This window comes from Mustelus asterias, chromosome 15 (assembly GCF_964213995.1).
Source record: "Mustelus asterias chromosome 15, sMusAst1.hap1.1, whole genome shotgun sequence".
Classification (NCBI taxonomy): Eukaryota; Metazoa; Chordata; class Chondrichthyes; order Carcharhiniformes; family Triakidae; genus Mustelus; species Mustelus asterias.
Genome location: NC_135815.1, coordinates 32,982,554 through 33,109,226, shown reverse-complemented (window position 1 = coordinate 33,109,226; position 126,673 = coordinate 32,982,554). Strand labels below are relative to the sequence as shown.

The window sequence follows — 126,673 nt, the reverse complement described above, 5'->3', positions numbered from 1 at the left end:
TAAATTAAACAAATGCATGGGACACAGAGTTCCCTGGTGCATTCTCTATGGTGATGCCTTAACTAATCAGAGACAACTTGCCAAACAAATAGTACCTTTTCTCATAGTATAATTTGTTGTGCCCTTTGAACTTTGGCATTCTTGTCTGTTCTGATGAGTGCAGGGCTTTGGCAGCATGTCTTTTTTTGGCAATATTGAAGTTCTGTCCTACTGAGCAAGTGTTAATACTGATTTATTTAAAAGGGAACTGTTGATCTACATGGCATGATGGCATTTTTCAGCACAAAACATATTGTGAATGATTTTTAACAATTCTGTTTATAACTGTCCAGAATTAAATAAGGTAAAAAGACAATTCTGGACATGTAACACTGAGCATAATTTAACAGTTGGATCTAGTGAATAAAAAAAATATATATTTTACTGAATTTTAACTAACTTCAGTGATAGATTTGCCAAAACTTAGAAAAGCTAATCCTTAAGGAAGATAACTTTCCAAAATAATCAAAGCAAATTACTATGGATGCTGGAAATCTGAACTAATAACAAAATGCTGAAAAGACTCAGCAGATTTGACAGCATTTGTGGAGTTATCGTTTCGAGTCCAGACGACTCTTTCTGCGCTCTGAAGAAGCGTTACAAGGACATGAAACATTAACTGTTTTCTCTCTCCACCGATGCTCCCAGACCTGCTGAGTTTTTCCAAAATTTTCTGCCTTTATTAACTTTCCAACATGTCTGATGAGGGAATGTTTATTTATTTCTATTGTCACTTAATTTCAAGTTACAATACTAGTTCCAGTTCCCTTTCATCCTGATTATGTTCATCTCAGATGATAGATACAGATGAAGAAAGCCATTCAGCCTCCAGAAAGATCCTACTGTTCTTACATCACAGCGTCCAAATGTTTCTCAAATGAATTCAATATTTTTGCATCCTCTAACCAGTAATCCATTCAATTTTGGTATTTGCTCCTTACGGACTTCCTGACAACAAATTTGCTTCTTATCAGTCTGAGCATATGCCCGAAGTCCAATTGTCATGCTTTATTTTGAAGTAGTATTCTAGAGTTATCTTTTCAATACCAATTATTCAATATTCCCTCTCAGTTAACTTCTTCTGGTCTTGAAAAGCAAAGTCTTTACCTATAACTCAAAACCACTCTTTTGCTGCATTGTCTTGAGCCTCAAGTCCTCATGGTTGGAAATGAGCATGAGGACATCTCTAGTTCACTTTTTTAATGGTCTCTGTTGGTGAGAATGAGAGTCAACTCCTGATCCTCCAGTAATTTGCTTTATTGCAAGTAGCACTGCAACATTTTGGCTTCTACGGTGATTTTAGAGCGTAGCCATTTTTGTTTGTCCTCCAATATGGGTAATAACTTGAAACGCGCATTGCTTATCAGTCAAATATTTTATGCATTAATTGACTAAATTGGAATATTTTACAATGCTTGGAATGAAACTGTCTGTTAACATGTTAAACTCATGTTGGAGATGTACCATATAAATCTAACACACCATTCGTTTTTTTTCAACTAAGTTAGGTTAAGCTTGAGAATATTTATGCCATTTCATTCTCTAGCAACATTACTGTTCCATCAACACCTGAACCTTATTGTGTTACAATTAATAATACTTACAATATATTCTCTTGTTGGAAAAGATTTTTCACTCTGCTTGTACCCCAGTGTTGCTTTGACCATGTTTTGTTGAGATTAGCAAACACAATTTAATATTATTTCCATGTAAAGATTAGCAGGCTACAAAAGAATTTGATGTTGAACAGAGCTCATGTTACTGGTATATGAAGTAAATAAACTAGATTTGTGTATTGGTACAAGTAGTAGATACAACCCCATGTACAGTACTGCACCCATTTAAAATGGAAGGTCCGTTTTGGGGGATTTATTTTCTATTTTACATAAGTGTCGAAGAATTTTTTTAATGCTTGAATAAACATGAAAATTCACAGGTGCTGCAACTTGAATATAACATTAGATTACGCTGGGTCTTCCAGATCATTTTCTTTTCAGTTAACTACAGTTTGTTGTGAAAGTGAGGCTGTTCTGTTTTCCCACTGTTGGCTGACCCAGTTTATGGATATAAATGAAAAGCCTGACAAGGCCGAATAAACTCATAATCTTTAGTTTTGAACTAATGTACATATTGCTGAAATGGAGAGCACACCCACTTCTTTTCCTTTTACTTGTCCTGTTGATACCTTAAATTAACCACATTCTCTTGTATCGTGCAATCTCCTCTCATGAAACCATTTAGCATGTATTTGCGTTCATTGTAGAAATGTTTATAAAACAGGAATACTTTCGGTATTTGGGAGAATACTTGTAATAAATGGGCTGTTAATATATGTTGAATTCATGTATAATTGGTACTATGTACTATATGTAAAAAAACCGCTCAAGATTAAAAATAAATGCTTTTGGTGTTGAACGTTTTTTGTTCATCCTTCATAATGTATGTCATGCCAAATGAGTATTTGTCACATAAGATTTTTGATCTTTCTGGAGATATTTTTAATCTATATAGGCTTTCTTTTAGATTATTCTGCTGAAATTAAATTTCGCTGCATTATTTAGGCTGGTCAGTGAAAAACAAACAAGTGGAAATTGTGCAAGAATTAATCCTGATTGTGAAGTCCCATGTCTAATTGGTTGGCCATAGCAATTCAAACCAGATATTGCTTTTGTGGTAAGATAGCATTTATTGCCCATTTCTGAGGGCTTAAACATGCAGGTCATAGCTTAGCATTTTTTTCAGGGGAGTAGCTGAGGAGAGACTGGTTTGTTTGCCACAGGGACATTTAGAAAACCTGTTGGTAGGTTATCCTGATTTCCTTTCCATTACATGGCAGGTTTGCCAGCTCTTGTTTGACCTACTCTTGGAGAGTTCGTCACGTGACATCTAATTACATGACATCTGATCAACACAGCACTTGTCCACAGTTTGCAAATGGCGTGGTAAAAATTGGATCCCCTGTCGTTGTGTGCTCATGACTTTGTACTCGCAGTTTTTGGAGCGGAAGCAGTTAATTTAACTCAAACTCTGTCCAGATATTTCATTACTTTATGGCTGATCTGTATCATGGCTCCATTTATCTGCCTTTGTTCCATGTCATTTGATATCTTTACCTGACAATTCTGACCCAAATTCCCACTTGACTTTATGTGCAACAGAACTTTGGGATTTTATTCTTAAACGGCCTCGCTCTAATTTTAAGATTCTTTCCTTGTTCCAGAATTCCTTGCCAAAAGAAATAATTTCTCTATCTACCACATTGAATCCTTTGATAATTTTAAATCCTTGATGAGCTTACCCCAGACTTTCCAACCTCGAGGGAATGCAAGCCTAATTTACACATGATGTGATATTTTAATCCTTTAATGCTGGTATGCTGATGAATCTGGACTGCATCTTCTGCAAGGCCGACATATTTTAACAGAAGCATGTCATCCAAAACAGAATGCATGGCGAACTTCAGTGCCTTCGGTAACAAGAGTGATTGTTTGAATTTTGGAGCGTTTGGAGTTTGTCACTGTGCAAGGAAAGTCTTGGAAATAATGTCAATTTTCAGTCAGAGAAGTTGTGTTTCTTCCCATAGTCAAATGTATTTCTTTCCTGTTATTAATGCATTTTCTGACAAAATTATCCAGGCCGCAGTGATGCTGCCAGATGGCCACAATGCCAAGCACCACTGGATTTCTCTGGAGGTGGCAAAAGCATGGATGACACCAAGTGATGTTTTTTATTTGTTCATTGGAAGTGGGCATTGCTGGCTGGGCCAGCATTTATTATCCATTCCTGACGGGACTTTAAGAGTCAACCACATTACTGTTGGTCTGGAGTCGCATGTAGGCCAGACCAGGTAAGGATGGCAGATTTACTTCCCTAAAAAATATCAGTGAATCAGATCGGATTTTACAACATTTGACAATGGTTTCATGGTCATCATTAGACTTTTAATTCCAGATTTTTATTGAATTCAAATTTCACCATCTGCTGTGGGGACCAAAGCATTACCCTGGGTCTCTGGATTACCAGTCCAACGACAATACCGCTATGCCACTGCCTTTCCTGGATAAAAAAGGTCATTATGATGAGCATATGGGGTTGGAACCTCAACTCTAGGTTGAATAGTATGCTAAGATTCTGAATATCTGGTTCAATATTTGACTATGGCTGAGGACAAAATCTTTGGTCTTCCCAATATATTACTGGAGGAAATTGTAGCTTGTCCAAGTCTGAACAAGCCGAGTGACAACACTGAGACAGTTGAGTTGACAAAGGTGGTGGAGAGTTAAAGCTTTGTGTGTGTGTATACATGTGAAAGTTAACCCCATCTTTTTGGATGTTAATGAGGGATGGCATGTAGGTGAGAAATGCCAAAGATAGATCCATGGAGGCTTGAGAGATAGAAAGCGAAGCCATTACTGGAAATTAACTGCTACAACTAAACATGATGTAATTGTGAAACCAATGAAAGATAGCCCCATTGAGGTACACAACAGAAGCATTGAAGGAGGATGTTGTCAAAGCATGGAGGGAAGCCAAGACGTGCAAATTCTGTTTGTAGCTTTAGTTCGACTAGTATTGCTGAAATAAGAAACATGTCAAAGCTTTTGGTCTTAATCTCATTAGGACACATTGTAAGAATACCAGTACAAGGGAAAACAACAATTTATACTGTATGAGAAAAGAATGCTGAGTGATTGGCATGTGGAGTCTGATAGATAGAGGCATTGCCAAAACATTCTGCAGGGAATGGCTACCCTGAACAAATCATTTAGTGCTGTATATCTCACAATCATGAACGGGCCTAAAGCCATCACTTTTGGCCTGGAAAGTGCCCAGTCTACCTCGGATTATCCTGGAAGGGCAAAGTTTCTCAATTTAACAACCAGGTGTAACTAGCTGTTTTGCGCTGCTACTGTGCAGTAGCAACACGATTGGTATTCACCACTAACAGGATGCTGCCGTCAAGCCAAAAAGACATATTACCCCTCACACAGATGAGTATTGTGGTATATTAATTCGAGTGCCAGTGTGACGCTAGGTATGTAGACTGTATGTCCCAATCGATCAGCATGTCCCAGCTGCTGCCACAACAGGCAAGGTACAGATTGCACCCAACCAGCCCATGCTTGCAAAACAGTGTCCAACATTAAATGTGATTCTATGGTTGGAAATATTTTGTTGAATTGTGTTAAGAATTGTGCTGACAACCAATTTCGCGTTGTCAGTCAGGCTCAGTGTGGTACATTTGCGTGTACTGGAAGCTACATATATAGTGCCCTGTTCTCTGCAGGCAGAACAAATATGTGTACACGTTACCCTTGTTGCAGCTAAACAAAATAAGTGACGGCCATTTGCTGATTTATTCTCCAGGTCAGCACCTTGACCAATCAGGGTCAAGTTGCCATATTTAAATTTCAAACAATGCTTGGCAGTTGTCTATCAGTCACCATCAACTGGTGCATTCTCCATGGCAATGCCTCTCCCAATCAACCCATCTGCCAAACAATTAACATTCTCTTATACAGTATAAATTGCTGTTTTCCCCTTATACTGGGGTTCTTGTGAAGCTTCCTGATGAGTGCAAGACCAAAACCTTTGACATGTTTCTTTTTTCAGCAATACTCAAGTTCTGGTTCTGTATTACTAAACTACTTCAGTTAGAATTATTCCAGTGCTGTGGGATGGAGACAAACCCAACCGGACAGCTTGTGGAAAGGATGGCTACAGATTTGAGAAACAATTGTGTTAAAGTATTTTGGAGAGGAAAAGGATCAAAGGTATAGTTTTTGAGGGGGTAGGTATTGATGCTACTTTAAGGGGTGAGAATAGTACCCAAGGATTAGGAGTCATTTACAATGTCAGCTAGCAGAGGTCAAAAAAGGAAGTGGGAATGGTACCAATGTAGCAGGTACCGGAGTCTCAGGAACGCGATGAGTTTAGACAGACTGAGACAGAGAAATAGTGAAGCAAGAGGATAACATCTGGGGAGCTTTTGCTTTGGGGCTGGGGCGGGGGGTGGGGGAGGGAGGAGAAGCTGCAGCAGCTATTGAATTGATTGTTTTAATCTTGGTGATTCAGGAATCCATAAGCTCTTCACATTTGTTGGAAAGGAGAGTAGAATAAGCTGAGGAGAGGAAATATTTGCAGTGGAGAAGTTGAGTTATTTTTGCATTCCAAGGTGCTGGAGAAATGGACAGTTTTGACATAGTGAGACCTGATGTGATCTGCTAGATCTGATGATGGATGGCTAAATCAGTTGTGCATTGCATATACTCTAGCGTGCATGTGTTGGACTTGAGGGAGCAACAATATAGTGCACAATCAGAGTGGAGGGAAGTAGAAGTTTTACTGCAGTTAAGGACATCAAATGGAGGTGAGGGAGTGAATTATAATTAATAGATTTTATGATTCCATGAGGGGGAAAGGAATTTAAGCACGTTTGTTTAATGGCAAGGAAACACTAGAAACATGATTGGATGTTTCTGAAGCTCAACGTTGAGGGAAATGGATGCAGTCAAAGCTAAAAATTACTTTCAGGAAATTATTTGGCACATTTTGAATGATTGACCCATTAACCGTAAGCTGAATCCCCCAAGTCATTTTCTTGCAAAATCTATTGTTCCTTAAGCTAAACTGTTGGATTCATTCAAATGAAGGAAAGCCTGAAAATGCCTGCAAAATAGCAAATCATTGAAAACATTTTCTATGTATGCTCTTGAGGAGCTATTGCTTCAAATATATTTTCTGATTGTGATCTCTAAATTGTGGTACCATTCAGTATTTTTCTTAAGAATGGGGAGTTCATTCAACTTCTAATAGTTTCACGTATTACTGTATCAACAAAAATGTATAATCTACAGTTCATTGAAACAAAACCTGTAGCTATTTTTCAAAATTCCCACACCCCTACATCCAATTCATATTCCCTTGCTTTTATCTGAGGTGGTGACCAGTATAGAGGCACATTTCCATTGATTTGGGCAGTGTTGGTTTTGGGAGGCATAAAACCTGAGACTGATCGTGCCCTCAGCTGATAGTCATGCTGGATAACTGTGAAGAGCTGCAACACTGGCTCCTTTCTAGGGTCACTGAAGCCAAAGGGAACACACACATGTGCAAAGGCACCAAATTTAGTTTTTTGAATAGGGTGTGCATTTATCTCCAAGGTCATTGAGAGAACTTTACACTTATCCTTAAAAGCAGCTCCCCAAACTTACTGTAGCACTTTTTTGTTGCTCCACATAACTGAAGACCCTCATCCTTTAGTAGCTATTTAATCAGAAACCATTTTCTGATTGATTTTAGAGAAAGCGAGAACTTCCTTTTGAAGGACTGTTATGGTGCGGAGACATTTCTCATCTGCGACCTGTGCAAAAAAAATCTTATTCTAAGCTTTATTCACAGGACAGAAAGAGACTATTTGTGCAACCAGCCTATGTCAGGTCTTTGAATGTGATATTCAATTAGTATAGCCCCTGTATTTTTTACCCATTGCGCTGTAACTTTTTCCTTTTAAAGTACATTTCCAATTACGTTTTGAAAGTTGCTGTTGAATCTGCTTTCTCTTTTATAAGTGCATTCCAGATCATTAACTCATTGCATTAAAAAACATTCTCCTCATTGCTACTTCTAAATCAGTATTTTCTGGTTGCCATCCTACCAGTAGAAACAGTTTCCCCTTATTTACTCATCGGAAAATCCCTCAATCTTGAGTGCCTCCAATTAGATCTTCCTTTAACCTTCCCTGCTCTGAGGAGAACAACCTCATTACCTCTAGTTGCTCCACATAACTGAAGTCCCTTGTCCTTCAGTGGCCCAGATCTGTCAATTGTAAGCTTACTGTATTTCTGTAATTCCTGGATAGCTTGCAGCTGCAGTTTTTAATGATATCTTGAAATTAAGATGATTATCTTATTAGCCTTTAATCCTATTTACTCCACCTTGAAGTAACATTTGAAGACATTACAAGTAAGGTACAGAAAGTAAACGAAAATTCTGTGGCATTAATAAAATAACTTAGCTGCATATTTTTAGTAACTTGGAGATTGCTTCAAATTAGTTTGTAATATGCATCAGTGTTTTTTTTCGATAAGAGCATCTTGTAACTAGAGAGATTGTATCACTTGTTAAAAAATCATCACTTACTCCATCCTGTGGATTAACTTTCGCTAGTATTTATTGATTGCATTATAGAATCCATGTTCTGAGCATTTGGAGGTATTAACTTTGTCCTTTCCAAATAGTTTTCTCAATTGGATACATAGACTTGCACACTCGACAACAAGAGGCACTACAAATGTATCCATTTTGGTATTTAGTACAAATGTAGTTTGATTTATCTGGTCAAATGTAATCATAAACAGTCATTCCAATGTGTAAAATATATGGTATGGGTCGAGTCTTTCATGTTAAAATAACTTTCGTTTTGATTTCTGGGCTGCCCTGAGTTTAGCTTCTCGACTGCAACAGTACAAGAATTCTGCGGCTATCCTTCTCGAGCTACAAATCAAAAACTAATCATGCTGTTCTCATATGGTCTTTCTCTGGGAACCTCTACTGAAAGTATATGTGGATGCTGATGAGGATAGGGTAAAGTTTAGCTGTGATAGTGTCAATGATAGAAATCACCTACTCAGAATCAGGTTCTCTCTCACTCAAGAAAAGCCATTCAAACTGAGTATAGCAGGGCTATTCCTCCTATGGAGTTCCTTGGTATGAGTTCTCTTAAAAAGAGGGAAAATTGAAGTAACATTTTTATTAAAAAAGCAACGTAAAGGAGGGAAGAGCTTGAGAACTTGCAAAACTTCCCCATTCAACCCTTTTGTTTTCATAGGTGTTCTCCTTGTGAGATGAAATAACCACAGCCCTTTTTGTTAGCACAGTACTTCTATACATCAGTCTCTGGCCAGTTTTCACAACAGAGATACAGAGAAGTGGGAAGAAAAGCTACTTTTTTTTGCTGAGTTAAGCAAGTACATGAAGGATACTGAATGTATATCAGTAATCTATTAACCAGTTACTGATTGAAAGTATTGGTCGTTGAAGAAAGGACCAACTGTGGAGAGATCCCATTGTAATCTCGCAAAAACTGCACAATTCCATCTCGGGCTTTGGTATACATGAAAAAGTGTAATTTCAGTAACTGTTACGATTGTGCCTTTACTCAATTTGTTGGCCAGAAGTTGCAAAGGTAGATGACACTGATATTTTATTCTCCCACTGAAAGCATTGCAGTATGAGTTAATCGCCCTTCCCTGAAAGGAAACCTGTTGGAGTTTGTTGCTTTTATATTGCCGTGAATAAGCCTGGCTACATAAATCATTGACAAGATATTACCAGGATCCCAGATGGAAGTAAAAACATACAAACAGATCACTGATTGGTTTTGTAACGTTCCTGGGTGTTGTGCCCGCCCCCCCCCTCCCCCTGCCCCCCTCTCCCCCTGCCCCCCTCCGCTCCAAACACCACCACCTCCCCTCTCTCTGGTGTGGAGATGCCAGCGTTGGACTGGGGTGTCCACAGTAAGAAGTCTTACAACACCAGGTTAAAGTCCAACAGGTTTATTTGGTAGCACAAGCTTTCAGAGCGCTGCTCCTTCATCAGGTGAGACTCACCTGATGAAGGAGCAGTGTTCCAAAAGCTCATGCTACCAAATAAACCTGTTGGACTTCTTACTGTGCCCGCTTTCTGGTGTTTAAAGATATTCACTGCTCACAATATTTTATGAAATTGGGCCAGAATAAATGTTAAAAACAGCTCTACTTTTTAAGAAAAACACAAAACACCCCAAAATCACCTATTTTATGTTGACAAAGGGCTAGTTAGAAAAATTGATAGTGCAGATTATTCTAGCCAGTGAGAAGGACAAGGAATTTTCAATACTGAGTATTTACAGCTTGCAAATTATATGGATTATTTTCCATTCTCCCAGTTTTAAAATGAATTACATTTGGAAAATCAAGAATCAACTGATCTGTTCTCTTTTCCTCGATACATTTTCTGAATTTCTCGTATTGTTTTCTTACAGTTCTGCCTCCATTTTAGAATGAAAACTTTCCCTCAGTTCGCAGTCAGAACTCACCTGTGGGAGTTGATCTTCACTCTGAGCCAAACTGGGAAAGTCCATAAAATGTCATCAACTGTGCTAGTGAAGCCAGATGCGTGATTAATATCCATAGTAGGGCCTCTTGGCATTTAACTTCTTATACCTGTTTATTCTAAAGTTTATTTGATTGTTGGTATGTAGCTCAAGTTTGTTCATGCACTAGCAATCACTGCATTAAAAAAAAATGTGTTCAACATCTTAATTGTTTTCACAACACAATCCCTTGCTACATTAGTTTGTCTGTCTTTATCTTCACTCTCGGTGCCAGTGTTCAAATACAAATTTGCAGCCACCTTGCCTTCCATGCATACTCCCTTATTCAATTATGCATACATACCCTTGCACATACAGACCCCTCTTGTGTTATGTCATGGGAAAGCACTTGTCGAACACAAACATTATGAGAATTGCCATTTAAGTTCAGAGAAAAGGTTTGAGAGTCGAAGGGCCAGGAACAAGTCTCTCCTGAAAGCCTTAAGTTCATCTAACTCATTAGAGCCAACCACTGCTTATGGACCTTGAGTGCAAGTCTTTAACAAAATATGAATTTGTAGTCATGTGCAGCAGTAACTGTTAGAGAAGTATTTTCCATTCAAGAGGTATTACAATTTGTGTATGTTTATTATTTTCTGAGAAGGATTGTGTTTTAACACTGAGCTTGTCAATCCTTTCAAAATATGTCACTGCCTCCAAATTAACATTTTAATAAAATACAACACTTCACTGTTGTCAATATTCATTTGAGGATTCAACATCATGAAACAGAAACTGAGCAAAGCATAAAAGCAATACTAAAACCTTTCACTCACATCCAGGAAATTAAGATAAATGTTTATAACTAACAAAATCAAGCTTTGCACTGGAGCCTTGTCAGAAGAATGCATTCCTTGTTAGAAGTATCTGAAGAAGTGAGGAGGAATGTTCACAATGGCCACTCTGTCTATTGCTAGATTTATTGAGGAGTTGCATCAATTGTAATCAATACATTCATGTCCTGGGCTCTCCCAATCTTTCAATTGAGGATAAGTCTGTCCATCACTGAGATTGAGTATTTCCTCCTGCTGAATCTGTTATCAATATTTCTGTTACCTCACGGCTCAACTTTCCTCAGCAGCATCCAAACTGCTGAGGAACCCAATACTAAGTCTGCTTGACAATCATTGCTGTTGAGATGATTTCCAGTGGTTTCCTGATGCACTGAATTTGAAATCCAATGTCTTTAAAGCACAGGCTGGAAGACTTTGTAGAAGTAACGTGGGGCAAGACCACAAAGGCATTGATAAATCCATACTAGGATTTTCAATTCAGTGCTTTAGGAAACAAAAACTGATGGAATTTGGAGAGGGAAGCAGAGATTGTCACACAGCCCAAAATTCTAATAATACTCTCAAGTTTGAATTTGTGTATTAATGAGCTTTGAACACCGGTGAAGAAAGTTAAGCTATAAAGCAACAAAAGAATGGATAAGGGTTTCTGCAGGGAAAAATACTCCGTGGTGGATGAGCACCCATGACCACTACCCCCTAGAGCAGGACAAGGGCAGCAGATGCATAGGAAGACCATCTCCAAGCCACACACCAACCTGATTTGGACTGTCGCTGGCTCAAAATCCTGGAACTCCCTCCCTAACAGCACTAGTTGTACCGACACCACATGGGTTGCAGAAATACAAGGAGGGAACTCACTGCCACCTTAAGGGCAATAAATGCTGGCCTAGGCAGTGATGCCCACAACCCATGAATGAGTAAATAAAATTCTCAATGGGAAGGTTGAGAGACTTGACTCTGACTTGCTGTCTATCATCCTCCTCTTCCCAACCGCCTACAATTCATCTGGAGCTTCCATGCAGGTGCCGAATGAGAACTCGCTCACTAAATGCTTTTGCTTTACTTCACTGTTTTGCTCTTTGCCTCTGAAAGCTTTCTCTGAATGTATCCTTTTCACTGTCCTGATTCTATTTCATCTGTTTCCTCGTGAAGTGTCCTGAGATATTTCATTTCTTTACAGGATATTCTGCTGGTGCAAGCAATTGTTGCTAGTTTAGGAACAGTAGCCAAGTGGTTATGTTCCTGGGCTGGTAATCCAGGTACTAATGATCTGGAGTCATGGGTTCAAATCCCACCACAGAAGCTGGGAAATTTAAATTCAATTGCTTACATAACTCTGGAACCAAAGGGTAGTACCAGTAATGGTGACCATGTAATTACCAATTGTCACTAAAAACACTTCCGGTACTCTAATGTATTTTAAAGAAGAGAATCTACTGGCTTATATGAGACTCTCGATACACAGCATTGTGGTTGAATCTCAGCTGCTCTCTGAAATGGCCCAGCAAGCCACCATCATCATCTCCAGGGAAATAAGGGATAAACAATAAATGCTAATTTACCAGTGATGCCTCCATCACAATTCATGTCAACTTTCTACAGACTATGTTGAGCATTGTACATTTATGTTTTAAGTTTATTTACTAGTGTCACAAGCAGGCTTACACCAACACTGCAATGAAGTTACTGTGAAAATCCCTTAGTCGCCACACTCCGGCACCTGTTTGGGTACAATAAGGGAGAATTTAGCATAGCCAATTCACCTAACCAGCACGTCTTTTGGACTGTGGGAGGAAGCTGGAGCACCTGCAGGAAACCCACGCAGACACGGGGAGAACGAGCAGACTCCACACAGACACTGACCCAGGTCACTGGTGCTGTGAGACAGCAGTGCTAACCATTGTGCCACCATGCTGCCCATGGCACCATACGGGACAATGTCCTCTCGTATTTATTACATTCCTGTGTGCATTTAGATGTCAGGATGAATTAGTTGTCTTTCCTTTGAAAAGAATTACAGAAGTTAATCCTATAAACTGGTGTTAAGCACTTTTATCCTTCAAGCTGCAGTGGACAGTTGCATCTCAAACTGCTAACACAGAGAAATGCTTCAAGTAATCAAGAAGGATATTGGTTTATGAGACTTCTTTTGAAGCTGTTCCATATTGCACTGCATCTTCAAAAGGATTTCAGACTGCCTGAATTGAAAGGCTATGCAGCAATGTATCAGTTAGTATCCTGTAAGCGATTCAATTACACTGAGCGTCTATCCTAAGTACAACTAACATTTCGGCAGCGACAGCAAAGCTATTTATTTTTTAAAATCACATTTAATGAACAAACCATGCCACGGCTTAGTTTCAATTGGATATGATAAGTAATTGCTGTACAAAATCTTGAAAAATAACTCCGTTTGTACACTTAGTGTTTGTTAATTTTTAACTGCATCTCCTACCCAACTGAATCGCTGCAAACAAATGTTGGGGGACTTTACAGGTCAGACAGGGATTTCCTCATGTTTATGAAGCTGATTTAGGAAGTATTGGGGAATACCATATTGACTAAGTTTGTAAGTCATGTGTGTTTTCTAAAATCTGAACCAACCTTCATCCTTGATTTCCCATCCATGTTATTTGCCTTTAATCACAGCCCTGCTTGTAAGAGAGAACATTCTAGTTCTATCTGTAAGTTGATTTGTCACATTTATTTGATCTTGTTTTGGATTCCTAGGTGAAGTTTTGAAGTACGTAAAATATGAATGGAAATCTTCACTTAATGAAAAATGTCCTTTTTCTTGGAAGATGCTTTTAATATTGAACCCTATGTCGTAACAGCGTATATACTATATAACTTCACATAGCATTTAAGCTACATTAAAGATGGCAGGAGTGTTTTACATAAGTACCGTTGTCACACAATCCATATTTCCAGAGTCAGACACGTTGGTTATATTTACCACTTTATATAGTACAAAGCATGGAAGAGATTCCTGCTGATTGAATAGTGCACAAATTGTCAAAATCAATTTAACATAATATAAATTGACAATCCAGGTGTAAATAGGTGAATTACAGAATATGGTTGGTGGTAGATGGCTTACATCGTATGATGGAGTACAAATACAAAATACAGGAGAATAAAATCCTTCTTTGGGTACATGCGTTGTATATTATACAATAAAGGGAATTATTTATCTGGTTTTGTATTGTACATTTCTTTCATTTTCATTTCCTTCTGAGTCCCAAATTGTTTCTCCCCCTACCCACCCACCACCCCCAGTGGTTTTTGCAGTCTCCTCAGCTGACTGTGGCGACAGTCTTGCCCTCTTCAACTTTTCCCTCTTCAGTTTTCCCCTCTTCATCTGTAGCTACCTGATTGAACTTACCCAGCTCTTTAATGCTTTCCAGCAGGGATTTAAATGTTTCCTTCACGCTTTTCTCCAATAACCAACCCTCACTCTCGCACTCAGGATCTTCAGGATTTGCAATGCTATCCAGGGATGTATGCAAATATTGGATACCAGCCATCACAGCCACCTAAAGTACAGGTAGAAAACAGTGAGCCAGTTACCCGGATCAGTGGTATTCACACACACAGGAAAGTCTTTGTTCAAGTAAGCAACTTGGTTTATTAATAGAAAGTGCTCTGCCAATGTATTTTGCAAATTATATTTGCTGCAAATGGGAAACAAGAGTTGCTTTTAAGAGTAACTCACATCGTCACCTCATTGCCATTTGTCTAATAGTCAACTCACAAACTTCCTCCTTAGGTAAATACTGCTCTGAAATTCTGTTAATTCCAACATGAGACATATCTGTTGATGGATGAATGGAATCTCGAATTTTGATATCTGAGCCAGATGACCCTTGATAATCTAGGCACCTAGTGAATGATCAGACAGCCTTGAGGGATAAATATGTCACTGGGATTGGATTGGTCTTCTCACTTGGTTCAGGATAATCAAGTCCATGTTTGAAGATGGAAGAAGATGTGACCCAGGCCATGGTAAAAGCGGAAGTATTTCAAACACTAAAATCATAGAATCCTACAGTGCAGAAGGAGACCATTCAGCCCATTGAGTCTACACTGACCACACTCCCACCCAGACCTTATCCCCATAACCCCATGCACTTACCCCTAATTAGTCCCCCTGACACTAAGGGGCAATTTAGTGTGGCCAACACACCTAACCCACACATCTTTGAATGTGGGAGGAAACTGAAGCACCTGGAGGAGACCCACGCAGACATGGGGAGAATGTGCAAACTCCACACAGACAGTGACCCAAGTCGGGAATCAAACCCAGGTCCCTGGCACAGTGAGGCAGTCGTGCTAACCATGGTGTCACGGTGTCGCCACTGGAAGAGCTTTAAATTGAAAAAGTGGAGGTATTGGATAGATTAAATGTGCTTAAGGTTAATAAGGTACCAGGGCCGGATGAGATGCACCCAAGGATACTACCACAAGTGAGTGTGGAAATTGCGGCGGCATTGGTCATAATCTTTCAGACTTCCTTCGACTCAGGGGTAGTGCCAGAGGACTGGAGAATTGCAAACGTTACATACTTGTTCAAAAAGATTGTCAGGATACGCCCAGCAACTATGGGCCAATCAGTTTAATGATGGGGAAACTTCGAGAAACAATAATTTGATACAAAGTTAATAGTCACATGGACAAATGCAGGTTAGTTAAGGAAAGCCAGCATGGATTTCTTAAGGGAAAATCATGGTTATCTAACTCACTGGAGTTTTCTGAGGAGGTAATAGGGCTGGTGAGGGCAATGCTGTTGATGTGGTGTACATAGACTCGCTAAAGGTATTTGGTGCAGTGCCACACGACAGATTTGTGAGCAAAGGTGATGCAGGAGCAGAAGGGCATGAATGTATATGTGCATAAATTATTAAAGCTGGCAGGATAGATGGAGAGAATGGTTAATAAAGTATACAGTATCCTGGGCTTTATTAATGGGGGCATAGAATACAAGAGCAAGGAGGTTATGTTGAACTTGTATAAGCCATTTGTTCAGCCTCAGCTGGAGTCTTGTGTCCAGTTCTGGGTGCTGCATTTCAGGAAGGATGTGAAGGCATTAGACATCGTGCAGAAAAGATTCACAAGAATGGTTCCTGAGAAACTTCAGTTATGAAGATAGATTGGAGAAGTTGAGACTGTTTTCCTTGGAGAAAAGAAGGCTGAGAGGAGATTTGATCGAGGTATTCAAAATCATGAGGGGTCTGGAAAGAGTAGATAGGGAGAAGCTGTTTCCACTTGTGAAATGAGTGAGATGAGAGGGCACAGATTCAAAGTAATTAGTAAAAGGAGCAATCGTGATATGAGGGAAAATGTTTTCACAGTGAATGGTTTGGGTCTGGAATGCTCCGCCTGAGAGCATGGTGGTGGCAGGTTCAATTGAAACACTCAAGAGGGAATTAGACTGTTATTTGAAAAGAGAGAATGTGCAGGGTTACGTGGAGAAGATTGGACAATAGAACTAGGAAGTTGCTCATTCGGAGAGCAGGTGCAGACATTATGGGCCAAATGGCCTCCCTTTGCACTGTACCAATTCTGTGAAGTAGTTCTGGTTGGACACACACAGCAAGAAACTTAAAAATGCTCTTTGTTGGCACATGTAAGCTCTAGGAACAATGCCTTTACTATGTAACAACTGTACTAACAGATTGAAAATGTGAAGTTCCCCGACTTGTTCACTGCTTGCAATTATGACACAATATGATTTGACAGCTCTGCCCTGAAACAACCTCCAAAAGGCCAGGAAGGAAACCAGAACAAGGCAGCAGTATAGTTCAATGAGTATTGAGAATTAGATTGCTTTGGTGCCAATCTCCCTGAATCCAGAAGATAATAAATACACCATCTCATTGTCTTGGTTTCTGCCATTATCTGAACCTCCTGTTATAATGGCATGTCAACACAGCTGTAACTGCACCAAATTTTTTTCCAAATTCAAAGTCAAACACTGACTCACCATGATCGCTCCCAAGGATAAATGTTCAAGCTCTGAAATGGGTAAACATGTGGGTAAACTGCTGCAACTCATTATCTCACACAATAACATTCAGTTCAGGAAGCTTTGTACAACTGAAGTGTAGGATTTATGGCCAGGTCTCTTGAAGGATAAGTGTATTCCAATAAATTGCCCCATAACTGTTTAATATTATAAATATTTCTACACTTATTGGCATATTAAATTTTCCCATTATAACTGATTTGAATGTTTAGAAACACAATGTTGGTACTGACTTTGGTTGAAGAGTTTTTCTTGTTTCCCCCGCACTCCCCACATCTCCCCACCCGCCAACTTCCATGAAGGCATCATGTTACCCTCATTACCATTGTTCCTATTTAGGAGGTCATAAGAGATATGAGGGGGATCTTATAGAAACATATAAGATTATGTAGGGAATAGATAAGATAGAAGCTGGGAAGTTGTTTCCATTGACAGGTGAAACTAGAACTCGGGGCATGGCCTGAAAATAAAGGAGAGCAGATTTAGGACTGAGTTGAGGAGGAACTTCTTCACATAAAGGGTTGTGAATCTATGGAATTCCCTGCCCAGTGAAGCAGTTGAGGCTACCTCATTGAATGTTTTTAAGGCAAGGACAGATAAATTTTTGAACAGTAAAGGAATTAAGGGTTATGGTGAGCGGTAAGTGGTATGGTAAGTGGAGCTGAGTCCACGAAAAGATCAGCCATGATTTTATTGAATGGCGGAGCAGGCTCGAGGGGCCAGATGGCCTACTCCTGCTCCTAGTTCTTGTGTTCTTACGTTTTTTATAAAAATTAGTTCCAAAAGCTTAATCAAAACTGTATCTAATTAGCAATTTTGAAGCACAGAATGAAAGACTTGCATTTATTTAGCTCCCTTTTCAACTTCCAGACAACCCAAAGCACTTTCTAGCTAATTAAATACTTGCAGAAATGTGCTAGTCAACTTGCACACACACTGAGGTCCTACCAATAGGTCTGAGATACTGACAGGAATTTGGTTTTACTGGCTCTGGTTGTAAGCTAGATATCAGCCAGGACATCAGTGAAAAGTAGCACAAAAGCTAAACAGATGCTGGAAATCTGATACAAAGACAGAAAATGCTGGAAATTCTCAGCAGGTCTGGCAGCATCTGTTGAGAGAGAAGCAGAGTACATATTTCAAGTCAATGATCTTTTATCAGACTGATTTCTGATGAATGGTCATCCACATGAGACTTTAACTCTATTTCTCTCTCTATACATATTTCCAGACCTGGTAAGTATTTTTAATATTTTCTGTTTTTAATATCAGGGAGAATTACTCTGCACATCTTTGAATAGTACCGTCACATCTTTAATATTCATTTGAATGGGTCGACACAACCTAGGTTTAATAACTTACCTGAAAGTTGCCAACTCTAATCATGCAGCACTCCTCAGTATTGCTTAGGAGTGTCAACCTATATTTTAAGCTCATGTCTGTAAAGTGGCACTTGATCCCATAACATTCTGGGTGGAATTTCCCCCCCAAAAAATGACTAAGTGTCACAAGGGCGGGAAAACCTGACTGATCTGCACCAGTCTGTACACCGTAATTGTCTCACACTTAGTCGTTTTTTTGGGAGAATGGTGAGTTCATAGAAACCCTACGGTACAGAAAGAGGCCATTCGGCCCATCGAGTCTGCACCGACCACAATCCCACCCAGGCCCTACCCCCATATCGCACTTGCTAATCCCTCTAATCTACGCATCCCAGGACACTAAGGGGCAATTTTAGCATGGCCAATCAACCTAACCCGCACATCTTTGGACTGTTGGAGGAAACCGGAGCACCCGGAGGAAACCCACGCAGACACGAGGAGAATGTGCAAACTCCACACAGACAGTGACCCAAGCCGGGAATCGAACCCAGGTCCCTGGAGCTGTGAAGCAGCAGTGCTAACCACTGTGCTACCGTGCCACTACCGGAGTTGTGCGCCGGTTCTGGGAATGACGGGGCCTGAACACATTGGTGAGCCCGGCTGCAAAGTGATTGGGTGCCATTTTGATCTCACAGTGCACCAGAAGACCCCCACCCTCCCCCACACACAGACATTGGGACCTCCCTCTCATTGGCAGCATGTTTCCCCACTCCCTCCCCAACAAGGATCACTGGCATTGGAGCATTGGGCCCTCCTAATGGGTCCCCCTTAACCCCAGACATGCCCCCCCCCCCCCCACTCAGGCCCCATGCCTACTTAGGCCTTATTTCCTTGGCACTGGCCCTGGTAGTACCCCATGGCAATGCCCACCTGGCACTGCCAGTGTGCCAGGTTGGCACTGCCAGATGGGTACTGCGCAGCCATATCACCGACCACCCAGGGACTTCAATGGCCTCCAAGGTCACCGGCGTGGCCATCACGCCTCGTCTCCAGTGATTCTCAATGGGTTCACGTTGTGCCTGAGGGTCAGAAAATCCCGGGAACTGAGAGAATCCAGCGTCGAACGGGCTAAGCATATTAAATGCTACTTTAAATATGCTAATCAGCTTCACGCCTTTTCTGGGTGAGATCCAGTTTGCGCCAGTAGCAAGAGACTGAGACAATTGCGGGACAATTGCAAACCAATTGACGTCAGGCACGAAATCCATTTCTAGGCCTGCACGCAATTTTCCTGGATTAGTGCGATCTGCGCAGGTGCGGCGAGGCCAGAAAATCACCCTCTCTGACTCAGATGAGATTGTAACCATGATTGTATGGCCATGATAAGTATCTTTTGTGTAACATTTAAGCATTAAGGGGTGGCACAGTGGTTAGCGCTGCTGCCTCACAGCTCCAGGGACCTGGATTCAATTCCAGCCTTGGGTGACTGTCGGTGTGGGTTTCCTCCGGGTGCTCCGGTTTCTTCCCACAGTCCAGAGACGTGTGCGTTAGGTTGATTGATCATGCTAAATTGACCCTTAGTGTCAGGGGGATTAGCAGGGTAAATACTTGGGGTTACAGGTATAGGGCCTGGGTGGGATTGTTGTCAGTGCAGGCTTGATGACCTGAATGGCCTCATTCTATACTGCAGGGATTCTATGGTTACAGGACAACACAATATTTAACTGGTTTAATCTTTACCTCTTTGCTTTATTTGTATTTGCTTTTGAGATTTTGAGTGTGTGTGGATATCATAGCATAATATTATCTGGGTGGGAAGGTAGGAAAGTTATCTCTATACTGGATTTACTTTTTTATGATAGGAGATGATCTGGATCTTAGGGCAATGCAACAATATGTGGAACTACTTGTAATTGTGACATCAGTTTACTTTGCTTAAATTATCTGACAATCACACACTTCAAGTGAGAAAAGCCAACATGGCCTACCAAATGAGCCTCATTCAAAGTTCATGTATGATTATCCTATCATAGTCTTTCTACATCTTTGCCAATGATTTCCCTCTCCATTCTCCCCACTTCTCTGCGTAGATTTCAAGGAATGCTCTCTTTCTCCTGGGATGAAGGGGATGTCAAATGAGGAATGGTTGCATGGGGTTGGGCCTATATACATTGGTGTCTAGAAAAATGAGAGTTGATCTGGGGGCTTGACAGGGTAGATACTGAGAGGCTGGAACTAGGGGGCATAGTTTTAAAAATAAGGGTCTTCCGTTTAATTGAAGAGGAATTTTTTCTCTGAGGGTTGATAATCTTCCCCAGTAAACAGAGAGGAGGCTGATATATTCAAGACTGAGTTAGACGGAGTTTTGATCTACAATAGAGTAAAAGGTTATGAGGGACAGGCAGGAAAATGGATTAAAGGCCACAATCAAATATCAACCATTGCCATATTGGATGGCTCGATGGGTTGTAGAATCATAGAATCCCTACAGTGCAGAAGGAGGCCATTCGGTCCATCAAGTCTGCACCAAACAGAATCCCACCCTGCCCTACCCTCATAACCCCATACATTTACTCTAGCTAGTCCCCCTGACACTAAGGGGCAATTTAGCATGGCCAATCCACCTAACCTGCACATCTTTGGTCTGTGGGATTAAACCAGAGCACCCAGAGGAAACCCACACAGACACAGGGAGAATAAATGGTCTACTCCTGTTCTTTATGTTTTCCCTCTCCCCACCCAACACACATACATATTGGGATCTGAGTTTGTATATGGAGTCTCATACAGGTTATCCAGAAGTACTGAATACAACCCTGAATCCTTCAAAGGTGTATAATCATAGGGTATAATGAGAGCGAGGCTCACATTTATAGTGCACCTTTTACAACTTAAGACATCCAAAAACACTTTACAATTGAGAAGAGCTTCATTAACTCTTTGTTGTTCTACTGGAAAACATGGCAGTAGCTTACATAAAGCAAGACCCATAAATAGTTGAGACAAAATGGCCAGATACTTGTTTCTGTGGTGTCAGTTGAGGAACAGATAATAGTCACGAGAGCTTTCCTGCTGTTCTTAGAATAGTACCATTGGTATGGAAACTTTAATGTCTATCTGAGGAGTTACACCTTGATTTAATGTGGCATCTGAAAGATGACACTTTTGACAGTGCATCACTTCCTTAGTACTGCAACTGAAGTATCAGGCTAGATTGTATGTTCCAGACCCTAAGGTGGAACATGCGCCCAGGATTTTCTAACTCAAAGGCAAGAGTGCTACCAACTGAGCAAAGGCTGGCACCACTTAAAGATTACAAAAGCTCAAATCTATCAAGACATTAAGACATGATCCATCCCAAACCAGCAACAATAGTCCAAAGAAAACTTTTGTCAAGATTTGTTTTAATATTGCATCTCAGCACTTACTCATGCTGACTGAAGGTAGAATAACCTCATCTTGTCCTGGTATAGATTACTTTTATTTTAAAAAGCTCACATATCTGTTGTTTTCAAATGCAAGAAAATATGTTTAAATAACTTTTTTGTAACTACCAAATAAAGTTACTCCCCATAGCACAACATGCAAGAAAATCAAATAGTTTACCCGATTACATTAATAAAGCATGTTTCTTAAACTATTGACTAGAATACCGATGCTCAGGGACTTTAGGTAGATCTGGATTTCAGCCTGCTCCAAAAGGATTTTGCACCAGCAGTCTACTTCAATGTGAATAACTCAACATCAGCATGTTGTGGAGACAGGTGAGTATAAATACCACATATACTCCGCAGGTAACTCCACCTATCAACCGTGCTTTAGAAAACAGATGTTTAAGATCAAACATGTGTGCCATTTATGACACAATTTCACTTTAATGCAAAAAAACCCCCCAAAACTATCAACAATTCATTGACATAGCCACAGAGAAACAATACCAATTCATCCTCAAAGTGTGAACTGGACTTGTTGGTGCAAAGGTAATGCAGGTCAGGCAGCATCTGTTGAGAGAGGAAAGGATTAACTTTCTCTCTCATCAGATGTTACTTGGCCTGCTGAGTTTTCCAGCATTACCTATTTTTATTTCAGATTTCCAGCTTCCATAGTATTCCTATTATGCAGAACCTATTATTGCAGTTTGTATAACATAATCCAATCCATATTGATCCGGGTTAAGTTGTGATTGTATGTAATGAATGTAATAAGTAATATAGAGGTAACAATCGAAACCCTCTAGACACTTAAATCAACATGCCAAACTTTGTAAATTCTAGACTGCTCACTTGTGGACTGCCACCATAAACTCATCAGAACTAAAAGCTTGCTTTTGCTCTTAAGTTGTTTGTTCATTTAATATCTGTGCTGAATCTCAGAAATATTTTCTGACTAAAAGGCCTTATGCATACATTATTCGGAGGAGTCGAGTTCATTAGTTATTTTGAGGGTGGCAGGGCAGAATTCAAAACATCAATAATACAAAATCAAAATGCTGCAGATGCTGGAAATCTGAAATACAAACAGAAAATGCTGCCTTCATTCATGTTGATGTTTCTACCTTTCAGAAAGAATTCTCCGAATGGAAAATGATAGCTTTGCCCACAGTGAGCTCTGCTTGCAGAGTAAGATGTCTCACAACAACAGGGTTAAAGTCCAACAAGTTTATATGGCAAAAGGATTTTGCCATTTATCATTAAACATATGTAATAACTATCCCCTATTTGTTGCTTGATAGACACATCTTAGCAGTTAAGTAAAAACATTTACAGGAAGCATTTGGCAAGAACATTTTATCCTTTGTCAGGTTTTGGAGCTTGTTTTAATCATTGGCTCTCTTACCTCTAACATCCAAACGAATAACACCAGTCCTCCCATGGACTGCATCATGTTGGTGTAATAATTGAGGAGGGCTTGCTTGCAGCCCCGGGTCCACAGGTTCAGCTCCTCAGTCTGGAATTCGTAGCTGTAATGGGCTGAGTTGTTGGTGATCTGTTGCTGGATACAGGGTCGTGGAGAGGCTGGATTGCAGCAACTAAATGGGACCCCGTCCGTCAGGTACTTTCCATCAACATTGCTCCTAACGCGGCTGTGAGGGGGGGGGAAAGGTTATTTATTAGTCACTAGTAAGGCTTACTTTAACACTGCAGTGAAGTTACTGTGAAATTAACCTAGTTGCCACATTCTGGCACATGTTCGGGTCAATGCACCTAGCCAGCATGTCTTTCAGACTGTGGGAGGAAACCGGAGCGCCCAAAGGAAACCCACGCAGACACAGGGAGACAGTGTAAACTCCACACAGTCACCCAAGCTGGGAATCAAAGCCACCGGGCGCTGTGAGGCAGCAATGCTTGCCACTGTGCCACAAGAGATGGTGGAACTGTGTTTAGGGCTTAAAACTCAACCTGTACAGCAAAACCAGGGACATTCTATAAGGTCCTTAGCAATAAAAAGGCAAAAGAAACACGACTTAAGGCTAAGGTTAAGACATGCCTTACCTTGCACACTTCATCTGATCCACCCTCCCACCACAACCCCTTTCTTACTTACTCTTTCACCTCCTTGGAGCTGAAGTCCAGGTATCTGTTGCTGATCCACTGGATCTCAAACCAGTCTCGGAATCCATTGTTTCCGCAGCAGCGAAATTCGATCTGGAGATGGTCCATGGTTTTTTTCATAAAGCACCGACCCGGGGTGTCGGTGTCTCGGTAATATTTCATCCCGTTCTTCAGCCCCTTGGCCAGAGTGTCCTCCAGGTAAATCCTCATCAGGAAACACAATACCACAGTGAGGAAGGTCAGGAAAGTGAAGAAGAGGCAGGCGGCCAGGTAGAACTTGAGCAGGGATTTCCAGCGGGCGTATTTAGCTGGGTCGAGGGAATCGTAGCTAAACTTGCCTCCGAAGCAGTTGATGGCACAAGCCAGTATTCCCACCAGGATCAGGGAATTGGGTACCAAGTGGCTCTCCTCGTTATCCATCACCTCGCTGCGTTTCCTGAGCTCGACCTTAAGGAACAACCCCATCCCAAAGACAACGATTCCAGCCAGGACACAGAACCAGTTTAGGAGCCACAGTCCCTGAGCCAACTTGACTCGTTTCTGCAAGTTGAACTTTATTTTCAGAATGGCCATGGTTTTTTTTCTTTCTATCACAACTGGATTAGAATTGGAAGAGTGGGTGATTCAGTAAGATTTGGGCATGGGTGCAGAAAGGGCAGGAGACAGTCCGCCTGAGATTAACTCAACCTTGTGTCCCTCCATACTGACCTGCCCAAAATAAAAAAAAACAGATCTACAAATTGACACACAACTATGTGCCAAAGCCAGAGTGGAGGGGGAGGGAGGGGAGAGGAAGGGGGGGTGGGGGTAATGGTCCCTGTCTAAACGTAACCTTTCAGCTCCTGTCCCCAAGCGCGGGCGATGCCTCTTCCAGAATGCACTAGAGAAAATCTGAGGCTAAGAGACGTCACCTTGAAAGCAGTAATAGGTTTTATCACTAATCATTGAGAGAAAGCTCTGCCCCAGATGAGCGATTGAAATTAATCCGTGTTTTTACCGTGTAATTGCTTTGCCCTCAAGTTCTCAGTGGCTGCACCTTCACCTGGAACTTTCCCTGCGTTTGAAAGCGGGGCCACGGTGCTCACTAAAAATTGTTTCAAAACTTGATGGATTATTTGTTATCGAGTGAGTATCCTCGTGTGCCTCAGGGTTACTCCTGTGCAATATAATGAAAGCGAAGCAAAAAAGCTCCAACTTAATAAGCTAAGTAAGCTTAAATATAGGTCAATGCCCTGGAATGAACATTGAGATCAAACATAAATAGATATATACCAGTCCGCCTCCTTATAAAGCTGGGCTGCGGATTATGTTCCGCACGAAATGTTATGTTTAGAGGGGGTTGGTGTTGGGTTAAATGTTCAGGATATGTTAATTTCTCAATCCTTGTACTTCTAGAATTTTATTTTCAATTTCCACACCCCTCTCCAAAACAGTGATGCACAATATTTATATAACGCCTTGATATTAGTAAATCTTCCCAAGGCACAGTGAAATATTAGTCCTCAGGAGTAATCGGTGGGGGAGCACTCAGTATTAATAATGATCTTATCTCTCTTTATTCCTCAATACAGTATATTGAAAAGACTGCAACCAGCATCACCTACTATCCCTATTAAGATTTTAATAACATAGATTACGGCTACTTAACACTATGGTGGGACCTTGGATTCCATGGGAGTGCTGGGCATGGGTGGTGTCAGTCTTTTATTGATCTGCCCTGACCTTAGGCTGAGATTAGAGCTGAGGCTGGAGGTCCCTTAGAATCATAGAATCCCTACAGTGCAGAAGAAGGCCTTTTGGCCCAGCGAGTCTGCACCTTCTCTCTGACAGTATCTTACCTAGGCCATCTTCCCCGCCTATCCCCATGACCCCATACATTTACCATGGATCATCCATCTAACCTAGACATCTTGGGATACTAAGGGGCAATTTAGCACGGCCAATCCACCTAACTCTCACATCTTAGGACTGCGGGAGGAAACCGGAGCATCCAGAGGAAACTCACGCAGACTTGGGGAGAACATGCAAACTCCACACAGACAGTCACCCAAGGCCAGAATTAAACCTGGGTCCCTAGTGCTGGGAGGCAGCAGTGCTAACCACTATACCACCGTGCCGCCCATTTTCTTTCTCCTCGAAAGTGTCCTGCATTGTTATTTTACATCATTATCTCCCCGAATCAGTAATTTGTGCACCTGCTGCTTTCCTTGGATGTGGTAGCTGTTTCTCAGACTCCCTCTCTGAAATAGAACCTTGATTCCCTGCTACCTGTGGCCACCATGGTAGGCACAGATAGTACCATCGAAAGTTAATGGAGCAGACATTTGAATGAGTTGTCACCATCACTGCAACTTTTGCCAATTGTCTGTCTTTCTCCAAAAATTTCTGCACCAGTTCCAGTGATATGTGCATTGTCGAACCATATCACTGGAAGTGAAGGTCAGATATAACTTTACCTCACCTAGCAAAGGTATGCACATATTTCAGCTGGCAGCCTTTTACTATCATATCCAAGCTGGTGAACCTCAAATGGTGAGTTGTCTTCCTGGTGCCAACATAAGAAACACAATGGAACTGGTGCAGAAATTCTTGGAGAAAGACAGACATTTGGCAAAAGTTGCAGTTTATGTCAGCGCCAATGATTTTAAAATAAGTAAGATTCAGATCTTGCAAAACAAGTTCCATGAGTAAGGAGGCAGATTAAGAAGAAAGTCCTCAAAAGAGTCAAATAGAATATTACCACAGAACCATAGAATCCCTAAAGTGCAGAAAAAGACCATTCGGCCCATCAAGTTTGCACCAACTCTCTGAAAGAGAATTCCACTCAGGCCCCCCTCTCCTCCCTATCCCCGTAAACCCCGCACAATTACCATGGTTAATCCACCTAAATGGATGCTAAGGGGCAATTTAACATGGCCAATGCACCTAACCTGCACATCTTTGGACTGTGGGAGGAAACAGACAACTTGCAAACTCCACACAGACAGTTACCCAAGGGTGGAATTGAACCTGTGTCCCTGGTGCTGTGAGGCAACAAAGCTAACCACTGTGTTAAGCTAACACAGCCTTGAACTCCAGAGCTGATGCTGTAACAAGAGCGAGAGTTCGAACCCTACTGGGTACCATATACTAGATTTAACCAAATGATCAGATTAGGGAAGCTAGATGCATGGCCACATATTTGCTGTAGGCTTGGAGGGTTCAAATTTCTAGGTCTACGGGCCAGTCTTGTACTCCAGAAATAGCCATGTCCCCAAACAATTTGTCCCAGTAGTGCTATAACATTGGCATCTACCTGACAATGTGGAAAATTGCCCAGGTATGTCCTGTCCACAAAAGAATGGACAAATCATTTACTGCCTATTACTGCCCCATCAGTCTACTCTCATCTATCATCAAACTGGTTGTCATTGACATTGCTATCAAGTGGCACTTAAACAACAATAGCCAGTTCACATATGTTCAATTTGGGATCTGCCAGGACCACTCAGCTCCAGATCTCATTACAAAACTGGTTCAATGATGGACAAATGAGCTGAATTCCAGTTGTGAAGTGAGAGTGACTGTGCTTGACATCAAGTTAGAATTTGACCAAGTGCGGTATTAAATGAGCCTTAGAAAATTTGAAGTGAATGGGATTCAGGGGGAAACCTCTCCACTGGTTGGATTCATACCTAGCTCAAAGGAAGATGGTTATGATTATTGAAGGCCAATCTTCTCAGTCTTGAGACATTGCTGGAGGAGTTCCTCAAGGTAGCATCCTAGGCTCAATCATCTTCAGCTGCTTCATCAATGACCTTGGCTCCATTGCAAGGTCAGAGCTGGGGATGTTCATTGATAATTGCATGATGTTTAATACAATTGTGACTCCTCGGATATTTAAGCAGTTTGTACCCACAAGAAGCAAAGGCTGGACAACATTTAGGCTTTGGCTGGTAAGTGGCAAGTAACATCATGCCCAAAAATGCCAGATACTGATACTCAATGATTAAGCATCACACTCATTGGAGATAGTGATTTCTAAAGATTTATAATTCTTTAAGTAAAGAAGTTTCTTTTCATCTCAGGCTTAATTGGCTGACTCCTTATTCTGATTCAGTGAATCTGTTCTCTATCTGGCCCACCTAGGGGAAATATTTTCTCAGCAACTACTCTGACAAACTGCTTAAGAATTTTCTGTTTCAGTTAGATACCCTCTCTTCCAAGCTCCAGGAGATATAGACCTGGTCTACAAGATCTCTCCTCATCGGACAATTCCCCCTACCCAGGAACTAATCTAATTAATATTTTGTTGTACTCCCTCTAGAGCAAGTTTATCCATCCTGGCCTGAATGCCTAGAAATTTGAACCCTTCAATTAGTAATTAGGCTTCAGTGAGTAGGGGAATGCAGTATTGTCAATTTGTTCAGGGACCACTGCACTAAAGCAGAAAATTGCAGGACAGAATATCTGCTTTAGTGAAGCTGCCCACACTTGCTAATGATATTAATGTAGCAGAGAGACCCCCCGCTAAAGCTACCTTAGAATCATAGAATCCCTACAGTGCAGAAGGAGACCATTCAGTCCATTGGGTCTGCACCAATTCTCCACCACATCATCCCACCCAGGCCCTATCCTCATAACCCCATGTATTTACCCCGCTAATCCTCCTAACCTACACATCTTGGGACACAAAGGGACAAGTTAACATGGCCAATCCACCTAACCTGCAGATCTTTGGACTGTGGGAGGAAACCAGAGCACCTAGAGGAAACCCATGCAGAAATGGGGAGAACATGCAAACTCCACACAGGCGGTCACCCAAGGCTGGAATTGACTCAGGTCATTGGTGGTAAGGTGGCAGTAATAACCACTGTGCCACCGTTCCGCCTTGAACCAGTTGCTTTGCAAAAATATACTGGGGATGACTTTTCTCTGAAATTCCCTCTTGATATGGGACCATTGTAGAATGTTTATTACATCTCCACAAGCTTATATTTGAGATTAGACTGAAAAATGAGCAAATGCAAACATTGTTCTATGACAACACGTACTGAACAATCTTGAAAATAGCACTTGTTGATTGGCTGTCATCTTCAATATCCTATTTTTATTACTTCACTTTAGTGAGGTATCAGTAGTTTCTTTACACTACCAGTAAACAACCAATGTGTTATAGGATTCTTTGACATTTGCAAATTTCTTTTTATGGTCCAGTCTCTCTTTGGTTTCCTCTCATGAAAGAGCAAGGTTAAGTGGGTTATGATTCTGACAAAAGAGTATGATACAGAAAAGTCAACTCGGCCTTCTTTCTCCACAGATGCTCCCTACCCTACTGAGTGTTTTAACTAGATCTGCAGAACTTTGATTTTTTTAAAAAGTCAGATAGCTACGTAACTAAGATATTTTGAAAACCCACACATATTTGTACAAAATTTGTACTGAACAAGATGGGTAAAATACTTATAAAAGACGGTGGCAAGTGCCCAAGTCTGAAGGCCCACAGGGTTCCACGAAGGAGCCTCAGCATGGTTTTGCTGGCCCGGCCTCGCCTGCAGCCCCCAGTGAGCTGGTGGCCTTCACACTTGGCAGAGGACTGCTTTACTGGTGGGCCAGACCTGGCGATGCCCCTAATTAGGCCCTAATTACTCTGATCTGTTGTCTGCCTCTGTGGGGTGGAGAGCCAATTTCTTTTCTGGTCTGTGTCTAGGAATTTTCCCTGAAGGTGAGAACACGTTGGGGAACCTGCCCGACATAACTCCCCACTATTTTTCCAGTTCCCTGCCTCAAAATCCCATCTCCAAAGGGTCGGGAAAATCCAACTCCATGTTACAAAAGCTGACTGAAAATTAAGTCACATTTCATAAATCTAAATTTCCCATTGTCCTTTAGTAAAATTAACTTGTTGAATGTTATCTGGTGAAGATGCTATGTGGATTTATACACAACTTTTTACTTCATTAATTATTAAAAAGCAATCAGAATGGGAAATAAATGTGTGTGCCCTCAAATTTAAGTCAAATGAAGTAAATTAATGAAAATAGATTTTATTTTGACCGTCATGATGACTGGTTATTTCTAAACACAAACAATGCACAAGAACAGAAGTAAACCATTCAGCTCACAGAGCCTGTTCCTCCATTAAGACCATGGCTGATCTGAACATGACCGTAACTCTTTCCTGTCTGTCCTCCATAACTCTTTTAAAATCCAACTCAGCCTGGAATATATTCAATGAACCAGTTGTCGCTGTCCTGGGATAGAGAATTCCAAAGATTAGTAACCCCTGAAGGAATGAGTACCTCATCTCCATTTTAAATGCGAGATCCCTTATTTTGAAATTGTGGCCCTAGTTGTAGGTTCCCCCATAAGGTGAAACATCCTCTCAACATCTCCCTTCCAGGCCCTCTCAAAATCTTATGTTTCAAAATCATCTCTCATTCTTCTAAACTTCAATGAGTATAAGCCCCTCGTCCCAGGAATCAGCCAAGAAAACTTCCTTTCAAATTGTCTCCAACGTAAGTACATCTCTCCTTAAATAAGCAGACCAAAACTTTAGACACAATTCTATGACTGGTTTCACCCTGCACATATAGATTTCACATTTTTGTTTTTATTCTTCCCAAATAAGATTCAATTCAGTCATCCCACAACATCTTTGCAGACAGACCTCACTTGTGTTAAGTTCAAATGGGAAACTCTTTCCATACAGTAAATGGAAGAACCCTTAAGAGTATTGATAGGCAGAGGGATCTGGGTGTACAGGTACACAGATCACTAAGTGGCAATGCAGGTGGAGAAGGTAGTCAAGAAGGCATACGGCATGCTTGCCTTCATTGGCTGGGGCATTGAGTTTAAAAATTGGCAAGTCATGTTGCAGCTTTATAGAACCTTAGTTAGGCCGCACTTGGAACATAGTATTCAATTCTGGTCACCACACTACCAGAAGGATGTGAAGGCTTAGGAGAGGGTACAGAAAAGATTTACCAGGATGTTGCCTGGTATGGAGGGCATTAGCTATGAGGAGAGGTTGGAGAAACTTGGTTATCACTAGAACGATGGAGGTTGAGGGGTGACCTGATAGAAGTCTACAAGATTATGAGGGGCATGGACAGAGTGGATAGTCAGCAGCTTTTTCCCAGGGTGGAAGAGTCAATTACTAGGGGGCATAGATTTAAGGTGCGAGGGGCAAGGTTTAAAGGAGATGTACGAGGCATGTTTTTTACACAGAAGGTGGTGGGTGTCTGGAACTTGCTGCCAAGGGAGATAATGGAAGCAGATACGATAGTGACTTTGAAGGAGCATCTTGACAAATACATGAATAGGATGGGAATAGAGGGATACAGTCCCTGGAAGAGTAGGGGGTTTTAGTTAAGTCGGGCAGCATGGTCGGTGCAGGCTTGGAGGGCCGAAGGGCCTGTTTGTTCTTTGACTCTTCTTCACCCCCTTGCCCCACCTTTCAGGATGTCTAAACAATCCAGCAAATAGCACCCAGTAAAGGCAAGTGTGAAAATCAAGTATGAAGCATTTTTATTCATATTGACTATTCCACATCATCTGAGCATTGCACTATTGCAGACTGTATAAGTTCAGAACAGATCCAAACCAAGACAACAAAGTAGAATGAGTTTGAGAGACAGTAAAGGTAAACAGTTTCTGCTTTAAGAGATTTTAAACTTTCCGATATGTCAGTTGATTTATTATTGTCACATGTATTAGTATACAGGGAGAAGTATTGTTTCTTGCATGCTATACAAACAAGGCATACCATTCATAGAGGAGAGAGTGCAGAATCTAGTGTTACAGTCATAGCTAAGGTGCAGAGAAAGATCAATTTAGTGCAAGGTAGGTCCATTCAAAAGTCTGATGGTAGCAGGGAAGATGTCGTCCTTGAATTGGTTGGTACGCGACCACAGACTTTTGTATCTTTTTCCCGATGGAAGAAGGTGGAAAGTGTGTGGGGTCCTTGATTATGCTGGCTGCTTTTCCGGAGCAGTGTAGTCAATGTCAATGGATGGGAGGCTGGTTTATGCGATGGACTGGGCTTCATTCTCAACCGTTTATAGTATCTTGCGGTGTTGGGCAGAGGAGGAGCCATACCAAGCTGTGATACAACCAGAAAGAATGCTTTCTATGGTGCACCTGTAAAAGTTGGTGAGAGTCATAGTGGACATGCCAAATTTCCTTTGTCTTCTGAAAAAGTAGAGACATTGGTGGGCTTTCTTAACTATACTTAATATTAATATGTAAATTGCTTGAACATAAAACAGTGCTATTTTAACCTTGCCCTTGATATAAATTTACTCTTCTTTTGGTTATGGGCCACACGGCATCCACATCCCCTCTGGGTCTGATATAAGGCTGCTTTTCCAGAGCAGTGTAGTCAATGTCAATGGATGGGAGGCTGGTTTGCGTGATGGACTGGGCTTCATTCTCAACCGTTTGTAGTTTCTTGCAGTGTTGGGCAGAGCAGGAGCCATACCAAGCGGTGATACAACCAGAAAGAATGCTTTCCATGGTGCATCTGTCAAAGGATGTCAGGCAGTTGTTTACCATTTGACTGATTAAAAGAAATTGCAGAGCTGACTTAAATCAGGTAGGTATTCCAAAATGGAAGAGGTCAGTAAAGCAGAAATAAAATGATGAAATTTAGATAGGTTCAAAAGAAGATAATTAAGGCAAAGGTGCTTAAACTATATTTGATGTAAAACTGTTAGCTATTTAGCTTTCATAGTTTAGAATGATTGTATTTACAATACCAAATGCAAAGGAGCCTCATGGGATGAAATTAATATTTCCCTCCTTCCTCGTCACCTTACCCCATCACAATTTTGCTGCAGTAGGTGAAAACTCTCAAAACTGAAGTAGCTAGAGAGCTTCTGTCAAGTAGGAGCTAGAATGCAGTAGAAATTCATTCACACTAGTAAGACAAAGTGAACCAGACACGGTGAACACAGGGCCACATACCTGAACTGGTCACCTTCAGTGCGTGATATTGAGCCTTATTTTATTAAGTCTGACAAGAGATCAATTTCAGGCCACTGTGATGCCACCAAAGCTCTCAAGTGGGGCCTGGAGAAAGCAGAGCAATGCTGCTAGTGGCCCAACCAATGCTCCTACTCTCAGTTCAACATGAAAACAATTTTACTGTTTAAAGGAACTGGTGGAGGTCATTTCAAGTACAATGTGTTAGACTGTTGTAGAACTGGAAATACAAAACCAGTCAGAGCTTGCATGGCACAAGTCTGCCAATCTTTGGCCTCTTATTAGGATATTGGCAGAAACACCTATAGAACATCAACACGGTGTTGGACCAATTTCACTGTTATTCAGATTGGCTTCCTACAACTGGACCTCTGTACTTGTCTTGCAGATGGGAAATAAGCACAAATTTCAACCCTTATAAATTTGAGTCAGCAAGGGATTTAAGTAAATATGGACCCAATAGTAAAATCAAAACGAGCTAGTTAAAATGACAGAAGACTTTAATTTCAATTAGAACATGTTAATAGAAACTCAAACACTTAAGAAAATGTTGACAATTGTCATATACAAGACACTTCACAATAGAACATGCAAACGTGTACAATTGAATCTTAACGCATTCCAAGTATTGTCCTACAAATAAATAGAACCAAAAATTAAATGAGTTGACTTTCTTTCAGTCCATGAAGTTTATTCTATTTTACTCATATTCAAGTATAGGAACAGCTGCAATTAAGTCACGACATCTTGCGATTGCATATGTGATACATTTATGGCGCTAAGATTTCGTCCCAGTCAGTTATTCGAGATTCTTCAGCCAAAATACTCCAGTTAGGGGAATGATCAGACGCGAGCCAATTGAAATCGTCAATAATGTTCCAATTGTTTTTCGTTTTGTCTAAACCTGCTAGCTCAAAATCCTTCTCAATGCCTTCGTACTTCCAGTTAAACGGAGCAAAGGAAACTCCAGTACAATCTTCGACGATGGCTCTGCTGGTCACATGCAAATACACATTTGCATCCTTAGTATTATGAGTTCGCAGTTGCTGACAAGCGAAGGCAAAAGTACAGCCGATGGACTGATCGATGAACACGGAGGTAGAGACAGGTCCGCACAACACCTTGGAGTTGGTGACATCCTTGACATGGAGTGTGTTGGGTGAACCCAGCAGCTTCACCACACAGTTGGACAACCTGGTCAACAGCACGTCTTTCCCGGTGATCTCGTCCGCCCGCCGGACCAACACCTGAGAGTCAACGTCCGAAAAGCCGCAGAGGTTTTCCTCGATTACGATAGGATCGCTGGATGTCTTGTCCGACGGTGAATCGGCGGGTTTGGCTTCTTTCGGGCCGGCGCCTTCCTTTTTGCGGGATTTGAAAGCGAATTTCTTCTTGGGCAGACACTCCTCCCTCTTCTCCACCACCGCCCCCTGCAGCCTCTGCACGGCGTCCTGGGCCTGGCGCAGCTCGTAGGCCGACAGGAACATCATGCTGTCGTTCACGAACTTCTGCAGCTGCTGCATCTTCAGCGAGATCTCCTCGAAGCGGGCGTTCACCGCGGTCCTGTCGCTGCCACCGCAGCTCTCCAGCAGCGCCTCGATCTCCGCCTTCTCCTCGGAAAAGGCGGCGGTGAAGAAGTTGGCCTTTTCCTCCTTTACGCTGGTCACATCTTTGGCCATTTTCCTCCTCTCCACCCCCTGCTGCCTCTCCAGGTCCCGGCGCTGCAGGATCTCCACCATCTTCTCTTTCCGCCGGTCATATTCGGGGATTTCTTCCGTTAGATTCTCCCTCTTCTCGCTCTCCCCAACCAGCGCCATCTTGAACCGTTTCCAACGGAACACTCAACAAGCGGCCACTCTATTGGTCCGGGCTCGAGTAGGTGCCCCCTTATATCGTGCATCCTGATTGGGCGATATCTTGGTTCAGAGGGCGAGGGGGTGTGGCTCTGCAGATGATAGGCTGGAATCTGACCAATAGGGACATCGTATACTGCAGAGGAACCATGAAGGGTGTGAGAGAGGTGGAGATAGAAAATGGTGGAAACACTCAGCAGGCTGTGTCTGTAGAGAGAGAAACAGTCAATATTTTAGGTTAAAGGCAAAATACCGCGGATGCTGGAATCTGTAACCAAAACAGAAAATGCTGGAAAAACTCAGCAGGTCTCACAGCATCTGTGGGGAGAGAATAGAGCCAACGCTGCAGGATGACGAGTTGAGAACTGAGGACATCGGAACTGAGGGAAGAAAGGTTTATTTATTAGTGTCACAAGAGGGCTTACATTAACACTGCAGTGAAGTTACTGTGCGAATCCCTGGTTGCCACACTCCGGCGCCCGTTCGGGTACACTGGGAGAATTTAGCATAGCCAATGCACCTAACCAGCACGTCTTTCGGGCTGTGGAAGGAAACCAGAGCACTCTGAGAGAACCTATGTAGATATGGGGAGAACGTGCAGACTCTGCATACACAGTGACCCAAGCCGGGAATCGAACCCGGGTCCCTGACGCTGTGAGACAGCACTGCTAACCACTGTTTTGCCCCAAATAGAAATGTGATAGGGGTTAAGCTGGTGAAAAGGTTGAGGAAGAACAATAGGAAGGTCTGTTATAGGGTCACAGGAGAGATCAAGTGATTAAAAAGTCATAGTACCAAAGGGAATGGAATGGGAAAGTAAAGAAAAACACCAAGGGAAACTTAGAAACTAGAAGCAGGAGTAGGCTATTCGGCCCTTCCAGCGTGCTCTGCCATTCATTATGATCATGGCTGATCATCAAATTCAATATCCTGATTTCCCCTCCTTCCTCCCACATCCCTTGATCCCTACAGCCCCAAGAGCTATAATTAAAGGTGTACCCAGAAGAGGTGTGAGTGGTTACGTAATCTGATGTCTGAATGCAAAGTGAAGGAATAAAGTAGGAAACAAGAGAAAAAAATACTTGAAACAAAATGGAGGCAGATGTTATGATCTAAGATTGCTGAACTTAACAACTCTAGAAGGCTGTGGAGTGCTGAGTCACAAGATGAGGTGCTGTTCCTCAAGCTTGTGTTGATGCATGAGACGAAAGGACAGGAAGATCAGAAGCAAGGTGGTAAATTGAAATGACAAGTGATGGGAAACTCAGGGTTATGTTTGCAGACTAAACGGAGGTATTCTGCAAAGCGGTCATGCAGCCTGCATTTGGTCTCCCCGATGTACATGAACAATCAAAACAGTGTACTAAATTGAAAGTACTACAAGTAAATTGCTGTTTCATTTGGACAGAGTGTTTGAGGCCGTGGATGGTGAGAAGGGGGGAGGCAAAAAGACAGGTGTTGCATCGCCTGGAAAGGTAGCAAAGTGAGAGGGTGACTGAGGAGTGAACCAGATTGTTGTGGAGGAAATGGTCCCTTTGGAAAGCTGAAAAGGGAGGGGGGAAGATGTGTCTGATGGCTTTGCAATGCGGGTGGTAGAAATGTTGGCAATGATTCCTTGACAACAGAATTTGATGGGGTGGAAGGAGAGAACAATCAGAACCCTACCATGTTTCTGGGAGAGGACAATAAGAGCAGAAGTGCATGAAATGGATTAGACATGGTGAAGGATCCTATCAATGACTTTGGCAGGGGATCCATGGTTGAGGAAAAAGGAAAATGTATAGGAAGTACTAATTTGGAAGGTTGTATCATCTGAACAGGTATGACAGAGAAACTGGGAGAATGGAATGGAGTTCTTCGAGGAGTGTGATGAAGTGTAATTAATGTTGCTGTGGGAGTCTGGGTTGGTAGTGAATTTGTAATAAAGTACTGTTTTATAAACCTCTTGATTTGAGCGGTAGGGATATTGATAAGTTGCCCCAGTGCCAAAAGGGAACATAATTGTAACAAGTGTTCTTGGGCACCATTAGTACAATAACCAATTAGCGATAGGGAATTCAGAATAACTTCTTATTCCAAAGAGAAGAATGTGGAACTTTCTATCACAGGAAGTGGTTGAAGTGAATAGCATAGTTGCATTTAAGGGAAAACTGGACAAGCAGCGATGGGTAGGGAATTGATGGTTACAATGGTAGATTTCGATGGAAAAAGATAAGAGGAGCGAGTGTAGCCTGTTTCTGTGCCATGTAACGTTTCCAATCCTATGTAAAAATAATAGACATGGCCACTGGAGCAACAAATACAAATTAAATTATAAGATCATGAGTGTCCAAAATACATTCCCTGCCCTGTGGTGCCCATCAGTCATAGCACCAAGCACATTTATAACAGGTGATGGGTGTATTCATTTCAGTGCTTTATTTACAATACAGTAAAGCAATTATTTTAATACAGAATCATAGAATGATATTGCACAAAAGGAGACCATTTGGCCCATTGCAGCTGTATCAGCTCTTTGACAGAGCGATCCAATTAGTATTGCTTCTGCTCACCCATCCTCCCCCAACCCCATCACTGCTCTTTCCCTATAGCACTCCAATTTTTCCCGCCAATCTATTTCCCTTTTTGAAAGTTATTATTGAATCTGCTTGCATCATCCTTCAGACAATGCATTCCAAATCATAAATATTTGTTGTAGAAAAGTTTTTCTCATATCTCCATTGGTTCCTTTGCCAATTTAACTGTTCTCTAGTTACTGACCCTCCTGTCACTTCCAACAGTTTCTCCTATTTAATCTTAAAATCATTCATGGTTTTGAACAGCACAACCAAACCTTTATTTCAGCTTCTCTGCTGTAAGGAGGATAACACCAGTCTTTCTACTCATATTATATAACTGAAAATTTTCATCCTTGTTATTTGTGATCTTAATAAATCTCCTCTTCCCGTCTCTAAGACCGTGACAGCCTTCCTGAGGTATGGTGTCTAGAATGGGACACAGCAAGCCAGCGGGGTCCTGCCAGAATTCATAAAATACTTCCAACTTAACAGGTCTAGCACCTCTTACAGAGTATAACTAGTTGGAGGATCATAGGCTATGGCCAGAATTTTCCAGCCATTCACACCAGTGGGATTCTCTGGTCCCGCTGCAGTGAATGGAGATTTGGCTGAGCGCTAAATTCTCCATCCTCGCTGGCAGCATTGGTGGAGTACGAACGGCTGGAAAATTCAGCCTATGATTGCTTTGCTGAAGTTGAAAATCCCATTATCTGCAACTTACATTCATGGCTAAGATGGTGCTTAGACATGGTGCTGCAGCCATCGTGTTCAGCTAGCTGGATAACATGGGTGGCAAGTTCCTGCTTGCTGGACATAGGAGTTGTGGGCACTACAGCAACATCAATTTGTGTTAACTTTAATGTAATAAAACATCCCAAGGGGCTTCAAACAGCTTACAAAGCAAAATTAGACAAACAAAATATTATCTGTGGCAGATGGCCAAAAGCTTACTCAAAGAGGCAGGTTTTAAGTAGTGTCTTAAAGGAGGAAAGAGAGGTAGGAATTCCAGAGCTTAAACTCTAGACAATAAAGACACTGTCATCTATGATGGAGTCATTAAAATTGGGGACATGCAAGAAGCCAGAATTTGATAAATGCTAATACTTTGGAGAGTTGTGGGGCTGGTGAAGTTTACAGAGATATCGAGGGACTTGAAAAGGAGGATCAGCCATTTAAAGTCAAGGTATTGCATGACCAGGAGCCAAGATAAGTCAGCAAGCACAGGGTTGATGAGTGAATGGTTTATGCCAGAGTTAGAAGAAGTTAGATGTGTTGGGACAGAGGTGTGGTGCATTACAGAGACTACAATGACATTTGAAAATGTAACTGATATCTGAGCGACAGAATACCCAGGTAAGCTACAGTGGAGTGATGGCTGAGGTAAATACATATGAGATACTTCCATCACCCATTTTCTTTGAGAATCTGCAGGTTTGTGCTGCTATGCTTTCTCTTGCTGTTGTTCCCCTGGTGTGCCAGCCTCATTGAAATCCCAGCAACATTCTCATATTTTCCCAACACTCTGGGTAGTCAGGTCTGGATGGAAAGCCAAAGTGACAGAATACAGCTGCATCAAAAAATCAGCTCTCCAAAACTACTTAGTATTAAAAACTTTTGTCAATTCAGTCAAGTCATGGATCCAAGTTCCCTTGCAGCCAATAATATTTACTGAGACACTTATCTTAATGGAGATAGAGATATGTTCTTCGGTCTGCTTCCCGTGTGTGCCACGTTTTCTTTCTTGGTGGGCTTAAGAATGATTGAATCAAATGCTCCCCAACACCTTTTCCTCAAAGGGGTTCTACTTCCAGTGCCCCCAATTTCATTAGTTTAATGAGCCCAGCATTCAAAGAACAAAGAAAAGTACAGCACAGGAACAGGCCCTTCGGCCCTCCTTGAACCTGTGCCCCCTTGTAATTGACACTTCCACCCTTGGAAAAAGCCTCAGACTATCCATCCTGACTATGCCTCTCATAATTTTGTAGACCTCTATCACATCTCCCCTCAGCCTCCATCTTTCTAGTGAAAACAGTAAGAAGTTTCACAACACCAGGTTAAAGTTCAACAGGTTTATTTGGAATCACGAGCTTTTGGAGGGCTGCTCCTTCATCAGATCAGTGCAGGTTAGTTCACAAACATGGCATATATCGGCAAAGACACAATTGCAAGATAATTACAGATTGGAATGTGAAGAATGGTTGGAATGCGAGTCTTTACAGGTACAAACAGTGTGCATGGAGAGAGGGATAATCACTGGTTAAAGAGGTGTGAATTGTCTCAAGCCAGGACAGTTTGTAGGATTTTGCAAACCCAGGCAGTATGATGGGGGTTACAAGTAGCGTGACATGATAGCCAAGTTCCGCACTCATGAGGATGACTTCAACCGGGATCTTGGGTTCATGTCCATGTAGACAATGTCGACTGCACTGCCCTGATCTACCTTCTTGGTTACCCCTTCAAAAAACTCAAATTCGTGAGACATGATTTTCCACTCACAAAGCTATGCTGACTGTCCCAAATCAGTCCGTGCCTCTCTCAATGCCTGTAGATCCGGTCTCTCAGAATAGCCTCTAACAACGTACCCACTACAGATGTCAGGCTCACCGGCCTATAGTTCCCAGGCTTTTCCCTGCAGCCCTTCTTAAACAAAGGCACAACATTTGCCACCTTCCGATCTTTAGGCACCTCACCTGTAGCTTTCGATGATTCAAATATCTCTGTTAGGGGAGCCACAATTTCCTCCCTCGCCTCCCACAGCATCCTGGGATACACTTCACCAGGTCCCGGAGATTTATCTACTTTGATACACTTTAAAACTTCCAGCACCTCTTTCTCTGTAATATGTACACTCCTCAAGACATCACTATTTATTTCCCCAAGTTCCCCAACATCCATGCCTTTCTCAACAGTAAATACTGATGAGAAATATTCATTTAGGATCTCACTCATCTCTTGTGGATCTGCATATAGATGAATAGCATATATTGAATGGCAATTTAGTACCTGAAAACAAGATGAGTCCACTGACTTATCCTGCCCTATGATTACAGAGCTATTATGTAAGTATGCTTTTCTTGATAATACAGACTGTGTGTCAGAGGTTAAATTAATAATGAAGGATCAGGCACTAAAATTCTTTAATTCAAAATCTGTTTCATATATGCTTTATGAATCAAAAATTTTGATAAACTGAGAAAATATATAGAATAATCAAAGAGGTAGTATACTCAGAGTAAGTTAAGATTCTAAAGTAATTATATCATGGTTTTGATATCATTCAGTATCTGGTACCCAAGCCTGAAGAGCCACATAAGACAGGGACTCCATAAGTTGTGCCTTAAGGCTCATCAGCAAGGATGGCACCAGTAGTTTACTCCTGATAATTTGAAATTGTTTTTCATAAAAAATTATTATCCATTCATTTGAAAGCACATCAATGAATTTGGAGTAGAAGTTTGGTTCAAGCATATAATTTTTAAAAAACACAAATTAAGCAACTTTAAGTCAACTGTAAAAAAAAAATTAAAATCACCTCCTCATAAATTCCAAAACCCTGTTTTACAATGATTAGTGCATACAGGGATGTTATCTGGATGACCAGGAGGGTGGGTACAGATAAATGCACAATTCTGTATATATAGCATCCTACAGTGCAGAAGGAGGCCTTTTGGCCCATCGAGTCTGCACCGACCACAATCCCACCCAGGCCCTATCCCATCAACCCCATGCATTTACCCTAGCTAATCCCTCTGACATGAAGGGGCAATTTAGCGTGGCCAATCCACCTAACCCGCACATCTTTGGACTGCGGGAGGAAACCGGAGCACCCGGAGGAAACCCACGCAGACACGGGAGAAGGTGCAAACTCCACACAGTGACCCAAGCCGGGAATTGAACCTGAGTCCCCAGCGCTGTGAGGTAGTGCTAATCACTGTGCCGCCCTTCAAATTGTTCTTCAGCTGTTAGATTTCTAGACTTATGTTTTCTTTCAAATGACCTTTCTTCTGAGGCTTGGTTCAGATCCATAGATGTCTATTATGTTGCAATAAAGTCAGTGTCATCTTGGACGCATCTTGTGGAAATAAGAGATGTCTTTTTTTTAAACTACTAATTGAGGTGAAAGTTCATTTTGAATTTGTTACCTTTAAAGGTGTACTTTGGAATGAAACTACTTTGTGTAAGGGCAGTGTTTCTGTAGTTATAACTATCAATGTTTCTACCAAAATGGTCATTCTGCTGTTAGATGTCTAATATATGTTTTTTTAAAGGGGTAGCAGAAAGACTAGTAGGATACGCATATTAGTCATTGACATCTACGAAAAGAGATAGGAAAGACAGCATCAGTTATCAGAACTGGTCTATGTAGATTTTACCAAGATCTGTAGGGCAGAAAGCCACTAACTGTAGGCCACACACATACTGGAGCCAAAAAGAGGGATTCGAGTCGTAGCTGTTCTACACTGCAAAGAGGGGTGTAGTCAGTTTATTATTGTGATATCATTTATGAATCTAGCAAGTAAAATGCTGATGGTTTATACCTGAAGGGGAGAAAATCTGAGAACAGTATCATAGTTACTATCCTTTTGACACATGAAGGCAGTTAAACATTACTTAGTTTATGAAATCTTCCATGAACATCAAGAACAAATCTGTGAATGTACACCTAAAGAAATAGTTATCACAAGACTTGCATTTCATATTGCAAAACTTGACAGATCAGAATGAACTCAGGAAAAAGGATGAAATAATCTGGAAGAAGGCTACTTGATATGAAGTATTCCAAATAATTATCAGGTTATCAAGATGAAGTACTGCATGCTTCTAATGAAACCCATGTTAGTACTGTATACTTGAAAACCCTCACCAAGATAAACAGTGACCAAGTGCTATGTGATTATCCATTTTCTCAAGATAATCTAACTGCTAGTCACTGGGTTTGATTTTCAATGATGTGGAGATGCCGGTGTTGGACTGGGGTGAACATGGTAAGAAGTCTCACAACACCAGGTTAAAGTCCAACAGGTTTATTTGGTAGCAAATACCATAAGCTTTCAGAGCACTGCTCCTTCGTCAGATGGAGTGGAAATGTGCTCTCAAACAGTGCAAACAGACAAAATCAAGTTGCAGAATACTGATTAGAATGCGAATCCTATCATTTGTATCCTAACCTGTGTTTAATGTTTCCTTCACCCACATTGTTATGGGGGATTTTAACTTGACTAATATTGACTGGAATTGTTATAGCTCTAGCTCGTTAGAGGGGTCAGTTTTTGTTCAAAGCGTGCAGGAAGGTTTTTTGACTCAGTATGTAGACAGGCCAACTAGAGGTGAGGCTATATTGGATCTGGTGCTGGGAAATGAGCCAGACCAGGTGCTAGACTTGGAAGTTGGTGTGCATTTTGGTGATAGTGACCACAATTCGGTTACGTTCACCTTAGTGATGGAAAGGGATAGGCATGAACCTCGGGCCAGTGGTTTTAGCTGGGGGAAGGGTAATTATGAGGCTATTAGGAGAGAATTAGGAAACATAGGTTGGACTAGGAGATTACAGGGACTGGGAACGTCCGACACGTGGAGTTTTTTCAAGGAGCAGCTACTGCGAGTCTGTGATAGGTATGTCCCTGTCAGGCAAGGAGGAATTGGTAGGGCTAGGGAACCGTGGTGCACCAAAAAAGTTTCTTTGTTGGTTAAAAAGAAAAAGGAGGCTTATGTTCGGATGAGACGTGAGCACTCGGGTAGTGCACTAGAAAGCTTTAGATTGGCTAAGAGGGAGTTGAAGAGCGAGCTTAGAAGGGCTAAAAGGGGACATGAGAAGACTTTGGCGGATAGGGTTAAAGAGAATCCTAAGGCGTTCTATAGGTATGTCAAGAACAGAAGGTTGGTTAGGGCAAGTTTAGGGCCAGTTATAGATGGCAGAGGGAAGTTATGTGTGGAACCGGAGGAGATTGGTGAAGCATTGAACCAATATTTCTCTTCGGTGTTCACGCAAGGGGACATGAATATAGCTGAGGAGGACACTGGGTTGCAGGGGAGTAGAATAGACAGTATTACAGTTGATAAGGAGGATGTGCAGGATATTCTGGAGGGTCTGAAAATAGATAAATCCCCTGGTCCGGATGGGATTTATCCAAGGATTCTCTGGGAGGCAAGAGAAGTGATTGCAGAGCCTCTGGCTCTGATCTTCAGGTCGTCGTTGGCCTCTGGTATAGTACCAGAAGATTGGAGGTTAGCGAATGTTGTCCCATTGTTTAAGAAGGGGAACAGAGACTTCCCCGGGAATTATAGACCGGTGAGTCTCACTTCTGTTGTCGGCAAGATGTTGGAAAAAATTATAAGGGATAGGATTTATAGTTATTTGGAGAGTAATGAATTGATAGGTGATAGTCAGCATGGTTTTGTGGCAGGTAGGTCGTGCCTTACTAACCTTATTGAGTTTTTTGAGAAAGTGACCAAGGAGGTGGATGGGGGCAAGGCAGTGGACGTGGTATATATGGATTTTAGTAAGGCGTTTGATAAGGTTCACCATGGTAGGCTTCTGCAGAAAATGCAGATGTATGGGATTGGGGGTGATCTAGGAAATTGGATCAGGAATTGGCTAGCGGATAGGAAACAGAGGGTGGTGGTTGATAGTAAATATTCATCATGGAGTGCGGTTACAAGTGGTGTACCTCAGGGATCTGTTTTGGGGCCACTGCTGTTTGTAATATTTATTAATGATCTGGATGAGGGTATAGTTGGGTGGATTAGCAAATTTGCTGATGACACCAAAGTCGGTGGTGTGGTAGACAGTGAGGAAGGGTGTCGTAGTTTGCAGGAAGACTTAGACAGGTTGCAAAGTTGGGCCGAGAGGTGGCGGATGGAGTTTAATGCGGAGAAGTGTGAGGTAATTCACTTTGGTAGGAATAACAGATGTGTTGAGTATAGGGCTAACGGGAGGACTTTGAATAGTGTGGAGGAGCAGAGGGATCTAGGTGTATGTGTGCATAGATCCCTGAAAGTTGGGAATCAAGTAGATAAGGTTGTTAAGAAGGCATATGGTGTCTTGGCGTTTATTGGTAGGGGGATTGAATTTAGGAGTCGTAGCGTTATGTTGCAACTGTACACAACTCTGGTGCGGCCGCACTTGGAGTACTGTGTGCAGTTCTGGTCCCCACATTACAGGAAGGATGTGGAGGCTTTGGAGAGGGTGCAGAGGAGGTTTACCAGGATGTTGCCTGGTATGGAGGGGAGATCCTATGAGGAGAGGCTGAGGGATTTGGGATTGTTTTCGCTGGAAAGGCGGCGGCTAAGAGGGGATCTTATTGAAACATATAAGATGATTAGAGGTTTAGATAGGGTGGATAGTGATAGCCTTTTTCCTCTGATGGAGAAATCCAGCACGAGGGGGCATGGCTTTAAATTGAGGGGGGGGTAGTTATAGAACCGATGTCAGGGGTAGGTTCTTTACCCAGAGGGTGGTGAGGGATTGGAATGCCCTGCCAGCATCAGTTGTAAATGCGCCTAGTTTGGGGGCGTTTAAGAGATCCGTAGATAGGTTCATGGACGAAAAGAAATTGGTTTAGGTTGGAGGGTCACAGTTTTTTTTTTTAACTGGTCGGTGCAACATCGTGGGCCGAAGGGCCTGTTCTGCGCTGTAATGTTCTATGTTCTATTGTCTGTACCTTTAAGACCTGGCTGGTTGTAGGATTCGCATTGTGCTACACCATTCTAATGAGAGAGTCACAGTTACTCTAAAGATGTTCTCCGTTATATATTTTCAAATAAGTCACACAGTATTAACAAATGCATGCATACCAAATTGTGTCTGCCCCTCTACCGCGGCTACATTCGCGGCCAGGTGTCTCTGGAGAGGGAGCATGCGGTGTCCACAGGCGCGGTTGACGCCTTCCACGACCGCTGGGCGCCGCAGGGGCTGGGGTGTATTATCGACCCCGATAATCACCTTTTGGTTTGACGTTTTAAGTTTCCTTTCGACTTTGTTTTTGGTTCGGGCTGTTCCCCCCTTCCTTTTGGGGAGCCGCCCCTTTTACTTTGTCCCTAAGTTAATTTGAGTTCGTTTATTTGATTGGTATCGAAAGAAATACCAAATTGTTTGGTAGATAGTTGTATATGTGCTGGGAAATAATGAAGCTAACATTAGGTGACTGTTCAAAAGCAGACCAAATTCCAAAGTAAATAGTTATTCTCTGAAAATAGTAGTCCAATTTTAGTTTATGATTGCAAGAATAAGTTGGAATGCAAGGTCTTTGAATTAATAATTAAAGGACTTGGACATACCATTTTCAGAATCGGAGTTAAAATTTGGACACAAGAGTTATTGTTGAAAGTTGAGATCCTGGATCAGCCAGGAAATCATTTATAGATCACAGGGGTTGGGTTTGTGGTCTTAATCATCAACAAAGCCTATTATAATTTCTAGTTCATGGCCCAGGTACTTCAATAAGTGAGACTGAAGAAAAGTCTGCAACACTGAAGCCAGTTGAAGAAACATTTATGTCAAGTGATGCATATATTCTAGGACAACTTCCAGCCACTTACAAAAGGTTGAAATAAAATATACCAAAACAGAGATATCCATAGTAACAAATATTTAATTTCTTAATCGTTAAAAGGTATAAATTTTAAACATGACCAGGCAGATGTGTACTGTACCTTGCTTAGTCAAAATTATAAGATTGTTACCATATTTCTTTTTAAACACTAAATGTAATACTAAACATAAGTTATCTGAATTACTTTCAATAAAACAAGTTTTGTTCCATACGCGAACTCCTCACAATTATAATTATTACTTCCCAACTAAAGTGGTGCAAATTTTACTTGAAATTTAAGTTTAGTACAAATGTACCCAAAGGTATTTGATAACTAGCAAAAGGAAATAATGGCACTTTTTCATGTATTGTTAATAATGGCGTGCACATTCCCTCCAACAGTTATTGTAGTTTACCAAAGTTATCCTTAGATTAAATATCAAACTCTTATGAGACCACTGCAATCGAAACACTGAGGCCATTGTACTTTCTATGGATGTTGGTGTTTCGAAAATCGTACAAGTATGTTATTCTTCTCAAAGTTTCTGTACGGGCGAGGATAGATTGGATGACTGGGCAGATGTTTACAATACCTTGGTTAGTGAAAAGATCGTTGCTATATCTCTTTTCTAAACATTAAACATAAAATATAGTTATCTGAATTGCTCTTTCAATAAAACAAGTTTTGTTTCACTACACGACTTCCATGTTTTCTGAAGTGAACAAGTTGTGAAATAGCAGAACATCCAATACCTTTATGGATTTAATTTTTTTACGTACATCGGAAAAAGTACATTTATGTTTACAATCAACAGACATTTACAACAAAGAATACTTGTAATAGACTTCGTTCATAATAAGCGGTTATTTGACAATATAACATTCGCATACAAATATAACAGTTGAGGGGGTGGACTCGAGTATAATTGAAAGAACAATATTTTGAACTTAAATTCAACTGCATGGAAAAAATTATAATGGAATTTGATATTTCGCTTGTCACATAAGTGCCTCATAAAGTTCTTAGAATCAACACAGTACTATATTCATCTAACCCCTGTAAAATATAATAGGTCCTTACACAGAAAAAGGAAATAAAGTTACAGACTGTTGCAGAAGTTGGTGCGTTTTCCAGATGATTAAACAAACTAAAATAGCGTCGCTGAATTAGTTACTCCTACTTAAAATGATTGTACAGTTCACGTTATGTCGGCTATGCCAAGCAATTATTCAAAGTGGAGTTCAATACAATTTTTAAGTAAAGAATCGTATCAAATATTAGCGCGTATCAAGACGTGGACTGCTATATTTCAATAGCAAAGTTGATTTCTGAACAACAATTAAACGGGAGTGTTCTAATGTCAAAATAAATGACAGAAAACTAATTTCTATACACCTTCCCTCTAGTACTAGGTCGTACAAAAGTAGAGTTCAGCAATTCCGATACTCCGCATGAAGAAGTTCAGACTAAATTTGCATCACTCTAATACAAGCAGGGAAGGATCGGTGTTGCAGATTTCCTTTCCACATACATGTATATAAAAAGGGCTATTTTCGAAAGGGTCGGTCTCATTCAAGAATATAACACAGAAGTCCACCCGAGCTGTGAAACTCCAGTGGCCTGGGTCACGTCAGCCGCTCCTTCCCCACCCTCCCCCGCCCCCCCGGCTGAGCGGGGGGGGGTCAGAACAGCCACCAATGAGACTGGCGCATTCTGTGGGCGGGGCCTCTCCTGTGGCGCCAATGGGCTGTGGGGGGTGGTCGCAGTGCGCGCGTCTGTTTGTTCAGGGCAAGGACCCCGGCCCAGGCGCTGCGGCTGGGGGGGGGCGGGGGGATCAACCCTAGAAACCATTTCACCTCACCCTTCTCACAAATGTTCCGAAGACAGCATTTTCTTTATTTATAAAAAAATAAAACATATCTACATCATATATGAGGAAAGCCGAGACTTAAATCTTCAAACCCTGTCAGATATTTGTCTTTATAAACCGTTTGTTGTCATGTGATCCTGGGGTGGGCCACCAAAACAACACCACTATGCCATTAAACCCCCAATGATAAAACATTAAAATCGATTTAAAAATCAATTTCTCTAGTTCCTTTCCCCGGGGGGAGAGGGGGCAACCTACTTTACAAAAAGAAACCCTTCCACAATGGCAAGTGTTACTCAACCAAAAGCACTCTAATTTCATTTTTAAAAAGGGGGTAAAACTCTTTGGGGGGGGGGGGGGGGGAGAACCGTCCTGACATTTTTAAAAAATAGTTTCAAACATTTTCCCCTTCAAGGCAAAAAAAATAGCCCCCACATGAAACAAACAGGTTCAAATAAAATTGAAAGTTGCGAGTTTTTTTTAAGTTTAAAAAAATAATAATATAAAGACGGCGATTGTTAAAAAAAGTGTTCGTTTATTGTAGATGGTAAAAAAAAGTGTACTTTTTCCTTACAGGAAAATGCCCTGAACAGCTCTTACTTTTCAGTGTGTGTGGAGTTGGGATTTTTTTTTTGTCTCTTGGTCATCTCGCCCCTGATTTGATGGCGAGGAAACCCCGTTGACAAGGCACGCTTCATGACGGTGAGTTCCTTCAGTGTATTATAATTTTGTGATAAAATTTTCAAGGAAAAAAAACAACTCCTTCGGGGAGGGAGGGGTGGGGTTGTGGTTGGTGGGGGAAGAAGAGAGGGGAAAAAAAATAGGGTCCAAGGGAAAATATATATTTTTGGGGGAATCGAAAAAAAAAGTCACCTCCTCCTCCCCCCCCACGTCTTTAGCAACAGCAGCAGAAAGCGGATGGGAGAAAAAAAATAATCACCCATCACCACCAAAGGAAAAAACACTCATTCAGCGGCTACTTCTTTAGAAAATATACTCTTCTGCCCTTTTCCCCCCTTCTCTCTTTCTGTCTCTCTTGCCCTCCCCCTCCTCCTCAACCCAAACTCCACCGCCCTCCTCCTCCTCCTCTTTCATCTCCAGCCTCACCCCGCAAACTAAATGAGTCATTGATGGTGTACCGAGAGAGAAAACTGTTGGAAAATATAGTTTTTCTTTCCGCCCCCGTGATCACCACGAGTGTTTTTTACCCCACACACTCACTCACACTTACACACAACAAAAAAAAATAGACCCAGGGAGAGGGAGAGAAATAATCGTCCCAGATCCCTCCCTCTTTTTTTCCCCTGCTTTCTAAGCGGTTTTGTCTGAAGTCGCGGGCGGCTGTGAGCCAGCGCCATTTGGCAAATGGACCCTCACGGGGTTATTATTTTTTTTAAAAGCGGCGGTTCTAGATTCTCTCGGTAGATTTTCCCTGCCCGCCTTTTCTTTCTCTCTCTTTCCCCCCCCCCGTTTTCGTCGTCGACGGAGGGAGAGAGAGAGAGGCCGGGTGTGGTGGGGGGAAAAATCCGACCAAAGATGGATGAAGTCAAGTTCAGCACTCACTCCCGGCGCTTCAGGTTTTTCTCCGTTTAAAAACCGCCGATCACCAGCGTTATCCCAAGCAGATGCTTCCCCCTCAGCGGCTTAAAATAAAATAAACCTTAAACCCGACGCCGCCAGAGAAAAAAAAACTTAAGAAACCGTTTGTTCCGCTCCTCCCGTTCATGGCGATGGGCGGGATTGGAGGTCGATCTTTGGTTTTATTTTCAGACTTTTAGTTTCTCTCTCTTCCTCTCCTGCTAGCGTTTTTTGACTCATTTCCATTTGATTCTTTGAGGTTTTTCTTTCTACCTAAAAACTTGCTTTAGAAAATAAAGAGGAATAGACGGTTGCTGTTTTCGCAAAACAACGTGATCTTAGTTATTTCCTTTCCGTCCAACTAAGTAAATTTATAAAATAAAATAAAACTTTTACTGGTTTGACTGCGATTCCACATTAAAAAACAAACACAACCTCGATTTAAGACGCATTTCAGAATTCCACCATTGGGTTATCAGCTCGGTGTCGATGTCCCTTTTCCAGTTTTGCTGTTTTCCTTCCATCTAATATCTTGCTGGAGCTGTTCTTCCTTCAAAGAGAGAAATCTTTTCTTTCCTTCTATTCGACGCCCAACTACTAAAGTTGATGGGGGGGGGGGGGGGGGGTGGTGAAAAATAACACGGTTCGATTTTTTTTACTTGTGGAAAATGTTTTAACTGCTGCATCTGTGGGCGGGATTTTGAAGACATTTTTAGTTGGGTTTCAACCCAGTTTTTAAAAAATAAATCAACAAAACTGGTTGATCGGCCTTCGTTTTTTTCTTTAAAAACGTTTTTTTTTCGTTGGCCTTCGTGGTTGTTGCAGTTTTCTGACCCTTTAATTTACAGGCCTCAAAGCGTCTCTTTCTCTCCCCATCTCCATTTACTTGTTTTCACCGAAAAAGTTCTTTAAAATTAATATTTCTTTCTACCGACCACGTAGGCAATAAATGGCTAAATTTTCGAGTAGGAAATGGTGTGTTCTATAGCTCCACTCCGGGAGTTGGTCGTGCTGGCGTTGTGCCAACACTGGTTGCGCAGTTTAAATTCGCTGTGGCGTCGCCATTTTAGCTGCTTGTAGCTACCGAACATTTCTTTCTGACAAACATTTTATAAGTTAGAATTTCGTTTTATTTGCAAGATCATAATGCGGTCTGAAATAATGTACTTTTCTAACAACAAATCTATCATGGTATCTTACACTCTGCACATTATTAATATAATAAAACAACGTAAATACTTGTGTGCCTTTGTTGGGTATTGCAACCATTAAATCTGCTTGAAATCTGAATGCAGTGAGGCCCCTTAAAGTACTTTATCCCTTAGTTGTAGTTTTAATATTGTTCAGAATAAGATTTTATGGGAATTGCAAGGATTTTATTAAAGCGCAAACAAAAGTAAATTGGCCAACTAATAATTAATTGGCCTACATTTGATGAACAAACTTTTAGGAAGTTGCTGTCAAAACATAGCTGCCAGTATTTCAGAGTATATACTAAAAATTTTCCTGATGGTGTATATATGTATAGATATATAGTAATAGGTGTATATATATATATATATATATTTAGATAAAAGCAGATGCTGGAATCTGAAACAAAAACAAAATGCTGGAAAATCTCAACAGGTCTGACAGCATCTGGGGAGAGAATAGAGCCAACACTTCAAGTCTAGATGACCCTTCCTCAGAGCAAAGAGAATTAGCAGAGGTTTATACTATGAGGGTGGAATGGTGTGGGTGATGGAATGGGACAAAGGGAATGTAAATAAGGATAAAAAGTCTGAGAAGATGCTAAAAGTGTCCATTAAGTGATCAGAATGTGTGAATGGCAGAACAGTTACAGATGGTTCAGGGACTGCCTGAGGATTATGGCAGTTTCCCTGAGGCTGGGGAAGGGGGCAAGAAGGAGAGCCGAAATGGAGAAGTGGAAAAATTGAAGTGAGAAAGAAGGATGATAAAATGGATGAATGAGATGAAACAAAATGAAATAAAATAAATGGAAATGGGGTGAAGGTGGAGGAAAGAATTCATGCTCTGAAGTTGTTGAACTCAATGTTCAGTCCAGAAGGCTGTAAAGTGCTCAATCGGAAGATGAGGTGCTATTCCTCCAGTTTGCGTTGGGGTTCGCTCGAACATTGCAAAAGGCCAAGGACGGACATATGGATAGGAGAGAGGGTGGTGTATTGAAGTGGCAAGCGACAGGAAGGCCTAGGTCCTGCTTGTGGACGTACCAAAGGTGTTCAGCAAAGTGGTCACTCAGTCTGCATTTGGTCTCCGATGTAGATTATATCACATTGGGAGCAGCAAATGCAATAGACCAGATTGAAGGAGGTGCATGTGAAGTGCTGCTTCACCTGAAAGGGGTGTTTAGGATCTGGGGCGGTGCAGGGAGGAGGTAAAGGGGCAGGTGTTGCACTTTCTATGATTGCATGGGAAGGCGCTGTGGCAGGAGGTGAGGTGTTGGGTGATGGGCAGCACGGTGGTTAGCACTGCTGCTTCACAGCGCCAGGGACCCGGGTTCAATTATGGGCTTGGGTGACTGTGTGGAGTTTGCACGTTCTCCCTGTGTCTGTGAGGGTTTCCTCTGGGTGCTCTGGTTTCCTCCCACGGTCCAAAGATGTGCGGGTTAGGTTGATTTGCTGTGCTAAATTGGCCCTAGTGTCAGGGGATTAGCAGGGTAAATATGTGGGGTACAGGAATAGGGTCTGGGTGGGATTGTGGTTGGTGCAGACTTGATGGGCCGAATGGCCGCCTCCTGCACTGTAGGGATTTTATGATGGAGGAGTGGACCACGGTGTCCCGGAGAGAACGGTCCCTGCAGAATGCTGACGGGGGGGGGGGAGATGTGTTGAGTAGTGGCATCATGCTGGAGTTGGCGGAAATAGCGGAGGATGATCCTTTGTACGTGGAGACTGGTGGGATGAAAAGTGAGGACAAGGGGGACCCTATCCTGGCTCTGGAAGGGAGGGAGCGGGTAAGAGCAGGTGCCCGGAAGATAGGTTGGACGTGGTTGACCTGTCAACCATAGTGGGTGGAAAAGCACGATTGAGGAAGAAGGAAGACATATCGGCAGCACTATTTTGGAAAGTGGCATCATCAGAACAGATGTGACAGAGACGAAGGAATTGAGAGAATGGGATGGAGTTCTTACAGGATCAGAGGTGTGAAGAGCTGTAGTCAAGGTAGTTGTGGGAGTCGGTGGGCTTGTAATGGATACTCGTGGACAGTTTATCACCAAAAATGGAGACCATAAGATATAGGTGCAGAATTAGGCCATTCGGCCCAGTGAGTCTGCTCTGTCATTCACTCATGGCTGATATGATTCTCATCCCTGTTCTCCTCCCCACAACCCTTGATCACCTTATTGATCAAGAACCTATCTATCTCTGCCTTAAAGACACTCAATGACCTGGCCTCCACAGCCCTCTGTGGCAATGAGTTCCACAGGTTCACCACCCTCTGGAGACAGAGTGGTCAAGGAAGGGAAGAGAAGTGTCAGAGGTATATATTTAATTGTTAAAAGTTTGCTTGATATACAGAGGTTATGCAAAGTCTGGAGCATGAAACAACAGTCGTTCTGTAATTTACATATATTCTTGTGTTAGAGGAAGATCGTCATCATTCCAGTAAAATTGTGATCTTAGATTGGAATGAATTCCAGCCCATGTTCAGAGCTCAAATGACAAACAGAACTGGAGAACAGAATATATCTTTATGTTGAATAGGTCCATTTTTAGAATTAATGCTCAAATTTGTGTGCAATTCCAGTGTTGTATGTTTTTTTTCAAAATCAGTTATCAAATGTTGAATTAGGGTAGAATTTTATTATTTTGCACCTAGCATTTTCAAAAATTATGCAAAACTGTATGATTAAATTACTGTCATTTATAAATGAGACATGGACTAACATTTGACCAAGTGGGAAGCAAATTTTATAAATTTCCTAAGTTGTATAAATTGACACTCAAGTTTCTGCTTCTGACACAATGAATCAACCCTTATCAAAGGCACAAATGACATTGACATTGAACCAGAGTATTGGCAACCATGGCATCCAATCTGATCCTGAACAGAACTTCTAGTTCCATACTGTCTCCCTCATCAAGATCACATATCTTCATCCGTGTTGTAAACCTCTATGACTCTATTACATGGCCAGTCTCCTCAGCCTTGCCTTGACCCATAGGCTGTTTAAATTCTTGTTTGGGCTTCAGGTCTCCAGACTATGTTATCCTAGTGTTTGCTTAGCAGGCCTATCACTTGCTGTGCACCGTGTCCTTCCTGTTCACCCAATATCCCATTGTGCTCATTCCAGCAAACCTTGAACCTTCTGCGATTCTGGGCTTTTAACACACCCAATTTAGATTAATCCATCATTGACTGCTGTGCCTATAGCTGCCGAGGCACTAAGTTCTGAAATTCACTCCCTAAACCTCGCTGCCTGATGTACCTCTTTTAAGATGCCTTAAAACCTTTTTCTCATCTGTCCTGAAACCTTATGTGTCTTGGTATCAAGTTTGTTTGATAATGTTTCTGTGAAACAGTGTGGGAAATTTTACTATGGTAAAGGCACTATATAAATGCATGCTGTTGGTGTGGTAGATGTATAAAAAATATAGATCTGGCTCCATACCTTGCTTTATTTACATAAAAGTTAAATATGTGGAAATATCGAAGTGAACAGCAAAATCCCTTAATGATATGAAAAGGTGACTGAAACATGCATAATCAAACATTCCTTCTGAAACAAAATCAAACATTCCTTCTGAAACAGACACAATAATCCAAGAGCAATGTTATATTCAGTAATCATTTAAAAAAGCATGAATCTGAAATACATTCATCTGCTGAAGTATTAAGTCCTGTCCATTTGTGGCTTTACCTGTTACATTATAGTATATACATTATGTTGCTCCAACAGTGTATGCAGTGGTCTCTGAATTTGTATGACAGAAGTTTTACAGAGCAGGTGGGGGTTAAATTCATCATGTTATAAAATACAACATTTACTGCAAGTTGAAAGCAAGAGCAATGTGATATGGTGCTGACTGGATTTCCACTGATCCTGCTTTATTAGTACCACTGTTTTTACAAGCTGCAAACCAATTGTGATGATAAAGTTACAAGTGAAATACAAGTGATATCCACAGCTTTTCTTGTAGTTTTTCATTGGAATTGTTCAATTACAATTAAAAGGGAAAAAATACTTTTACATGGTGCGCAAGAGTGCATTTTATAGTGTGTAACATAAAAAGAACACATGATTACATACACATTAGTTCTGTTCATCTATTCTGTTTGTATAGATAATGCACATTTTTAAAAAGCGAGATTGGTAAAATTGGTCAGGGGTCACATGTATAGCTGTTGTGTCAGTTAAAGTGTATTCAATTGCTAAGGATCTTTGTACATTGCAAATTAGTTCTTTTGTTTATGTAGTACTTTCCTTTGCAAGTATGTCGTTTGATAGGTGATGGAAAGGATGTGCGTGTTATGTGTACTATTATTTAATAAGTATTTCAGTGACTTTCCTGTGATATTGATTATGATGAGTCGGAGACAGCAAAGGAGCAATCTACCATAAAAGGCTACAAACTGTACACTTTGTGAATTCTTGGACTTGAAGGTTGCTGCACTTTTGCACCTAAAGATTTGCATTATGAATGCAATTCAAACATACTGGGGGTGATTCTCCCAAAAAAGTTCTAAGTGCTGAATTCGCAGGAAAAAATGGTGTAAATCAAGATTATTTTTTCAGTGGGAGTTCAGACTCAAAGCGCCCACACTCTGTACACTGCAGAGGTCACAATCGCAAATATCATTAAAAACTCAAGGGGGGGGAGGTGGTGGTGAGGGGATGGTAGGCATTCACACCAGAGTCTGACAGTTCTGGAACTCTGCCATGCGCAGTGGCCCCGAACTGTCAGCCTGCATTTTGCTGGCCAGCCTGATCACTGGCCAGCCCGGGACACCTGCAGTGCAGCACCGCCAGCTTCCCCCCCCTGCCCCCACGGCCCGATTGTGGCCCCCACAAGCATTCCCGGGCCAGCCCCAAACCCCCCCCCCCCACGGCCTGAACGTGGCCCCCACAAGCATTCCCGGGCCAGCCCCAACCCCGTCCAGGAGCACCCCGATCATCAGCAACCCCCCCCCCCAGCAGTGACGATCCCCCCACACTGGCAGACCCACCTCCATCCCAGTAGACCCACCACTCCCCCCTGCCCTGCCTCGGTAGAGCCCTACCACGAAGCAGACCACCCTGATTGCTGGCCACCCTCCAGCCCTAATCGATCAAAATGGCAGAGTGACAGTGGGACCCTCCCACCCCCACCAATCGCCCACTAGGCCCTGCCCGATAAGCCCTGCTCTCAATAGACTCTGCCCCCTTGGCACTGCATGATGCCCGGTGGCCAGTGCCAAGATGCCTCCTTGGGCAGTACCAGTACCAGGTGGCACAGACTGGCACTGCCAGGATGACCATGTCCAGGGGACACCACCTCCCACTATCCGAACCCCTGGGGTGCCCTGAATGCCCCCTCCACCCATTCACTCCAGCGGGGTCTCCCACAAGTTCCCCAAAAGTGGGGAGCTACTTGAAACCCCGCCAGAGTGAAATTGTACTGGTGGGGTGGGAAATGCTATCGGGCCCGGAGAATTTAGTCCCGGGCCTGATAATCACATTCAAATCACATTAAAAAAAGATTAAAATTACTTACCTGCTGTTTCTGCCAGTTTACTGTGTGGCCTCAACCACGCCGGATATCTGTTGTTGGGAGATGCATGCGCGTCGGGAACGCATGCGTGAATCCCGTGAATTGGCTCACGCTTGAATCTCCCAGCCCGACCCGCCAAAAAATTAAATGGGAGAATGGGAGAATCGCTGTTAAGAATTGCAGAATTTTGAGAGTCAATACGTTATGCACTAAGTACATTCTCCCTGAATTTCCTTTTTTGTAATTGTCTAATGCTTATCTATAATTATGACCCTAACCCAGGTTACAGAACCTTTTAAGCAAGATTCCTGAGTGTGCACTTACTCCTAAGCTCTTTCAATTAAGGCCAGGTTTTCAGGTGTAGTTGGAAGCAGTAATTTTTCTGGTGAAATTTTATTTAACATTTAAAAGAAAATCCCAGTCTATTTTTAGTTTCTTTGATTTTATAAATCATATTAAAAATGGAAATGATTTCCTGATTCGAGATTCTTAGGTGCTGTCCCAAGGCTATGAAAGGTGCCATGTAAATACAAGCTCCTTTTTCTGTTAATTTTGTGGTCTGTTGTAGGTATAGTTCAAGTATAATAAGAACTTGGAGGACCAGGATTGGGAATCAGTTATGTTTAGGAGTTTTATCTCTTTATTTTTAAAGCCAAAATACATATGAAGATGGTTCAGATTGCAAGTCGGTAAGGATATTCAGTGCGAGTAAGTGGGTGGGAGGAGTGGGGAGAAATAAAAGTTCTGTCATATGCTTTGCTAGTTCTAGGGCTTGGGAACTGTGGTATTAAAATGAGGATGTCAGGAAGTTGTGAACTGTGAGAAGGTATTTGTGTGGCCCGAGTCCAGTGGGAGTAGTTTGTTAGGGTGTGGCAACAGTCGGATGGTTCTGGGTTTGGCAATGCAAAGAACATGGTGCTGAGTTGTAGGAGTAGTGAAGTTGGGTATTTTGGAGTACTGTAGGGAGCAGTGAGTACAGGACAACATGGGTTATAGAAACGGAATTACAGATCTAGAAATACTTGAAGGAGGGCCCTAATTTTAGTGCTGGGAAAGGTGTGTGCTCAGATTGAAATTGTTGGGATCACCAAATCAGGGACTGAAAGGAGAGGTGGAGGTAGTTTGATAACATGGAGGGTGTACTTAATGTATCCTTAGGCCTATGCTCAAGCTATCCCAGTATAACTACAACACTGATATCTATTCAAAAATGTGGAAAATTGGCCAGATACATGTCATCCATAAAAAGCAGGATAAATCCAATCTGGCCAATTACCACCCATCAACCAATTCTCAATCATCAGCGAAGTGGTAGAAGGGGTCTTTGACAATGTTACAAGTGGAACTTGCTCACCAGTGCTCAGTTTGGATTTCATCAGGGCTACTCAGCTCCAGTCTTTGTTACAATCTTGATCCAAATGGGGAAAAAAGCTGCCTTGATGTCAAGGGCAGTCACTCACCTTGCCTCTGGAGTTCAGCTCTTTTGTCCATGTATGAACCAAGGCTGTAATAAGGTCAGGAGCTGAGTGATCCTGGCGGAACCTAAACAATGAGTAGGCTATTGCTAACCAAGTGCTGCTTGATAGCACTATTGATGACCCCTCCATGACTTTACTGATGATCGAGAGTATACTGATGGGGCGATAATTGGCTGGGTTGGATTGGTCCTGCTTTTTGTGTACAGGACATACTTGGGCAATTTCCCATTTTGCTACATAGATGCCAGTGGTGTAGCTGTCCTAGAACAGCTTGGCTAGAGGTGCTGCAAGTTCTGGAGCACAAGTCTTCAGTACTATTGCTGGAACATTGTCAGGGCCCATTGCCTTTGCAGTATTAAGTGCCTTCAGCTGTTTTTTGATATCATGTAGAATGAATAAAATTGGCTGAAGACAGACATCTGTGATGCTGGCGACCTCCAGAGGAGGCAAAGATGGACCATCCAGTTGGCACGTCTGGCTGAAGATGGTTGCAAATACTTCAGCCTTATCTTTTGCACTGATGTGAATCGGGGCATTTGTGGAGCCTCCTGCTGCAGTGAGTTGTTTAATCGTCTCATGACTGGATGTGGCAGGACTGCAGAGATTAGATTTGATCTTTTGGTTGTGGAATCACTTAACTCTGTCTATCACTTGCTGCTCACGCTGTTTGGCATGCAATAGTCCTGTAGCTTCACCAGGTTGACACCTCACTCTGAGGTACACCTAGCATGCCATCCTGCACTCTTCAACTTGCCATGACCATGTTTGGATAACTGGTAAGTTTGCAAGGGGAGATCATGTGATGAACCAACTGCCCCTCTTTGTGTTAAAGAACTGCTTTTCTCCAGCCTCAATCAGAAGAAGAAGAGAGACAGTCTAGAATGTGAGAACAGGAAAATCTTGCTAGGGCCCTCTCTCCAGCCATCCTGCAAGCTTGTTTCCTGCCTGTTGTTTAACCAGCCACGTGTTGTGGGCAGCATTGTCAAAAATGAACCGAACAGCTGCTGACCCCAGAAGAAGAGATAAATCTTCTGTCAACATCTTCAAATCATCTTGGTGCAGAATCCAGAAAAATCATCAAACCATTCAAGTCATCAATGTACAAGATCTGTATACAATCCACTTCTTTGACTCTCAAACCATTTAACTCATCTTTATATGTTGTAATTTACCTGTGTTTGTGTGCTCTTGAATGTATGTGTGTGTGAGAATGTTTTATTTAGATTGAGTTTTAAAGTACAATAAACACTATTCCTTTTTCTTTTAAAAACTCTCACAGGTTTTCTTGTGTCATTTAGTCACAGCACTTAACCATGTAAACACTCAATGTATTGGTAAGCAAAAAAAAACACTTGTTGTGGGTAATCAAGGAGTGGAAAAAGAGGGGAGCCATTCTACCACTTCATATTTAATAGTAACACATTTGTGTGTATGAATGGTAAGTAGTTCTTGTTCTTGTCTGTTAATTCTAATCGCAATATGCATTTGACAAATCCACCTTACTGAAAACTTTTCCATTGCCTAAGTTAGAAAACAAATAGCCACTGATAGGCAGTATGTATAATTCTCGCTCATTTTATTTACCGTTTTCTGATAGCCTGCACAAAGTTGAATGGACCCATCTATTATTTGAACTACCACAATGGGTATGGCCCACTCAGCACTCTTCTTAATTATCCTCGTTCTTTCTAATCTATCCGACTGTCCGATAGAATATCTTACCCAGGCCCACTCCCACCCTGTAACCCCGCGCATTTACCATGGCTAATTCTCCTAAACTACACATCTTGGGGACAATTTAACATGGCCAATCCATCTAACCTGCACATCTTTGGTCTGTGGGAGGAAACTGGAGCACCCAGAGGAAACCCATGCAGACACGGGGAGAATGTGCAAACTCCACACAGTCACCCAAAGCTGGAATTGAACCCAAGTCCCTGGCACTTTAAGGCAGCAGTGGTAACCACTGTGCCACCGTGCCTCCCCATCTTGTGATGCCTATGTTTACCTTCTGCGCCTCCTTGCTCATAGGTCACTTTGTGCTCTTTTAGCAGTTCCTCAATGCCTTCCTCTTACTGATCCCTGCTGGTGATAACTCAGACCACCTTAACCCTATTTTCTTTAGCCAATTCCTTCCCATCAGGGGGACTTTGTTCCCTTCTATTAGTGAGTAATTGGATGGATCATTGTATTCCACTCTGACACTAACTACTTCCAACACTGGAATACAATTATTGGAATAACTAGTCAGTTTCACGCCAGTTTTGTGTAAGGGAATTTGTCTTAAGGATATCTTGTACTCTCTAAGATAACAGATACCTGCTACAGCTCTATCAATGCAGAAAACGTGGATCTCTGACATTTGTTTTTACTCTGGGCACTGGAATTATATCTTCAACTCTTACTCTGAGCTGTACGTACTGTTTTTCCTGCTCTGAGTACAATTCTTAATCTTCTTGTTCGATTATACCAATTTCTGTTTCCATGTCAATCATATGTTCATTCAAGGACTTCCAGACTCCTGTATGAGCTTTAGATATACCACATCCTCGACTTGGTGCATGGCAGTAACTTGGTGCTTTATTGCAACCTGGAGTATTACTGGTGCCTCCTGGATATGATCAACTTTCCCACAGGCATAGCAGTTTGACTGGAAAGCGGACATTTAAATGGTTGGTGGCTAGCATAGCAACAACATCTAAATTTCTGACTCTGAGACTTTGAACTTAGCTTCCCATTGCCTGGATCTCACTGAATCGCCACCAGTTCAGGAAAAGAACTCCCATGCAATCTGCATCTCTTTCTGCCATTTCTATGCTGTGGCCTCATCGTAGGCCTCCTTTTGTGTTAGCTTGTTGCCTTTGCTCCAAATACTTTGCTTGGATTTTATTGTTTTTAGGCCTCCTGCAAACATGTCTCTGAGGTTGATTTCTAGGTTCACACTATACTCACAGTGATGAGTTTATTTATTTTGAGAATGTAATCAACAAAGGTCTCACTTGCCAACTGCTTCCATTCATGGAATGCCAGTCTGACTGCAATATAATATCATCCTTAGTTGTGCCGTAATATGAGTGCAGAATCTCACTAATTTCAGAATAGTCCATAGTACTGGAGTCTTGAGGAGAACATTGGTTTGACACCATCTCAGGAGCATCTGGCCCCATCATGATGAGGAAAACATTTATTCTCATTTCTTATTTTGTTCACTTTCAGCTAAATGTGTAACCTTAGTTTGTAATTATACCAATCCTCTTTGTTAGTCAGGGTTGAATTCCATCATTGTCCCCAAATGTGCCTTCAGTGCCATTTTTTCAATTGGATAATGTGCTAACTCATTGTACCTGAATACGCTGTGCGTATGGAACAATCTTTTAAATTGCTCAAAGTTCCTCAAATTCAACTTTAGGAGTTCCAAAATGTGTCACAGTGCTCTTCAGTCCTGATTTTCTTTTACATTTCATTTGAGAAATTTCTATCCCAGCCTCATTGCCACCTTTCTGTTGTGTATTGCACTAAGACTAACGCATATGCAGGTAGCCATCATTGAATAACTTATGTATACCTCCCCAACAGAGGCAATAAAACAAAATGCTCAGATCTTGCAATATACTACACCAACAAGTAGGAATGCAGGACCAGGAATGGGCCATTTGGCCCCTCAAGGCCACTCTGCCATTTTGATCATGGCTTACCTTCCAACTCAATGCTATCTTCTTGCCTATCCTCCTATCCCTTGATATCATTGGTATCTAGAAATCTATTGACCTCTACTTTGAATATACTCAGTGACTGAGTCTCTAGAGTAGAGAATTCAAAAGATTAATCTGGGCGAGAGAATTCCAAAGATTAATCACCCTCTGAAGAAATTGCTCCTCATGTCAATCTGAAATGGCCTAACTCTTATTCTGAGACTGTGTCCCTTGATTCTAGACCTGTACAGTTTTTCCTTATTAATAAATACCCTTTGTGTTTCTGATGAAATTTGTGTGTGCACAAACCATTACATTGGTGACAAGGATGGGATTGATTATTGGTGACACTGCCTGTGGGCCAATGCCTGTGAGTATCCTGTTTTAATAAAAGTCTGAAGAAGTACTCACCTGAATGCCTGGTCTTTGGGCAAAAAGACCCAATGAGATGTTAAGATATTGCCAGACCCTGAAGGATGGATGCAGAATGAGCCTGGATTGGTCAGTACAGTCAGAAGCAAGTAGTAATGAACTGGCTGTGTCAGAAGAAGTACCCATTATTTGCAGTTCCTGTTAACGTCGATCTGGTGGAAGTATTTCAGATTACAAAATTCCACTTTTCTACAAGAAACAGAAAACCCCCTTAAAAAGTTGATTTATAATTGGCCAACTCATGAGTATAATGTTTATTTAGTGTTTAAAACTAAGTAACTCGGTGATTGAAGATTGCATTAAGTTGTTAAATGGGGAGGAATGTGGTGATTGTCTGTTTCAGGGCAATGCAGCAGAAGAGGATCACCCGGCCTGAGGGATTTGTTGGGACTGAGAGTGGGTAATCACCCCAGGGGGTAGAGTCCTATCTTGGGCGGAATACATGAAGAAGACATGTAGGAATTGGGCGCCACGGTAGCGCAGTGGTTAGCACTGCTGCTTCACAGCTCCAGGGTCCCGGGTTCGATTCCTGGCTCGGGTCACTGTCTGTGTGGAGTTTGCACATTCTCTTCGTGTCTGCGTGGGTTTCCTCTGGGTGCTCCGGTTTCCTCCCACAGTCCAAAGATGTGCGGGTTAGGTTGATTGGCCAGGTTAAAAAAAAATTGCCCCTTAGAATCCTGAGATGCGTAGGTTAGAGGGCTTAGCGGGTAAATATGTGGGGGTAGGGCCTGGGTGGGATTGTGGTCGGTGCAGACTCGATGGGCCGAATGGCCTCCTGCACTGTAGGGCTTCTGTGGTTTCTATGATGGGGCAGCTGGTGGGCTACTCTAGGGCAGCTGGGAAAGAGGCACTGCTAACCTCTGTACTGTTTGAAAAATAAATAAATATTCTTTGTGTTCCTGACAAAGTATGTAAGTGCACGTCATTACAGTAGGGTTACATTTACTACCTTCCAATCTGTAGGCACAATTCCAGAATCTGTAGAATTCCTGTCTACCATCATATCTTTTAATGTAGTTCTTGGTCTGCCTCTGCCAACTTGCCCCTTATCCCTTTGTAGTTTCCCTTTATTTAGATTAAAGACCCACGTTTCTATTTAAACTACATCACTTTCAAACTTCATGAACGGAATTTTATGACCTCTTTATGCCCATTTTGCGGTGGGAAAATGTTGTAAAAGGCAGGAAAATGTTGTAAAATCGGGCGTGAAGTGACTAGCAAGAATGGCGCCTATTTTCGTGCCTGTCGCGATTTTATGACACCTGGATTTCCGCCGCGTGGTTAGCCTCTCACTGCAAATGGGCGAGAGGCTGATTAATTTATTTGAATTTATGTAAATTTATTGGCGGGGCCAATGGGGCAGGGCCAATGGGGGTTAGGGACTGTGAGGGCGGGCCAATGGGGGTGGCGGAGGGGCCTGCTGCCACTCTGCCTGCGATCGGTGGGGGAGGGATGGGGGGCTGCGATCGGTCTGGGTGGCAGGGGGTTGCGGGGGTTCCATCCCGGGCAGCGGGCCCCCGCGATTGCGGGTGGGGGGAACTAGTTGAGGCTGCCTGTGGTAGCAGGGGCCTGACAGCTCTCTCTCTGTCAGACCTCTGTTACTGATAATGTGCATGTACAGTATGAGGTTTACACATGCACAATACCTCCCTCTACAGGCTGTTTGGTGAGTTAAGCCCCACCCACAGCCTCTCTGGAAATTGACGAGCCCATCTTTTCAGCGACAGAGTGCATAGGATTGGGCGTGAAAACTCGCCCAAAAAACGGATCTGGAACTCTCCCATTTTCAGACCAGCCGACACTTAGAAAAAAATCTCGTAAAATTCCACCCATATTTCAAAATTCTATCATATTATGATCACTCTTCTCTGCAGGTTTCTTTACAAGATTATTAATTAGGGTTTTCTCATTGCACAATACTGGATCTAAAATAGCCCATTCTCTAGTTGGTTCCTCAACATACTGTTCTAGAAAAGCATCTTGTATACATTCCAGGAATTCGTCCTCCACAGCATCAGTGCAAATTATGTTTATTATGGTCTATATGTAGATTGAAGACCCTCATGATTGCTGTATTACCCCTATGACATACACCTCTAGTTCCCTGATTTATACTATACCCTACGTTAGCACTACTATCTGGTGGCCTATAAACAACTCCTTCCAAAGTTTGCTGTCCCTTGCTATTTCATAACTCCACCTAAACTGAACACTACGATTTTTCAACCTAAGTTCCCATCTCACTAATGTATTGATTCCATCCTTTATTAACAGTGCGACCCATCTTCTTTTCCTTTTTCCCTATCCTTTCTAAACGCTGAATACCCTTGAACTTTCAGTTCCCAGCCCTGGTCACCCTACAGCCATGTCTTGTAATGGCAATTAGATCAAACCTGCCCATTTGTACAATTCTAACACAAATTAAGAAATGTTGTGGTCAGTAGGTTTGTAGCTTAAGTCAGTCCTACATCTCATGGATTACTTCAAACATCTCACTCCTTGGATGAGCCACAACTTGAGGTGGAACCAGCATCTCTCCTGTTGTCCTTTTGTACTGTGCGGGTAGAAGGAGTGGTTTAAGATCTGAAGTAGAAGGAGGAAAGTAACTTAGGAGAGATGTTACATATCCTAGTAAGTCACATCTGGCCTATGTGTGACTCCAGACCCAGCAAGTCAAGCTGGCTACCAAGTGGCCTCGCAGCAATACTCTCCAGATGTTGTAAATTCATCCATTAATTTCAATCACCTCATCTCCTTTAGAAAAACAAATCTGAACAGAGTTCTAAACCAGCTTCTGATCTGAAGGCTTTCATTCTAGGATCTTAAAATAAGTGGCTGCAGAGATGGTGGATGTTTGGCTTGCAATCTTCCAAAATTCCTCAGGTTCTGCATAGATCCCAGTAGATTGAAAAACCCGATTCAAAAAAAGAACTGGAAAGCAGAAAACTCTAGGCCAATTAGCTAATATCTGTCATTTTCCTTCATTATACTCTACTTGCCATATTTTTACCCACTCACTTAACCTATCTATATCTCTTTGCAAAATCTTTGTGGCTTCTTCACAAATTGCTTCTCACTAGTTTTTGTATCGTCAGTAAATTTGGCTACAATACACTCTGCCACTTCATCAAAGGGACATTATTAAGGAAGAAGTAGTAGGACATGTGGGGGATCAGGGGTTATGGAGAAAAGGCAGGAGAATGGGGATGAGAAAAAAATCAGTCATGATTAAATGGTGGAACAGACTCGATGGGCTGAGTGGCCTAATTCTACTCCTATGTCTTATGGTCTTATGTAGTACAATCAGCAGTGTCAACATGGTTTTATGGAAGGAAAATCGTGTTTGACAAATTTATTCGAATTCTTTGAGGATCTAATATATATTTGGAATACTGCGTCCAGTTCTGGTCGCCACACTACCAGAAGGACGTGGAGGCTTTGGAGAGAGTGCAGAAAAGGTTTACCAGGATGTTACCTGGTATGGAGGGTATTAGCTATGAGGTGAGATTGAGTAAACTAGGGTTATTCTCCCTGGAAAGACGGAGGTTGAGGGGCGACCTAATAGAAGTTTATAAAATTATGAAGGGCATAGATAGGGTGAACAGTTGGAAGCTTTTTCCCAGGTCGGAAATGACAAACACAAGGGGGTCACAAGTTCAAGGTAAGGGGGGCAAAGTTCAATACAGATATGCGGGGGATGTATTTTACACAGAGGATGGTGGGGGCCTGGAATGCACTACCAAGCAAGGTGGTTGAGGCAGACACGCTAGGATCATTTAAGACTTATCGAGATAGCCACATGGACAGACTGGGAATAGAGGGATACAAACGGGTGGTCTAGTTAGGAACACATGATCGGTGCAGGCTTGGAGGGCCGAAGGGCCTGTTCCTGTGCTGTATTGTATTTTGTTCTTTGTAATAAGCATGATGGGTAAAGGGAAACAATAGATGCAGTGTATTTGGTTTTTCAAAAGGCATTTGATAAGGTGTCACAAGGGGTTCCTACACAAGATAAAAGCTCATAATGTTGGGGCTTAGTATAGTTAGAGCATTTTAGTATTATTATTAGTATGGGTAGAGCATTCGCTAACTAACAAGAAGCAGAGGGTCATTTTCAGGTTGGCACAGTGACTAGTGGAGTGCTGCAAGGGTCTGAACTATTTACAATTTATATTAATGACTTGGATGAAAGGATAGAATGTATTGTAGCTAAATTTGCTGATGATACAAAGCATTGTGGGAAGCAATTTGTGAGTGAGACACAAAAGTGTGCAGAGATATAGATAGGTTAAGAGAGTGGGCAAAATGTGGCATATGGAGTATAATGAAGAAAATGTTGGGAGTATTCACTTTGGTAGGAAGATTAGAGAAGCAGAGTGTTATTTAAATTGAGAATGACTACAGAATGCTGTGATACTGAGGAATCTGGGTGTCTGTACATGAATTACAAAAAGTTAGCTTGCAAGAAATTAGGAAGGCAGATGGAATAGTGGCCTTTATTGTAAGGGGAATGGAATATAAAAGTAGGGAAGTCATGGTGCAATTGTGCATGGCATAGTGACACACAGAGTACGGCATACAGTTTTGGTCTTCTTATTTGCCGTGGAAGCAGTTCAGAGAAGGTGTTGGTATGAAGGGGTTGCCTTATGAGGAAAGATTGAACAGTTTGGACCTATACTTATAGGAGTTTAGAAGAATGGGAGGTGATCTTATACTGAGGGAGCTTGTTAGGATAGATACCGAGAAGATGTTTCCTCTCATGGGGGAATCTAGAACTAGGGCACAGTTTCTTAATAAAGGATCTCGTATTTAAGATGACGATGAGAGGTGGAATCTTGTGCCTTCTCCTGTAGTGCATTTGGTGGTGGGAGGTAGGGAACTCTTATCCCTTCCACCCCATTTAAGTTTGATGCAGTAAGGCCTTGGATGTCCTTCCAGTCTCACCATCAGCTGAGGCCTTAAAGTGGAAAATTACTGTCCATTTAAGGGCCTCATCCCACTTTTATTTTCTTTCATGGGATTTGGACATTATTTACAAGGCCAGCAGTGGGTCTGAGTCTCACATAGGCCAGACCAGGTAAGGGGAATTAATGAACGAGATGGGTTTTTATGACAATCAATGTTAGTTGTCATGGCCAGCGTTACTGAGCAAACTTTATATTCCATATTTATCATTGAATTTAAATTCTACCATCTGCCATAGTGGGATTTGAATCAGTGACCCCAGAATATTAGTTTAAATCTTTGGATTACTAGTCCAGTGACATTACCACTATGTTATCATCTCTGCAACTGGCACCGCTAGTCCTAACCCAGCAAGCCCCTTATTCAAAGACATTTGATCTGGTAATAGATTGAGATGCCTCTTAGGGCTCTCCATAACATTAAAATATTCTCCTTTGTCACCTGCCAATTACTTTATATGCAATTTTTACATTGCACATGAGTATGCTCCCTAGACTCATCATTTGAAGTTCTGCTAATTAAGTGACCTCAAGGGACAATGTACAAAAAATGCATTTCCATTTAAGTCTGCTTAAAACTCATTCTGACATAATAATGACAATACTGGAAGATCTGGACTGTGATTTCTTAAAACTTAGCTGAGAACAAGTGTTTTCTGCAACAAAGCATCTAGTGCTACTCTCACATCTGTTTTACACAATAACATAGCAATATAAATGGGGGCAGGAGTAGGCCATTCAGTCTCTTGAGCCTGCTCTGCCATACAACATGATCATGGCCTCAACTCTACTTTCCTGTCTGCTCCCCATAACTCACTCCCTTTTAGATCAAGTATTAATCTCAGCTTTGAATATATTGAATGACACAGCATCCAGTGCTCTTTGTCTGATCAAGGGATTTGGCATTAAGAGTGGGGTGAGGGGTGTTGCTGATAACCACCCCCATGCCATTGCTGCTACCCTCTTCCTGACATCACTCACCTGTGTCTGGGCCCCTCGTTGATCCAAGGCCTTCAGAGGATGTAATACTGACAGCAGCCACCACCTACCTCCTTGATGGCATTACTGAGTGCTGAAGAGCTGTGAGCCCCAGATTGGCCATCATCTCTCAGAAGGTGGGGCTCCCCTTCCCCCAGCCCTTGATCCTAGGGGAAAGTTTGCTGCTGGCCTGTTAAATGCCTGAGGCAAAAATATGGCAGACCTTCCTTAAACGAGGTAACACGGGGTTCTTGCTGGTTCTCCCTCAGTAGGTGGTAGAGATCCCTGTAGCCTCCACGAGATTCTGCCCATTGAATTCCTTGGAGAGTTGCTAATCTTAGGATTCTTTTCCACAAAGAGCAGTGGATGCTGCGTCATTCAATGTATTCAAAGCTGAGACTAATAGATATTTGATTTACAAGGGAGTGAGTTATGGGGAGCAGACAGGAAAGTGGAGTTGAGGCCATGATCATGTTGTATGGCAGAGCAGGCTCAAGAGACTGAATGGCCTACTCCTGCTATTTCTTATGTTGCTATGTTATTGTGTAAAACAGATGTGAGAGTAGCACTAGATGCTTTGTTGTAGAAAACACTTGTTCTCAGCTAAGTTTTAAGAAATCACAGCCCAGATCTTCCAGTATTGTCATTATTATGTCAGAATGAGTTTTAAGCAGACTTAAATGGAAATGCACTTTTTGTACATAGTCCCTTGAGGTCACTTAATTAGCAGAACTTCACATGATGAGTCTAGGGAGCATTCTCATGTGCAATGTAAAAATTGCATATAAAGTAATTGGCAGGTGACAAAGGAGAATATTTTAATGTTATGGAGAGCCCTAAGAGGCATCTCAATCCATTACCAGCCTTTGTAAAGGCTGAAGAAATAGGGGACTAAGAAGAGACATGCAAAAATGAACAGGAAAGGAACCCAACATGAATCTACAGGTTTGTGATTGAACACCCCAACATCATCTCAATTTCAGCAGATAGTAAATTGGTTAGATGTTGCATGAAGTGGCTGCTTGTAGAACGTTGTGCTCCATCTCCATTAGTCAGCATTGTAGTATGTTTGCAAGGAGGTGAAGCCAAGTTTCACAGCACTGCTGTGCTACGACTCTGCATCTACCTCTCTGCTGATCAGACCCTGAGAAGATGATGTAACACAGTTCAATGTGCCAAGCCCTGCAAAATGGCGCCACCTTGATGAGAATGACCGGTCAAGAGACCCTAGCTATTGATCTTCCTGCATGCTTTCTTTCATGCTGTGTCACTGATAGCATAATGTCAGGCCTGTTGTCCCCATTTCTTATGAGAAGAAGAGCATCCAGCTTTAATAATTGCCTGCCAAGGCCGGTGAGCCTTACATCAGTGGTAGGGAAATTATTGGAGAGGATTCTTCAAGGCAAGATTTACCCCACTTGGAAATAAGTGGACGTATTAGCGCGAGGCAACATGGTTTTGTGAAGGGGAGGTTGTGTCTCATTAAGTTGATCAAGTTTTGCGAGGAAGTGACAAAGACGATTGATGAGGGTAGGGCAGTGGATGTTGTCTACATGGAGTTCAGTAAGGCCTTTGACAAGGTCCCTCATGGCCGACTGGCACAGAAGGTGAAGCCGCACGGGATCAGAGGTGAGCTGGCAAGATGGATACAGAACTGGCTCGGTCATAGAAGACAGAGGGTAGCAGTGGAAGGGTGCGTTTCTGAATGGAAGGCTGTGACAAGTGGTGTTCCTCAGGTATTAGTACTGGATCCTCTGCTGTTTGTAATATATATAAATGATTTGGAGGAAAATGTAACTGGTTTGATTAGTAAGTTTGCGGATGACACAAAGGTTAGTGGAATTGCAGATAGCGATGAGGACCGTCAGAATATACTGCAGGACATAGATCGGTTGGAGACTTGGGCAGAGAGCTGGCAGATGGAGTTTAATCCAGGCAAATGTGAGGTAATGCATTTTGGAAGGTCCAATACAGATGGGAAATATACAGTAATGGAAGAACCCTTAAGAGTATTGATAGGCAGAGAGATCTGGGTGTACAGGTACACAGGTCACTGAAAGTGGCAACACAGGTGGAGAAGGTAGTCAAGAAGGTATATGATATGCTTGCCTTCATCGGCCGGGGCATTGAGTTTAAAAATTGGCAAGCCATGTTGCAGCTCTATAGAACCTTGGTTGGCCCCACTTGGAATATAGTGTTCAATTCTGGTCGCCACAGTACCAGAAGGATGTGAAGGCTTAGGAGAGGGTACAGAAAAGATTTACCAGGATGTTGCCTGGTATGGGTGGCATTAGCTATGAGGAGAGGTTGGAGAAACTTGGTTTGTTCTCACTGGAACGACAGAGGTTGAGGGGCGACCTGATAGAAGTCTACAACATTATGAGGGACATGGACAGAGTGGATAGTCAGTAACTTTTTCCCAGGGTGGAAGAGTCAATTACTAGGGGACATAGGTTTAAGGTACAAGTGGCAAGGTTTAAAGGAGATGTATAAGGCAAGTTTTTTACAAAGAGGGTGGTGGGTTCCTGGACCTCGCTGCTGGGGCTGGTAGAGGAAGCAGATACGATAGTGACTTTTAAGGGGCGTCTTGACAAATACATGAATAGGATAGGATTAGAGGGATATGGTCCCCGGAAGGGTAAGGGGTTTTAGTTCAGTCGGGCAGCATGGTCGGTGCAGGCTTGGCGGGCTGAAGGGCCTGTTCCTGTGCTGTAATTTTCTTTGTTCTTTGTAAATTACATTCCCTTTGTATTTGCAAGTATGCGGGTGCCGGTTTGAGGGCACAGAGTGACCTGGCTGACATCCTTTCATAATAGCCACGGACTTTAAGAAGGTCCATTTTCATGCAGCCATTTGGAAAGACATAGAAAAGGTCCTTAACTTTCAGTTAATACTTCATTATAGGCAATTGGACACAGGATTTTATTGTTTTTGCTATTCTAACCATATTTGTGCATCAATGGCCATATAAGCTTTTTTCAAGGTCTCTAGAGAAACTACTGCGCAAAGGTTTTAGACTTTGGCTTCGTCTATTGATGCTGCAACACCAGAGGGAGTTCATAGAGTTATGGAGCTATTTACTGCTCAGAACGAGGGGAATTCGGTCCATTGAGTCCATGCTGTATCTCCACAAAGCAATCCAGTCAATCCCACTCCCTTGCCTGGTCCTTGTAATCCTGCAAGTTTATTTCCTTCAAATGCCCATCTAATTTCCTTCTGAAATCATTAATTGTTTTTGGAACCATCACCCTCATGGGCAGTGAATTCTAGATCATTAGCATTCGCAGCATTAAGTAGTTCTTTCTCATATTCCCTCTATATCTCTTTCCCAAAATCTTAAATCCTGTGTCCCCTTGCCCTTGTACAATCAACTAATGGGAAGAGATTTTTCCTTGTCTGCCTTAACTAAGCCTGTCATTATCTTGTACATCTCTATTAAATCTCCCCTCAATCTCCTTTTCTTCAAGGAGAACAACACCTGCCTTTCCAACCTAACCTTGTAACTTAACTCCATCCTCAGGCCATTCTTATAAATCTCCTCTGCACTCTCTCAATGATATTCACGTCTTAAAGTATGGTGATTAGAACTACATGCAATACTCTTATTTGGGGCCTAACCAAAGATTTATATCGGTTCAGCATGCCTTTCCTGCTTCTATACTTGATGCTTGTATTTATGAAGCCCAACATCCCATATGTTTCCACAAGAGAAAATGCTGGAAAATCTCAGCAGGTCTGGCAGCATCTGTAAGGAGAGAAAAGAGCTGACATTTCGAGTCCAGATGACCCTTTGTCCAAAGTAATTTGCTTTTATCCCATATGCTTTACCAACCACTCTCTCAGTATGTCCTTTCATCTGCTAAGATCGATACATTTGCACCCTCAGGTCCCTCTGTTCTTGCACAAACTTTAGAATTATGCTATTAAGTCTATATTACCTCTCCCTATCCTATCTGCCAAAGTGCAACACTTCACACTTCTCTGCATTAAATTGCACCTTCCATTTGCCCATTCTGCTAAATCTATCAATATTCGTATCAATATCACTGATTGCCTCTTCTCCAAGTTTGGTATTATTGGTAAATTTTGAGATTTAACTCCATATCTCAAGATCCAAGTAATTTATATACTGTAAAAGAAGCAGTGATTGTAGCAGTGATCCTTGAGGAAACCACTGTCTGCCACCCTCTAACCTGAAAAAGAACCATCCACCATGTCTCACTGCTCTCTGTACTTCATTCAATTTTTATTTCATCCGATTACACACTGACCTTCCTTTTTTAAAGCTTCAGTGTTGTTCACCAGCCTTTTCTATGATACCTTATCAAATGCTTTCTTAAAACCCACATAAACAACATTCACTGCATTCCCTTCATCAACCTTCTGTTACTTAATCAAATAGTTCAATTAGATTAGCCAAGCACAATCTGTGTTTTACAAATCCATGCTCGCTCTCTTTAATTTCTTAAATCTCCATACAAGTGCTTGTTGATATATTTTGCCTGATTTTTTTTCCCCCCAAACCATACCCATTATTGATGTTAGACTAATTGGCCAGTAGATCCTCGGACTGACCTTGAACACCTTTTTGAAGAAGGGTATCACGTTTGCCACCCTTAAATCCTCTGGCATCTTCCCCATATGTGTGGGGGTAGGGCCTGGGTGGGATTGTGGTCGGTGCAGACTCGATGGGCCGAATGGCCTCCTTCTGCACTGTAGGGTTTCTATGATTCTATGATATCTAGGGAAGCTTGACAAATTAAGGCAAGCCTTTCCACTATCTCCACTCTGATTTCTTTTAGCAACCTGGGATGCAGACCATCCTGACCAGATGACATATCTACCTTAAGCATTGTCGGCCTTTCCACTACCTCCTCCCTTTCAATTTTCGTACTATCCATAGTCTCCACTATCTCCGTTTCTACAGATATTTTGTCAGATTCCTGCTCCTTAGTAAACATAGGTACAAATAACTTAAGTTTTCTAGCCTTGCCTTGCACCTCTAAGTATATATCACTCCCTTAATAAGAACCACTCCAGCTCTTTCTGCCTGTTTATTATTTACATGCTGGTAGAAGAGTTTTGGGTTCCCTTTTATGTTGTCTGCCATTCTATTCTCATAAGATCTCTTTGCTAGCCTTATTTTCCTGTTCACCTCCTCCCGCAATTGTATTTGACCTGGTTTTCTCTCTCACCTGACATGCAACATGCATCCTCTTTTTTGTTCCATCATGATCTCTATTACCCTCATCGTCCAAGGAGCCATGTTTTTGGCTCCCTTCCCTTTCACCTTTGTTGGAATGCAGCTAGCTTGCAACTGAAGCGTCTTTTCCTTAAAGATCACCCATTGTTCTGTTACAGTTTTTCTTGTCAATCTCTGGTTCCATTTTACCCTGGCTGCCTGCGCATGTGTCAATGCAGTCATAATAATAGCAACATCCTGCCTGGCTGGATTAGGGAATAGGTTCCATAAATTTTTAAAGATAAACTAATAAGTGAAAGTGGCATGATTGGGAAAAGTAAGAGTGCAATGGAATTGCATTTAAAAATTAATAATAAAGTAAGGAAGCTTTTTAAAAATGAAAAACAATGAATCATGGAACAAATCCAGATCAATGTTTAAGCTTGTACCTGCAAAGAAGAATCTCAACTCCACCTCAAACTTTCAATTTATAATCTTTGAAGGATTTGGCAAAAAGTTAATTTTAAAAAATACAAAAGGCAACCAGGCCACCACTGTTGGGGGAGGAGGTGGGAGCGGCGGTGGTGAAGCCTCTCTACAGAATGGTTGTACCGTACCCAGGTAGATGGGTAGGGCCTGTAGACCTACAAAGAGTGCTGGCACCTCAGCCTGTTGTTCGGTCGCCGCCTCCAAGCAGTCAGTCTGTCCTCAGCTGCATTGGAAAACTGAATTTTCTTTTGGTACCTTTCAGTACTTTATTTCTAATCAAAAAAACCCAATTCAAACTAAGTCCAATCATGGTCCCCACATGAGGGACAAACAAGATCCAAGTTGTCAAGACAAGACATTGCATCCCATCTCAGGCTCGATCAAACAAGCTCCAAGCTGACAGGAAGAGGCATTGCACCACCTCCTGGGCTTGATCTAATGCTTCATCTTAGCCGAGATGAAGGTTGACTGAAAAATCCTAGTCAACCTACCTTTAACATGGTTCTTAATTAACTTAATTGCCAACTTATGGAAGTGAGCAACTTTCAGGCTTCAGAGTCAAAATGACCAACATCAGGAACAGGGTCGGGAATCTGGCATGCGGGTCGGGAATCTGGCATGCTGGTCGGTCTCGTAACATTCGGCTCCTGATATTATGGGGCCCAAAAATCAATCCTAATTATTTTTACAGTTGGAATTCTTGAGGAATAAATAGTTCTATTTAAATCCTACCATCTACCATTAGAAGCTCTTTGTAAGAGGTTGAGTAGGACTGTGGTCTGATTAAGCATGTATTTACCTGCAAGTAAGGCAACCTCAGCATATACAATTTGCTATATGTGGTTGATCATTAAGTCAATCAGCTTTCATATATTGTATGGTAATTCCTACACAACACAAGTTATTTTCTGATTTTCTATAGCTTTTACATATTGTGACTACACGTATAAAATGCACAAGCTAGTATTGGTTCAGTATTCCAGCATTCAGCACATCATTTGTACATTTAACAAAATTACCATGCATAATTACAGTCTCTTTCAGGGCTGGGGATATTTTGATAGCTTTTATGGCCTCAACTCCACATTCCCACTTTATTCCCTAGTCGCATGATTTGCTGAGAGATAAAAAAAAATATCTGTCCAAACCCTGAATATACTCCATGGTGCATCCACAGCCATCTTCTGTTGAGAATTCCCAAGAGTCACAATCCTCTAAGTCAACTTACCTGATAGTAGCAGCCTTGAATTGAAGCGCTTGACATAAAAGTATTAAACACTTTCAAAGCAAATTATTAACCCTAGAAATTGCTGATCCTGTGGAGGCCACGATAGCAGGGTTTATGTTCAGCCTGTTTTGTTTGCTCATTTATGGTAGTGCAAAATTCTGAATTCTAATTTGGTAATTGCTAGTAGAAGGCAAAAGTATTATTCTAATCTTGTGTCTTTTGCAGTTGTCATGGATGATGATGATGACCGTGATCTGCGAGATGTTATAGGGTAAGTATTCTCTTTGTAAAATTATACAAATCAATTTGTAAATTAATTTATATATAATGTGTCCGCTTGGTCCAGAAGATTTTAGGGTTTAAAGACCACTGCAGCAATTGAAAATATAACCTCCAGTGCAAAACTGAGGGAGCACTATAATGTTGGAGGTGATATCTGTTGGATGATATGTTAAACTGAAAGTTCATCTAGTTGTTAGATGGATGTTAAAGATTCCATAGAATGTTTTGAGGAAGATGGGTTCCTCGTTCCTAGCCAGCATTCGTCACCTCAACAACCACCAATGTTTAATAATTTGTTTGTTCATTTGCGCATTGCACACATGCACACATTCATTCACTGTTTGTGGGCCCTGACTAGAAGCAATTGTCTGCCCCTTTGTTGCGTAATTGCATTGGGAGCACATAGCTGTGAATGTGTCAAGATCCTCGTAAGACATGAAAAATGCTAGATAAATACAGATTCTTTCCAGTGTGGTACAGTAGCAGTATTATAAAAATGAGTAATTACATTTCTAATGTCAATTTTACAAAGCAGCCTCTCAGCAATTTTTAAACCTTTTTAATAAAAAATGGCAACAGCTATCGAACCATAAGTGTGGAGGAGGGAGGGATATGGTGGCCTGTGACTGAAATTCTAGCCTGTCTCTGATCATTGGCCTCTGAATTATGTTACATTATCTGCCACTTGTGGGTAACTATTCTGTTTTCGATCTGCCACTTGTGGGTAACTATTTCGTTTTGGACCTGGCTTGCAGGAAAATAGCTTAAGGGTGGGATGGTGTCGGCAAACTGATACCAAATTACGTGTCCACCTGCATCTGTTCTCACCTACAAAAGCTTTGCCCCTAGTCTGCCTTTTCTATTTACAGTAAGAAGTCTCACAACACCAGGTTAAAGTCCAACAGGTTTATTTGGATTCACGCGCTTTTGTAGCACTGCTCCATCATCAGGTCAGGTTTTCTATTTACTAGCAGGCATTTAAATGATGGGGAGGGGCTTAAGTTTCAAAATTTAGTTTGGTTAGTTCTCTCCACTATTAAAGGTGATTTGCCTGGGTCTTGGATGAGAACCAGCAACGACACGAGGAAAGGCAATTTTATGCGGTGAGTGTTTAGGATCTGGAATGCACTGCCTGAGTGGGTACAAATTCAATCTCAGTTTTCGAAAGAGTTTTGGACAATAATTTGAAGAAAAAAGATTTGCAAGATAGTGGTGTGGGACTATCTGAGTTGCTCTTGCCGCACGGACATGATAGATTGAATGGGATCCTTTTCTGCTGTAACGGTTATAATTCAATGATTCCTTTTATCTTTTTCTGTAACTTTTTCTACTTGTGTCTGTTTGTCTCTTTATCATCTGCAATTCTTTTTGTGTCCTATTCTTCACATCTTTAATTCTTTTCTGTGTGTTTCGGACCTTTTGTTTCTTGGAATCTTGATGACAGTAGATTACTGTGCCATTACACCATGTCACAATAAGGGTTTGTACTTGCCAAATTCCCCAAGGTATTCCTGATTTCTGAGTCTTAAAGGTAAGGGGAGAGGTGGGCGGGTGTTGTTCAGTAGAGGTGAGGCTTTTTGCACAAAATGTGGGGAAAATTGGAAGGCATCCCAATTTTGTTCTTCCAAACTTATAGTGGCTAATTATACAGTACCCAGTTCAAAGGCATGTAACTGGTATACTATCATGCCTTCATGGCCTTCATCACCAATGTATATTATGAGAAGTTTTTTTTTGAAAAACAAAATTAAACTCTTTTTTGCCCTTTGTTTTCTTCTGTTTTAAGCTTCCTTTGAATGTAATTTCTATGAAGTAGCCTGAATATTCAGAGATTGTGTCACATTTGTGACTTGTTTGAGATAGACCTCCATTCAATTGCAATATAACCATCCATTTTGCAGTGAAATCCAAACAATCATTCTGGCCTCTTATCCCTGGACAGGATTTTGGCCCTGATGTGGGGGCAGAAATTGAGGTGGGCGGAGGTTTAATTTTGCGTCATTGGTCAGTTTGCTGGCATCATCGTACCCCCAAGCAATTTTCTTGGAGGCTTAATTGGAGGCAGTACTTCTACCTGTCCACAAGTGGCAGATAGCAAGTTGAGTTAATTAAAAGGCAGTGACAGTGCCTTCCAATTGGCTCTCCACCTTACAGAATTGTCATTCTTGATTGGAAAGCGAGTATGCCCTTTGGCCACTAATTGGACAATTTTGGCAAAATGGCTGTTGGACTGCTGTTTCTGACACAGTGCAGTTCAGGACCTGTAGACCTATATTTGGCCCCAACATCGGGGTCCTGACCCAAAACACAGAGCCCTGCTGCTGATCTCAAAAGTAGTCAAAGTGCTGGTTTTTGTAACTGCAGCTACCAAAATAGTCGCACTACAGCCTGGTTCAGACTTCAGATTTCCTGTTAGTAATTCTTTGATGAAAGACTTGACTCTGGTGTAGTATGGGGTTTATTGGACCACTTATGCAGAAAACTTTACATTAAATTGGCAATCTACTTCAAAACAAAAATAAGCTACTATACTTAGATCTTCAGAAGTAACAGGATTAAACTTTGCAGTTCACATTGTGAGACTGTATGTGCATTGTGCAGTTAGCGGTTAAGTACAGTTCATGCTATAGTTGATTTGAAAAAAAATCTTTTAGTCAGCTTTGTAATTTTAAACATCAACTTTTCTCATCCTGCAAATTGTTTGTAATTTGCATTGTGCTTAAAGAATTAATATGATTTCATTGATTACTATTTCTTTTTTAGTGATGTACAGGCATTGAATGATTTTCTTCATGGACCTGCTAGTCAAGAAGTAGGTATTTTTATGTTTACTGCTTGAATCTTAATGCTTCTAAATTAACAATACATCTATGGCAATTTTACTGATTTCTTTATCAAGTAACCTTACATTAAATGTACCTAACATAAAATTTCAAAGCGGAAGTAATCCTGGACCAAGCAGAATTGACACCTTGTTACATACATGTGTTTTTTTCTGATCAATAGGGTAATTTAATAGTAACAGGATTAAAGACAAAATAATGATATAACAATATATTGTTCTATTAGGTAAGCCTATATATAGCCTAGGTAGGTAGGGACATGACCGGCGCAACTTGTGGGCTGAAGGGCCTGTTTGTGCTGTATGTTTTCTATGTTTTCTATGTTCTAATATGTTGCCATGTTTCAAAAGGAAGCAGTATTTATTAGGCTGTTGGTATAGCCAGTGCAAATTGTACAGCAATTCAAGCTGTTCTGTATTTTAAAAAGTGGCAGATTTCATTTCAGTTCAGCAAAGTCCCTAGCAAAGATTTCCTGAGTTTTCTGAGGGCCTTAACCTCCAAAACAATACAGACAGGTCTCAACCATAGGGGATACATAATAACTGTAAATAACTTAATGCTGACTTACATTTGTGTTCAGTGGGAATCTTTTGTCTACTGGTTGCTCTTTGGCATAACTGTCTCCCAAGTTAATTACAACTGCATTTTCACGTTCCCAACTGTCTAAATGTTGGCCCCCTACTTTGGAGCATAGTGTTGGAGCATAGATAGTGAGAATAGAGCCATTAAATGCCTGCAGGACAGAAGGAGCCCATTTGGTCCATTGAGTCTTCACCGACTCTCAGAAAGAGCGTCATACCCAGCCTACACTATGCTCATATGTTTCCTCTGAATTCTTCCCCTGCCAAATGGGCATGTAATGTTTTTCTTTCAGTGATCTACTCTCGGTGAGCCAGGTCTCTAGTAGGGAAACTCTGTCAGTGTTCAGCCTATGAAGTTCCATGTTGATTACAACTGTCTTGCACATGTTATCAACCAGCTTCAAGCTGTCTGTCATGGTCCTGATGTTCCAGCTTGCCAACTGAAGAGTTGTTATCCTTATTTTTGTTTTGTTAGTTTGTCTGATGCAATGGATTCCACCCATGTGTTGAGCAGAGACTCAAGCTCCAAGCTCCATTTCAAGCAGTTGGACCATGGCAGGTCAGCACCTTACTAGTCAGGTTCTTTCTGACTTGAGGTGGGCGATGGCTCACTAGTGGGATACATGGTCCCTCCTGTTGTTGGAAACTGCCCAGGCACATGTTCTCCAAGCTAGTCAAGTTGGACTTATCACTTGTAACTGCTGTCTCCTGTATTGTGTTAATGCTTTGCAGTGAAACTGGAGTGCCCTCTGCAGGATGCAAACCTGGGGAAAATTTATGGAAACCCAGAACTGCCCAAATGTCAAGGTCCCCCTCTTGGCCTCCCCAGATGAACCCAAAGGAATGCAAAGCATTGCCTTTGGTACCAGCCTACTTGCAAAAGTTGGAAAGAAGACACATTTGGACATCACTCTGCCTTTGAGCTCCAGTTGGGATTTTTTGTAAGGGTTCACTCCCTTGGCCTTCAACTTCCCCAAGGTATCTGTAAGGTGGTGGAACTTTTTGCCCATACTTGGAAGTTTGGTTCATGGATGCCAGGGCATGTCCAAATGCTGATGAGCTTTCACACTGCATATCTGGGAGCCAAACGTCCTCTTGAGTTCCTCTGAAGCTTTATCCTAAGGTCACAAGGGACTCATTTTCCATGTGGCGCCATGAGGAGGCACAGCTGATGACTTGCCAATGGAGAGGTTGTATTGACAGGGAAAGACTTACACATTTGGCTCTCTTTTTTGCACTGCTGCTAGCCAGCAGCGTAGGGTGGCGTAGGTTGAAAATGAGAAGCACAGACAAGCATACAAAAAAAGCATGCTAACTCTCTTCGCCTACACACGAGACACATCATATTTACATGTGGGACACAGGCAGTTATCACAACACCGTCTGTGATACGGATCACACCTTTGTGTGCACCAGGGTGGATTAAAGATTTTCATTCAAAGCATAAATGCTGTCCTTGTATCAATGTTAACTATACTACCTACCCAGATAAAAAAGCAACAGTTCCTCAACGTGATTGGCATTCCCACAGAGAGTGCAGAAGCAAAATGGAACATATTTTGAGAAACATTCACAATACTGCAATATCAACAGATGGAATTGCTGACTGGTTTGAGGCTAATGTTCTCATTAACTACAAGAGCGATCGAGCAAGACGACTCTGAATGCAATAAGAACCTCGAGGTAAAGTCTAACAGACTGCTAGGTGGTGCATAACTAACTACTGGTTGCAACTTTGCAGGAATATCCAGATACCTTTTGACACATGGAATGCTAGGGAAATGTATGAAGGGATCAAAAAAGCAATAGGTCATCAGCAAAGAAAATGGCTCAGTTGGGAACAAATGCAGGATCATCACTGATTGCAGTGAACAGTAGGAGAGATGTATGAAACACTATCTTGAGTTGCATTCTAGGGAGAGCACTGTTAAGGAGGAAGCTCTAGACATCTTAGAAAGCCCACCTGTCGTGGCAGAGCTGGATTTCAAGTTCACAGTGGAGAAACTTAGAAAAGCTATTGATTCATCTGTCCTGGGGAAAGCTAACATTGTACATACTGAACTGATCAAGTATGAGAAACTGGCATTCCTGCAGCATCTGCACAAACTTCTCTGTCTCTTCTGGAGGAAGGGGGCATTGCCTCAGATTTGCATGATGCAAAGATCATGACCCTGTACAAGAATCAAGACCACTGCAACAATTGCAACAACTATCATGGCATCTCCCTGTTGAGCATTGTGGGAAAAGTATTTGCCCATGTTACCCTTGTCAGACTGCAAATCCTGGCTGAGTCCTGAATCCCAGTGTGGTTTCAGAACCGGAAGATATACAATTGACATGATCCTCTCAGTCTGGCAGCTGCAAGAGAACAAAGGAAACCACTATGTATTGCCGCCTTCGATCCCACCAAAGCATTTCACCATGTGAGCAGGGATGGTTTATTAAAGCTGCTGGGAAAACTGGCTGCCTGCTGAAGCTACTCAGTATGATCTCGTTTTTCCAAACCAACATTATGGGTAAGGGCAGTTATGACAGAGCAGCATCTGAACCTTTTGAGTTCTACAGTAGGGTCAAACAGGGTTGTGTTCTGGCACTGGCACTTTTTGACACACTCTTCTCTTTGCTGCTGTCATATGTCTTCAGGTCATCTATAGAAGCTGTCTGCTTACATACCAGAACTGATGGAAAGCTGTTCAGCCAAACTGCCCTGAGATCCAAGAAAAAAGTGTGCTAAGTCTTCATTAGACAGTTGCTCTACACTGACGATTGCATCAGTGTTCCATACTGAGGAGCACCTTCAGCAGCAAATGAACAGATTCATGTCTAAAGAATTTGATTTGACCATCAGTATCAGGAAGACAAATATGGCCTAGTCGTGTCTATAGTGTGGTTGTCCTACCACTATCTATCAGCATTGTTAATGTGACACTGTCACCAGAACTCTGTCACTTGATGTTGAAATCAACACATGCATTGCAAAAGCTGCAGCTGTCATGTCCAAACAAAGTAAGAGTGTGGAACAACAGCAATCTGACTGAAAATACCAAACTGCGTGCCTACAAAGCCTGCATCCTCAGTGCACCTGTCTGTAGTAGTGATATATAGATGACATATGCTAGGCAGGAAAAAAGGTTGAAATTTTCATCTTCACTTTCCTGGTTTATCCTTGGCATGTCTTGGCTGGACAGGATCACTAACTCGGAGGTTCTGGATTATGCTAATTCCATCAGCATACACTTATTACTAAAGGAATGATGTCTGCGCTGTCTCAACCACAATCATTGGATGGATAACAGCTGCGCATCCAAAGACCTTCTGTACTGTGAACTGGCCACTGGATCTGGACCTCCTGGACATCCATATCTCTACTACAAGGTCATTTGCAAGTGAGACATGAAGATGGTGTGCAATGATGCTGACAGCTGGGAGATGGTTGCTGACAGCCTTGACCTCTGGAGCTACACTCATCCAGACAACTGGAGAGTACCATCACAATCCTGATTTGTGCCTTGTAGATGTTGCCCAGGCTTTGAGGAGTAAGGAGGTGAGATATTTGCAGCAGAATTCTCAGCCTCTGAGAAGTTACAGTATTTATAGTCTGGTCCAGTTCGGTTTCTGGTCAATGGTAGCCCCCAAGGTGGTGATAGTGGGGGATTCAGCAATGGCCATTGAATGTCATGGGGAGATAATTGGATTCTTTCTTGTTGGAGATGGCCATTACCTGACATTTGTATGCCATGAGTGTTATTTGCCACTTAGCAGCCCATGCCTGAATGTTGTCCAAGTCATGCTGCATATGGGCATGGACTGCTTCAATATCTGAGGATTGGTGAATAGTGCTGAACCTTGTGCAATCATCAGCAAACATTCCCATTTCTAACCTTATGAAGGAGGGAAGGTCATTTATGAAGCAGCTGAAAATGGTTGGGCCTAGGACACTATCCAGAGGAACTCCTTTAGTGATGTCCTGCACTAAGATGATTGACATCCAACAACCATACCATCTTCCTTTGTGCTAGGTATGACTCACAAGTAGTGGAGAATTTGCCCCTTCTTCCTACGGACTCCAGTTTTGCTAGGACTCCTTGATACTATACTCGACCAAATGCAGCTTTGGGGGTCAAGGGCAGTCACTCTCTGCTCATCTCTGGAGATCAGCTCTTTTGTCCATGTTTGGACCAAGGCTAATGAGGTCAGGAGCTGAATTGCCCTGGCAGAACCCAAACTGAGCATCAGTGAGCAAGCTATTGCTGAATAAGGGCCATTTGATAGCATGTCAGCTCCAACAACACTCAAGAAGCTTGACACCATCTAGGACAAAGTAGCTCACTTGATTGGAACCTCATCAACTACGTAAAACATTCACTCCCTCCACCACTGATGCACAGTGGCAGCAGTGTGAACCCGCTACAAGATGCGCTGCAGCAACTCACCAGGGCTCCTTTGACAGCACCTTCCAAACTTGCAACCTGTACCACCTAGAAGGGGTAAGGACAGCAGATGCATGGGAACACCACTACCTGCAGGTTCCATTCCAAGTCACACGCCATCATGACTTGCAATCATATTGCAGTCCCTTTACTGTCACTGGGTTAAAATCCAGGAACTCCCTTTTTAATAGCGTTGTGGGTGTACCTGCACCACAAGGACTGCAGTGGTTCAAGAAAGTGGCTCACCACCACCTTCTCAGGGGTATTTAGGAGTGGACAATAAATACTGGCCTAGCCAGGGATGTCCACATTCCGTAAGACATAGGAGCAGAAGTAGGCCATTTGGCCCATCGAGCCTGCTCCACCATTCAGTGAGATCATGATTGATCTGATATGATAATCCTCAATTCACATTCCTGCCTTATCCCCATAATCTTTTGTTCTCATACTGATTAAAAATCTGTCTATCTCAGTCTTGAACATATTTAACGACTCGGCCTCTATAGCCCTCTGTGATAAATAATTCCACAAATTCACTACCCATAAAATAATTTTTTAAAAGGCTGGCTGTTTGGAAGGGCATTCTTTCAATGGTGCAAGCAGAAATGAAAAACTCAACTGGCCGAGAAGATGGCCCAAAGGAAACAGGACGTAGAAAATTATGCACCTTCTCAGCCACTGTTTCTTCTGCAGCAAGTGTGCAGAGACACCCATACCAGAGTGAAGCTTCTGAGCCACACTAGACATTACCTACCACCATGGCGCCAACTATCATCTCATGAGATGGAAGACTGCCACTGCTTCTGAAGCTACCGATCTGCACAATCTGACATCTCTCTAACCTCCATTCCTGTAACCCTAAGATCTTGGCATCTCTTGTCAATCCTTGATTTTTTTAAGCCTCATTATTGAAGCTGTGCCTTCAGCTGCCAACCTCTAAGCTCCAAAATTCCCTAGTTAAACCTCTCTGGTTCCCTACCTCTCTTTTCTGGTTTAGGACACTCCTTGAAACTACCTTTTTGATCAGTTTCATTCTCAATTCCTCAGAAAATGAAGCAGTCCATGCCCACATGCAGAACGACTTGCACAGTATCTGGGCTTGGACTGAATCATAGAAACCCTACAGTACAGAAAGAGGCCATTCGGCCCATCGAGTCTGCACCGACCACAATCCCACCCAGGCCCTACCCCCATATCCCTACATATTTTACCCGCTAATCCCTCTAATCTATGCATCACAGGACACTAAGGGGCAATTTTAGCATGGCCAATCAACCTAACCCGCACATCTTTGGACTGTGGGAGGAAACCGGAGCACCCGGAGGAAACCCACGCAGACACGAGGAGAACGTGCAAACTCCACACCGACAGTGACCCAAGCCGGGAATCGAACCCAGGTCCCTGGAGCTGTGAAGCAGCAGTGCTAACCACTGTGCTACTGTGCCGCCCAATGATGAGCGGCTAAGTAACATTTGTGCCACACACCATCCAGTGATCATCTCCAACAAGAGTATCTAATCACCTCCTCATGACAATCAATGGCATTATCATTGTCGAAGCCTCCATTGTCAACATTCTGGGGTTTGTACTTGACAAGGTGCCTACATTCTGTAAATAAATAAAAGAAAACATTTGGCCATCTGTCCTTGTGGCTTAACATCAAATTTTGTTTGTTAATTGCTCCTGTGAAACATGTTGGTGCATCATAATGTATTATAGGTGCTTTAAAAATGCCATTTATGTTACTTAGTACAATTCGATTTTGGATCTTTGGTTTTCACAGATAGATGAGGATGATTTGCTCGGTTCAGCCTGCACTATTGACAACTCTAATTCACTTTTTGCCGATGCCATTGTAAGTACTGAAATAAAAAAAATGTATCAAGTTTAAAAAGGTTATATTCACAGTAAGATTACTATAAATGTGACATGTTGCAGCTTTTTAAAAAAGGACCAGTCAGTTCAATGTCAGTTTTTTATTATATTTGTCTTCTTATTTTGAAGAGCTCACTTCTTTGACCAACCCTTTAATTACCCATCCTGATGTTTTCTTCTTTGTCTTGATTATGTCTCTGTGAATCAGCTTGGGATGTTGTTATTCTATGCTAAAGGCACTGAATAGATACAAGTTGTTTTAAGTTTGTTTACCAATAGCGAGGTTATCCTGTTTGTCATATATCAGACACACCTTCTGGAAATTATTTTTTTTCTTAAGCTGCAGAGTAACTTTAGCTTCTTTTGACCATAGGTCATAATTTGAATCTTTTTCAGATCAGCTAGTAATCAGCCTTGGAAGATGGATAAGCACTTGGTGCCAAGGGATGTTCTTAATATTTGGCAGCAAAATAGACCTATATGTGTGGAGACTAAATCACCTTCCACTTGGGATTACATCCAGCATTCTCCATGTGAAGAAGTATGCTTAAGAATGAACTTTTGGGAATCATAAGTTAATTAAGCCATCAGTAGCTGCAGATGTTGATCCTACAGTGTTCTAAGAGCTTCATGCAGTCTCCCTCACAATTAGTTTTTTTTCTGAGATTAGGAAGTCTCCACCATGAAAATTGAAGAATAAGTTCAACTTCACTGCCATTCCAAAGCTAGAGATAATAATTGAAAAATATTTATAGAAAACAAGTGCTGGCCTGAGAAAACATAATGCAAAGGTTGATTAGTGCCATGGGTTATTTTATATTCATTAGAGTGGGCAGCTAGGGCCTCGCTTTAATACCTCATTCAAAAAGTGGTACTTACAATAATGCAGCTTTCCCTCAATTCTGATGGAAGTGCCAACCCAACTTCCACTGAACCAGTGCTGGCAGTAAAAAAAATGCAATCCCAATTTTGTGTTGACAGAGCAAGTGGAATTTGTGTTGTTTCAGGATAGGCAAAAATTATTTGACTGAGGAAAGAAAGCAGGAAGATTGTTGACCGGACAGCTGAAATGATTAAAGATGGATTAGGTATTCTGTGACAAATAGTTTATCACCATACCGAAAAAAACTTAATTACCATCTGCAAAGCTGAAGTTCAGAGTTCTGGAATGGACAGTTTTCTAGATGGGCACAGTGCCAAAAATATTGAAGAAGCTTGACACCATCCAGGACATGGACACATCCCTTTGACTGCATCCATCAGTACACTTGGGTTGCACTATGTGCAATCTAGAAAATGCTTCCCAGACCCTTCCCGCTGTGACCCCATTTTGAAGCATAAAAGTTGCTGTGTTCCCCAGAGTGAAAGGAGGGCAAGGGAAGTAGAGCAGTGAGAGGTGGAGTGAATCAAGGATGGATTTGAGAGTGTGAAGGGGAGAGAGAGTTGTGAGAGTAAAGCATAGGGGTACCGTGTTGGGAAGTGTTTAAATTGCAATTTTTAAAAAAACTATCTTTTCATAGTCTTTTTTGCAGCATAATTGTAAATAAGTTCCAACCAATCCTTTGATACAGCGTTCTGGTGTAACAATCCAGAGTTACTGCCAATAATTATTTACATTTACAGGGAGATACTGAATAGAAATCTTGAATTTAAAATATTTTTATCAAGAGTTTCTGTTTAAGTGTATTAAGTATTGTATCAGAGCTAATCAGTAAAGCAGAAAAAGTGCAAATAAGCACATTGAACTTGGTCAATTTTACAGTTTTGCTACAAAAAGACACATCCTAAATAAATGGCAGTATCAATAAAGAGCTGCTTCTCCAAATTATTTGCAGAAATGTGTTTGTTTTACTGTAATATGTGAGGAATAACTTTTATTTACTTCATGCTGAAAGAACATTTACTTCATAGTTTTTGGAGTGATTTCTTACATTTTTTTATTTCCAGTTTTTTTTTCAGTTGATGTATGTGCCTTTCCTCATTTCCAAATCCCAATGTCCTCTACTGTGAATAATAACAGATATGTAATACAATAGAATTGGTGCACCTTGTGCACATTTCTTGTCCGCCATACCTCTAGCATCAAACTAAAATTACTGTGTCACATTTGAAGGAATGTGTGAAGAATAAAATATTGTTTGGCATGGGATTCAGAGTGTTTGTAACCTCTGCTAGTAAAAAGAAGAAAGGCAGAGTGGTAAATTGAAGACCGAAGATTTCCTCAACAGAAATTATACTTTCTGGCCTTCAACATTGTGTTGAGAAAACAGCGTATCATTCAACCAAACCTGAGTAACATGGAACATCTGCTAGTAGTAAAAGCATTAGTTTGGCACTGATATTTCATTGCATGAACAATGCCATGGAAGATTCAAGAGTTGTATGTTAATAATGTTGCAGCTATCATACATTTATGAAGCTGTCAGGAAGCCAGTAAAGTCCTAGAATCATAGAATCCCTACAGTGCAAAAAGAGGCCATTCGGCCCATCATGTCTGCACCGACAACAATCCCTCCCAGGCCCTATTCCCATAACCTCACATATTTATCCTGACACTAAGGGGCAATTTAGCATGGCCAATTAACCTAACCTGCACATCTTTGGACTGTGGGAGGAAACTGGAGCACCCGGACGAAACCCATGCTCAAAGAAAAATTCCTTGGGCTTTATGGACCCTTGGTGATCTGTGTGATGGAAACCCAATGGAAATAGCTTCAAGGAAATTCCCAGATGGTGTTACATAAATAATATGGTACCTAAGTTTTTGAACTGGGACGAGACAGAAAATAAGAATTCTATCTTGGGAGCAGGAATTTGGGATGGAACAGATCTATATTTCTGGCCCTTTTCTCGTCCATCCCACATTCCAGTCGAAGGATTACTACTTTGGGAGCGTGTCTGGAGAAATTCCTGCGTTATGCTGGGAATTCTGCTAATTATGCTCTTATTTGACCCAACTGAAGAGAACTGCCATGAGTTCCTTTGAGATGTTAGTAATGATTCAATGACTGCCTGAGCAAAGAATTAAACCGATTACCTTTAAGAATATTGTATTTTACTTTTTTAGGATCTTAACAAAAATAAGCTCACTTGACTAGACTTTGAAGCCTTGTACAGTTCATAAGAACCATTCTGACTTCCGCTGGTAAAACCATGCAAATGCCTCTAAAGTGTACCTTTAGGTGCAGGTGGCCCACCCCCACCTGCTCCTGAACTCTAAATTATGGCATGGATAACACCTTATGATATGAGATGTAGTTTTGGGTGCCTACCCTGGGAAGTCCACTTTACTATAGGTGGATCTAGGACCTTAGAATGACATCTCATGTTAACTTTTGCTAACAGCTATTTCTAAAATGTTTCTAATTCTGTCCAAAACTCAATTTCTCAAAAGAAAAATGAGCTCAATTGTTTGTTTCAGCCAAAATTATATCAGTTTGATGGACATCTAACATTATGTTTCAACTTTTATTTTTCAGAGTGCTGACCCTACCTCTTCTACTAAAGATACACATAACCATATTGGAGAAGAATCCAACTCGAGACTGCAATTAGCAAGTGGTCTTAATGTTTTGGAGGAACTGGATACCTCTTCACCTCTTTCAAACTTAAATGGGGACCAGCCTTTTGATATTCTGCAGAAGTCTCTTCAGGAGGCCAATATCACTCAACAAACCTTACAGGAGGAAGCAGATTTGGCAGCCGGTATTACTTCCAACCAGGAGTGTTCTCAAACTCAGCTTCACGCTGCTTCCTTTTCTCAGGTTTCACAGTTATCTTCTGGCACTTCAGCAGTAAGAGGCCTGACACAGCAGCAGATGAATGTAACACCGGCTCCCATTTTGCAGCAGGTTTTGCGAACTCCCTTTGTAAATAATGAAGCTAATGTACAACCTGGATTTTTCCAACAAATGGGCATCAACAGTGTTGCCATTCAGCATGTACCCAGCAGCAACCAAGCTGGTGGTATTGGACCAATTCAGCTGATTAGCTCATTAGATGCTCAGCAGCCTGTAATGACTCTTAATCACCTTGAAGGGTCTCAGTTTATATCGAAGAGCAGCGGACAGCCAACTGCTCTAAACTCAGTGCCTCTAGGTGGTTATAATATGTCATCTCTTCCCAATCAGCAACAAATGTCTTTAAGTTCGTCTGGCTTAAATGAGACTGGTGGATTGTTGCTTCAGAGACGAGTGACAGCACTTAATGGAAACACTTACTATGGAACCTCTAACATTGGTCAGGTACCACAACCTATGTCTGTTCACTTCAGTGGTAATAATATTCAAACAGCACTGCCTTTGCATAATATTATCATTCAAAGAGGGCCTGTACCAAGCCAGCCTAAAATTTCACTTAGTATTCAACCCAAGCCTGCGCAGATAAATCAACAGCAAACAGTTTACAATGTCAACAACTTGGAATTGCAGACAGCATTCAAACTCCAAAATGAAGTTGCATTACAACAACAGCAAATGCAGCATGGCCTTCCATTTTGCTCCACAAACTCTTCTCAGAGTTCATCAGTGGGTCCAGCACTGGGTGTCAATATTGCAAAACAACAGGTACCTAGAAAGTCAGGTAGACCACAAGTTTTAAATCAAACTGGAAGCAGCATCATAATTCGTCCTCCTATTGGGCAGCATGAACCTCTTGTATCCCAGAACCAGTTTTTCATTCCTACCAGCCTAGCATTAAATATGAATTCATCTGTTCAACATCTTCAGACTGCAAATGGACAGATTCTTCAAAATCGAACAGTACCCACCCAATTGGTCTCTAGCCAAGTAGGTTCTGAATGTGTTTTAACAAATCAGAATTCTTCTGGGACAATGCTGGCTACCCAGTCTTTTTCAGGACAATTCTTGAATAATCAGAACTCTGCTGGACAGTTGGTTTCTGGTCAGGGTAGCATGGAGCAAGTTGTTAATTCTTCAGGAGGGCAGCTGCTAACAAACCATGGCTCATCACAGCTAGTTACAGGGCAGGTTCCACTCCATCAGGCTTCACAGATGGTATTTAATCTTCCAACCAGTCAAGGCTTGCAATCCAGTGCTGGCTCAAGCACTAATGCAGGAATATTTAAACAATCTGGGCATAATGCAGTCCGAGGAAGGTCAATGCAAAACCAGCTTACTGTTTCAAATACGCCTAATTCAATGTGCTCCAACTACGTGTCTACAGTACAACCTATAATATCATCAGCAAGCACTGGTGACCATGTCACACAAACATGTTCTAGCAGTAACATTGTAATGGTTTGTCAGGGAGAGCAGTCTCTTGTGACCGTACAGTCTGCACAGCAGCAACCACAGTGCCAGCAACAATTGGGTATGAATCAAATTTACCGGATTTCCAATCCTTATCACCAAAATGCAAGTGTAATGCAACCCTCACGACAGGTCGTATTTAACCGGACGGAGATGCCAGTAACGCAGACCAGCAATCAACAGCAATTTCTGTACTCGCAAGTAAGTGATGAATCAATATACAAAATTTGTCAATGATAAAGTTCAAAGAAGTAAAAGGTTATACAAGATAAAAGTCCTTGTCATTGTCTGAGGTATTCTCTAGTACAGCATTGAAAAGTATATACGGTAATTTGTTGACTATAATGGTTCAAAGTTCCATACACACACATTTTTAAAACTAGAAATAGGGAAGATCTAAGGAACATTTTAATAAATTATTTGTCCCAAAATGAGCATAAACTGAAATATTTTTTGAAGCTTGATTACTTTCTGGACTTCTGGCAAATTCAAATTGCACCTTACCAGATGACTCCAACCGACTCTGTGAAATCTTTACTTATTGGACTACATGATAAATATGGGTAATTTACTGTAAACATGGACTATTCTCAACACGCCTTTAGCTGGACCCCGCTTCTGAAATATATTATACATTGTCCTTCAATATAAATCAAAACAATTTAATGGGGGTGATTTTCCGACCTCGCCATGCCTGGCGCAGATCATGCCGATCCTGGAAATAGCATGTGTGCTCAAAAAATCAGCTTCGTACCTGGTTCAAAACAGTTTGGAATTGTCTCGGTCCCTTTCCAATGGCACAAACTGGATCATGCCCAGAAAAGGTGCGAGGCTGATAAGCATATTTAAAATAGTATTTAAATGTGCATAGCCTATTCGACTCCCAGCATGTGGGATCTATGGGCGCGGTGCGAGAACGGCGAGAATCACTACTGGTCGCCTTTGGTGGAGACCTGGTGTGAAGGGCACGTCGGGGTCTTATAGGCCATTGAAGCCCTTGAGTGGTCGGAGGCATGGCTGGGTAGTGCCCACTGGACACCCCAGCAGTGTCCATCAGGCACCCTGGCAGTACCAGTTTTGCATTGGCAGTGTGCTAGGGGCAATGCCAAGGGAGTGGGGTCTGAGTGGGGGCTATGGCAGGGGTGGATCATGTCGGGTAGAGGTCATGGTGGGGAGGGGGGAAGTCACGGGTTACGCTGGGGAGGCGCGTGTCGGGGGTCACAATGGGGGGGCATGTTGGGGGTCACGATGGAAGGAGCATGTTGGGGGTTAGGCTGGGGGGACACATCAGAAGAGCCCTGTTGCTGGCAACCCGTGGTGGGGAGCAGGTGGGGGAACATGCCACCGATTGGGGGGGTGGGGCGATGTCTGTAGGGGGAGAGAGGAGGTGCGGATTGCTCCATTATTCTCGCCATTTTGACACTTAGTTGTTTTTCGGGAAAATTTCAACGAGTGTTTCTATTTTCACATTGACTGTATCTTCACGAGTGCGAATAACATAGAACTTTTTTAGCATGATGATTTCATTATTTTATTGCTCAGCTTTACGCCAACTTAATTTTTACTATATACTGTTGTCTTTCGCATAGAAACCACTTTTTATTTTTTTTCTAAAATTTGTTTCTGGAGTTTTTTTTCACATTTTCTTTTTAGTTTTTCCAAGTTTCAACTTGTGCCTAACCAATCTGACACCTGACTGTTCCATGCAATTCTCTGACAGAATTGTGATAATGTAATTGTGGTTAACCAGGAATTCATTTGCCTGACTCCATTATCTAAAGCAGGTAACTTATTCTTGTTGGATGCAAATAGATCTAAAAAGAAAGGGAGGTAAAATTCAAAGTTGGTGAGGGTGCAAAGCAGCTGGCAATGATACAACAGATGTATAATGGACAATTGATTTCCTACTCCTCATTTTGTGTCCCAGTTAAATTTGAATTTTGCCATTAGGTTTGCATAAAATGCACAAAATTGATGTGAACTGCACATATTTTGGGTGATAAGTGGCCTTAAAGGTCTAAAATACAACACACTGCAATTCTAATGACAGTCATGCTGAATGCCAGATTGAGGAGGTGTTAGTGTGTGTACAATGAGTATCAGCTGAAAGTACACAGATGGACAGGTGATGATATCAGTCAGTGTATAATGTTGATTTGATGCATTCAGCAGCAAAAAGCATCCCTCGACAACCCCTACCAACACTATTTTAAGGGAAACTACTTGCAGGTTTATTTTGGATTGATTTCTATAGACTTGCTGCGATTGTACAAGTGTTTTGTTCAGTAAGTTCTTAAAGTCTAGAGGAGGTAATGTGACATGTGACGAAGGAGTTGCTCCTGACTGTAAGGCTTCTGCACAAACCAATTGCTCCCACACATGGGTGCAGTACCTGACATTTTCATTGCAATACTGCTTGACTTGGAGAATGAACAGAGAAACACAAAGCAAGCAATCTGTTTGGAAAGGGAGGAGGGCTCCCCAGGGCATTCTATGTGAACTTCAGAGAGGAGCAGTGTGTGAAATATCTGTGCTTCACTAATGGCTTCCACACTGAAATCTGCCCACTGTTGCAGCTACAACTGCACCTTAGAGCTGGGCAAGGACTGCATTGCCAGTGGCTGTGCAGGTGATCGTGACCATGAACCTTTATGTTTCTGGCTTCTTCCAGGCTGAATCAAGAGATATTTGCAACATTACAATTTGTTGTCCACTGCTGTGTACCGGAGGTCCCTGGCACTCTCTAGTCAAAGAGAGCTGACTACATTTTTATTCTCTCTTGCCAAACAATAGCAAGTTAGGATTGCAGACTTCCCTGGTGTAGGGTATCATTGACTACAAGCATGTCACTTCGTGGACATCACATGCCAACTCTGAGGTATATACTGCAACTGAATGAGATCCCATTCCCTCATGTTGGTATGTGCCCCTACGCAGCAAATCATGCTGGTCAATGGCCCAATATCCTGGCAACAGTCATGATGCCTTAATTTTGTGGCAATCCGCTATTCTTTCTGCATTTGAGCCACCACTATAAATCAAGGGCTTTCCGCTGTTGACATGGCTTCAATGACTGATGCACAGCTCATTTATAAGTAGACAGTATGCATACAATGAAAGCCTTGGAGGACCCCTGCAGTTCTTGGCAGACTACCTATCAAAATTCGAAGTAGCCTGATGTATACTGCACAACCTCATCTATACATCGAGCAGCTGAAGAGTAGGAGGAGTAAGATGGAACATACATAGCCTCTTTTTGGTTGGCTGATCATGAACATCTCTTCCAATTGCAATACCAGTTAGTGCAACCCAATTTCCCATTCACCAGCAGTCCTACACCTTCCATTCCCTCTATCGCTAACCATCGCAGCGTCCAGTTGATTATAATGCAAAAATAAATGGCACTACAATATAAATATTTAAAACCAAATTAATGATTCAAACCATGCCATATGACACACAAAATTCAACTAATCATCCTCCGATATTCCATATATATTATATAGACCAGTGGCTGCAGTACGAACTGGACTAGGAATTTCACAGTAACTTCAGTGCAGTGTTAATGTAAGCCTTACTTTTGACTTATAAATAAACTTTAAAATGCTTTTAGTAAGAGGCTAAATGGACTGGAAAGTCCTGCACCACCTCGCCATGGGTGGCAGCTGTTTGGGCTGATTGGCTGAGAGTCAACAACAGGGGCCACAGTGCTGAGATGACAAATATTATTCCTGAGTGAAGATAGGTTTGTGCTTCAAGGAGCCACTGCCACTCCCCAGGCAGATCCTCAACAATTATAATTTTAATCTCAGTTGTTTGGGTTTAATATCAGTTAATATCAGGGATTTGTTCCCAGGAGCAGGCTGAGGGTAAGAGAGTGGGTTTTCTGACTTTAATTAATTATTTATTTTTTCAGTTAATTTTGGGTTTAAAATCGGAGGTTTTTTTCAAAACCGGAAGTCGGGCCAGGAGAGGCCTGGGGAAGTTTTTGGAGGGTTTAAAAGCGCACCAAAGTATACAGCGGGCAGCATCGTAGCGGGCAGCAGAGTGAGTGGGAAGTTGAGTGAGCTGTCAGGGCTTTGGCTCACAGGGCTTGGACGAGCAGGGGTGAGTTTTTGTTTCCTTACACTCTTATTAACTTTTCACTGTCTTACTTGACATAAAGTGTCCAGTATGAGTGTGAAACCAGTGTGTTGTTCCCAGTGTAGGATGTGGGAGGTCCTGGAGGCATCTGGCCTCCCGGACATCCACATCTGTGAGGGGTGTGTCGAGCTGCGGTTCCTGAGGGACCGTGTTAGGGAGCTGGAACTGCAGCTCGAGGATCTTAGGCTGATGAGGGAGAATGAGGAGGTGATAGACAAGAGCTATCATCAGGTGGTCACACCAGGGCAACGGGAGGAGGCCAAGTGGGTGATGGCCAGGAAGGGTAAGGCTAGGGTGGTTGAGAGCACCCCAGTGGATTTGCCCCTGCACAACAAGTACTCCTGCTTGAGTACTGCTGGGGGGGACAGCCCGCCTGGGGGAAGCAGCAGTGGCCGTGTCTCCGCAGTGGAGTCCAGCCCTGTAACTCAGAGGGCTAAGGAAAAGAGGAGGAAGGCGGTATTAATCGGGGACTCGATGGTGAAGGGGACAGACAGGCGTTTCTGCGGAGGTAGGCGGGATTCTCGCATGGTGGTCTGCCTCCCTGGGGCCGGGATCCAGGATGTCGCTAGTCGCGTCCCGGAAATCCTGAGGTGGGAGGGAGAGGAGCCTGAGGTAGCGGTACATATTGGTACCGCTGATGTGGGTAGGAAGGGAGAAGGGGTCATGAAAAGGGAGTACAGGGAATTAGGGAGACAGCTGAGAAAGAGGAAAGCAAAGGTAGTAATCTCAGGATTACTGCCTGTGCCACGGGAAGGTGAGGGCAGGAATGGAGTGAGGTGGAAGATGAATGTGTGGCTGAGGGACTGGTGCAGGGGGCAGGGATTCAGGTTCCTGGACCATTGGGACCTCTTTAGGGGCAGGGGTGATCTGTATACAAAAAACGGGTGGAACTTGAATCACACGGGGACCAATATCCTGGCCGGTAGGTTGGCTAAGGTTACTGGGGAGAATTTAAACTCGATAGGTTGGGGGGAGGGGAGCTAGAAGAGTTGACTAGGATCAAGGAACTAATTGATGGGGTGGAGGATGCAGGGGTAAGGGGAATTACAAAATTAATGGTAGAGGAGAGGGTGCAAGTGAATGAAGGCGGTAATTTAGATAAGGGAGTAGAGGGAGAGGGTGTTCGCGACTCATCAAAGCGGGTCCAGATAAAAGCTGGAATAAGGACACTTTGCCTGAATGCACGAAGCATTCGGAACAAGGTAAATGAGTTGATGGTGCAAATCAGCACGAGTGGGTACGATCTAGTGGCCATTACAGAAACGTGGCTGAAAGGTGACCAGGACTGGGAGATGAATATCCAGGGGTATCAGGCGTTTAGGAAGAATAGACAGGAAGGAAAAGGTGGTGGGGTCGCGCTATTAATAAGAGATAATATCAGGGTAGTACTGAGGGATGACATAGGCTCTGAGGAACAAAACGTGGAATCATTATGGGTAGAGATGAGGAATAGTAGAGGGAGAAAGACACTAGTAGGTGTGGTATATAGGCCCCCAAATAATAATGTTGAGGTAGGGAGGGCTATAAACAAGCAGATAAGGGATGCGTGTAAAAACGGAACGGCAATAATCATGGGGGACTTCAACATGCACATTGACTGGCAGACTCAAGTCGGTAAGGGTGGAATGGAGGAAGAGTTCTTAGAATGCTGTCGGGATAGTTTCCTTGAACAGCATGTTACGGAACCGACGAGGGAACGAGCTATTTTGGATCTGGTATTGTGTAACGAGGTAGGTAGAATTAAGGATCTTATTGTGAAGAACCCTCTTGGGTCTAGTGACCACAATATGGTCGAATTTCTGATTCAGATGGAAGAGGAGAAAGTTTGGTCCCAAACCAGTGTCCTCTGTTTGAACAGAGGGAAATATGATAGGATGAGGGATGAATTGGCTAAGGTAGACTGGGAGAGCAGGCTGGCAGGTAGGATAGCTGAGGAACAGTGGAGGATTTTTAAGGAGATCCTTTTCAGTTCTCAGCAAAAATATATTCCAGCAAAAAACAAGGATTGTAAGAAAAGGGAGAACCAGCCGTGGATAACGAAGGAAATAAAGGAGAGTATTAAAATAAAAACAGCTGCGTACAGAGTGGCCAAAAATAGTGGAGAAACAAGTGATTGGGAAAAATTTAAGAAACAACAAAGAGAGACTAAGAAAGCGATAAAGAAAGGAAGGATAGACTATGAAGCTAGGCTAGCAATTAATATAAAAAATGATAGTAAAAGTTTTTATAAATATATAAAAAGGAATAGAGTGGCTAGAGTGAATGTTGGACCCTTGGAGGACGAGAGGGGGGAGTTAATAGTGGGAAATGAGGATATGGCTGAGTCTTTAAATAAGTTTTTTGTGTCGGTCTTCACGGTGGAGGACACAAATAGTTTGCCAAATATTAACGATAGAGGGTTGGCAGCAGGAGAAATACTTAATACAATTAATGTTACCAGAGAGGCAGTGCTGGGTAGACTAATGGGACTGAAGGTGGATAAGTCCCCGGGTCCGGATGGAATGCATCCCAGGGTATTGAAAGAAATGTCAGAGGTAATAGTGGATGCGTTAGTGATTATTTATCAAAACTCGTTGCATTCTGGGGTAGTGCCGGTTGATTGGAAAACGGCTAATGTTACGCCGCTGTTTAAAAAAGGAAGGAGACAAAAGGCGGGTAACTATAGGCCGGTCAGCTTAACGTCTGTAGTAGGGAAAATGCTGGAATCCATTATTAAAGAGGAGATAGCAGGGCATCTGGATAGAAATGGTTCGATCAATCAGACGCAGCATGGATTCATGAGGGGAAAGTCGTGCTTGACGAACATGTTGGATTTTTATGAAGATGTGACTAGGGCGGTTGATGGAGGAGAACCGGTGGATGCGGTGTTTTTGGATTTCCAAAAGGCGTTTGATAAGGTGCCCCATAAAAGGCTACTGAAGAAGATTAGGGCACACGGAGTTGGGGGTAGTGTGTTAAAGTGGATTGGGGACTGGCTATCCGACAGGAAGCAAAGAGTCGGAATAAATGGGTGTTTTTCCGGTTGGAGGAAGGTAACTAGTGGCGTGCCGCAGGGATCGGTACTCGGGCCGCAACTATTTACCATTTATATAGATGATCTGGAGGAGGGGACGGAGTGTAGGGTAACGAAGTTTGCAGACGACACAAAGATAAGTGGAAAAGTGAATCGTGTGGAGGACGGAGAAGATCTGCAGAGAGATTTGGACAGGCTGAGTGAGTGGGCGAGGATATGGCAAATGGAGTATAACGTTGATAAATGCGAGGTTATACACTTTGGAGGAAATAATAACAAATGGGATTACTATCTCAATGGAAACAAATTAAAACATGCTACCGTGCAAAGGGACCTGGGGGTCCTTGTGCATGAGACGCAAAAGCCCAGTCTGCAGGTACAACAGGTGATCAAGAAGGCAAATGGGATGTTGGCCTATATTGCGAAGGGGATAGAATATAAAAGCAGGGATGTCTTGATGCACCTGTACAGGGCATTGGTGAGGCCGCAGCTGGAATACTGTGTGCAGTATTGGTCCCCTTATATGAGGAAGGATATATTGGCATTGGAGGGAGTGCAGAGAAGGTTCACCAGGTTGATACCGGAGATGAGGGGTTTGGATTATGAGGAGAGGCTGAGGAGATTGGGTTTGTACTCGTTGGAGTTTAGAAGGATGAGGGGGGATCTTATGGAGACTTATAAGATAATGCGGGGGCTGGATAGGGTGGAGGCGGAGAGATTCTTTCCACTTAGTAAGGAAGTTAAAACTAGAGGACACAGCCTCAAAATAAAGGGGGGTCGGTTTAAGACAGAGTTGAGGAGGAACTTCTTCTCCCAGAGGGTGGTGAATCTCTGGAATTCTCTGCCCACTGAGGTGGTGGAGGCTACCTCGCTGAATATGTTTAAAGCGCGGATGGATGGATTCCTGATCAGTAAGGGAATTGAGGGTTATGGGGATCAGGCGGGTAAGTGGTACTGATCCACGTCAGATCAGCCATGATCTTATTGAATGGCGGGGCAGGCTCGAGGGGCTAGATGGCCTACTCCTGCTCCTATTTCTTATGTTCTTATGTTCTTAATTATAATAATCTACAATTCTAGAGGATGGAATGCTGGATGCCTGTGGCACCCTGCAAGTTTCTTTGAACAGTAATGATGGCAGCAGTCTGAGCTTGTATGGCAGTTCCACATGTCAGCTGTTTGCTGCAGGTGCTGCAATAAAGCTGCGGTATTGGCTATCTAATATTGCCTGGTTGAATCTACAAATGTGCTAATAAGGTTGGCCGCCATGTCCATGTTGGAAAGGAAGGATTTCAAGCTCCATATAAAATCCTGTGCCAATTTGGTGCTGGACTCTTCCATATCACTTTGCATTGCTGCCATTGCCTTTTCATAGTTCGCCTTGAGGATCTACTGAACCCAGCAAGTAGAGCACATTCCTCCTCTACCAAGGCTTCTAATACAAGATCTGAGATTCTGAGAGCCTGCACTTTTGAATGTCATGCCATGCTTCTTCCCAGGTCAAAATCAGTTGTGAAATAATATCCAGCACCTGCTGCAGCCACAGTGCACCTCCTGTTTAAGAAGTGTGGACTAAATTTAATTTGTGCTAGCCTTTCACAATTTTGGGACCCCTGCTGAGGCATGCAGCTATTCAACAGCACAGTTGGTGTAGGCTGCAGACTGCAATCATAGTAATGAATAGGCAGCATGAAGTTGGGTCTCCATATGCATGGGAAGCAATGGGCAGAGGTTAATCAAGCACGTGATTTCTGCCCCTGTTTCAGGAAGTTATCGAATTTCACAGCCAAAATCTTTTGTGGTGCTGATATTCATTTTCAAACTGCATTTTACAAGCCAACAAAATATATTTTTATGATAAATTACTGTGGAAAATTGACTTCTTAATTTCAAAGTCAAGTTTATTTGTGATATGTCGATACTCAGCATACTGGAATTAATAATTATTGTAGTTAAGCCATAACAAGACCACAAATATTATCTAATTAGTTATAAAACAATTTCACTAACTATTCCAGAATTTGTTTCCAACATTTACTTTTTCAAATTTATTAAAACGTATATTTGTAAACTAGTATATCAGAATTGTAGTTGTATTAATTGATAAATTGATTAAATTTCCAAAAGTGGGCCAACTTAAGCCATTGTGTAATTGTGTAAATTGTTCAGTTGGATACTTAGATGAAGTCATTGTGCAATTTTATTCATAAAATAACATGATTGTAGGCTCCAAAGAAGATTATGACAACAAGTAAGCACCAACCGGTCACTAGTCACTCTTTGGCTAGCTTGGGACAGCTCTCCAATCAAGTTTCGGCTTCTCTCTTTGGTAGTCAGACTCTGTCCACTTCTGTTCCAAAGGCTCATTCTGCTGATGGTGTACGACAGCCCCATATACCAAGCATATTGAACAGTGGAGGAATTCTGGGCCAAGCTACATGTCTGGGTAAGTAAGATAATTTTTCAGTGTATTCATTCTTGTATTTCTACTGTGTTAGGAATGAGTCTTGAAATATTTGCATACAGTGTGTGCATGTATATCAAATGTATTGTAGTCGTGTTGTAGTGAGTCACCCAGAAATTAAGTAGATGTAAAAGAAATGAAAATGCTTCAAATCTGCAAACAGTATATATCCTACTGAGTGCCTGAATAGAGAAAACATGAGTGCGGATAGTCAGAGACCAGACGTAGGTCCCCCCCACCCGCCCCCATCCCAAAGATGCGCTACGGAATCCCCTACAAGTCCCAACATAATGATTCTGTGGAAATTGCCCAGTAAGTTTGAACATCCAATCCCTCTGGATCCTCTGAAAAGGTCTCCTACACTGAGTTAATTAGAGACTTTGGATGGTTCTGACTTACCTAGATAATTACCCAGGAAATGTTGGAAAAATTCTGAACTCAGCACCATACCCAGTTGCTCTAATCCACTTACCTTATCCATCCCACCCCCTTAACCCACTTACCATAACCATTTACTCTACTTCCTTACTCACCCTAAAACCTTAACCCTGAAAGTGGCCACGTACCTTACCCATCCTAACCCCTTACATCCTTGTACTAACCTTCTGTCTGTAGCTTTTATAAGAAGCTTTGGGACATTTAAACTCTACTTACTAGTGCTATAGAAAGGGGGCTGTGTGGCTTCTGTGTCGATTCTCTCTGCTGCTCCTACCGAGGTTTCCTGCGCTGAGTCAGTTTGGAGGGATCCTCCATTGGAAGATTGGCCAGAAAAATGGAGGAAGGTAAATGTGTATTTTTTTGTCTGATTTGGGTCAGCAATCCTGATTGGAAGATTTGGACCTATGTTTCAGGTGTGAAGCCTGCATGAGAACTCAAATTGGCTGCATTTTCAATAATACTGAAGTAAAACCAAGGGCAAACAATGTATGCAAGAACTTTTTAAAAAAAAGTAAACTAACAGTACCTACTTTTAAATTGAATATGTAAATTGAAGCAGTTATTTAATTTGCAAGTTCAGACATGAGGATAAAATTAAGAATCCTAAGGACTTGTGGTTCAAAACAATAGTTGCAGGTAAATAATTGATACTTTTTAAATGGACAGGCGCTGATCAGTATTTAGTTCAAAACAAATTGAGACTTGTAAAAATGCATATAAACAGATACCGTATGTACTCAAGTAATGGTCGATCTCACCTGAACCTTTGTGAAAAAATCATTTATTTATCATATACCTCATGTATAATTTGACCCCTGACTTTTGGCCAAAACTTCAAACTCTTTGTACTGCACTCCACTGAAGTCAAACCTGCCCTCATGCAAACCTACTCAGTGATGGAATCACAGAATGTCGCACCAGCGAAGTTGGCTGTTCAGTTCCTTGTGTCTATGCACTTCAACACATGCTGTCAAGGCTACCACCTCACTGGTGTGTGCTGCGTTCCCGCAGTCCCGCCTTCTAATCTGGAAATTGGAAGAAAAGCAAATACACAGCCCAGTTCAAATTTGATGTGGATGAGGTTGTAGAATAGACAAATAATTGTGTGGCAGTTTGAAAATTCAAGATATTGAAGAAGAACATTAGAATTTGAGAGAAGCTCTGAACACAGTTTAGCAAATGCCTAAGAATAAATGTGCAAACACATCTTGGCATGTTGCTATGGTTGGAAAATTAAGTTACAAAACACTTCAATGAAACTCGCCAGAATGGAATCTCAATTTCTGGTGGATCTGTCGTAATCTTTGCTTTGAGTTAAGTAATAAAATTAGGCATTCAGATTTCAGAGCCAGCCCTGGATGGTGTACCAGGTTTATGAAGAGAAACAATTTTGTACTGTGCCAGAAGGACCAGGCTGGGATTTTCCTGCCCTGCCATGGCAGGACCTGCCGTGGTGGATGTGGCAGGCAAGCCAGAAGTTTGACTTTTGGCGGGTCCGAAAGATCTCAGCGACAATTGGGGCCAGAAAATCTTGGCCCAAAATTTCACAACATTTTCCAGCAGAACTTGCTGTGACAGGCTTTTCACATTTCAACAATTTATAATAAAACATCAACAAAAGAATGCCTGCATTGGGAATATGCATGAGACTCCCAAGAATTTGCCGGTCAAACGCTGAGCAAGGTTGGAGACAAAACAGTTTTAAGGAAGACAACTGGCCATGAAAAAAACTGAATGAAATTGTATAAATTTTTATATATATGGTTTTTATTTTTGATGACCTGATACATTTGATGAATGTAGTTATACATTTAACGTCCGTCTCCATGGAGGTTTTTTTTATAAATAAAAATTCAATAATAAAAATACTTCTTGCCGCCTTTTGTAGGTGGGATTGGTGGGAATGGTCTCTGATCTGGCAATTCTGTAATAGTGATGATGGATTCCAACATGTGAAAGTTGACCCCTACTTTTTGGCTAAAAATGTAATCTTAGAAACTTGGCTTTTACACAAGTATATACAGTAATTGTATTTATGTGGAATATCTTGGCTTCTGACTTACTGAAAATGACAAGAAAGGCAGTTGTCTAGGCTGTATAGTGTAAGATTCCATTTCTTCTATGATACCTTGGAACCTATATTATGTTAAAGGTTTCTTTTATAAACACAACTTGTTGTAAGACTAATTAGGCATTCTGGACTTTTATTTCCCTTTGTTGCAGGGTGGATCAGGGAAAAACATTTCATTCGTTAATCTACTTTACCTGTTGCGTGGAAAGAAGAGTTTGCTGTACCAAATGGCTTTTTCTAGTTTCATGTTTTCTTTCTTTCTGATTGTAGTGTGCATTAATAAAAATCTTTTGGCATAGCAATTTATAGCAGTAACATCTTCCAAGTTACAATATACATGTATCTAACTTATTCAATTGTTCCTAAAAGCATAGGAATGCTTTTTGACATAGGTGAACAGAATGAATTGTAGCTGTTTATTTCAATCCACTTAAACAGTTACACCATTTCATAGATGGGGGAGAGGGGGTGGATTCACCACCCCTGTTCATTGCTGAGGGAAATCCCGATCACCCGCTGAATGGGGTGTTGGGCCAAAAATGGGATTCCCACCAGTCATGAACGCATTTCGGATTCACCCGGCCCGCCCCACTGGCCCCAATCGAATTCCAGCCCAGAGCGGGCTGGAACCCGATAATTATGGAAAACTCCTTGTTTAAATATAATTAGCGGGCTGCCTGAAAAAATATCAGCAATTCTGAATTGCGCTGCAGATGCTTGTGGGCAGGGCTTAACACACCTGAAATCCTGCAGCTCCAATCGGCACCTCCAATCGTGCATGCACAGAAAAAAAAATGATAGAATGCGGCTCCCATGCCACATTGCTCCCGGGCCGGATAATGCCTCCCCTTGGCCCCCACAGACACTGCCCCACCCCCACAACATCACATCCCCTTATTTCCCCACCAATTTCAGGCAGAGTGGCAGTGGAACCCCCCTTCCCCCTCATTGATCTCAGGCAGAGTGGCAGTGGACCCCCCCTTCCCCCTCATTGATCTCAGGCAGAGTGGCAGCGGACCCCCCCCCCTTCCCCCTCACTGATCTCAGGCAGAGTGGCAGCGGATCCCCCTTCTCCCACCCCTCCACGATCTCAAGCAGAGAGCCATCAGACCCCCCCCTCGATCTCAGGCAGAGAGTTGTCAGACCCCCTCGCCTCGATCTTAGGCAGAGAGCCATCAGACCCCCTCCCCTCGATATCAGGCAGAAAGCTGTCAAACCCCCTCCCCTCGATCTCAGGCAGAGAGCCGTGAGACCCCCTCCGCTCGACGTCAGGCAGAGAGCCGTCGGACGCTCGGCACTTAACTCCTCATGAACTGGAGCGCCCGAATCGGAGTTTTGTGGAGCATGTCTGTTTTCTGCCGATTGTGGATGCATGTAAATGCATTTAAATGACCGTTGCACCTGTTTTGGGTGCGGTCCCGATCGCAGCCATTTTCAGGCCTTTGGGGGAGCTGACACGGATTGCGCTACTCGCTTTAAGTCGGACTTTACCAAGTTTTCGCACCCAAAAACAGGTGCAACTTGATGGTAAAATCGGGCCTATTGTCTCTGTCCTCTAAAAGCTTTGAAGTATCCCTGGTCACTTTAATCTCCATGCCCCCTGGACAGCTGGAAGGCTTCCAAAACACTGCAGCACTCCATACAGCAGAAGGGATTCACCTTTTTCTCTCTAGGAAGCTGTGAGAAGATCCCTTTCAGGTCCCCTGACTGACAAAAGTCACACTTCCACAGGGGCGGATTACTGTTCTCTACAGCTGTTCACTCAGGTCCACTGTTTTGACACAGCATTTATTTCATGTCTCAACCTTCATATATATTCAAACCCTTTGAAAACCTTTGTTTCCATTTAATTGCAGTCCAGTCCTTTTAACTCTCTTTTGATATACAGCTTAATGGTTTTTACTCAGCATGCAGTCAACTGTGTTTATTTACCTTTCTCTTCATGCTTGAATGCATCCCAAGTACCTCCCCCCCTCACCATTGTTCGTAACTGCAACGCTTGTGCAAGAGAGGAACGGAAAAGCATTTAGCTGCTTTGAAGATTTTTGCAGCCATGGCCACAAGCTCTCTGAGGGGGTGGGGAAGCTAGGGGGTCACCCTCATTCCCTCCTGGGGGGGAGGGTGTGGGGGGGGGGGGGTGACCTGTTATTTCAGTGATGGGGCAGGTGGATGCTCCTCATTGCTGAGGGGTTGGTGGTGCTCACTTTGTCAGCATCGGTGGGGGGGGGGGGGGCTGTAACCATTTCCGTTTCTGAGGGGAGTGGGCCTATCAGCCAATGTGGAGATTAGGACGCCCTTTAAAAATGGTGCCCGATCTCTTGAGCAACCGAGCTGGCCAGCGGGTTTCCTGAGATGCTTGAATTTGCATCTATCAGGTGGGTGAATCCTACCTGACAGGTGTTTCTTCAGAAGGAACTCTTCAAAATGCAGCTAATGAAAATACAACAAAACTTACTCCAACTTATAAATCAAAGAAAGGGTTTAATAAAGAAACATCATTACTCCAAACTTGGGGCCTCACCCTGGGCCACTCTAAGCTCCCCACAATTCTGCACAGTTCCTTATTTATAGTGAATCAGCTGGTCAGCTGACTATTACATCACTCTGTAATTGATTCTATGGTTTAATGGGTCAGCTGACCCTTACATCTTGTTCCAATTGGCCATATTACATCCAATACAAAGTTGTCATCAGTTTCATTCTAACAACAGGCACTGCCAGTGTCAGCGGGAAGCATTGCGGTTTTCCTGCTGGCGTGGGCACTTTGGCTGTGATTCGAGAATCGTGGCCAGAAGATGTAATAGGAATAAATATGAAGATTACATGACATTATTGTTGCCTCTTACCTCAAGATGCTGAATTTCAGCTGAGTTGAGACAGGCTGACGTAACAATTCACAATATATATATTTTTTAATGAACAATGTGATCCGGAGACATGATAGGTATTTGTTAGTTTTTTAAAAATTGGCTACGTGAAAATATATGTTAAGTATCCAATGTGCTAAATGTCTTAGAGATTTTCTGCAATGGTGTACAGATTTTACCAACTCAAGAAAAATATAATTCCCTGGAATTAAATTAGTTAAAAGTTGAACGTCTAATTAAAGACACACTTGCTATTCCTTTAGTAAACAATCAAATTTAACCTGCTTTAAATTACAAAATTCTACCTTAAGGTTTGCATGAATCTATTTCTTTAGTATCTTTTATAAAGTTGTGTTCTTTACATTTGTATATTGCAGCTGTGCAAATGAGCGACAGTCAACTTCATAAAACTGCTGGTACTTTACAACAGCACATGGGACAGCTGCATCCATTGCAGGATAAAATGATAGGACAGCCAGAGATACAGAAAACTTCTCAAGTAGGTTTGCTGCTTTTATGGTGTCTGTGATTTCCTGTCCAAAATAAAGTTCTAATTAAAATGCTCTGCCATTCAGTAAACCAAAGTAACTTCCAGTGTGGCTCTCAAATTATGAATTTTAATAATTAAAGAAATTGGAAACAACTATTCCAGGAGATGCAATAAAGTTATGATGAATTTGTTGTATGAATATTTAAATCAGTATTTAAGCTTAGAACTTAAAATGTAGTTAATATTATTTTAAACTTAAAATTTTACTTCAAAAAGTAAATGTCAGTTTTTACAAAGCCACAATCAATAAAATAAGATTCTAAATATCCTATATAAGATCCTGCAATATCTTCACTCTTCAATTTTATATGACAATGTTACATTGCAGGGATCCTTCTCATATTTCAAAAATATAACTCTGTGAATGTTTTTTCTGTGTATCTGTTTTGCAAGATTGAATGCAAGAGATCTGAAAAAAAAATTTCTGTACAAGATGTGTAGTAAAAATATATTTATTTTGATGACTACAATGTATATTGAAAAAATTAATGAGAATGTGAAATATATTTAGAATGATTGTGAATTTGCAAGCCTTTTGAGCTATTTAAGATAAATATTTTCTAATATAGCATGCAATATGCAAATACTCATTTGCTCTAATGGAGCATCTTCAAGTTGTAGCGTGTTGGCATAAATTGGTATTTGCTTTTTGCAAAACACTGTAAACTGACCAGGTCTAAAATTTGGTATTGCTAGCAGGGGAATGAATAGGTTCTTTGCTAGTTCAGTCAAACTTGGTAAATGTTCAAATATTAGAGAGCAAGTTTTTCTTTACATTGAGCACCGTCTTGGCCATTTTGCAATTGTTTAGGAAACTGCAACTCGGTTATTTCTCACTTGTTACCAATAGTTTGGAATAATGTAATTTGGTGTGGCATTATGCAAACAGAAATTAGTGTGAATTGTTCCACAATGCCACACCTCCCGTTAATATTCTGATCTGCTAGGAGATAGGTAAGGCCCATATCTGTAGACATGTTGATAAAGTTGCTCTGTAGTACCTGTATTATTTCTAATCTATATGTATATAGTTTTATATCATTAGTTTATTTCATTCTAGTTCGAAGGCCAAAATGTGGGACAGAAGAGACCTGCATCAAAGCAACTTACTAAAGAAAGTTTGTATGTATATTTGTTGAGCTCTATACCATGTTTTAAGAATTTTGATGCCTTTCCCGAAGCAATATTTTCTCTAACTGCCTTTCCACCGGACCACCACCACCCACAACTGCTTCTAATGCTCTGCTCCATTACTGTTTTGCCTCTGCTTTTGATACCTTTAGCTACACCTGATCCTTCATCGAACTCGTTCCTCCCAAATGAGCAAATGCAGTTTGAACCGTTACATTTTCAAATGTGAACATCAGGCTAGTGTGCACCTACCACATGATCAGTCTGGTTGTCCATTCCAGATTTGACTAAACTAGTTCAAGCTACATTGCTTCTCATGTTTTGTGATTAAATCCAGTTTCATTCTGAGCAGCTGCAAACTTCCCTTCTCCACTGTTGCACAGCTTCAGCCTCTTCCTCCTTCCATTGGCTACTTGTCTACTGTAATGTCCCAGCAGCTTTCTGTCCTGTCCCAGATTCTCACAGCCTACTATTATTTGTTGCATCAATACTTGCTTAATCTTTCCTTACTTCAGACCTTGTGCCCCTCTTTCAAAGGCACTTTCATCATCCCACTTGAAAAAGCCCACTCATGTCTTCCATCCTCTAACCGCTCAATCTCCATCTTTAAACTCAACTTTTCTAAGATCCCTCAAAATATTGTGGAGTTATTTCAGTGTCCACCTCTCTAGCCACTTGCCATTTGAATGACTTTGCTTTGATTTCTAACTTGCCTTTAGCACTGTATATACTATGCAACTCTGATCCTAGTGTGCTATCTGTGCTTGCTCTCAGTGTCACCACAGTTTTGGTCGAGGAGGACTAATCAAGAAACTACTGTTTAAATATTTTATGCAGTGCGTATCAATAGTATTGAAAATTCCTCATACAACAGTCTCTTAGTTTCACTTTCTGTATCAGCCTTCCTTATGGATGAGACTTTGGAGATTTAAGATTTTCTGTTATGGGTCCATAGTTACAGAACTAGGTCAGATTAATCATGGGGATTCTTTATAGAACAATGCCCACAAGAGATAGATGAGATCTTCAGTCAATCAGTGTAGTTGAATTCAGACTCGTGTCTCAGAGGTAACAGGGCATAGTGTTCACCCATTGTGCTACTCAATGCCACCACCTTTTAATGATTTGATTCATTATGCTGTGGCAATCCTTTTCCAAGAAATATGGCTTGAGTATAAAGATGTTCCACAGCATTCTTCAGTATGTATTGTATGAAAAGCTAAGGGGCCTATTTTAACTTCTATTGCCCCTCTCCCTAGCCAGTGAGGAAAATGCATTTCTAATAGTTGTTTTGTAGGCATACTGTTGCCATCTGAACAGCTAAAGCACATAGGATGATTTTAGTTATTGTTTTGTTTTATATTAACTGTTTAAAATGAGCAAGCTTTTTAAAAACGGTATGGTTGACAAGTAGCCTTATCTTGATAATTCCTTTTTATGTTTCTATATAAGAATTCTTCAACAATTGCAAGAAGAACAAAGAAATGTTCTGCAACCTGACTATAAAACACCCTTCAGCTCACTGGATGATGCCATGCAACGGCTTCTTCCATATCATGTGTTCCAAGGGAATCTGCCTTCCCAAGAGGAATTTCGGAAAGGTATTTAACATTTTTGTATCAGATGTATTAAGCTATATTTTTTATCCAGTTTCATGTAAAACTTTAGCAATATTGTAATGTGCAATCATTGGAAATTATTTACTCCTAGCCTCTTCGGAGATGCTCTTTCGGAGTGTCGGTGCAGACATGATGGGCCGAATGGCCTCCTTCTGTACTGTAGGAATTCTATGTTTCTAAGGGCTCTAGCAAGAAGACAATCTTTTACTTCAACTCAGAGGGGAATGATGTGTCTGATGCCTCCACTAAGGATGTCCTCGCTGAAATCTGCCATCTGTTGCAGTCTTAGAACAGGGCAAGGACAGCACTCTGTGTCTGTGGTGACAACTGTTCTGTGAACTTTTATACGTTTGGCTCATTCCAGACTGGAGTAGGTGATATTGCAATATCTCCCTGTTGTCATCCACCTTGGTATAAGTCACTGAGGCTCTGTGTTCCAAAAGAGCTGAGTACATTCCATTCTCTTTTGCCACGGAAAAGCAGGTGGACTGAACACCTAGCTTCGCAAAGATTGAAATGCACCCATGGTACAAGGTGGCACTGCATGTTAACTCTGAGATGTCCCCATTTCAGAAGGGCTTCAACTCCCTTAATATTCAACTGTTGTGCAACTGTATACAACACAGGTTAATGTCAGGTATCCTGGAAACAGCCATGATGCCATTATTCTGCGGCAGTCCACCAAACAACTGCATCTGAGCTACCATGGCAAACCAGAGATTTGCTACTGGGGGGAAAAGCCTATTCTTTAACAACATGTCTCCAGACTCTGGAGTGAAACACTGCAGCAGTAGAGCAGGTGGTAGGATTTGTGGTGATCTGCTGCATGCATCACAATCTTGCATCATGAAGAGACAGCCCTTGCCACCAGCTACATGGCAACCAGCTATGGCAAGGAGGAGGAGGAGAACGTGAGGGGGAAATGTTGGCCATCACAGTATCCGCTTTGTGGCAATGAAAAAATAAAAACCACCACAAAATAAACATTCCAAACTAAATTTATCTATCAAGCCACGCCATATTGCAAGAAACGTAAACTAATTACCCTTCTGCATTCCCTTAGTGCCTGTCTTCTATATGCCTTTGCCTGAGGACTCTGATACTGTGAGACCCCTGTAACTGCAGCATGGCTGGTGGAAGGCAGCTGCTTTCAGTAGGAGAGCCTGCGGATGGCCTTGCCAGTAGGAGATGCTGCAGAAGGTCTTGCAGTGTAACCTTCAGCAGCTCTGGCCTTAGTAGGTTTGCACCCTTCCTGGGGGGCTGGGATGATCACATTCTGAAATCACGCTGGCTTAAATCCTGTTTTTGGCCCTCTCACGAGATTTAATGGCCATTTGAGCCCATGGCCAGCGCGGCTGCTAAATCATGGCCTAGATCTTCAAGATCTTAGGGTGGCACGGTGGCACATTGGTTAGCACTGCTGCCTCACAACGCCAGGGACCCGGGTTTGATTCCCAGCTTGGGTCATTGTGTGGAGTCTGCACGCTCTCCCTGTGTCCGCGTGGGTTTCCTCTAGGTGCTCTGGTTTCCTCCCACAGTCCGAAAGACATGCTGGTTACGTGCATTGGCCATGCTAAATTCTCCCTCAGTATTCCCGAACAGGCGCCAGAGTGTGGCGACTGGGGATTTTTCACAGTAACTTAATTGCAGTGTTAATGTAAGCCTACTTGTGACACTAATAAATAAACTTTAAACTTTACTGTTGAGAATTCAGTTGTTCAGTAGTAGTCTCTCTCCGGTTCAGTCACTCCCTAAATGTTTTGAGCATCTTTTATGGGTGATAATTCACATTGGCCTATATAACCTGTATCCAGCTTAACCTTGGAAGGTAATAAGGTTCATGTGATCTGAACCAAATACTCTTGGTTCACATACGTGTGTTTCTTGTCTGAAGGCAGACTGACTGGACTATTGGTGAGAAGAGACTTCATACAAATCATTAAATTGCTTTCTTTTCTATCAATTGTACTCACAGAACAAAACTTCTGATTGAATTAATTATTTATATCAAATGTAACTTGTCTTGGTGAATGACACAAAAACAATGAATATGGTACACTATACAACATGTTTGACTTAAAGCTAATTTTCAAATTCCTTTTTCTTGCAAAATATCTTCCTTGCAATCCTTTGCTGCTTTCACAGCTTTCTGTTTTAAAAAAAAACCTAAATTAAGTATCATCCTCTTCATGCTCCACCACTCTTTCAACCTCATACGGAGCAACATCCACCAGACCAAATTGGCAATGACTCCTTCTGAATTCAAATTAAGCATTGTTGTAGGAGAGTATTAATGATTAACAACCATAGAACCATAGAAATCCTACAGTGCAGAAAGAGGCCATTTGGCCCATCGAGTCTGCACCTACCACAATCCCACCCAGGCCCTACCCATATCCCTACATATTTACCCGCTAATCCCTCTAACCTACGTAAGTCAGGACACTAAGGGGCAATTTTAGCATGGCCAATCAACCTAACCCACACATCTTTGGACTGTGGGAGGAAACTGGAGCACCCGGAGGAAACCCTCGCAGACACGAGGAGAATGTGCAAACTCCACACAGACACTGACCCAAGCCGGGAATTGAACCCAGGTCCCTGGAGCTGTGAAGCCGTTTCATTCTCTGCCACACTGGTTGAGGCACCTTATCTGAAATTTAATCAGTACTTACTATCTATCCTTCCTTTGAATTTAACTCTATGAGAGCCAACTGTAGCTCAATGAAAGCATTTATTTCATAATGATGTCTCGGTCCTCGCATGACTGCATACCTTAAAATTGAGATGTGAAATAACCATTAAAAAAAACTTGTGTAAATACATTATGTTTTAAAACAAATGTTAACAAGTATTATTGTAAAATTTGAAATCCTTTTTTTGGAAAATGTTCAGATGATCTTATAGAGGTCTATAAAATAATGAGGGGCACAGATCAGCTAGATAGTCAATATCTTTTCCCAAAGGTAGGGGAGTCTAAAACTAGAGGGCATAGGTTTAAGGTGAGAGGGGAGAGATACAAAAGTGTCCAGAGGGGCAATTGTTTCACACACAGGGTGGTGAGTGTCTGGAACAAGCTGCCAGAGATAGTAGTAGAGGCGGGTACAATTTTGTCTTTTAAAAAGCATTTAGATAGTTACATGGGTACGATGGGTATGGAGGGATATGGGCCAAATGCGGGCAATTGGGTTAGCTTAGGGGTTTTTAAAAAAAGTGCGGCATGGACAAGTTGTGCCGAAGGGCCTGTTTCCATGCTGTAAACCTCTATGACTCTATGCTGGAAATATGACTGTGTATCTTTTTCATCCTCGGTCAGTGATATATTTTATGGAGCAGACATTTCACTGATGCTGAAATGGGCACTTTTAATTAGTGGAAAGTCAAAAAGTAACAAAGCAGAGCCACATAAGGGGTGGGGGGAAACAGAAGGCTTTCTCGCTGGCACTGGGAGCGTCTTTCAGGTGGAATTCACCTACCTGAAAGATGCTAATGAGATAATTTCAGGAAACCCACTAGCCCCACTGTCCTGAGATTGGGGCACCATTTTTAAAGGGGCATCGGGATTCCCACTGGCTGTCTGAGGAGGTCGGTGAATACGTCCAAGATGTTTTCAAGATGCTTTCAGAAACATTAGCAATGTAGTTTTATGTATCTCCATATCCAGATATCTCAGGTCAGCAGGTGATACTGCAGAAATTCTCTGCAAGCCTAAAGGAGAGAGTAGAAATGATTAACCTATTAATTATATGTATTGGGTTGCTCCAATTGTGCACATCTCAGCTACACAAAAGTAAAACCAGTATTTGGGGATTGGTTCTGGCAATAATTTTGAAAGACAGAATAATAATCAATATTTTGTTATTTGCAATGCTTTAACATTGGCATTTGATACTAATTCTATTTATTTTTTTTAAACCAGTGGATAATGAATTTGAAACTGTCTCAGTGCAATTGCTAAAACGCACTCAGATGATGCTCAGCAAGTATAGAAGACTGTTATTGGACGATGCAATGGTAAGCACTAGGATAATGTGAAAGTATCTTGTGAGCAGTTAGCTGTCCTAAGGAGGCATTTGAGAATTTAGAAATTTGACACACCCATGTGGTTACACTACATATGAAAGCTATAAGAGTGTGGAAAATAATAGGTCTACACAATTGGATGCGTAAATTATAGGAAATATAAATTGTATTATAATTAGCTTTGAAATGAATGTAATCATATCGAAGACATACCTTTTAGTATGCTAATAAATGAGAAGGTGAGCATATTTTTGATGAATTGCAGTAATCTTAATTTGTTTGGCTTTAGCGAGTAAATCCTTCTGCTGAAATGGTGATGATTGACCGAGTATTCAATCAGGATGAGAAAGCAACCCTTATCCAGGACAAGCGCTTTTCTTTGGAGGATTCTGGTGAGTACTGTAATAGTCTTGATCACTAGATTTTCGTAAAATGATCTGAGATAAAAATTGTTTTTAACATACTCAGTTCTGATCATTTTTTTAACAAATTTGTCAATTTTCCCACAAGCTCATACGATAGCATTCTCAATTTGTAAAATTCTGTTAAGTATCTGGCTAGTCCTTTTTTTATTGAGAATTACTGAGGAGAGGCAAAACATTCCTCATCTATAGAAGAAAGTATGTTCGTAGAAAATCATAATGAAGATCCTGGGGGACAAGTGAACATATAATTAACAACACAGACCTAGATATTCCAACTGTAATAACATTAGTAGCCATTTACCGGGGTGTAGTTAAGATGACTTGATAAATAGAACAATGCATTTTTATTAGATATTCCAATTAACCACTTTATCAGTTTATTATAATATGTTTCCTTTATTAAATTAAGTACAATTTTAATGGATAGATTAGTTTAATGAAAAATTAGAAAGTTGATCCTATTTTGGCAGACAAGGGTGATAAGTTGGTCTGCTGACTCCCTGCCACTTCTCTCTGGATTGCATCTGGATTTCTTATCAGGAGTGAAGTGTGTATATGTTTGCGTTACATGGGCAAATATATTCATACTAATCATAAATGACAATTTATTATCATATGACATCCCTCCTGTCATATGCGTTCTAATAACGCAGGGCACTAAGAATGCCAGTGTATTTTTGATGTTTAGGATTGCAATGGCAGTAAGGCTAGTATTGAAAATTTAAAAAGCCACCATGGGCTAAACAATCAATTGTAAAACAATTTGGTTACATAGACTAAGATAGTCTTTTCAATTTAAAAAAAAATGTAGGGCCATTTCCAGAGGCTATCCGCCATGCTATTCTAATTTTGGTGTTACTTAGGAATGGTTGATTTACTACTATAGATCAAAGTCATGCACATTTTTATCTTTTATTAAACAATCTAAAAGGCTCTGTCTGTAGGTGGGTTGTAATGTTGTTCATTACCATCCAGTGACAATTAAATTTTATTCTGCAGTAATCTACATCATTCTTTATTTTTTCCTTTTATTTAGATGGCTATTTGGCAAAGTTCTGTTGTTCCTCGACTGTTTTTGCAAAACCAGTAGCTGAAACACAGCCACTAACTACAGATATGATGCCACATAAGACTTCAGGAAGTAGTAGCAAGGAGTCTGCACCAGCAAGTACTATCAACCAGAAAAGCGAATCGTCAAAATTGGTTCATTTAGCTTCTTCTGTGGCAAGTGGAGTCAAGGCAACCACAAACTCTCCCACGAACAGCCCATGCACGGCTAAATCCTACAGCAGCAGCAAAGGGCTCAAACTAACAATCCATCCGGAGACAACTTATGGAGCTGGAACACAAAGTAAATCTTCAAAAACTCAAGATCAGTCAGATATTGGAAACCAAGGTGGTAAAATTACTACTGGTCCCACATCTGGTTACGTACAGACTCAAAGCACAAATGTTTGTGAACCTGTTGTTGGAACTGTCCAAGGATGTGAAGGAGAAGAAAGTACGTCTAATGTTGAAGAAACGCACCATAATTCTTGTGATAAAGTCACTGTAGAAGGTCTAATGAAGGAAGCATTGAACCCTATTATTAATCAAATTAGTAATCCCATTAAATTGGAACACAAGGAGGGTGACTCACAGTTGCCTTGGCATGACCAGTCACAAGACAAAAGTGCTAAAAATTCTCAACAGCAAGACTTTACATGTATGCAGACTAAAGATGCAAAAGAAGCACATTGTGACACATCACTCCATGAACATTTGGAGAGTGCAATCAATAGCATTTTGGATTTACAACAAGCTCAGAAACCTTCTGATAGTGCTGTCATCAAAAATAACCCGCCTGAAGTTGAAACTCCTCATTTTTCAGCCTTAGCTCCTGTGGAGAACTATATAGAAAAATGTATCCCAGATCATAATGAGGGCATCAGAGAAACAGACTCCATATTAGAAGCAGCAGTAAATAGCATACTGGAATGTTGATAATGTGACCATGAAGGAACAGAAATGATTGTCAGCTGTGTTGACAATTTATAGGGATAAAGTAACACGTTCCTCGGTATTGAGAACAGGCCCAGTTAGTGTTCCTGGAAAGAGGATAAATGGAGTAGAAACTAGGATATAGATTTATTTTGAAGCAAACTAGTTTGAGCTTAGGAAGGTCCATTGTAGTTTGTACTTTGAAAATAATTATGGTGGCACAAGGTGCACATTAAGTCTTTTGTTTAAAAGTCGTTAAGATATATTTAATTTTATTGAGTTTTGTTTTGAAAGCTCTAATTTCATGTAAAATGTACTCTTCAATTTCAAGAGTGCTTTTCAGTTTGTGGTAGTAATTCATGTTTTTATTCATACTTTAATGTGTAAGTGTTATTTTTTGGTTCCTTTTGTCTTTCATTTTATGTGAGACTTTTTGAAAATCGAGTGCCAATAAGTTAATTTTTGAATAGGTGATGAGCAACATTCCCATTTAAATCAAAATTTAAAACTGGAACTGTTGATACTGAAGTGAAAACCACTTCATTATTCATTTTCCATTTTTAATACCACTAAGTATGATTATTTAAGGAAGGCTGCTTTAGGTCTTAAAGGCCTAAATAGAAGGCACAGTGTGGATGTCCATATTGTGATCCATTAGATTCTAGATCTAAGAAATGATGATTGCATTCCCATTTTGCAGACTTATTATTTTGTCTTGCACATGCAGCAGTAAGCTTTCGTGCATAAGTGAGGAGCACAAAGTACACCATTAGATCAGTAAGGCCTTACAAACTGACTTCACAAGAAGAAAATGTCACTTATGGATTAAATGGTACAGCGTTTTTTGCTTTAAATTTTCTGATTTGTGTAGTGTCCAGCTTTGGTCCTCCTTAGAAATGCTTTGTACACATTTTTAAAATATTTATAAAGATTTTTTGTAAAAAAAAAGAAAAAGGAAATGTCAAAGTTATTTTTGTTATGTTGGTTCAGTACTGATATATAAAGCATGGTAAAACATGATCTGAATGAATTATTAAAAAGTATTTTAGTTGGATGCTAACAAAACACTGAATCAACTTGTCAAATGAGCCAAAGAATTCAACAAAACCAATTTGTGTTGAACTTTTCTTTTAATTTATTGAAGATTATCTGTGTATTCAAATTTGTAGCACTGCAGGCTAGTGGCCACCATTTCTCAATATTACAGTTTATTTGAATATTGTGTTGTAATTATTTATTTTGATATTCTTTGCACGAGAAGTAACTGAGTCTGTGATAGATATTCCTAGACAGTACAGTAACAGTAAGAATCTTTGAATTCTTAAATGATGGCAGAAGATTGGCATAAAATGTTTTGAGATGTGGGGTTTATTTCTGATAAAAGGAAGTATGCTTTGTGAACAGTTATTTAACTGCTGTCCTGCCAAAGATGAAACCTTCTTAATTTTTGTCATGTATTTTTAAGGTTAGCAAATTGAAGATTTGTAAACACGAAGTAACAAGAGTCCTTGAGTTGAATCCCCAGCCTTAAAGACAATAAACTAAGAAAAAGGCATGCTTCATTGATTATTAAATTGATAAAATCCCCATTCATGTGAATTTTGTTTGGAAATGTTAAATATTTTTGGAGTTAATGGAAGAACACTGTTGAGAAAGCAACTCGAAATCTAAAGAATGACGCTTCAGCTACAACAAGGCTGCCTAATGGTTCAGTGGGTAATTACATTCCCGATTTGTTCTCCTGAGCCATGCAGACCAGGACATTCCCAAGTTTGGTTAATGCAGCACAGATCAGAAATGATTCTCCACTGTGTTGACAACAAGCATTTTACAAGTGGCTTCAGTTCTTCCATACTAAGGAGAGTAATAAAATCCAGCAGGTTTCCATACTTGAACATATCTGGTAACTGCTGCTGGAAAGTATGCTGTGGCAGTAGAGACCGAGTTCACCTTCTCATTTGAACAACCTTCCAATCCTCACTCCACGTTTAGTGTGAAAATTGACTACTGTGAATGGCCAATATATGTGGATAGCCTGATTCACTTTCCTTGAAGGAGAGGGGAGAAAATTTGCAATATGTTTTGTAATATTTGCTGTAGAAAACAATTTTAGATTAGAATTAAGGTAAACCACTGGTATACTGGATCAGAACACTTCATTTATGGAACTTTAATGTCAAGTGAAGTTTCTTTGTTGACTGTGAAGTTTCAATGAAAAAATGTTTTGTGATATTCTAATTCATAGTAGAGTAGAATAGCAACAGAAATTCAGCAAGGCAACAAGGATATCATTGTACTAAAATGTTGCTGCACAGCATTGACAACCCTCAGAACCATAGAATTCCTACAGTGGAGAAGGAAGCCATTCAGCCCATTGAGCCTGCACCGACTCTGAGTCCTATCCCTGTAACAACCTGTGCAGTTAGCATGACTAATCCACATAACCTACACATCTTTGGACTGGGAGGAAACAGGAGCACTTGGAGGAAACCCACGCAGACACAGGGAGAACAGCTCGGTTGCTTCCTGGGCTGAAAGAGTTTCCTTGCAATGAGAGGCTGAATAAATTGGGCCTCTACTCTTGGGAGCTTAGAAAAATGAGAAGTGATCTAATTGAATCATCCAAGAATCTGAAGGGACTTGACGGGGCAGACCTTTGGTTAGATTTTTGGTCCCTCACGAATCAAGGGATCGTAGGGAGCAGATGGGGAAAGTGGATGTGAGGCGGAAGTTCAGCCATGATCATATAATAGGTGAAGGTACATGCAGCAAATGGCTCATCAAACCGTCATTCAGTACAATCATGGGTGATTTTGGGCTTCAACTCCTTTTTCCTGCCTGCTCCCCATATCCTTTGATTGCCTCAGAGATCAAAAAGCTGTCTATCCCAGCCTTAAAAGAATTCAATGTTGGAGCATCCATAACCCTCTGGGACAGAGAATTCCAAAGATTATTATCTTCTTGAGTCAAGTAGTGAGTCCTAAATGATTCGCCCCTTATCCTGGGATTGTGCTCCTGTATTTTGGATTCCCTGCCCAATGGAAACAAATCTCTCAGCATCCACCCTTTCAAGCCCCTTCAGACTTTTGTACGTTGCAATGAGATCACCTCTCATTCTTCTAAGCTCCAAAGCTCAATTTACTCAACTTCTCTGGGAAGGTGGTGGTGGAGTGGTATTGTCACTTGACCAATAATCCAGAGATGCAGGGTAATGCTCCGGGGACTGGGATTCGAATCCTGCCACAGCAGATGGAGAAATTTGAAGTCAGTAAAAATCTGGAATTAAAAAAATTAATGATAATCATTATTGTAAAAACCCGCTTGATTCACTCATCGTTCAGGGAAGGAAAATCTGCCAGTCTTACCTGGTTTGACCTACATGTGATTCCGCAACCACAGCAATGTGGTTGATTCTTAAATGTTCTCTGAAATCCACTCAGTTCAAGGGCAATTAGGGATGGGCAGTAAATACTGAGCCAGACAGTAATGTCCAGATCTGATGAACTGAAAAAACATAGGGCAATCCCCTCATCACAGACATCAATTTCATTGTACCGCCTCTTTCTTTCTTAAACCAAAACTGCATGCAGTACTCCAGATATGGTCTCACCAAAACCCTATGCAACTAGCAAGTCTAATTTATTATTGTACTCCAATCCCCTTGCAACAGAGGCCAACATTTTATTCACGTACCAGACTGTTTGCTGCCTCTGCATGTTAACTTTTTGTTCCTTGTATAAGCACACCCAAGTCTCTTTGAATATGAACACTTACAAGTTTCTCACCTTTTCATAAAATTTTCACTTTTTTATTCTTACAACCAAAGTGAATAATTCCCCCATCTGCCATCTTGTTGCCCACTCATCTGATGTGTCTATATATCTTTGCAGTCTCTGTGTCCTCCGTGCAGTTTACCTTTCCACCTTGCTTGGTCTCATCAGCAAATTTAGATACGTTATTCTCTCTTCATCTAAGTCACTAATAAATATTGTAAATAGCTTAGGCCCCAGCACTAATCCCTGCGGTACTCCACTATTTACTGCCTGCCAATGAAAAGCTCCATTTATGTCTACTCTGTTTTCAATCTGTTAACCAATCATCTAACCATGCTAATACATTACTCCCAACTGCATGACACCTTATCAAATGCCTTTTGGATGGTAAAACAGGCTCCAGGGCTGTGTGGTTTACATCTATTTCTTAAGTTTTTATTAATTGCAGATGACAAAATATAGTACACACTCCAATATCATGATTTGAATTTCTATGATGGATTTTTATGTTGCTTATGCTTTTATACCATCTGTAAGGTGTATGAAAGTAGAATGAGGGCACAGGGAAGTAATAACTAGTCGTATTGCTGAAAAAAAAAGGTTGAGGCTTTTCGTCTTGTGCTCATCAGGGCTCTTCACAAGAATACTAGTGTAAGAGGAAAACAATTTATATTGCATGAGAAGAGAATGCAGATTGGTTGGCAGGTGGACTCTGATTAGTAAAGGTTTTTCCATGGAGAATGCACCAGTTGATGGTAACTTGCAGATAACTGCCAAGCATCATTTGAAATTTAAACCAGGCAGCTTGACCTTGATTGGTCAAGGCATTGCCCCTGATTGGTCAAGGCATTGCCCAGGGAACGAATCAGCAAATGGGTTAATTAGCAATAGTAATGTAAAACAGTTAGCTCACCCTATGCTCAAATTTTTGAGATACCTTGTCCTTCCAGCAACTGGTGAAGCTAGTTGTTTCATGCTGCTGCTATACAGCAGCAACATGTGAGGTATTTGCCATTAACAGGATGCTGCCATCAAGGCAAAAAGATGTTCTACCTGTCACACAAATTAAGTAATGTATATTCAGTGCAGTGTGATGCTAAGTATGCATCCCAAATATTGCCAGATTGTATCAAACAGCATGATCCATCTGCTGTTTGCAAAAGGTAAGGTACCCAACTAGCCTATGCTTGCAAAACACAAAACACAGTGTCCTACATTAAACGCGATTCAGCGATGGGACAGCATTTTCTAAATAGTCTTCAGTGTGCTAAGAGTGATGCTGACAACCAGTTTATGATCACAATGTGGCGCATTTGTGTGTACTGGAAGCTACATATATTAATACACACAGCCACGTTCTTTGCAGCTGGAAAAAAACATGTACACACATTGTGCCTGTTTCAGCTAAATAAGTGACAGCCATTTGCTGATACATTCCCCAGGGCAATGCCTTGACCAATCAGGGTCAAGCTGTCTGGTTTAAATTTCAAACAGTGCTTGGCAGTTAAATGTCAGTCACTATCAACTGGCACATCCTCCATGGCAATGCCTCTACAAATCAGAGTCCACTTACCACCCAATCAGCATTCTCTTTTCATACATTATAAATCGTTGGTTTCCCTTTCTAGTGGTATTCTTATGACTTGTCCTGAAGAGTGCAAGAAAAAGCTTTGACGTATCTCTTTTTTTCAGAAGTAGTAACTGCCCATTAACAATGAATGGGATAGAAAGCAGGTGTTGCTTTCTAATTCATAGCCTAAATTTTGCAACTGGGCATTGTCCAAGGTACATGATTTTTGCCCATGATGAGACTGACAGTGTCAATGCTGAGTACAATTTATTTAAAATATGGGTGCGCTCTGGGGAGGAAAGATTATGTGTTGTTGCAGAATTCAAATGTTTGCAGCAACTTAAAGAGGCAAGAATCATGTTGCATTCAAATTACAGCATAGACTGTGTTGTGGATCAGGATTTTAAGGACCCAAATATGTATTTCAGACTTGCCCACCAGGATATTTAAAGGGTTAGGCTCATGGTCCAATTAAGGATGGTGGGTGGGTTTCAGAGACTGGAGGGCCAATGGGAGACCGTCTCGTAATGACACTTTAGCAGCCCCACTAGCTGAGGGGAGAGATGCAGTTTCATTATGGAGAGGAGAAGGGATCCATTGCCCCCCACCCCTCTCTAATAAGTATGCGGAGGCAGAAGTCCCTTCACCAAAATCCCTTTATTTACATCTCCAACAGCAGTACACTGAGTGCTATTAGCAGTCTACTCCAGGGGTGTCAGAGGAACTGACACTCCCGGTTAAATACAAGGCAAAGACTCCCTGATTGGCCTGTCAATTGGATCCTTAATCAGGGAGTTCATACTCCAATAGGCCAACCTCAATGGCCTGATTGAAGTCATTACAACTCCCCCCAGAACACTTCATTTCTTACCATGAACCCTTGGTCCTGACATGCAGAGCACCCACATTGCTGACTAAAAATCTTAAATTGGCACAGGAATGGGACCTTAATAGGCCCTATAATTAAGATTAATTGGCCTGACTAGAACATTTACATACAGCTTTTCAGTCTCAGGATGTGTTAAAGTATTTTACAGCAACCAATTTGTATGCAGTAAAATCTCATATCTAATAGAGACAGTGACCAGATAACTGTTGCATAAGAGATAATTATTGGTCAGGACAACTTCTTCACTCCAAATTGACTGACCACCACTTCCTGGCAGGACTATCTGACCCAGAGACCCCACATTGAAAATGATTTAAAGCAGGAGAGTGGTGCGGATCCAGCAGAGAGGCTGGTGGCATGAAATTGCGCTCCGACCAACCTCCGATCCCGCCCCGATACATTTGGAAATGCAGACCGTGGTGTAAACTTGTTTCAGCGGTAACATTCTTGACTCTGATTCAAAGGGTAATGATTTCAAGTTTCGCTCCAACCTGAATCCAAGCAAATGTTTTGGTGCAGTACTGAAGAAGTGTTGCACTGTTGCAGATGATGCCTTTTGGATAAGATGAAAACTTCCAGTCTTTCTAAGCGGACATAAAAAATCTTGTGGCACTCTTTGAAGTAAAGGTGTTGTCCTGCTGACATTTATCCATTAATCAACATAGTTATTATCTGATCACCATCTCTGCTGTTTATGAGACCTTACTGTGTTCTAATTGGTTGCTGTGTTTTCCACAATTCGGGCGGGATTCGCCGATCTCGTCTGTACCTATCCGCACTGCCAGCGAGAATGGAGAATTTGGTGCTTAGCCAAAACGCCATTCACTGCAGTGGCGTCGGAGAACCCCCAGCTGTGGACGAGGTCAGAGGTTTTCGGCATACAACTTTACACTTCAAAAATGCTGTGTTGGTTGTAAAGTACTTTGAGACAACCTGAGGCTGTGAAAAGATATATATGAATACAAGTTCTTATGTTTAACTTAACAGAAAAGGAATGGATGAGTTAGCCCCTCAAGCCTATTCCACCATTCAATTACATCATGGCTGATTTGTATCTTAATTTCATCTACCTGCCTTGGTTCTGCAACCCTTAATTATTAAAGCTTAATACTTTTGCCAAACAAAAAGCTATTAATCTCAAATTTTAAATTGACAGTTGACCTACAAGTGGTTGGGGTGTGGAATGGACTACCTGCAGTGATAGTGGAGTCAGACACTTTAGGAACATTTAAGCGGTTATTGGATAGGCACATGGAGCACACCAGGATGATAGGGAGTGGGATAGCTTGATCTTGGTTTCAGATAAAGCTCGGCACAACATCGTGGGCCGAAGGGCCTGTTCTGTGCTGTACTGTTCTATGTTCTATGTCTATGTTCTATGACTGAGCCGCAGGGGGACAGATCTTTGTGCAATAGTTTAATATGCAAATAGCAAGTGATTTCCTCCTGATTTTTAATTTGAAGTGAAAAAGCAAAATGTGCAACTAAGTTGTTATTATCTGATTTACCCCATAGATACATTGTGTAAATGCCAAACATGAAAGAGCACATTTAATTAGCTTAAATCAGAATTGGACATCCAGTGTTTTCCCCAAATGCAGGTCTATCCTAAAGATTCCTCTTGATAGCTTCACGGTTGGTGGACACGACAGCATGTTTTCCTTTAACAGCTACATCCCTGCACTATCTGTCAAAGTGTTATTGGACATAAAGAAAGTAATCTGATTAGATGTACCTTTCACCCTTGAGCAACTTAATCTCACAATTGGCTTTGGCAGGAGCTTAGTTCTTTATTCCATTTTATGCTGCATGATATAAAAACTAATGAGCATTATTTAGTGACTTAAATATTCTAATAATAAACCAGAGTTTTTGCAGCCAGCTGTCGGCAAAAAAGCAAACACTGAAATGTTTTCCTCAGATTAGAATAAAGTGAGACATTTAACAATGTAAATTGATAGCTTTGTTCACGAGTGTTGCAATTTGTATAGTTGCATGAATTCCACTTACAGAAGCCGTACCTGCATTACCAGTCCAGGGGTCACTTCAAGATTAATGCTCCAGTAGCTCTGAACTCCTGCTTAATTTTACAGTTGCGTGCATTAAGAGTCTTAAACAAATATCAACCAACAATTTACAATCCAAAACACACTATAATGACTGATTAATTCCAGTGCTCTGTTGCTACAGACTTTTTTTTAGTACAGTAATATACTTAACTGAGGAACCACAAGGCCTATGCTACAGGCCAAGGAAATGAAGATTATTTTCTTTGAAAGTAAACCAAGTTCAGATTTTTGTATAACAACGGAGATTCAGAAGTAGAAGATGGCAGTGCACACATATCACACCTAGGCTCCATGCCCACAATATCTTTATGCCAGTGAAAATGTTTAACATTTTGAAGGGGTTTGATGGTGTAAACTGGAAAAGATGGTTAGGTGTCAGAAATATAAGATAGTCACTAATAAATCCAGTAAGAAATTCAGGAGAATTTTATTTACCCTAATAGTGGTTAGAATATATAACGTACTCCCACATGGAATACTTGAGGTGAGTTGCTTTTGATGCATATAAGAGGAAGCTAGGTAATACATGAGAGGTAACTGAACAGAAAGGTATGCTGATAGAGTTAGATGAGATAGGGTGAGAGGAAGCGTGTTGCGCATAACCATTGTTTTTGCCTGGACGAATGCAGCTCCAACAACACTCAAGAAGCTTGACACCATCCAGGACAAAGCAGCCTGCTTGATTGGCACCACATCCACAAACATCCATTTCCTCCACCACCGATGCTCAGTAGCAGCAGTGTATACTATACATGATGCACTGCAGTAATTCACCAAAGATCCTGAGACGGCACCTTCCAAACCCACAACCACTTCCATTTAGAAGGACAAAGGGCGGCAGATACATGGGAACACCATCACAAAGAACAATACAGCACAGGAAACAGGCCCTTCGGCCCTCCAAGCCTTTGCCGCTCCTTGGTCCAACTAGACCAGTCGTTTGTATCCCTCCATTCCCAGGCTGCTCATGTGACTATCCAGGTAAGTCTTAAACGATGTCAGCGTGTCTGCCTCCACCACCCTACTTGGCAGCGCATTCCAGGCCCCCACCACCCTCTGTGTAAAAACATCCCTCTAATATCTGAGTTATGCTTCGCCCCTCTCACCTTGAGCTCGTGACTCCTCGTGATCGTCACTTCTGATCTGGGAAAAAGCTTCCCACCGTTCACCCTATCTATCCCCTTCATAATCTTGTACACCTCTATTAGATCTCCCCTCATTCTCCGTCTTTCCAGGGAGAACAAGCCCAGTTTACCCAATCTCTCCTCGTAGCTAAGACCCTCCATACCAGGCAACATCCTGATAAACCTCCTCTGCACTCTCTCTAACGCCTCCACGTCATTCTGGTAGTGCGGCGACCAGAACTGGACGCAGTACTCCAAATGTGGCCGAACCAGCGTTCTATACAGCTGCATCATCAGACTCCAGCTTTTATACTCTATACCCCGTCCTATAAAGGCAAGCATACCATATGCCTTCTTCACCACCTTCTCCACCTGTGTTGCCACCTTCAAGGATTTGTGGACTTGCACACCTAGGTCCCTCTGTGTTTCTATACTCTTGATGGCTCTGCCATTTATTGTATAACTCCTCCCTACATTATTTCTTCCAAAATGCATCACTTCGCATTTATCTGGATTAAATTCCATCTGCCACCTCTCCGCCCAATTTTCCAGCCTATCTATATCCTGCTGTATTGCCCGACAATGCTCTTCGCTATCCGCAAGTTCAGCCATCTTCGTGTCATCTGCAAACTTGCTGATAACACCAGTTACACCTTCTTCCAAATCATTTATATATATCACAAATAGCAGAGGTCCCAGTACAGAGCCCTGCGGAACACCACTGGTAAGAAGTTTAACACCACTGGTCACAGACCTCCAGCCGGAAAAAGACCCTTCGACCGCTACCCTCTGTCTCTTATGGCCAAGCCAGTTCTCCACCCATCTAGCCACTTCTCCTTGTATCCCATGAGCCTTAACCTTCTTAACCAACCTGCCATGTGGGACTTTGTCAAATGCCTTACTGAAATCCATACAGAGGACATCCACGGCCCTTCCTTCGTCAACCGTTTTTGTCACTTCCTCAAAAAACTCCACCAAATTTGTAAAGCACGACCTCCCTCTTACAAAACCATGCTGTCTGTCACTAATGAGATTGTTCCATTCTAAATGCACATACATCCTGTCTCTAAGAATCCTCCCCAACAACTTCCCTACCACGGACGTCAAGTTCACCGGCCTATAATTACCCGGGTTATCCCTGCTACCCTTCTTAAACAACGGGACCACATTCACTATCCTCCAATCCTCAGGGACCTCACCTGTGTCCAAAGAAGCAAGTTCTCCTCCAAGCCACTTACCATCCTGAATTGGAAATATATTGCCGTTCCCTGAGTCGAAATCTTGGAATTCCCTCCCTAACTGCATTGTTGGTCAGCCCACAGCAGGTGGACTGCAGCGGTTCAAGAAGGCAGCTCACCACCACCTTCTCAAGGGCAACTAGGGATGGGCAATAAATGCTGGCCAGCCAGCGACATCCATGTCCCACGAATGAATGAAAAAAAGAATGGTCTATTCTGTGCTGCAAATTCTTTAATCTTGTGTAATAATCCTCTTAATTTATCAGTCAATTTGCTTTTAATTTTTCTCCTCAGTTCCTTTATTGCTATTTTTAACCTGCCTCTGTTTTCATAATATAGTCAATCTGCTGCCTGCCAGATGGAATTAATTCTTTTTATTAGTCAATCAACTCACTTTGAATCTTTCTTCTGCTTATAAACAATTATAACCCATTTAATTAAATTGGCAAATGAACTATTATGGATCAACATTTTTCATTTTGTGAAAACCACATTGAATGGCAAGATTTCGCTTGTACAGGTTACCGATTCCTGATGCATATCACATGTTTTGCTGCATGGTCTCTTAATTGCTGGTGCTTTCTAGAAGTAGGTCTAATATATTTTGTACAATTTAAATTCTGCAGACTTGTGACGGGTGCTGTGCATATTTCTATATTGTGAAGCACAAATATCAGTTTCAAAACAACAGTGAGATAAATGACCAGTGAATTTGTTTTGGTGTGTGGTTTGCTTGATAACTGTGAACCAGAAGCCACCCTCTGTTCTTTGAGCGGTGCGTTAGGAAATTTTACATCTATTTGAACAAACAAGTTGGGTTTCATTTAGTACCTCATCTAAAAACACGCTTCTGACACTGCAGCACCCAGTTTGTATTGTATTACAGCAGAAACTGCTGCAAAATGAATACTGACCTGGAAAGCATGCCATAAGACCATAAGACATAGGAGCAGAACTGGCCAGTGGGCTGACGAATGGCAGATGGAGTTTAATTTAGATAAATGCGACGTGATGCATTTTGGTAGATTGAACCAGGGCAGGACTTACTCAGTTAATGGTAAGGTGTTGGGGAAAGTTACAGAACAAAGAGATCGAGGGGTACAGGTTCATAGCTCCTTGAAAGTGGAGTCAAAGGTGGACAGAGTGGTGAAGAAGGCATTCGGCATGCTTGGTTTCATTGGTCAGAACATTGAATACAGGAGTTGGGACATCTTGTTGAAGTTGTACAAGACATTAGTAAGGCCACACTTGGAATACTGTGTACGGTTCTGGTCACTATTATAGAAAGGATATTATTAAACTAGAAAGAGTGCAGAAGAAATTTACTAGGAGATTTACTAGGACTTGATGGTTTGAGTTATAAGGAGAGGCTTGATAGACTGGGACTTTTTTCTCTGGAGCGTCGAAGGCTGAGGGGTGATCTTATAGCGGTCTATAAAATAATGAGGGGCATAGATCGGCTAGAAAGTCAATATCTTTTCCCAAAGGTAGGGGAGTCTAAAACTAGAGGGCATAGATTTAAGGTGAGAGGGGAGAGATACAAAAGTGTGCAGAGGGGCAATTTTTTCACACAGAGGGTGGTGAGTGTCTGGAACAAGCTGCCAGAGGTAGTAGTCGAGGCGGGTAC

General features: G+C 41.7%; 3 protein-coding genes across 4 annotated transcripts; 1 reads left to right on the top strand and 2 right to left on the bottom strand.

The window, feature by feature from the left end:
* Window positions 1-14,205: 14,205 nt before the first annotated feature.
* Window positions 14,206-24,491, bottom strand: prph2a (peripherin 2a (retinal degeneration, slow)). The gene is made up of 3 exons (XM_078229717.1): window positions 23,860-24,491; window positions 23,152-23,398; window positions 14,206-14,504 (listed from the first exon to the last, which is right to left on the bottom strand). The coding sequence occupies exons 1-3, from the start codon at window positions 24,438-24,440 to the stop codon at window positions 14,265-14,267; spliced, it is 1,068 nt and encodes a 355-aa protein (XP_078085843.1). The 5' UTR covers window positions 24,441-24,491; the 3' UTR covers window positions 14,206-14,264.
* Window positions 24,492-31,353: 6,862 nt separating this feature from the next.
* On the bottom strand, window positions 31,354-50,257 carry tbcc (tubulin folding cofactor C). 2 transcript variants are annotated; one of them, XM_078229715.1, is made up of 2 exons: window positions 49,658-50,257; window positions 31,354-34,891 (listed from the first exon to the last, which is right to left on the bottom strand). In XM_078229715.1, exon 2 carries the CDS (start codon window positions 34,646-34,648, stop codon window positions 33,602-33,604), a length of 1,047 nt encoding a protein of 348 aa, XP_078085841.1. In that variant the 5' UTR covers window positions 34,649-34,891; window positions 49,658-50,257; the 3' UTR covers window positions 31,354-33,601. The 2 variants fall into 2 exon arrangements, with proteins under 2 accessions (XP_078085841.1, XP_078085840.1); XM_078229714.1 differs by lacking the exon at window positions 49,658-50,257 and adding an exon at window positions 47,699-47,805.
* On the top strand, window positions 48,220-115,971 carry LOC144504442 (BRD4-interacting chromatin-remodeling complex-associated protein-like). The gene is made up of 12 exons (XM_078229713.1): window positions 48,220-48,346; window positions 74,604-74,649; window positions 77,424-77,472; window positions 84,298-84,369; window positions 87,869-89,860; window positions 99,042-99,261; window positions 105,033-105,154; window positions 106,266-106,327; window positions 107,789-107,937; window positions 111,875-111,969; window positions 112,268-112,370; window positions 113,440-115,971. Exons 2-12 carry the CDS (start codon window positions 74,609-74,611, stop codon window positions 114,384-114,386), a joined length of 3,852 nt encoding a protein of 1,283 aa, XP_078085839.1. The 5' UTR covers window positions 48,220-48,346; window positions 74,604-74,608; the 3' UTR covers window positions 114,387-115,971.
* Window positions 115,972-126,673: the final 10,702 nt, after the last annotated feature.

What these genes read in the sequence shown, in the direction of transcription:
- prph2a (XM_078229717.1), bottom strand. Translation starts at nt 24,440, where the DNA reads ATGGCCATTCTGAAAATAAAGTTCAACTTGCAGAAACGAGTCAAGTTG. An exon ending in AGCTCCAAGGAGGTGAAAGA is followed by an intron (nt 23,399 to 23,859) that starts GTAAGTAAGAAA and finishes CCCCCCTCACAG; the next exon opens with CCGCGTTAGGAGCAATGTTG. An exon ending in TATTCGTTTGGATGTTAGAG is followed by an intron (nt 14,505 to 23,151) that starts GTAAGAGAGCCA and finishes CCTGTACTTTAG; the next exon opens with GTGGCTGTGATGGCTGGTAT.
- tbcc (XM_078229715.1), bottom strand. Translation starts at nt 34,648, where the DNA reads ATGGCGCTGGTTGGGGAGAGCGAGAAGAGGGAGAATCTAACGGAAGAA.
- LOC144504442 (XM_078229713.1), top strand. Translation starts at nt 74,609, where the DNA reads ATGGATGATGATGATGACCGTGATCTGCGAGATGTTATAGG. An exon ending in GGGCCAAGCTACATGTCTGG is followed by an intron (nt 99,262 to 105,032) that starts GTAAGTAAGATA and finishes TGTATATTGCAG; the next exon opens with CTGTGCAAATGAGCGACAGT. An exon ending in CTTTTCTTTGGAGGATTCTG is followed by an intron (nt 112,371 to 113,439) that starts GTGAGTACTGTA and finishes CCTTTTATTTAG; the next exon opens with ATGGCTATTTGGCAAAGTTC.